Below are 144,179 nucleotides of genomic sequence, written 5' to 3' on the forward strand. Positions count from 1 at the left end.
ACTTCAGGATTCTTGCCTGGAAAATCTCACAGACAGAGGAGCCTGGCAAGCTACAGTCCATGAGGTCACAAGAGTCGGACACGACTTAGGACATGACATTACACTACCATGTAATTTCAATGAAATGCCTTTTATATGAAAGAAAGATAAACCACTATTTTTTAACTAGAATACTAATTGCAACCTCAAGCTCAACATATACAAAAGTTTGCAAAATAACACAGTAGTTTACCATCTGAATGTAAGACACCAGCCTTTTGTTTAAACTGTTTCATGTATATCTCTGCCTAATTACAATAAAGTGGAGAAAAATAGCCATTTCTGTTTTCTTCTTTATTCAATTTTTTGACAGTCACTTAATTTTTTATACTGAAGACTTTGAATATGAACCTCAAAGAAGAACTAATGTGCTTGGAAGATATCCTTATAAATAACACTAAAACTTTCCTAGGCTTAATTCTACTTTATAATGCCACTATATATAGGGACTACCAGACCACCCTACCTGCCTCCTGAGAAATCTGTATGCAGGTCAAGAAGCAGTTAGAAGTGGACATGGAACAACAGACTGGTTCCAAATTGGGAAAGGAGTATGTCAAGGCTGTATATTGTCACTCTGCTTATTTAACTTATATGTAGAGTACATCATGTGAAATTCTGAAACACAAGCTGGAATCAAGATTGTTGGGAGAAATGCCAATAACCTCAGATAAATAGATGACACCATCCTTATGGCAGAAGGCAAAGAGAAACTGAGGAGCCTCTTGATGAAGGTGAAAGAGGAGAGTGAAAAAGCTGGCTTAAAACTCCACATTCAGAAAACTAAGATCATGGCATCCGGTCCCATCACTTCATGGCAACAGATGGGGAAACAGTGGAAGAGCGAGAGACTATTTTTTGGGCCCAGAATCACTGCAGATGGTGACTGCAGCCATGAAATTAAAAGACACCTGCTCCTTGGAAGAAAAGTTTTGACAAACCTAGACAGCATATTAAAAAGCAGAGACATTGCCGACAAAGATTCATCTAGTCAAAGCTATAGTTTTTCCAGTAGTCATGTATGGATGTGAGAGTTGGACTATAGGCTGAAGGCTGAAGAATTGATGCTTTTGAACTGTGGTGTTGGAGAAGACTCTTGAGAGTCCCTTGGACTTCAAGGAGATCCAACCAGTCCATCCTAAAGGAGATCAGTCTTGAATATTCATTGGAAGGACTGATGCTGAAGCTCCAATACTTTGGCCACCTGATGCAAACAACTGACTCACTGGAAAAGACTCTGATGCTGGAAAAGCTGAAGGCAGGAGGAGAACAGAGACTAAGATGGTTGGATGGCATCACCAACTCAATGGCCATGAGTCTGAGCAAGCTTTGGGAGTTGGTGATGGACAGGGAAGCCTGGTGTGCTGCAGTCCATGGGGTCACAAAGAGTCGGACACCTCTGAGCAGCTAAACTGAACTCATATATAGGGTAAACATTTTAGTTTTAAGTTTTTGTAGAAAAAATATTTATATCAAAATATTTATACAAGGACTGCAGCTTTTCTTCACTCTTCTATTCACCCTTTCATTCTAAAGTGATTTTATGTGAAAATTAAGCACGTATCATTGAATTTTCAAATGCTTTTGGGACAATCTGATGGTAGGTTTCTGGCTTTGAATATCAGCTGAGTATAAGAGCATAATTATCGAGCAATGCTAATTTAAATACTACCAAAGAGTTTGTAACTACAATCAGAAACACAGTACTATTAATATTGTTGAGTCTAGCACAGTGGATTAGGAACTGTGTAGAATCAGAAGCCAGGGAGATAAGTGGGTCAGTACTATACAATATAACTTGACAGATGAAAAATAGAAAAAGTACCAAGTTTGTTTTTTTTTTTTTAATAGGTATATACGTGAGTTGGAACCCTATCCAGGACACTCCAAAACTTTAATAAAATCATGGTTAGATCATGAGGAAGATAACTAGATATTTTAGATCTGAAGATAGACATATTTTAAACTAGAACAATTATGTTCAATCCATCTTTAGCCTAATGTTACATCTAATGTGTTATTAGATGTAACCATTTTGATATACCAATGGGTAAATTAAAGGTGCTTTCTGATTTTTGACAATTATTTGCTAAAATGCAAATATTCCTCTTCCGCATTTAAAGGTCCAGGTTTTGACATGATTTTTCCAAATGACTTGTTGTTGCTGTTGTTGTCGTCATCGTTGTTCAGTTGCTAAGTTGTGTCCGACTGTGTGACCCCATGGTCTACACTGATGCTGTCTAACCATTTCATCCCCTGTTGTGCCTCCTCCTTTTGCCTTCAATCTTTCCCAGCATCAGGGTCTTTTCCAATGAGTCAGCTCTCTGCGTTAGGTGGCCAAAGTATTGGAGTTTCAGCTTCAGCTTCAGTCCTACCAGTGAATATTTAGGGTTGATTTCCTGTGGATTGACTGGTTTGATCTCCTTGCAGTCCAAGAGACTCTCTAGAGTCTTCTCCGGCATGACAACTTGAAAGCATCAATTATTCAGTGCTCAGACTTTTTCAGGGACTTATTCTCAAATCCCTATATGATTACTAGAAAAACCATAGATTGGACTATCCAGACCTTTGTTGACAAAATGATGTCTCTACTTTTTAAATCACTGTCTAGGTTTGCTGTAGCTTTTCTTCCAAGGAGCTCAATCGTGTCCGACTCTTTGTGACCCCGTGGACTATACAGTCCATGGAATTCTCCAGGCCAAAGTACTGGAGTGGGTAGCCTTTCCCTTCTCCAGGGGATCTTCCCAACCCAGGGATCCAACCCAGGTCTTCTGCATTGCAGGCAGATTCTTTACTAGCTGAGTGACAAGGGAAGCCCAAGAATACTGGAGTGGGTAGCCTATCCCTTTTCCAGTGGATCTTGACCCATGAATCTAACTGGGGTCTCCTGCATTGCAGGCAGATCGTTTACCAACTGAGCTATGAGGGAAGCCCTTCCAAGGAGCAAGAATCTTTTATTTTCATGGCTGCATTCACCATCACAGTGATTTTACAGCCCAAGAAAACAAAATCTTTAACAGCCTCTACTTTTTCCCCTTCTATTTGCCATGAAGTGATGGGACTGGATGCTGTGATCTTAGTTTTTTGAATGTTGAGTTTTAAGCCAGCAGTTCCGCTCTCCTCTTTCACCCTTATCATGAAGCTGTTTAGCTCCTTTTCACTTTCTGACATTAGAGTGGTACCATCTGAGAATTCCATGGGTGGGCTACAGTCCATAGGGTCGCAAAGAGTTGGACATGACTGAGTGACTCACCCCGCCCCCCCCCCCCCCCCCCCCCCCCGCCCACACACACACCCCTGTGTATCTGAGGCTGTTGATATTTCTTCTGGCTATCTTGATTCCAGCTTGTGATTCATCCAGCCCTGCATTTCATGTGAAGTACTCTGCATAGAAATTAAATAAGCAGGGTGACAGTATACAGCCTTGCTGTACTCTGTTTCTGATTTTGAACCAGTCAGTTGCCCATTTCCAGTTCTAGCTGTTGCTTCTTGACCCACATACAGGTTTCTCAAGAGGCAGGTAAAGTAGTCTGGTATACCCATCTCTTTAAGAATTTTCCACAGTTTGTGGTGATCCACATAGTCAAAGGCTTTAGTGTAGTCAATGAAACAGAAGTAGACGTTTTTCTGGAATGCCCTTGCTTTCTCCATGTTTCAACTAATGTTGACAGTTTGATCTCTGGTTCCTCTGACTCTTTGAAACCCGGGTTGTATATCTGGAAGCTCTTGGTTCACATACTATTGGACTGTAGGTTGAAGGATTTGAGCATAATCTTTCTAGCATGTGAAAACAGGACAATTGTATAGTAGTTTGAGCTTTCTTTGGCATTACCCTTCTTGGGATTAAAATAAAAATGACCTTTTCCGGTCCTGTGGCCACTGCTGAGTTTTCCAAATTTGCTGGCATATTGAGTGCAGCACTTTAACAGCATCATCTTTTAGGATTTGAACTAGCTCAGCTGGAATTTCATCAACTCCAGTAGCTTTGTGTATAGCAATGCTTCCTAAGGCCCACTTGACCTCAAACTCCAGTATGTCTGGTTCTAGGTGAATGATCACACTATTGTGGTTATCTGACTCATTCAGACCTTTCCTGTATAGTTCTTCTGTGTATTCTTTTTATCTCTTGTTTTTCTCCTTTGCTTCTGTTAGGTCCTTACCTTGCCTTCCTTATTTGAGTGTACTGTGTTAGCACAGTATCTAGAACAATTACTATTCACCAGGTACTATATCAACAGAGAAGGCAATGGCACCCCACTCCAGTACTCTTGCCTGGAAAATCCAATGGATGGAGGAGCCTGGTGGGCTGCCGTCTATGGGGTCACACAGAGTCGGACATGACTGAAGCGACTTAGCAGCACTTAGCAGGCACTATACCAAAGGGTTTCTAGGCACTGCCTAATTTATTTTTCCCAATAACTCTTGCAAATAGATACTCTAGGAGGGAAAGATGTTATTTCTACAAGGTCATAAACCTCATGGGTGATAGAATTTGGATTAAAGTCAGGTCTAGCAAAACTTTGAGCAGAATAATTTAACAACCAAGATTTTGATACTCTGCTAAACCTTATTCTTTAAGAAAAAATATGCTGAGCTGATTTCAAGTTTTCCTTTAGTTCAGTTCAGTTCAGTCGCTCAGTTGTGTCCAACTCTTTGTGACTTCATGAACCACAGCACGCCAGGCCTCCCTGTGCATCACCAACGCCCTGAGTCCACCCAAACCCATTTCCATTGAGTCAGTGATGCCATCCAACCATCTTATCCTCTGTTGTCTCCTTCTCCTCCTGCCCTCAATCTTTTCCAGCATCAGGGTATTTTCAAATGAGTCAGCTCTTCACATCAGGTGGTCAAAGTATTGGAGTTTCAGCTTCAACATCAGTCCTTCCAATGAACACCCAGGACTGATCTCCTTTAGGATGGACTGGTTGGATCTCCTTGCAGTCTAAGGGACTCTCAAGAGTCTTTTCCAACACCACAGTTCAGAAGCATCAATTCTTCAGTTCTCAACTTTCTTTATAGTCCAACTCTCACATCCATACATGACCACTGGAAAAACCATAGCCTTGACTAGACGGACCTTTGTTGGCAAAGTAATGTCTCTGCTTTTGAATAGGCTGTCTAGATTGGTCATAACTTTCCTTCCAAGGAGTAAGCGTCTTTTAATTTCATGGCTGCAATCACCATCTGCAGTGATTTTGGAGCCCAGAAAAATAAAGTCAGCTACTGTTTCCACTGTTTCCCCCTCTATTTCTCATGAAGTGATGGGATCGGATGCCATGATCTTAGTGTTCTGAATGTTGAGCTTTAGGCCAACTTTTTCACTTTCCTCTCTCACTTTCATCAAGAGGCTCTTTAGTTCCTCTTCTCTTTCTGCCATTAGGGTGGTGTCATCTGCATATCTGAGGTTATTTATATTTCTCCTGGCAATCTTGATTCCAGCTTGTGCTTCCTCCAGCCCAGCATTTCTCATGATGTACTTTGCATATAAGTTAAATAAGCAAGGTGAACATATACAACTTTGATGTATGCCTTTTCCTATTTGGAATTCCTATTTCCTTTAGTAGGGAAGTTGAAAGTACTAAATTGGGGATGGAATAAAATAGACAGCCTCAAAGAGAAAACTAGGTACACAATTTTAAGAAATTATATATGACTTTTGTTAGCAATCACATTGTAAATACATATTATAAATATAAATGAATATTAAACATTTGTAATTTTACCTAAAAGCAATGGATAAGGGTTTGAATCTGAGATGGTAATCCAGTGGTTGCATTTGCTTTCTTCGATTTCTCAGTCACTTTGAAAAGAAACAGATATGGGAGCAAAACTGTAGTAGTGCTAGAAAAGAGCAGAAAGATGTACATAGAGAATAATATTTCAAGATTTGTGTGTACGTTTTAAAGTAGTTATCATGAGAGTGACCTGAAAGCGAAGGCAAAGAAGCAGCATCATAGCACTGCTGTAAGAGCAGGCTGACACAGAACTGATATCAGAAGTCAGCTCCAATAAAATGGGAAAAACACCCAACATCACGGTCAGCAAGAGCTGAAAGTAAGAACAGGCCTTAGGGCAAGTAAGCAGATAATTAATTGAAAAACAGCTAGATCTGGGCCAGCACAAGCTCAGTGTACACAGAAAAACTGCTGAGGTATTTGCTTCGGGAAGAGCTTAGTAAACACTGCTGTATAATTAATGGTTGGATGCGTCTACTTTCAGGGCTTCTTAGGATGTGCATCAGGAGGGAAAGGGAGAAGAATTCAGTATTAGGTACTTGAGGAATACTCTTTGGAAAAGAGAGTGAGCGGTGCAGTGAGGGAGAAGCAGTTTCGCCTGATTAAACTGAGAGGAAAAACCACACTAATGTCCTCTGACTCTGTGTGGCGACTTTGCTTAATACGACAATGATGAGAGAATTCAACTTTGCTTGGGTTATCTCAATCCATTTATTCTGAAGGAAAGACTATCTCTTGGTACAACCTATCTGTATATCCACAAGGATATATGGTCAGAATTTCCACTAAGAAAGGGCCTGAAAGAGAAACAGAAGACACGGTATGGGACTCACACTCCTGAGTCGGGGGGAGGGGGCAGTTGAAGGAGAGGAGACGTTGCCATACCCAGGGAGACCCACCCACTGGCGGCAAGATCAGCCGAAATAGAGGGAGGGGCTTCAGGGGCCATCAGAGGAATGTTGTAGTGGCTACTCTTGGCACGCAGGACAGAGCAAGACTTCCATGGATGGTATGGGCCACAGCCTTGCATGCCCCAGCCTGAGACACGTGTCCTCCAGCACTACTGGGCTGGTTGCTGAGTGTGGGGTTTGGAGAGGGGGTATGCGGAAGAAGACTGATGCTGGCAGCTTGGAGACCACTTGAAGCAAGGGGAGTGAGGAACTCTGCTGCATGGAGACAGACCAAGGGTTGGGAGTGAGCATTCTCCATAGCCAAGAATGCTCCTAGAAGAAGGGCATTCCACCTTGGGAGGGAGGCACCATACTGAGTGGTGTACAAGACACAGGACAACCACTGCGGCCTCTCTCCCTGTGAGGAAGTCCCTGCCTCCAACACTGGCAGGGACTCTCACCAGAGCTAGCTTGTGTGGCCCAGTCATTGCTGCCCTGTCCTTCTCACACTTGCATGACCGTGTGGACCCCAGTCTGTCACTGTGTCTTGTCAGCCCCTGTCACTACAGGCACGAGATGGGGATCCCAGCAGAATGAGTGCATGAGCCCCAGTCATTGCCGCCTTATCCCTCTCCGGCCTGAATGAGGAAGTATGCCCCTGTCAGTTACCGCCTTCCCTGCCACCCCCACCCCCACCTAGATAGGGAGCAGATGCCAGATGGCGATCCACAGGCAGAGGTAGAAACTGAGCCCCAGGGACTGTGCAAATAAGGAAGAACTGAAAGCTCTCTGTGTAGCTGCACAAGCCCTGAGTTAAATCCCCTCCATCAGCTTGGTAAACCTAGCATCTGTGGGATATCTGAATGGACAATGAGTGCTCCCACAACTGAGATAGGTCTAGCTTTAGAAGCCATGGAATTGGGGAGCACGTACATGGGGCAGTTGGGCAAAGTCAGGCCCTGAGCTGCCCCTATAGTGGCCACGACGGGTCCAGAGACCTATCTTGAGTTCTTGGAGGATCTCCTGGGGGAGCTGGGGGTGGGCTGTGGCTCTGCCTTGGAGCAAGCACACTGATAGTGGAGGTCCAAGGGATGCTTTGTTTAGTTGTTTTATTTTAGAATGTTATTAGTTTTATCATTTTTAAAATTTTAAGTAGCATTTTATTTGGCTAGTTTTACTTTATATTTTGCTTTGTTTAGCTGTTTTTTTGTTGTTGTTTTGTTCTGTAGGTTTTTATGTTTTCTTTGGATGTTTTTCTTTTTTTCTTCTTTTTGTTATTTTCCTTTGTTTTTTGTTGCTTTTATTTTTATAGTTTCTTTAAAAAAATTTTTTTTCTGTTTAGTTTTTCTTGTTTTTTCATTTCTATTTTTCTATTGATTTTCCTTTCTATTTTCTTTTCTTGTTTTCATGTTTTCCTTTTTTGTTTTTATTGTTAGTCTTGCTTCTCCTTTGTTTCCTATTCTTTCCTTCTTCTTCTTCTTTTTTGATTACACAGCATGGTATGTGGGGTATTGGTATCCCAGATTGTGCCCACTTTGTGGGAGTGTTGAATCCTGTCCACTGGGCCACCAAAGAAGTCCTGGCCCAGGGAATGTTAACTGGCAAGAGCTCTTCTGGAGGTCCCCTCCTTGGCACCAGAATCTGACTTGATACAACAGTCTGCAAGTTCCAGCATTGGAATGCTTCAGGCCGAACAACCGGCAAGACAGGAATGCAACTTGCCCATCAGCAGACAGAGTGCTTAAAGTCATACTAAGCTCACTGCTGCTGCTACTGCTAAGTCGCTTCAGTCGTGTCCAACTCTGTGCGATCCCATAGACGACAGCCCACCAGGCTCCGCCATCCCTGGGATTCTCCAGGCAAGAACACTGGAGTGGGTGGCCATTTCCTTCTCCAATGCAGGAAAGTGAAAAGTGAAAGTGAAGTTGCTCAGTCGTGTCCGACTCCTAGCGACAGATGCCCCCAAATGTAATGCCTGACACAGCCCTGCCCATCAGAGACAAGATCAAGTTCCATGCATCAGACTGCAAGAACCAATCCTTCCCCCACCGAAAGCCTCTACAAGTCCCTGGACCAAACTCACCCACCAGGCAGCAGACGCAAGAACCAAGAAGACCACAGCCCTGCAGCCCGTGGCAAGGAGACGAAAACACAGGAACTTAAACAAAATGAGATGGCAGAGAAATATGTTGCAGACAAAGGAACAAGGTAAAAACTGATAAGACCAACTAAATTGATAGGAAGTAGGCAATATACATGAGTAAGAACTCAGAGTAATGATGGCAAGGATAAGCCAAGATCTCAGAAAAAGAACGGATGCACAGATTGAGGAAATGCAGAAAAAAAAATTAACAAGAAATTGGGGAAAACTGAAGAACAAGCAAAGTGATGAACAATACAAAACCGGAAATGAAAAACACGCTAGAAATAATTAACATCAGAATAACTGAGGCAGAAGAACTGAAAGAGAACTGGAAGACAAAATGACATGGATCAGAAAAAAAAAGAATAAACATAAATTAACACAGTCTCAGAAATCTCACAGACAACATTAAGTGTACCAACATGCGAATTATAGCAGCCCCAAAAGAGGAAGACAATGGCACTCCACTCCAGTACTCTTGCCTGGAAAATCCCATGGACGGAGGAGCCTGGTAGGCTGCAGTCCATGAGGTCTCGAAGAGTCGGACACGACTCAGTGACTTCACATTTACTTTTCACTTTCATGCATTGGAGAAGGAAATGGCAACCCACTCCAGTGTTCTTGCCTGGAGAATCCCAGGGACGTGGGACCCTGGTGGGCTGTCGTCTATGGGGTCGCACAGAGTCGGACATGACTGAAGCGACTTAGCAGCAACAGCAGCAAAAGAGGAAGAGAAAGAAAAAGTGTCTGAAAAAATATTTGAAGAGATTATAGTGGAAAACTTCCATATCATGAGAAAGAAAATAGCCACCCAAGTCCAGGAAGAGCAGAGAGTACAATGTAGAAGTAACCTAAGGAGAAACTAGCTGAGACACATATTAATCAACCTAACAAACATGAAATACAAAGAAAAAATATTAAAAGCATGAAGAGAAAAGCTACAAATAACATACAAGGGAAACCCCATAAGGTTATCAGGTGATTGTTTTCAACACAAAATCTGCAGGCCAGAAGGGAGTGGTAAGTTATATTTAAAGGAATAAAGTGGAAAAACCTACAACCAAGAATACTCTACCCAGTAAGGATCTCATTTAGATTTGATGGAGAAATAAAAAGCTTTACAGACAATCAAAGCTAAGAGAATTCAAGACCACCAAACCAGCTTGGCAACAACTGCTGAAAGAACTTCTCTAGGTGATGAACATAAGAGGAAAAAAAAAAAAAACCCTACAGAAACAAATCCAAAACAATTAAGAAAATGGTAATAGGAATGTATATATCAATAATTATCTTAAATTTAAATGGATTCAGTTCTCCAAACAAAAGACACAGACTAGTGGAATGAATATAAACAAACACCCATATGTATGCTGTCCAGAAGACATCCACTTCAGACACCCACTTTTTCCCCTTGGGAAATAAAAGACTGAAAGTGAGGGGATGGAAAAGAAAGGATATGCAAATAAAAACCAGAAAAGGAGCTGGGGTAGCAGTACTCATGGCAGATTCATGTTGATGTATGGCAAAACCAATACAATATTGTAAAGTAATTAGCCTCTAATTAAAATAAATATATTTTAAAAAAATTAAAAAAAATAGACTTTAAAATAAAGATCATTACAAGACACAAAGAAGGGACCTACAAAATGATCAAGGGAACAGTTCAAGAAGACAGTATAACTGTTAAGTATATATATTCACCCAAGATAGGAGCAAATCAATACATGAGTCACATACTGCTTCTGCTGCTGCTGCTAAGTCGCTTCAGTTGTGTCCAACTCTTTGTGACCCCATGGACTGCAGCCTACCAGGCTCCTCCGTCCATGGGATTTTCCAGGCAAGAGTACTGGAGCGGGTTGCCATTGTCTTCTCCGAGTCACATACTACCAGCCATAAAAGGAGGAATTGACAGTAACACAATAAGAGTGAGGCCTTGAAAACTACACTTACACTAATGGGAACATCATCCAGACAGAAAATTAATAAGGAAACACAAGCCTTAAGTGACAGATTAGTTCAGATAGACAATTGATAATTAAAGGACATTCAATACAAAAACAGGAAAGTACACTTTCTTCTCAAGTACACTGGAACATTCTCCAGGAGAGATCACATCTCAGGTCACAAATCAAGTCTTGCTAAATTTAAGACAATCAAAATAATATCAGACAATTTTCCTGACCACAGCACTATGACATCTGATATAAATTACAGGCTTCCTGAACACCTCAGTTGGTAAAGAATCCACCTGCAATGCAGGAGATCCTGGTTTGATTCCTGGGGTTGGAAGATCCCCTGGAGAAGGGATAGGCTCCCCACTCCAGTATTCTTGGGCTTCCCTGTAGCTCAGCTGGTAAAGAATCTGCCCGCAATGCGGGAGACCTGGGTTCGATCCCTGGGTTGGAAGCCTGGAGAAATCCATGGACGGCATAGTCCATGGGGTCACAAAGAGTTGGACACGACTGAGCCACTTTCACTTCCAGTATTCTTGCCCAGACAATTCCATAGACACAGGAGTCTTGCGAGCTACAGGCCATGGAGTCACAAAGAATCGTACATGACTGAGTGACTAACACACTCACATAGGGAAAAAAAAATTAAAAAAACACAAACACTTGGAGGATAAACAATATTATACTAAATAACCTGAAGAAATCAAAGAGGAAATTATAAAAATACCTAGAAACAGATGAGAGCAAAACATGATATCCAAAGCCTATGGAATACAGCAGAAGCCATTCTAAAAAGGAAGCTTATACCAATACAATTTCATCTCAAGAAACAAGAAACATCTCAAATAAACAACCTAACCTTACACTAGAAAAAAGAACAAGCAAAACCTCAAGATAGTAGATGGAAAGAATTTCTAAAATCAAAGCAGAACTGAATGATATAGAAACAAAACAAGAAGAAAGATTAATGAAACTAAAAGCTGATTCTTGGAGGAGATAAAATTCATAAGCCTTTAGCAAGACTCATCAAGGGGAAAAGGGGACTCATATAAATAAAATTTTAAGTGAAAGAGAAGTTACAACTGCTACCACAGAAATAAAGAGAATCATAAGATAATACCACAAAAAAGTAAATGCCTATAATGTGGACAACTCGGAAGAAATGGACAAACTCTTAGAAAGGTACAACCTTGTAAGCCTGAACAAGACATAGAAAATAAGAACAGACCAAACAGAGGTAAGAAAGTTGAAACTATGATTAAAAATCTCCCAACAAAAAAAGATCAAAGATCAAATGGCTTCATGTGTGAATTCTGTCAAACATTTAGAGAAGAGCCAACACCTATCCTTCTCAATCTCTTTCAAAATATCATAGAGGAGGGAACACTTCCAAGCTCATTCTATGAGACCATCATCACCCTTATGCCAAAATCTGACAAATATTTTACAAAAAAAGAGAGAAGAACAGGAAAATAAAACTGATGATCAGATCAGTCGCTCAGTCATGTCCGACTCTTTGCGATCCCATGAATCGCAGCACACCAGGCCTCCCTGTCCATCACCAACTCCCGGAGTTCACTGAGACTCACGTCCATCGAGTCAGTGATACCATCCAGCCATCTCATCCTTTGTCATCCCCTTCTCCTCTTGCCCCCAATCCCTCTCAGCATCAGAGTCTTTTCCAGTGAGTCAACTCTTCACATGAGGTGGCCAAAGTACTGGAGTTTCAGCTTAGCATCATTCCTTCCAAAGAAATCCCAGGGCTGATCTCCTCCAGAATGGACTGGTTGGATCTCCTTGCAGTCCAAGGGACTCTCAAGAGTCTTCTCCAACACCGCAGTTCAAAAGCATCAATTCTTGGGCGCTCAGCCTTCTTCACAGTCCAACTCTCACATCCATACATGACCACAGGAAAAACCATAGCCTTGAGCAGATGAACCTTTGTTGGCAAAGTAATGTCTCTGCTTTTCTTTCTTTCTTTTTTTTTTTTTAGGATCCTCCCCTGTCTGAAGCAAGGTCCTAGAGTGACACCCCAGCGAGCGCAGGAGACAGGATCACCAAGCAGACTTTGTTTCCAGCTGTCTCTGCTTTTCAATATGCTATCTAGGTTGGTCATAACTTTCCTTCCAAGTAGTAAGCGTCTTTTAGTTTCATGGCTGCAGTCACCAACAGTGAAAACTGATGAACACAGATGCAAAAATCCTCAACAAAATAGTCACAAACAGAAGCCAACAACACAGAAACATCATTGAGTGGGATTTATTCCAGGGATGCAAAGATTCTTCACATATGCAAATCAATTAATGTGATACATCATATTAACAAATTAAAGAATAAAAACCATGTAGTTATCTCAACAGAAAAAACTTTTGACAAAATTTTACATTTATTTATAATTAATAACTCCAGAAAGAGGGCCTAGATAGAACCTAACTCACCATAATAAAGACCATATCAGACAAATTCACAGCATACGTAATTATTTTTTTAATTTATTTATTTTTTATAGGAGGATAATTGCTTTGTGGCACTGTGTTGCTTTCTTCCATGTGTCAACATGAATCAGGCATGGACATGTATGATATGTCCCCCTCCCTCTTGAAACTCCCTCCCACTTTTCACCCTATCCCTCCTCTAGGTTGTCACAGAGCAATGGATTGAGCTTCCTGAGTCATACAGCAAATTGCCACTTAGTATCTATTTTACATATGGTAATGCATATGATTCCATGCTGCTTTCTCAATTCGTACCCCCCTCTCCTTCCCCCATTGTGTCGACAAGTCTGTTCTCTACCTGTTAAAAGTCTGCATCTCCATTGTGGCTCTGCAAACAGGTTCAATACCATTTTTCTAGATTCCTTGTACATATGTTAATAGACAATATTTTCTTTTTCTCTTTCTGACTTACTTCACTCTGTTTAGCAGGCCCTAGGTTCATCAGCCACGTTAGAACTGACTCAAATGCATTCCTTTTTATAGTTGAGTAATATTCCATTGTGAACAGAGAACTTCCAGATGTTCAACCTGGATTTAGGAAAGGCAGAGGAACCAGGGATCAAATTGTCAAATTTCACTGGATCATAGAGAAAGCAGAGAATTCCAGAAAAACACCTACCTCTCTTTCACTGACTATGCTAAAGCCTTTTACTGTGTGGGTCATAATAAATTGGAAAACCCTTTAAAGAGTCAGGAATACCAGATCATCTTACCTGTCTCTTGAGAAGCCTGTATATGGGTCAAGAAGCAACAGGTATAACACTGTATGGAACAACTGACTAGCTCAGGATCGAGAAAGGAGTAAGACAATGCTGTTTATCCTCACTCTGTTTATTTAACTTAAACGCAGAGCACATCATGTGAAATGCCAGGCTGGGTGAGTTACAAGCTCTTCCTGATTTTTCATTGTTAGTGTATAGGAATGCAAGGGATTTCTGTGTATTGATTTTGCATCCTATGACTTTACTAAAAGTGAATTACCTCTAGTAATTTTCTGATAGTACCTTTAGAGTTTTCTATGTGTAATATCCTGTCATCTGCAAACAGTGAGTGTTTTACTTCTTTTCTAATCTTGATTCTCTTTATTTCTTTCTTCTCTGAGTGCTGTGGCTAGGACTTAAAAAACTATGTTTTGAATAATAGTGGTGAGAGTGGGCACACTCACCTTGTCCTTGATTTTAGAGGAAATGCTCTCAGTTTTTCACCATTGAGAATAATGTTTCCTGTGGGTTTATCATATATGGCCTTTATTATGTTGATGTAAGTTCCTTCTATGCCCATTTTTTTTGAAGAGCATTTCTCATAAATGGGTGCTAAATGCTGTTAAAAGCTTTTTATTCATATATTGATGGTATCTTATGATTTTTATATTTTAATTTGTTAATATGATGTATCACATATATTGAACAATGCATGCACCCCTGGGATAAACCCAACTTGAAGGTGGTGTATGATCTTTGCAATATATTGTTAAATTCTGCTTACTAGAATTTTCTGAGGGTTTTTACATCTATGTTCATCAGTGATATGGGCTAAACTTAGTACCATGATATGGAACCTTTGATCTTAGGTTTTTGTCTCCAGAGTATTATGCTTATGCCTGTTTGTATCACCTGTTGTTTGTGGAATATGCTGACTTTCATGAATTTAGAGAATTGAATTGTCATCTGCAACACAATTTGATCTGTTACAGTCAAATATCCCTAAGTAGTCAGAAACTTTTCTGTTAAACTTTTCAAGGACATCATAATTGACTTTCTCTATAGATGCTCTCCCTTTGGTGTCATACAGCCTAAAAGTAGCCAAAAAGTGTTAAGTAAATGGCAGAAAGTGAAGAGGAATTAAAGAGTTTCTTGATGATGGTGAAAGAGGGGAGTGAAAAAGCTGGCTTAAAAGTCAGCATGCAAAACCTAAGATTATGGCATCTGGTCTCATCAATTCATGGCAAATAGAAGGGGAAAGAGTGGAAGCAGTGAAAGATTTTATTTTCTTGAGCTCCAAAATCACTGCAGATGTTGACTGCAGCCATGAAATTAAAAGATGTTTGCTCCTTGGAGAGAAAACTATGACAAACCTAGACATCATATTAAAAAGTAGAGACATTGCTGACAAAGGTCCATACAGTCAAAGCTATGGTTTTTCCAGTAGTCATCTGCAAATATAAGAGTTGGACCATAAAGAAAGCTGAGTGGCAAAGAATCGATGCTTTTGAAATGCAGTGCTGAAGAAAACTGTTTGATTCCCATGGACTGCAAGGAGATCAAACCAGTCGATCCTAAAGGAAATCAATCCTGAATATCCATCGGAAGGACTGTTGCTGAAGCTCCAATACTTTTGCCACCTAATGTGAAAAGCCAACTGATTGAAAAAGACCCTGATGCTGTGCAAGATTGAAGGCATAAGGAAAAGAGGGCAGCAGAGGATGTGACAGTTAGCATCATTGATACAATGGATGTGAATTTTAGGAAATTCCAGGAGATAGTGAGGGACAGGGAAGTCTGGTGTACAGTATTCCATGGGTTTCAAAGAGTTGCACATGACTTAGCAACTGAACGACAAGAACAACAAATCTATCTACTTTTAGTCTACTGACCACTGTTGGCTATTCATGATTGGGCATTTGGTCCCTGGCCTAATCATTAGTCTATTATTATTACCATATTAATATATATAGGTAATATTTATTAGGTGTCTATATGAGTTGCTGTACATTATATGCATATGGTCATTTAATCATATTAAAATTCTGAAAGTAGTGATTATAATTTCTGTTTTTTACACTGAGTAAATTCAAAGTGAGGGCCCATGAAGCTTTCCCAGAGCCAAAAAGCTGTGAGATGGTAAAGTGAAGGTTCAAACCCAAATTATCTGACTCTGATGAATTAGTGGTTTAACTTCCTCCCTTTAAATATGTCTTTGAATATTAAATAAATTTGGAAAATGTTTCAAATTTAAGGATATGTCTTTCATGCATTAGATTTACTTTTTCCATCCACTCTCTGAAAGAGGAACATAACAAAAGAAAAATAAATTAGTTGTATTTTCTCTCACAAAATATTTCAATATACCATAATATTTTCAAGTTAATTTTTTTTTTCATATTGCTCCCGGGTTCTAGATTCTCAGTGAACACTGTTAGGAACATCTTAGCACTTAAAATTTTTAATTACATATGAATTTCAAATATGCAAGTTTAAATTATAAGTATTAATGTATGTTATACTCAAACACACAGATACACATATATAGTGTTAATTTTATGGCAATTTTCACGTTTAAGAAGCTATGATACCATTCAATCTGATAAGTACACTGTAATTCCAATTTACTAAGTGATTTCTTAGTGATGGATTAATATACACTCAGAAAATAGGCAGTTAACATGATGAGCAATGTACACAGTAAGAATAAGAATTGAGCTTGATGAGAAAAGTAAATAAAGCTTTTGTTGATGTTCATTCGTGTCCGACTCTTTGCAACCCCATTGACACTGGGCTTCCATCCTTCACCATCTCCCAGAATTTGCTCAAACTCATGTGTATTGAGTCAGTGATGCCATCCAACCATCTCATCCTTTGTCGTCCCCCTTTCCTCTTGCCTTCAATCTTTCCCAGCATCAGGGTCTTTTGCAATGAGTCAGCTGTTTGCATCAGGTGCCCAAGCTGTTGGAGCTTCAGTTTCAGCATCAATCCTTCCAGTGAATATTCAGGGTTGATTTCCTTTAGGATTGAGTGGTTTGATCTCCTTGTTGTCTACAAAGTTTTATTTTCTACAAAAAAAAATTGTGTTTTTAGTCTCTCTATTTCTCTTATGTCCCTTTAACTACCACCCCCAAGGAAAAAACAAACAAAAACAGAAAGTTAAAAAAAAAAAAAAGACCAAAACAAATAAAATCAGTATGATCAATATGATACCATGTTAGAAACTAATCACAGCATTCTGACTGGCTTAAAGAGTTTTTTTTTTTTTTTTTTTTTAAGGAACAAATATACCATGAGTAATAACATAATAGAGATGCAGAAAGTTACTTATTTAATAAATATATGAGTGCTAGTCATTTTGTTTATTCATTCAACATATCATTTAAAGTTTTTTTTTTTTTTGCAAAAACTACCTTAAGTTCAAAGATTTTTAAAAAGCAATACTAAGATGTGTCTGTCATTGTGTTTATGTTCTAGTTGGCAGTAAGATGAATAAAATAAAAAATAAAGATAATTTGAGAGGACTAAGTACCATAAAGAAAATATACCAGCATTTTTTAGCATTTTTCATGCAGATTAATTTATACTAATATGTTAAATCAAAATTTAAAAATATATCAGGGTGCAGAGAATCTCAAAATGCCTGGAAAAATTCTTAATTTACCATAAAGAAACGAGATCCTTTTTCTGCAGCAAAAATTTTAAAAAAAAGTTTTCTTGGAACATTTATATTTTAAACACTTGAGCAGCTTTTATACAACAAACAGCATGTATACCCAAGCTCTTCCTTCTCTGTTCCCATTTTTAATCAATACAATTAATATACCTATTATTTTTTAAAATGTATCAGATGAGCAGACTACATTATATTATTATTCATAATTCCCCCAGGGAGATACAATTTGTGAAAGAAAAATCTTCATATTTGTAAGATTTGAATCTAATACTATAAGTTAATATATAAATCTAAACTTATGCTATAAATAACTGGACTTCTTACACTGTTAATAAATGCACAAAATAATATAGTCTTGGTGTTAAGAGGCATTATTTTCATACTGCATGTAATCATTCTATGTTAACCCTGGAGGAGGAAATGGCAACCCATTCCAGTATTCTTGATCTATGGTTGATGAGAAAAGTAAATAAAGCTTTTGTTGATGTTCATTCAGGTCTGACTCTTTGCAACCTCATTGACACCAGGCTTCCATCCTTCACCATCTCCCAGAATTTGCTCAATTGATCAATCCCAGAATTGATCAATTCTTGATCACGTGGGGAATCCCACAGACAGAGGAGCCTGGAGGGCTGTGGTCTATAGGATCACAGAGTCTGACAAGACTGAAGTGACGTAGCAGCAGCATTCTATGTTAAAGAAAATATGTTGGTATCACTCAGAAAACTCAAGAATCAAAAACACGAAGAAAGAAAGGTAGGTAGTATTTTCCGGGTTGAATAATAGCACACTTACTTGGGGCTTCCCTGGTGGCTCAGCTGGTAAAGAATCTGCCTGCAATGCAGGAGATCCTGGTTAGATTCGTAGGTTGGGGAGATCCCTTGGAGGAGGGCATGGCAACCCACTCCAGTGGGTTCTTGCCAGTGTTCTTGCCTGAAGAATCCCCATGGACAGAGGAGCCTGGCGGGCTGCAGTCCATGGTTTTGCAGAGTCAGACATGACTGAGAGACTAAGCACAGAGCAGCACAGCACACTTACTCAAACTTGCAAAATACTGCCAGTCACTTTAACACATCTTGGGATGTTGAGTTGTGTGAGTGTGTGTTAGTCAGTCATGTCCGACTCTTTGGCCCATGACTGTAGCCCTCCAGGCTCTCTGTGACTCCAGCACCCATGGGCTTCTCCAGGCAAGAATACTGGAGCGGGTTGTCATTTCCTTCTCCAGTCGAGTTGTAGAACTTAGAACAAATGACAGGTGGTGGATTCTGAGGCTCGACCACGAATGACTGTATTTTCAGTAAGTTTTTTAATCCTGTGGCAAGCCTATCTGATATGAGATTGTAAACCACAGATCACTGTGGCAAACGTGATTCATTTGAGAAAAAAATCCTATTATTTACGGTATCTTCTTCCCTGGTTCTCTATTATATTTAGTTTAGAAAATGTAAATAGTTACCATTTTAATTTATGTATAACTGCAAAAGGAAATAAATCTGATGTATAATTTCTAGATTTATTATGCAATATACAATTTTTAACTTTTTAGCTGCTGCATTTTATTCTAAAATAGAGAATTTTCCATCAGAATTTTTAATCTCAAACTCTACCTGATATGAATACTCATTCAAGTTTTTATAGGATAATTTATTAAAATAAAGAAGAAGAAATCATCCATCCTCAGAGAGCTTACAGAATAATAGGATAAATTTTAAAAATATCTAAGAATCATTTTACAAGGCACTACATACTTACCACAAAAAAATGTAGATACTAGTTAGGAGTAAGGGTGCTGAGATTAGATTGCCTGAATCACACCATTATGACTCCATGAGATAATATGAAAATGTCTACCACTATAGGTTGTTTAAGTGATGCACCATATATATGCTTATGTATGTACATATATATATATGAATAAATAAAGGATAGATATGTTCCAAATTTGATCAAAAGCAAGAAGCATGGATTGAGAAAGTTCAATTAAGTCCAAGTAAGACTGATAGAAAACCACATGTAGGCATATTTCATTCATGAAAACCAAAGAAAGAGAAAGCTTTTAGAGATTTGAAAGGAAAATACAATACAATAAAATGAACAATAATGAAAAGCAAAAGCAAGCCCAAACAATTAAGAAAATGTCAATAGAAACATATATATCAGTAATCATTTTAAATAGAAATGGATAAATGTTCCAACCAAAAGACATAGACTAGCTAAATGGATACAAACCCAAGACCTATGTATATGCTGTCTACCTGAGACCCACTTTTGACTGAGAGACATATACATATGGAAAGTGAGAGGATGGAAAAAGATGAAAATCAAAAGAAAGTAGGAGTAGCAATTCTCATATTTGACAAAACAAAACTTAAGAGTATTACAAACGGGTTATCATAGGCATATGCAGATAAATATTACTTTATATTTGAACAAGCATGATTATGTTTACATATAATTAATATAAATTGTCACAAAATTCTCATCCAAAAGGAGTCATTAAAAAATTACTAGGAAGTGAGTTCAGTTCAGTACAGTCACTCAGTTGTGTCCAACTCTTTGTGACCCCATGAACTTCAGCACTCCAGGCTTCCCTGTCCATCACCAACTCCTGGAGCTTGCTCAAACTCATATCCATCCAGTGGGTGATGCCACCCAATCATCTCCTCCTCTATCATCCCCTTCTCCTCCTACCTTCAATCTTTCGCAGCATCATAAGGTGGCCAAAGTATTGGAGCTTCAGCTTCAGCATCAGTCCTTACAATGAATATTCAGGACTGATTTCCTTTAGGATTTACTGGTTTGATCTCCTTGCAGTTCAAGGGACGATCAGAGTCTTCTCCAACACCACAGTTCAAAAGCATCAATTCTTAGATGCTCAGCTTTCTCTATGGTCCAACTCTCATATCCATACATGACTACTGGAAAAACCATAGCTTTGACTAGAAGGACCTTTGTTGGCAGAATAATGTCTCTGCTTTGTTGGTATTGTAAAAGGAAGTGAATGAATGTGTAAAGGGATGATGCATATCTACTACCACCTAAGTCAAACTTCTAATGACTGAGATAACGGAGTTTACACAGGATCAGTTCAGTTCAGTCTCTCAGTCATGTCCAACTCTTCGCGACCCCATGAATCGCAGCACGCCAGGCCTTCCTGCCCATCACCAACTCCCGGAGTTCACTCAGACTCACGTCCATCGAGTCAGTGATGCCATCCAGCCATCTCATCCTCTGTCGTCCCCTTCTCCTCCTGCCCCCAATCCCTCCCAGCATCAGAGTCTTTTCCAATGAGTCAACTCTTCACATGAGGTGGCCAAAGTACTGGAGTTTCAGCTTTAGCATCATTCCTTCCAAAAAATCCCAGGGCTGATCTCCTTCAGAATGGACTGGTTGGATCTCCTTGCAGTCCAAGGGACTCTCAAGAGTCTTCTCCAACACCACAGTTCAAAAGCATCAATTCTTCGGCACTCAGCTTTCTTCACAGTCCAACTCTCACATCCATACATGACCACTGGAAAAACCATAGCCTTGACTAAATGGATCTTTGTTGGCAAAGTAATGTCTCTGCTTTTCAATATGCGATCTAGGTTGGTCATAACTTTTTTTCCAAGGAGTAAGTGTCTTTTAATTTCATGGCTGCAGTCATCATCTGCAGTGATTTTGGAGCCCCAAAAATAAAGTCTGACACTGTTTCCACTGTTTCTCCATCTACTTCCCATGAAGTGATGGGACCAGATGCCATGATCTTCATTTTCTGAATGTTGAGCTTTAAGCCAACTTTTTCACTCTCTTTTTTCACTTTCATCAAGAGGCTTTTTAGTTCCTCTTCACTTTCTGTCATCTGCATATCTGGGGTTATTGATATTTCTCCTGGAAATCTTGATTCCAGCTTGTGCTTCTTCCAGCCCAGCATTTCTCATGATGTACTCAGCATATAAGTTAAATAAGCAGGGTGACAATATACAGCCTTGACGTACTCCTTTCCCTATTTGGAACCAGTCTGTTGTTCCATGTCCACTTCTAACTGTTGCTTCCTGACCTGCATATAGGTTTCTCAAGAGGCAGGTCAGGTGGTCTGGTATTCCCATCTCTTTCAGAATTTTCCATAGTTTATTGTGATCCACACAGTCAAAGGCTTTGGCATAGTCAATAAAGCAGAAATAGATGTTCTTCTGGAACTCTCTTGCTTTTTCGATGAAATTATATATTTATATATGTATATATATATGCTGCTGCTGCTGCTAAGTCGCTTCAGTCATGTCCGACTCTGTGTGACCCCATAGAGAGCAGCCCATCAGGCTCCACTGTCCCTGGGATTCTCCAGGCAAGAACACTGGAGTGGGTTGCTCTTTCCTTCTCCAGTGCATGAAAGTGAAAAGTGAAAGTGAAGTCGCTCAGTCATGTCTGACCCTCAGTGACCCCATGGACTGCAGCCCACCAGGCTCCTCCGTCCACGGGATTTTCCAGGCAAAAGTACTGGAGTGGGGTGCCATTGCCTTCTCCATAACTGAAGGCATATTTATATTTATATGAAGACAATAGTATATTTAATAACTAAAACAAAAATGCACATGTCAGTAACTATTACTTATTTAAATTTTCCAGTGAAAAAATAAATTTTTTGATTAAATGAAAAAAAGAAAAAAAAACTGGTTATAGGTCTTAAATCCTAGAAACCCATCATGAGACTCTCAGATAACTGGGAACTGTAAATCACAATTTTTATGAGTCCATGTGTGAAGGAAGATTAATCGCAGGTAGAGAACATTCAAAGTCAATTACATATATGGCTAAATACAAAGTTCATTATGTGTTTTAAAGGATTCACATACTAACCCTAGTATAAGAACTGATCTAAAACTAAGCCACCAATTCCTGAGTTTTGTATTCAGTTCACAGAAAGGAACTCATATAACTAAAAGCATAAGACTATTAGATTAGACATATGCTTTTAGTGTATAAGAAACAGCATGAGTAATCCTGCTCTTTCTCATGAAATAGTTTTTGACTCCTGGGATAATAAGAACCCATAACATTTGTCCTAACAAGAAAAGTTTTAAAAATAAAGAAAACAACTCCCTCTCTAGTCTTAGAGGATAACCATACAAATAAAATACTAAGACCAAATGAAAGTAACATACAAGTAGATAAGCCTAAAGCCCCAAAAGGGAGTTTACCAACAAAAAAACCTTAAGTTTTCAGGGTTTAAAGATGAAATTATTGTTGTGATAAGCCAATCAACTTATATAAATTAATTCTAATTTAAGCCATAAAAAAGGATTGAGTTGTACAATATTTACAAAATATATATTAATGACTAGGCAGTTGAGCATAATATTGGTAACAGAGAGTGAGTACAAAAATGATATCAACAAGTATGAAATACAAACAAAAAACCCACCTGTTTAGTGTAGTCATATCTATGCTTTTATTGGGTATAGGTATACCTTATTTATGTATAATCTATTTAAAAAACATTTTCACAATTATTGTTTTGTCAAAAATACATGAGAAATGGCTCCTCATAAAACCTAAGGAGAATAAAGATCACTATATTGATTAGGAGGAACAAAGCAGGCTCTTTTTATCATTTTCAGTTTTCAATAATTTAGTAATCTTTCCTTTATTGTATGCTTAGCATGGCATAAACATTGATTATAACTTCACTAGTGTCTCACAGTCTCTTCTTAGTCAAGGGCAAATGTAGCCAGAGCAATTACATATATTTAAATATAAACTTAAATTTATGCACTGTTCAGAGGAATATCAGAATATGAAAGGTCTTTTGTTTTGGCCACGTTATGGAGCTTGGATTACATTTAACATGAGAATTTAAGCAAGGGAGTACCATAAAGGGATTTATTATTTTAAAAGACTACACTGGCTGCTCAGTAGAGAATTCATGGGGAAAGACAGAAGCTAGAGATCATTAGGAAGCTACGCATATAGTCCTTGAGGAAAAAAAAATTCTAATGGCTACTAGAACATAGGTTTTAGCAATAGAAATGAGGAGAAGTGGATTGAATTTAGAGACACACTGAAAGCAAAAATAATAATATTTGCTTATGGATTTGATAGCTTGGGTAAGATAAAAGAGTCAACTCAACAACTCTTTTCAATATTTGAGCAGTTGGTTGATGGTGTTTCTTGCTGAGTTGGGTTGTATAAAGGTATCAACAATTTAGAGTGTCAAGAAGCTGGACTTTGTTTTATGTGAAGTTTGAGACTTCCAAATAGACTCTTTCAAATTTCTATTTAAATTCTCTATATAGCAGTTATTTAATAGCAATGATAATATCAGCCCATGAGTAAACAAACAAAACAAAAGATCATTTGTAGATTATTTTCTTTTTTTTTAATTTGATTTTATTTTTTAAAAATTTTTATTGGAGTATAGTTGCTTTAAAATATTGTTCTAGTTTCTGCCATATAGCAAAGTGAATCAGCTAAATGTACACATATATCTGGACGTGCCTGGTGATTCAGTGGTTGAGAATTTGCAAGAAAAGCTATGACAAACCTAAACAGCATATTAAAAAGCAGACATCAGTTTGCCAACAAAGGTCCATATTATCAAAGGTATGGTTTTTCCAGTAGTCATGTACAGATATAAGAATTGGACCATAAGGAAGGCTGAGTGCAAAAGAATTGATGCTTTTGAACTGTGATCCTGGATAAGACTCTTAGGAGTCTCTTAGAGAGCAAGGAGATCAAACCAGTCTATCCCAAAGGAAATCAATTCTGAACACTCATTAGAAGGACTGATGCTGAAGCTGAAGCTCCAATACTTTGGCCACCTGATGGGAAGAGTCAACTCATTGGAAAAGATCCGGATGCTGGGATAAATTGAGGGCAGGAGGACAAGGAGGTGACAGAGGATGAGATGGTTGGATGGCATTATCGACTCAATGGACATGAGTTTGAGCAAAATCTGGGAGATGGTGAAGAATGGGAAGCCTGGTGTGCTGCAGTCCATGGGGTCGCAAAGAGCTGGACATGACGGAGTGACTGAAGAACAACAATAGATATATCCCCTTTTCTGCATTCCTTCCTATTTAGGTCACCACAGTGCACTGAGTAGAGTTCCTTGTGCCATACAGTAGGTTCTCATTAGTTATTGATTTCATAGAAAGTATAAACAAAGCTAGTTGAGGTGATGGAATTCCAGTTGAGCTATTTCAAATCCTGAAAGATGATGCTGTGAAAGTGCTGCACTCAATATGCCAGCAAATTTGGAAAACAGCAGTGGCCACAGGACTGGAAAAGGTCAGTTTTCACTCCAATTCCAAAGAAAGGCAATGCCAAAGAATGTTCAAACTACCGCACAATTGCACTCATTCACATGCTAGTTAAGTAATGCTCAAAATTCTCCAAGCCACGCTTCAGCAATATGTGAACCTTGAACTTCCTGATGTTCAAGCTGGTTTTAGAAAAGGCAGAGGAACCAGAGATCAACTTGCCAACATCCGCTGGATCATCGAAAAAGCAAGAGAGTTCCAGAAAAACATCTATTTCTGCATTCTTGACTATGCCAAAGCCTTTGACTGTGTGGATCACAATAAACTGGAAAATTCTGAAAGAGATGGGAATACCAGAACACCTGATCTGCCTCTTGAGAAATCTGTATGCAGGTCAGGAAGCAACAGTTAGAACTGGACATGGAACAACAGACTGGTTCCAAACAGGAAAAGGAGTACGTCAAGTCTGTATATTATCACCCTGCTTATTTAACTTATATGCAGAGTACATCACGAGAAACGCTGGGCTGGAAGAAGCACAAACTGGAATCAAGATTGCCGGGAGAAATATCAATAACCACAGATATGCAGATGACACCACCCTTATGGCAGAAAGTGAAGAGGAACTCAAATCCTCTTGATGAAAGTGAAAGAGGAGAGGGAAAAAGTTGGCTTAAAGCTCAACATTCAGAAAATGAAGATCATGGCATCCGGTCCCATCACTTCATGGGAAATAGATGGGAAACAGTGGAAACAGTGTCAGACTTTATTTTGGGGGGCTCCAAAATCACTGCAGATGGTGACTGCAGCCATGAAATTAAAAGACACTTACTCCTTGGAAGGAAAGTTATGACCAACCTAAATAGTATATTGAAAAGCAGAGACATGACTTTGCTAACAAAGGTCCATCTAGTCAAGGCTATGGTTTTTCCTGTGGTCATGTATGGATGTGAGAGTTGGACTGTGAAGAAGGCTAAGCACTGAAGAATTGATGCTTTTGAACTGTGGTGTTGGAGAAGACTCTTGAGAGTCCCTTGGACTGCAAGGAGATCCAACCAGTCCATTCTGAAGGAGATCTGTCCTGGGATTTCTTTGGAGGGAAGGATACTGAAGCTGAAACTCCAGTACTTTGGCCACCTCATGCGAAAAGTTGACTCATTGGAAAAGACTCTGATGCTGGGAGGGATTGGGGGCAGGAGGAGAAGGGGACGACAGAGGATGAGATGGCTGGATGGCATCACTGACTAGATGGACGTGAGTCTGAGTGAACTCCGGGAGTTGGTGATGGGCAGGGAGGCCTGGTGTGCTGCGATTCATGGGGTCATGAAGAGTCGGACACGACTGAGTGACTGAACTGAACTGAGACAGCATATTCAAAAGCAGAGACATTACTTTGCCAACAAAGGTCCATCTAGTCAAGGCTATGGGTTTTCTAGTGGTCATGTATGGATGTGAGAGTTGGACTGTGAAGAAAGCTGAGCACTGAAGAATTGATACTTTTGAACTGTGGTGTTGGAGAAGTCTCTTGAGAGTCCCTTGGACTGCAAGGAGATCCAACCAGTCCATTCTGAAGGAGATCAGTCCTGGGTGTTCTTTGGAAGGACTGATGCTGAAGCTGAAACTCTGATACTTTGGCCACCTCATGCAAAGAGGTGACTCATTGGAAAAGACTCTGATGCTGGAGGGATTGGGGGCAGGAGGAGAAGGGGACGACAGAGGATGAGATGGCTGGACGGCATCACTGACTCGATGGACGTGAGTTTGAGTGAACTCCGGGAGTTAGTGATGGAGAGAGAGGCCTAGAGTGCTGCAATTGGTACGGTCGCAAAGAGTTGGACACGACTGAGCATCTGAAGTGAACTGAACTGAGCGTATATATAGATCTTCCCTCCAGCTCAGATGGTAATCTGCCTTCAATGTAGGAGACCTCAGTTCGATCCCTGGTTCAGGAAGATCCTCTGGAGAAGGGCATGGCAAGCCACTCCAGTATTCTTGCCAGGAGAATCCAATGGAGAGAGGTGCCTGGTGGGCTACAGTTCATGGGGTCTCAGAGTCGGACAAGGCTGAGCGACTAACACTGCTACTGCTTCTGTGTATATATGTCAATCCCAATCTCCCAGTTTATGCCATTCCTCTTTCCTGTGTTGATGTCCATGCATTTGTTCTCTATGTCTGTGTCTCTATTTCTGCAAATAGGCTTTGCAAATAGGCTCATCTGCAACATTTTTCAAGGATCAATTACTTTTACCGACACTTTTGCTTGATTCAGACTTATGTGGGTTCACTACATCATGCATCTCTAAAATGACTTTTTAAAAACTCATCTGTGTTCTTAACATTAGTTAATTGAACATGGTGCTGACATCCATGATGGTTTCAGCCTATCACTGAGTGTTTGTAAGTATATTTTGTTTACTTTAACTTTTTCTTTTCTTATGAGAAGCTCGTCACAGAAATTTCCCCTTGCTTTGCTGTAGGTGTTCCCTTAGCCTTCTCAACCAATCCTCTCCAGATCTACATGAAAATAACTGAATCCACAGAAAACAAAATTTGAGGAGGAGAGCATATTTGATAACTTTTACCCCATAAACCATTTCTGTGGCTGCAGATGTATTTAAAATAATCTAAAAATATCTTTTAAATTGCTGGAGAAGTGAATAATCTTTTATGTACAAAAATGTAATGTTCATAAAGAACTTCCTTCTCATTGACAGGCAACAACATTCTCATCAGTGAAGGGCGTATATATAAACCTTCTACCTAACAACCAGGGGCTGGGTGGATAGCCAAATTTCATAACTTTAATGAAAATAAGTGCTTTATCATCAAGGTTAGAACTTTATTGACCAGCATTAGGTCTTCAAATGTATTCTGGTGTTAGTAAACATCATTAATAGAAAAACAGGTTAAAAAACCACTGCAAATGAAACTTTAATAGTATGGAAGAGCTAGTCTATTAATTTCCATGAAACTTAATTTATGTATATGGATTGTCTGACTCCCGAGACTACTTCATATAAACTGCATCTACTTTGTACTGTGAAATTAATTGATTTCTTGTTTTCTTTTCAAAAGAACTCCAAATCATGTCCAAGTATACCGTTTCTCTCTCTTTACTTTGGCATACATTAATAGACCCAGGAGTAAGGAATTTCATTCTTCATGACTGAGTATATTGAATCTTTGGAAAACAGTGATCTGGGATTGATTATTTTCTTTATTTCTGGAATCTAGGGTTAGTCATTATTTTAAGCTCTTCTATAAAATTAAAATATTTTCTTTGGCTATTTTAACTTGCCTACTTGCATTTATATACCTGGTTCTTTGTGCCTGTTACTTATCTTCAACCATTGTTTGAGTCAATTCTTCAATTGCTGGCTTAACATGAGTACATTGAGAGAAGTAGCCTGGTCAAAAAAAAAAAAAAAATAGTGTGGTAAAATCACTGTAAAATACACTCAATATACAAATAGATTATTCAAATACTAATTCATGCAATATAGTAAAGTCAGCCAAAACTAATTGCCTATTGGTTTTTTATTCTATGCTTTCATTCCTCTACCAATCCTTTTCAGAGTAGACATTCTTTAAATAAAGAAAGGATTCAGTTCAGTTCAATTCAGTTGCTCAGTCGTGTCCAACTCTTTGTGACCCCATGAATCGCAGCACGCCAGGCCTACCTGTCCATCACCATCTCCCGGAGTTCACTCAAACTCACGTCCATCGAGTCGGTGATGCCATCCAGCCATCTCATCCTCTGTCGTACCCTTCTCCTCCTGCCCCCAATCCCTCCCAGCATCAGAGTCTTTTCCAATGAGTCAACTTTTTGCATGAGGTGGCCAAAGTATTGGAGTTTCAATTTCAGCATCGGTCCTTCCAAAGAAATCCCAGGACTGATCTCCTTTAGAATGGACTGGTTGGATCTCCTTGCAGTCCAAGGGACTCTCAAGAGTCTTCTCCAACACCACAGTTCAAAAGCATCAATTCTTCTGCGCTCAGCTTTCTTCACAGTCCAACTCTCACATCCATACATGACCACTGGAAAACCCATAGCCTTGACTAGACGGACCTTTGTTGGCAAAGTAATGTTTCTGCTTTTTAATATGCTGTCTAGGTTGGTCATAACTTTCCTTCCAAGGAGTAAGCGTCTTTTAATTTCATGGCTGCAGTCACCATCTGCAGTGATTTTGGAGCCCCCCAAAATAAAGTCTGCCACTGTTTCCACTGTTTCCCCATCTATTTCTCATGAAGTGATGGGACCGGATGCCATGATCTTCGTTTTCTGAATGTTGAGCTTTAAGCCAACTTTTTCCCTCTCCTCTTTCACTTTCATCAAGAGGCTTTTTAGTTCTTCTTCACTTTCTGCCATAAGGGTGATGTCATCTGAATATCTGAGGTTATTGATATTTCTCCCTGCAATCTTGATTCCAGCTTGTGCTTCTTCCAGTTCAGCGTTTCTCATGATGTACTCTGCATATAAGTTAAATAAGCAGGGTGACAATATACAGCCTTGATGTACTCCTTTTCCTATTTGGAACTAGTCTGTTGTTCCATGTCCACTTCTAACTGTTCCTTCCTGACCTGCATATAGGTTTCTCAAGAGGCAGGTCAGGTGATCTGGTATTCCCATCTCTTTCAGAATTTTCCACAGTTTATTGTGATCCACACAGTCAAGGTATTATTAAATTTTAGCCCAATATTAGTCATGGTTTAATATACAATTTATCCTCAAAGAGAATTTGTGGCAATGGAAGATAAACAACATAAGAATTTAAAGGCAATTGACTCCTATATTTAAATAAGTCCAATATATTCCATAAGGCATGGTAGAAGAGGTTAGATCAATATACAACATACAATTTATAAAGAGATTTATATGTTATACTAGAGTGCCTTCACAAAAACATATTTATTATCTTGGGTAAAAATTTCCCTTTTCTAACCTGATCTGCTAAGCTTCTGTTTCTATAATCTAACCCAAACTAGAAGAAATAATTCAGTTCAGTTCAGTCGCTCAGTTGTGTCCAGCTATTTGCAACCCCATGAATCCCAGCACGCCAGGCCTCCCTGTCCATCACCAACTCCCGGAGTTCACTCAAACTCATGTCCATCAAGTCGGTGATGCCACCCAACCATCTCATCCTCTGTCATCCCCTTCTCCTCCTGCCCCCATAATTAGAAAATGATAAATGATTCAACATATATTTTGAAATTTCTGAGTAATATTTTGAAAAATAGAGCTGCCTATCTTAGGAGTAATTGCCGTCATGCTTGGAGATATATTCTATTACATTACGACATAAATTTCAACTGGCAAATCTATTCTAAACATAAGACATATAAGGGAGAATCACTTTACCAAGTTTCTCAAACGATGTAAGAAAATAATTCTTAAATGTAAGTATGTTGTATAAGAAAACTTCCTATTTTTCTGTAAACCAAATTTTCAGGAAAACTGAAGAGTTGGACCCTAAGGCTGTAATAAAGTCACCTCTATCCATCTATTGACCAATAAAGTACACAGGAGGAAATAAACTTCATCCTTTAAGCTAGTCTTTGAAAATCTAAACTTATAATTTGTTGGAAAATGTCACACTCTACTTCAGGTTATCAGGGTTCATCAGCTTGTAGATGTGGTTTTATTAAAAATTAGGAGGCCAAATGATATATTTTGTTATCTTATCTAAACATCTGGGCTGCCACTCTGTATCAGATTCCTATAAAAGTACAGTAAAGTAAATGATAAATAACTATATGGCTTATTTTATTTCTAATAGAAAAAATCAATTTCTGAGAAATAAATTTGGCAAAGTTGGTCTTGCAAATATACAAATTAAAGATAGAAAATAAGCAGTGTGATAATTTAGTCTATTACTTTGCAAAGTAGCTCTGATACATCTCAAGGAAAGGAAATTATCTTAATGTGTACAATGTAATGTCCGCTGACTCACATTTGATTTTGATAAAGCAGAGAGAAAGTAAGGGGAAAAAGCAGGCTAGAATTATATGGATTAAGAGAAAACCTACAAAAAGAGATAAGGGGTAGGTTGTATATCTGACATTTTAAAAAACTACTTATGAGTATTAACAAAAATACTTTATACAACCCTTCAGGATTGAATTTCCAACAGGCTAGCCTTTATAGTTTCTAGGTACTGAATAGTTAAATGATCATATTTTATTATCTTAACCTCTATTAACTTCTAGCTCACTGTATACACTTTTGGCTATATTTCAAGTTCAAATTTTTACATTTTATGGTTTATTGAGAAGTCATAATTTCAGTTTCTTTTGAAGTAACTATCTTCACTTTCTGTTAAATAACTAATGATTTATGTTTAAGTTTAAAAACTGTTTTTGATCATCAATTTCTACTCTTCTTGGGCATAGAAGTATTTCTTTATTGGTTTAGGAGACAGCCCTAATCTCTGAGCATGGAACTGTGATCTCACAAGATTTAAAGCATGTATAATATCATATAAGAAACGAATCGCCAGTCCAGGTTCGATACAGGATGCTTGGGGCTGGTGCACTGGGATGACCCAGAGGTATGGGGAGGGAGGTGAGAAGGGGGTTCAGGATTGGGAACACGTGTACACCTGTGGTGGATTCATGTTGATGTATGGCAAAACCAATATAATATTGTAATTAGCCTCCAATTAAAATAAATAAATTTAAATTAAAAAAAGATTTAAAGCCTATAAAGTTTTGTGTCTGAATGATATAATCATATTTCATCAAAGCAAGCAGGTATTATCCTTGTGTAATTTAGTTTATGGTTGACTAATGGACCAAGTTTGAGGGTGGGTCTATATACACAAAATGGGAAGAAAAAGAAGGACCCAGAGTGCAAGTTCTGCTGCTGCTACTGCTGCTAAGTCGCTTCAGTCGTGTCCGACTCTGTGCAACCCCATAGATGGCAGCCCCCCAGGCTCCGCCGTCTCTGGGATTCTCCAGGCAAGAACACTGGAGTGGGTTGCCATTTCCTTCTCCAGAGTGCAAGTTCAAAACTGTCCAAATGAATGTGTTCTTTTTAGAATGAAAGTTTCTTGGAGAAGAGAATTTACTTCACCCAACTTTGAGTTTTTAATTCTGAGAACAATCTATGGCACATAGAAAGGAAGTAGTAAATGTTTCAAGAGAGAATGACAATGTGGTTGTTTGAATGAATGGGTAATTGATTCATGAACCAATACACAAAAGAGTCAAATAATCCTCTTCCATGGTTTTCAATTAGTGAGTCTTCTGTTCACCTTGATCCTCTTACAACTTTATAGATTTATTTAGTTACTACTATTCACTTTTTGCAAATGATAAAACTGAGGCTAAGGGACAAAAATGAGGTACTCATGTTGAGTAAACAATGAAACTGTGATTAAAGTACAAATTTTGTCCTCAGAACATAATCTTTTCACTACTTTCTAATCCTCTGAATCTTTATGCTTGTAAATGAATATATATGTAGTATATTGAAGATGAACATGCATAAATGAACATATATTCATTTTATAGATATAATGTACGATATAGAATGCATGAACATTATTTAAATGTATGTTCGTTTTATGGATATGTATAGCTACAGGCATACTTTTGACTGCTCACAGGTGAGAGCCAAATATGTCAACAAATATTAATATACTTTGAGCATTAAAATCCCTAAGGATAAAAGAGAGTTCCTATAACTACTTCCTATCTTTATAATCTGAAAAGTGATGGCACCCACCCAAACATATATATGTTGTGTACGTATGTATTTTCTCTTAGTCTATTACAATCATTGGTATCCTTTAAGAAAATCCAAAATATGAAATAATCTCTAGTTTTGATACAAATAAACTTCTCTGAACACGCAAAGCCAACTATAGTTGGCTTATCTCATTTCCAAACCTACTTAATACTATTAGTTCCTTTTATCATATTCCACTTGTTTCTTTTCTAACACATCTATCTATAGGGTCTTGGAAGACAATAGAGCTCTGTGCCTCTCACCCACCTTTGACTACTCTAACATGTAATACATGTTAATAAAAAGGCATTTCAAATATATTTTAAAAAATTCAATAATTCAGATGTTCATATTTTCTATTAAAAAGAAAAATAGTGTATACTCTGTTGTATAGTTTCTTTCTTTCTTTTTTTTTCTTTATTTCAAAGCAAAGAACAAAGCCACTGAAACAGCCATGGAGCTCAGTGCTCAGCAAAAATGAATCAGCCTCCCTGACTTCAGACTATAGCACAAAATAACAGTAATCAAGACAGTATTGTACTGGATTTTTCTATTTTGGGGGGCTCCAAAATCACTGCAGATGGTGACTGCAACCATGAATTTAAAAGACGCTTGCTCCTTGGAAGAAAAGCTATGACCAACCTAAGCAGCATATTAAAAGGCAGAGACATTCCTTTGCCAACAAAGGTCCTCTAGTCAAAGCTATGCTTTTCCAGTAGTCATGTATGGATGTGAGAGTTGGACTATAAAGAAAGCTGAATGCTGAAGAACTCATGTTTTTGAACTGTGGTGTTGGAGAAGACTCTTCAGAGTCCCTTGGACTGCAAGGAGATCCAACCAGTCAACCCTAAAGGTAATCAGTCCTGAATATTCATTGGAAGGACTGATGCTGAAGCTGAAACGCTAATACTTCAGCCACTTGATGTGAAGAGCTGACTCATTGGAAAAGACCCTGAAGCTGGGAAAGACTGAAGGCAGGAGAAGAAGGGTACGACAGAGGATGAGACAGTTGGATGACATCACCAACTCGATGGACATGAATTTGAGCAAGCTCCGGGAGTTGGTGATGGACAGGGAAGCTGGAGTGCTGCAGTCCATGGGGTCGCAAAGAGTAGGACACAAATGAGCTGAACTGACTGAACTGATGGTACCAGAACAAAAATAGAAATAGAGATCAACAGAAAAGGATACAAAGCCCAGAGATGAACTCACACACGTATGATTACCTAATCTCTGACAAGGGAGGCAAAAATACACAGTGTGGAAGAGACAGTCTCTTCAATTAGTGAGGTTGAGAAAACTGGACAGCTAGATGTAAATGAATGAAATTAGAACACACCCGAACTCCAAAAACAAAAATAAACTTAAAATGGATTAAAGACCAAAATATACGGCTGAATACTATAAAACTCTTATGGTAAAACTTAGGCAGAACATAAATTGCAGCAGGATATTTTTCAATCCAGCTTCTTGACATACACAGCTGTACACAACTCTTTGAGATCCCATGGACTGTGGCCCACCAGGCTCCTCTGCCCATGGAATTTTCCAGGAAAGATTGCCATTTCCTACTCCAGGCAGTCTTCCCAATCCAGGATCAGACCTACATCTATTTCATCTCCTGCACTGTCAGGCAAATTCCTTACCACTATTGCCAGCTTCTATTGTAATGAAAACAAAAGCAAAAATAAATAAATGGAGCCTAATTAAACTTGAAAAGCTTTTGCATAGCAAAGGAAATCATAAACAAAATGAAAAAAATAAACCTCATAATGGGAGAAAATATTCACAAATGAAGAAACCAATAAGGGATTAATCTCCAAAATATACAAACAGCACGTGGAAGTCAATATAAAAAAAATCAATAAATGTGAGGAAGATCTAAATAGACATTTCTCCAAAGAAGACATTCAAATGGTTAAAAAAGCACATGAAATGATGATCAACACCACTAATTATTAGAGAGATGCAAGTGATAAACTCAGTGAGGTATCGCATTTCATTAGTCAGAATGGTCATCATCAAAAACATCATCTAAGAACAATAAATGCTGGAGACATGGTGGAGAAAGGAAGCCTGCTGCACCATTAGGAAGACTGTAAATGAGCAGCCACTATGGAGAACAATATGGAGTTTCCTTAAAAAGCAAAGAATTCCCATATGATCCAGAAATCTCATTCCTGGGCATATATCCAAAAAAAAAAAATTGAAAAATATACACGTACCCAATATTCATTGCAGCACTATTTAAAATAGCCAGGATATGGAAGCAAACTAAATGTCCTTAAACAGAGGAATGGGTAAAGACCATGTGGTATACACACAGAATGGAATATTACTTAGCCCTGAAAAGGACAAAACAATGCCATTTGTAGCAACATGGCTGGAACTAGAGATTGTCATACCCTGTGAAGTAAGTCAGGCAAGAGAAGACAGATATCATGTGATGTCACTTATATGTGGAATCTCAAAATAAGGATACACACAAATATATCTAAAAATCAGACATAGAGTTACAGTTTTAGAAAACAAACTTACAGTTACCAAAGGGAAGGAAGGGTGAGGGATAAACTAGGAAATTGGGATTGGCATAAACGCACTGTTTAGTCGCTCAGTCGTGTCTGACTCTCTGTGATCCCATGGACTGTGGCCCACCAGGCTCCTCTGTCCATGGAGTCCTCCAGGCAGGAATACTGGAGTGGGTTGCCATGCCCTCCTCCAAGGGATCTTCCTGACCCAAGGATCAAACCCAGGTCTCCTGCATTGCAGACGGATTATTTGCCATCTGAGCCACCAGGGAAGCACTATTATATATAAAATAGATAATTAATAAAGACCTACTTTTTAGCACAAGGAACTCTACTCAATACTCTGTAATGGTCTATATGGCAAACTAATCTAAAAAAGAGTGATATATATATATATATAAATATAACTGATTCACTTGCTGTACACTGAAACTAACCAACATTATAAATCAACTATGCCTGAATTAAAATTAAACAAACAAAAACCCCAAATGAAAACTCCTCCAAACCTCATATATTCAGAGAATAGGGTGCAGAGTGTGTGGGGGGGGAGAGAGGAGAGCGAAATTGGTGAAGGGGTCAGAAAGTACAAGCTTCCACTTATAAAGTAAACAAATCATGGGGATGTAAGTTACAACTTAACACTATAGTGAAGATTTGCAAGTTGCTATGAGAGTAGGGAGAGTTCTTGTCACAAGGAATAAAAATGTAACTATTTATGATGACAAATATTAACTATATTTATTGAAATCATTTTGCAACATATGTAAATATTGAATTATGTTGTATGTTTGAAAGTAGTATAATGTTATTGTATACTGTTGTTCAGTCACCCACTGATGTCTGATTCGTTGTGACCCCATGGACTGCAGCACACCAGGCCTCCCTGTCCCTCACCATCTCCCGAGGTTTGCCCAGGTTCATGTCCATTGCATCAGTGATGCCATCCAGCCATCTCACCCTCTGACTCCCTCTTCTGCCCTCAATCTTTCCCAACATCAGAGACTTTTCCAATGAGTCGGCTCTTCACATCAGATGACTGAATTCCTGGAGTTTCAGCTTCAGCGTCAGTCCTCCCAATGAGTATTCAGGGTTGATTTCCTAACTTAAGATTGACTGGTTTGATTTCCTTGTTGTCCAAGGAACTCTCAGGAGTCTTCTCTAGCACCACAGTTTCAAGGTATCGATTCTTTGAAATTCTGCCTTCTTTATGGTCCAACTCTTACAACCATGTGTGACCACTGGGAAGACCAGAGCCTTGACTATACAGACCTTTGTTGGCAGAGTAATGTCTCTGTTTTTCAACATACTGTCTAGGTTTGTCACAGTTTTCCTGCCAAGAAGCAATCATCTCCTGATTCCTTGGCTGCAGTCACCATTTGCAGTGATTTTAGAGCCCAAGAAGAGGAAATCTGTCACTACTTCCACCTTTTCCCCTTCTATTTGCCATGAAGTAATGGGGCCGGATGCCATGATCTTAGTTTTTTTTTTTTTTTTTTTTAATATTTAATCTTAAGCCAGAACTTCCACTCTCCTCCTTCACACTCATCAATTAGCACTTTAGTTCCTCTGCTTTCTGCCATTAGAGTGGTATCATCTGCATATCTGAGGCTGTTGATGTTTCCCCCGCCTATCTTGATTCCAGCTTGTGACTCATCCAGCCTGGCATTTCTCATGATGTGCTCAGTGTATAGGTTAAACAAACAGGGTGACAGCAGGCAGCACCGTCATACTCTTTTCTCAATCTTGAACCAATCAGCTGTTCCATACAGTATTCTAACTGTTGCATCTTAATCCGCATACAGGTTTCTCAGGAGACAAGTAAAATGGTCTGGTGTTCCCATGTCTTTAAGAGCTTTCCACAGTTTGTTATGATTTACACAGTCAAAGGCTTTAGCAAAGTCAATGAAACAGAGGTAGATGTTTTTTTGAAATCCCCTTGTTTTCTCTATGACACAGCAAATGTTGGCAGTTTGATCTCTGGTTCCTCTGCCTTTTCTAAACCCAGCTTGGACATCTGGAAGTTCTTGGTTCACATAATGCTGAAGCTTAGCATGCAAGATTTTAAGCATGGGAGATGAGTGAAATTATCCCATTGTTAGAACACTCTTTAGTACTATCCTTCTTGGGAACTGGAATGAGGATTGACCTTTCCCGGTCCTGTGGCCTCTGCTGGGTCTTCCAGGTTTGCTGACACATTGAATGCAACACCTTGATGGCATCATCCTTTAGGGTTTTGAATAGCTCTCCTGGAATTCCAATTCTCACATCCATACATGACTATTGGAAAAACCATAGCTTTGACTAGATGGACCTTTGTTGGCAAAGGAATGTCTCTGCTTTTTAATATGCTGTCTAGGTTGGTCATAACTTTTCTTCCAAGGAGCAAGAGTCTTTTAATTTCATGGCTGCAGTCACCATCTGTGGTGATTTTGGAGAACTGGACTATAAAGAAAGCCGAGTGCCAAAAAATTGATGCTTTTGAATTGTGGTATTGGAGAAGACTCTTGAGAGTTCCTTGGACTGCAAGGAGATCCAACCAGTCCATCCTAAAGGTCCTGAATATTCATTGGAAGGACTGATGCTGCAGCTGAAGTTCCAATACTTTGGCCACTTGATGCGAAGAACTGACTCATTGGAAAAGACCCTGAAGCTGGGAAAGATTGAAGGCAGGAGGAGAAGGGGACGACAGAGAATGAGATGGTTGGATGGCATCACTGACTCGATGGACATAAGTTTGAGCAAGCTCCAGGAGTTGGTGATGGACAGGGAAGCCTGGCAGGCTGCAGTCCGTGGGGTCACAAAGAGTCAGACATGACTGGGCGATTGAACTGAACTGAGCTGGAATCCCATCACATCCACTAGCTTTATTAACTGCAGTGCTTCCTAAGGCCCACTTGACTTCATAATCCAGAATGTCTGGCTCTGGGTGACTAACCACACCATTGTAGTAATCTGGTTCATTAAGACCTTTTTTGTATAGTTCTTCTCTGCGTTCTTTCCGTCTCTTCTTGATCTCTTCAGTGTCTAATAGATCTCTCCCCGTCACAGGTCCCTGCCTTGTCATGGTGAAGGGGCTTGCCTAACCTAATGAAGCTATGAACTATGCCGTGTAGGGCCACCCAAGATGGATGGATCATAGTGGAGACTTCTGAGAATACAAGAGCCACTGGAGGAGGGAATGGCAAACTACCCCAGTTTACTTGCTAGGAGAATCTCAGGAACTGTATAAAAGCACAATGTCAATTATACCTCAATAGAAAATAAAGGATCTCAATTATACACTAAAAAGAAATAAAAGCAGTATATGTCTTTCACTGTATTAGTGAAGTAAAAAGAAAAGAGAAAACATTTTAAAATGTAATATAATTTCAATAGATGTAAACCAAATTCAATGCATATTTAAAAAAAAAACTTTAGCAAATTAAGAATATGAGGGCATCCTCATAAGCTGATCTCAGGCTTTCTCAATAGCATCCACAAATAAACCCTAAAGAACAAGAGCAAAACAGTAAGAAACTACAGTTAGCCTTACACTTAATGGTTTTAAAAAATGCAGTGCTTTCTCTTTAGAACTGACAAAATGCAAGAATATTTCTTTCACCCTTTTTTTCCCACTATAAGTCCCAGAAAGTGCACTAAGTTAAATAAATAAAAAGCATATTGGAAAAGAAAACAAAAAATTTTCTTCATTCATATTCTTCTCCACAGAAAGTCCTAATGAATATACAAAAACACCTTCAAGGAAGATTGAATGAGTTTAACATTGTTGTGGGGTACAAGGTCAATATACAAATTTGACTGCATTTCCATTTAATATTTTTAATAATAATCAAAAGGAAATTGAAAATTAAAAAATATTAGCTATAATAGCCTAAAATATGAAATACTTAGGGGTGAATTCAAGAAAACAGAGATTTTTTATTTCTTCAGTTGTGTATTAATCTTTGTTCACTCATGCATTTGTATAAGGTATTAATAGATTTCTAGAAGCGGAATTCCTAAAGCAGAAGTTGAGCACATTTTAAAGTTTTGATAGTTTCAGCCCAAGTGCCATTTATAAACACAAATCGCTAATATCGATTTCTACCAGTATATGTGAGAGTCACTCCTTCACGCTGCTGTCAACATTGAATTAACAGTGCAATACTTTAATGGTATTTACAAATATGAGTGTTATTGGTTGAATTGTACCTCCTCAAAATCAACATGCTGATGCTCTCTCAGTAACTCAGAATATGACTTGGTTAGGAATATTAATAGGGTCGTTACAGACATAATTGATTAAGATGAAATCAAACTGGAGTAGGATGGTGTCCTAAGCCAACATGACTGCTGTCCATATAAAAGGGAGAAATTTGGGTTCAGACACATACACAGGGACAGCAAGGAAAGATGAAGGCAGAGGTGAAGGTGATGAACGGGCCAGAGAATACCAAAGGTCACAACAAATTACCAGACGATAAGCGAGAAGCACGGGATAGACTCTGTCTCATGGCTCTCAGAAGGAACCAGACTGGTTGATAGCTTCATCTTTGACTTCCTGCATCTAGAACTGTGAGCCAGGACATTTCTGTTTCAACCGCTATATTGTGATCCTTTATTACTACAGCCCAGGAAACTAATACAATGAATGAAATATTTTCCTACAAGTATTAGTTAAGCTTCTTTTGAAATGTTGTTTCCATGAGTACTTCTTGTCCTACTGATCATCCATGTATATCATTTCTATTGATATGCATATTAACTCTTTGGCTTTAATAGTTAATTAGAGTAGCTTAGATTTTGAGACAAGGTTGCTGGTCATTTGAGGACAAAAAAATTCTATTTGCATTTTTACCTCTTTCTTCCAAATATTTATATCCTGCACTCTTATTCAGATAGCATTTGCCACAGTTGTAGTTATTTGTGTATTTTTTTCTCCTGTTAATCAGCTTCACAGTGATAGCAACTGGGTCTATTTTATTTAGCACGGCATTCACAGTGCATAACAAACTGCCTGACACACCACCGGTGCTCAAAGATATTTGCCAAATTTAATAAAACACTAAGAAAGAAACCATTTCATTTGTTGGTGTTCCTGAGAGGTCAGGAGCACCAACAAACTGCAGAGAGTTATATAACTGGAGTTCAAGTTTTATTCCAATTATTCTAGTTTATAGAATAAAAATAAACTCTAAAATATATAGGATGCCTAGCTGAGAATATAAATCTCAACCCATGTTGATAACATTCATAGTTTCTGAGTAAAGAAAAAGCAGGAAATGAATCCCAATTTTTCTTCATGTATTACCAAACTTCTACAGTAAAACAGAAAAATTTATCAAATAAAAATATACTGTTTTCATTTTTAATTAAATATTAGAGATTTATCTTCTGCATATGCTGCTATTTCCATTTTCTAGGGAATCATGAACTGTTTCTCTGTCCTGAAGGGTATTTCAAAGCAGTGACCTTACTGTATATTTCCCTTGGGGTAAATAGCACACATTCAAGATTAGTTTTGCTCATTCCACAGAGTTGAGTTCAGTGCCACACCTACCAGAATATTCAATAACACAAGCTAATGAAAAGAGTATTGAGAAATAATATGAAGATCAGATGAAATCACCTAAGAGTGTGACAAAGTATACCATATGCTGCAATTTCCGTTAGCTCATTGAAAATACCAGGAATGTGAAGCCAGGATGAGATCGCCAGACCTTTAGCTTTGCCAATTCTTGGAATATAAATTTAGGGTGGGGTGTAGATGAGAAGGAGTACCTGTCTATCAAAATAATTATTTCAAAATGATGGCAAAGTCATTATTAGGAAAACAGCAATACCAATGACTCTAACATCTAAAGATTTTCTTCCCAAACCAAATAAACAAGGTTTTCAATATTTACAGTAGGATAGTATGCCATTTTCTTTTCAAAATCATCTAGCAAAAGATTCTTACTTTCAAAGCACAATACTATTTTTGCAGAGGAAACTGTACTCTGTCTAATGTCTGCTTTTCACATTTATAATTTGTTACAAAAGGAATACTTTTAGAATGGGTTGGTAACAAGTAACAGACATATTATTGGAGAATCTAGGTCCAAGTTTCAATGGATAATTGAAGGGCTGATTATTTTAGAGGATAGGTAGTGTTTATTATGTACAGATGGCTGGTTGCAGCTCATTTTACAATGTGTCCATTCTTAATTGTGGCAGAATTTGTCCTGCTGTTTATCTGTCAAATGATTTAAAATAATACCAAAAGACTTTTGTTTCATCCAAGGGATCAAAATATGACTCAAAAATGCTTTGAGCACACTATGATTTGAATCCAACTTAATATATCCTAATTATGGTAGAATTTTTTTCAAAGCAGGAATATATAAATAATTATGTTCATCTATTCAAAGTAAGCTGGTATTTATATAATGTCACAATATATTTAGGGAAGAAACAGATGTAAGCAATATTTCTTCTTGGTAACTACATTCTAATTTGGCCAGATATAAAAGTAAATTCTCCTCTTGGAATCTGATTGCTTTTAACATTGTAGGGAACAATTATTGGTGCAATTATGACTTCTCAAAGAAACTACAATTGTCTGTTGTTTTACTATTTCCCCCTGATTTTGTAGTATCTTGGGATAGGTGAATGAAATATTTCACTGTAACCTGGCTTTGTGCCACATACAATAATGACTAAATCTGAAGGCAGTGAAGAATTTATAAGCATTAATTTTAAGAAATGGAATCCAGAAAAGGGATGGAATTGTTAATTTCCCTGAAGGTCATGGGCCTGCTATCATTAAACAGAGCTTCCTAGAAGTATACTAGAATAACACATGAAGGAAATAACCATTAGAAGTAGTAATACAGAAGGAGCCAGTGTCAAAGAGAAAGATCAAGCAGAAGTATGATAAGAGTTTACCTCAGTTTATATCACAGTGGGCAAAATCAAAGTTATTTTCAAACTTCAAATGACTTTAACATACATTTTGTAAAATATTTAAGAAGATGGTAGGGATTAAAAAACCCAAATTTCTCTGCTGAAATGATGAACACTGCCTGTAAAGCTGACAAATAATGATGACTGTGACATTGTATTGATTGAATTGTCTTTAAAACTTTCTAGAGAAGAAAATGAACAGTTTTAGTGTTAAAATGTGGGACAGTACTTTTTTCATCTGCTTTGTGTGTTTTCACCTAACTTACAAATCAGAAAATGTAAGACATATTTTTCCAATATTATTAAGTACATATATGATAGAACTTTATTTATTAGCAGGGAAATATTTGAGTGAAAATTAAATTCAGAATAAAGAAGTCAATTAATTTGGTGTAAATCAATTTATTTTTTGTGGTTAGATCATCCATGCTTTCTCAGATCTCTACTTCCTTCCCCTAGTGGGTTATATTGTCGTATTGATATATGAGATCTATACCCTTGGATTTAGTCAGGTTTTTAATAAAACCTTGACTAAGGATGTTAGTGTTTTATGAGACTTTTACTAAGGTTTTGGGATACTCTCCTGAAAGAATAGATGTTGAAATTAAATGGCTTCCAGGATGACTATAAACATGGTGAATAAATTCTGATACAAGATAGAAACCAAATGGAAATTACTAGCTAAGGTTACTAAGATCCTTCTGAAGAATATGGGTCAAAATAACAGATGAGTATCAATCATTGCCATGTTCCTAGGAATTAATGGACAGTGCTTACTGACAGCTTTATAACTTTACCTTTGTTGTGGTTTCCATGTTGCTCTCAAGGTTGAAGGAATTCTTCAGTTCAGCTCAGTCGCTCAGTCGTGTCCGACTCTTTGCGACCCCATGAATCGCAGCACTCCAGGCCTCCCTGTCTATCACCAACTCCCGGAGTTTACTCAGACTCATGTCCATTGAGTCAGTGATGCCATCCAGCCATCTCATCCTCTGTTGTCCCATTCTCCTCCTGCCCTTAATCCCTCCCAGCATCAGAGTCTTTTCCAATGAGTCAACTCTTCACATGAGGTGGCCAAAGTACTGGAGTTTCAGCTTTAGCATCATTCCTTCCAAAGAAATCCCAGGGCTGATCTCTTTCAGAATGGACTGGTTGGATCTCCTTGCAGTCCAAGGGACTCTCAAGAGTCTTCTCCAACACCACAGTTCAAAAGCATCAATTCTTCAGCTCTCAGCTTTCTTCACAGTCCAACTCTCACATCTATACATGACCACTGGAAAAACTATAGCCTTGATTAGATGGACCTTTGTTAGCAAAGTAATGTCTCTGCTTTTCAATATGCTATCTGCTAAGTCACTTCAGTCGTGTCCGACTCTGTGCAACCCCATAGACGGCAGCCCACCAGGCTCCTCCGTCCCTGGGATTCTCCAGGCAAGAATACTGGAGTGGGTTGCCATTTCCTTCTCAGAAAGATAAGGCAGATGTCCTTTAGTTGAAGTGAAGTGAAGTCGCTCAGTCGTTGAGATCCCATGGACTGTAGCCTACCAGGCTCCTCTGTCCCTGGGATTCTCTAGGCAGGAATACTGGAGTGGGTTGTCATTTCCTTCTCCAGGAGATCTTCCCAACCCAGGGATCAAACCTGGGTCTCCCGTATTGCAGGCAGATGCTTTACCATCTGAGCCACCAGGGAAATCCTATGCTATCTAGGTTGGTCATAACTTTTCTTCTAAGGAGTAAGCGTCTTTTCATTTCATGGCTGCAATCACCATCTGCAATGATTTTGGAGCCCCCCAAAATAAAATCTAACACTGTTTCCACTGTTTCCCCATCTATTTCCCATGAAGTGATGGGACCAGATGCCATGATCTTCGTTTTCTGAATGTTGAGTTTTAAGCCAACTTTTTCATTCTCCTCTTTCACCTTCATCAAGTCTTACTACTTATCAAATACTCTAGAGGAGAAAATGTTTGCCTGATTGTGTACAGAAAGATTGTATCAATGAATATATTTTTTCTTTCAGAACACATAGAACTTAAAAAAAATTGAATTTATGCATTTTTCATAATATATGAACATATGCTATATTTTAAAAGTAATTTTTGTAGTTACTTAGGTATGATGAATATTGCTGTTATTTTTATTTTTAGTTTGTCTGAGAACATAGCAAGTTGGAAATAAAGACCAATCATGAGTTTCATTTCAAGTAAACTCTAATTTTCTTCAGTTACTATTCCCTTATTTTTTATATTTTAGTACATGGTAAAGAAACAAATTTTTAAATTTATAGTGACAAGCTTAGAATCTTACTAAAACCCTGATTAATGTTTTCTAAGTTGTATTCTACTTAACTCCATTTTTAATTACAAAATTCCAAAAATACAGGGAACTTTTCTTTGGTGTGAATTTAAAACCTCCATCTGAAATATGGCCTTTGGAAAAAATAATTTTTAACAATTAGTGGAACTGTGTATAAGACTTTTACCAAGTGCAATTATTGTGTTATGCTAAGAAGGCATACGTGAATGGTGAAATTCCAGAAGTTCAAGCTGGTATTAGAAAAGGCAGAGGAACCAGAGATCAAATTGCCAACATCCTCTGGATCTTCAAAAAAGCAAGAGAGTTCCAGAAAAACACCTACTTCTGCTTTATTGATTATGCCACAGCCTTTGGCTGTGTGGATCACAATAAACTGTGGAAAACTATGAAAGAGATGGAAATACCAGACCAACTGACCTGCCTCTTGAGAAATCTGTATGCAGGTCAGGAAGCAACAGTTAGAACTGGACATGGAACAACAGACTGGTTCCAAATAGGAAAGGAGTACATCAAGGCTGTATATTGTTACCCTGCTAATTTAACTTATATACAGAGTACATCATGAGAAACACTGGGCTGGAAGAAGCACAAGCTGGAATCAAGATTGCCGGGAGAAATACCAATAACCTCAGATATGCAGATGACACCACCTTTATGGCAGAAAGTGAAGAACTAAAGAGCCTCATGATAAAAGTGAAAGAGGAGAGTGAAAAAGTTGGCTTAAAGCTCAACATTCAGAAAACGAAGATCATGGCATCTGGTCCCATCACTTCATGGGAAATAGATGGGGAAACAGTGGAAATAGTGTCAGACTTTATTTTTGGGAGGCTCCAAAATCACTGCAGATGGTGACTACAGTCATGAAATTAAAAGACGCTTATTTTTGGAAGGAAAGTTATGACCAACCTAGACAGCATATTAAAAAGCAGAGACATCACTTTGCCAACAAAGGTCCATCCAGTCAAGGCTATGGTTTTTCCAGTAATCATGTATGGATGTGAAAGCTGGACTGTGAAGAAAGCTGAGCACCGAAGAATTGATGCTTTTGAACTGTGGTGTTGGAGAAGACTCTTTAGAGTCCCTTGGACTTCAAGGAGATTCAACCAGTCCATCCTAAAGGAGATCAGTCTTGAGTGTTCATTGGAAGGGCTGTTGTTGAAGCTGAAACTCCAATACTTTACCCACCTGATTCGAAGAACTGACTCATTTGAAAAGACTCCGATGCTGGGAAAGATTGAAAGCAGGAGAAGAAGGGGACGATAGAGGATGAGATGGTTGGATGGCATCACTGACTCAGTGGACACGAGTTTGGGTAAACTCCAGGAGTTGGTGATGGACAGGAGGCCTGGCATGCTGCAGTCCATGGGGTTGCAGAGTCGGACATGACTGAGCGACTGAACTGGAGAAAGCAATCAAAACTTTAAATGCAATGGAGAAGCATATAAAACCATGACAATAAACATTCTAAAGAATTACAAGTAATTTTGTGAATACTTAGGTAGGTTGGAAATTTATTCTAACCTTCTCTCTTCAACATATTGCATGTACAATTAATTATGAAGGTAAATATTTTTAAAGGATGGATACTTGTTAAGATTTAAAAGCATAAATATTAAAATTTAGACAACTTAGTAATCAAACACATTAAGTAGAAAAAAGAAAGAGAAAGAAAACAAACAAAAATTCCCTCTTTAAACAAAGAGCTTTCTTTCTAAATGGAACTACCAACTGTGTTCCTCAGAAGCATAGTCCAGAATCTCTGAAATTATGTTTGCAACATTTTAATAGTACTGATATGAGTACTGTCTTCATTCCTTTATGTAATAATGGCTATTATTTATGGGGCACCTACTACATGCTGTGTTCTTATGAGCTAATTATTATTATCTTTATCTCATGGTTAAAACAAAAAAAAAAAGAGAGACTAGACCATATTGTGTTCTTAATTTCCCCCCAGAAATTAAGTCTAGTAAATTTGAGTTAAACTTAATTTGTTACAAACTTAAGCATTTTAATCTTCTCCTTAGTTATATGCTTAGTTTTTCAATGTTTTAAGAATTGATTTAAAAGTACAAGATATTGAGTCATTCATAAGGGAAAAAATTTTCTTAAAATTTGATACTATATCAATGCTTCAAATATTCTATTTCTCACTTAGGGTTTTTCAGACCTAAGCATTACTCTCTTCCAATAATGTTTATATTGTAAGAATCTGTTCCTTTACTATCTTAATTTTTTTTCTTTTTTGATTAATAGTTAATGATAATCATGATAATGGCATATACTTACTGTGTTCTTAAATTATGATAGATCCTGTGCTTTCTGTTTGAATATATTAGCTTACACAACCATCATGCTATAACTACAAATAATAGTTCAATTTTACAGATAAAGAATATAAGGTATAAATAAGTTAGGTAATAGCTGTGTTCACCAGCCACTAGCATGTGCTGGTGGAGATGGCAATGGCCCCCCACTCCAGTACTCTTGCCTGGCAAATCCCATGGACCGAGGAGCCTGGTAGGCTGCAGTCCATGGGGTCGCTAGGAGTCGGACACGACTGAGCGACTTCACTTTCACTTTTCAGTTTCATGCATTGGAGAAGGAAATGGCAACCCAGTCCAGTGTTCTTGCCTGGAGAATCCCAGGGACGGAGGAGAATGGTGGGCTGGCGTCTCTGGGGTCGCACAGAGTCGGACAGGACTGAAGCGACTTAGCAGCAGCAGCACGTGCTGGAGCTTTGGGCGTAACTGGGCCGTTCCCTTCTCCTGGGGATCTTCCCAACTCAGGGAGCGAACCCAAGTCTCCTGCACTAAAGGCAGTTCCTTTACCATTTGAGCCACCAGGGAAGCCCTTAACACACAACAGCTCTCTTTATCCAGCCACTAGTATCTGCTGGAGCCTTGAAGGTAACTTTACTTGCAGGAGTATGACTGTGTCAAGTTTAAGCCCTAATCTCATTCCCTATCAAGTGTGCACTCCGTTATCAAGAAAAGATAAAGGGAAACATACACTGGCCCTGCAAACTAAGAAGGATTACTTGATGGTTCTTATTTATACACTGTTGTATTTAACTAGTACTAGGCAGAATAGGATGAAGGAAGCCACAGAGAAATGACATACAGGTCACTCCCGAGAAGAGTATGCTGAAGTATTTCAAATGAGCATGATGCTGTGAAAGAAGCTACAAAACACCAGTAGATACACAGCTTTCTAAGAACTGGAAAACAAAGTGGATTTCCCCAGCGTCCGTGTGTATGGTTCCCTCACTAATCTTCTAAGCCTACTTGCAGAAATGAATCATTGGCATGTTTTACCTTTATTCTTTTAGTTTAAATTTGGAGTCCCTCTAAAAACTTGTGGAGTTGCAAAATATAAATCTGTACTAAACAGTAAACAATGATAAAACTTTAATCCTGATCAACATAGTACCATGATATAGAAATAAAAGTTACTAGACATGTAAGAGTAAATTGCTAGAAATAAAAAGTAAAAAATTTAATAAATGTTAATAGATCAATTACAAATCAACTCTATCTATAATGACATTAAGAAATGGAAAAATTCTTAGAAAATCATAACCTTCTAAAACTGAATCAGGAAGAAATAGAAATCTGAATAAATCAATCACAAACATGGAAATTGAAACTGTTATCAAAAATCTTCCAACAATCAGAAGCCCAGGATCAGATGGGCTTCACATATGAATTCTATCAAAAATTTGGAGAAGAAAAAACATCTATCCTACTCAAACTCTTCCAGAAAAATGCAAACTCCCAAACTCATTCTATGAGGTCACCAACACCCTGATACCAAAACCAGACAAAGATGTTACAAAAAAGAACTACAGGCCAATATCACTGATAAACATAGATGCAAAAATCCTCAACAAAATTCTAGCAAACAGAATCCAACAACATACTAAAAAGATTGTACATCATGACCAAGTGGGCTCTATCCCAGGGATGCAAGGATTCTTCAGTATTCTCAAATCAATCAATGTGGTACACCATATTAACAAACTGAAAGATAAGAACCATATGATTATCTCAATAGATGTGGAGAAAGCCTTAGACAAAATTCAACAGCCATTTATGCTAAAATCTCTCCAGAAAGTAGGCATAGAGGGAACATACCTTAACATAATAAAAGCCATATGCAACAAACCCACAGCAAATTTATCCTCAATGGTGAAAAATTGAAAGCATTTCCCCTGAAGTCAGGAACAAGACAAGGGCGCCCACTCTCACCACTACTATTCAACGTAGCTTTGGAAGTCCTAGCCACAGCAACCAGAGAAGAAAAAGAAATAAAAAGAATCCAGATGGGAAAGGAAAAAGACTCTCACTGCTTGCAGATGACATGATCCTCTACATAGAAAACCCTAAAGATTTTACCAGAAAATTAGTAGAGCTAATCATTGAAGATAGTAAAGTTGCACGGTATAAAATTAATACACAGAAATCCCTTGCATTCCTATACACTAACAACAAGAAAAAAGAAAGAGAAATTAATGAAGCAATTCCATTTACCATTGCAACAAAAAGAATAAAATACTGATGAATAAATTTACCTAAAGAAACAAAAGACCTATATAAAACCTAAAATAAACTAAAGACCTATAGAAAACTATAAAACAGTGATGAAAGAAATCAAAGATGACACAAACAGATGGAGAAATATACCATGTTGGTGGATTGGAAAATGAGTATACTACCCAAAGTATACTACAGTGAAAATGAATATACTGCCCAAAGCAATCTATAGATTTAACACAATCCCTATCAAGCTACCAATGATATTTTTCACTAGAACAAATAATTTCCCAATTTGTATGGAAACAAAAAAAAAACCTCGAATAGCCAAAGCAATCTTGAGAAAGAAGAATGGAAATGGAAGAATTAACCTTCCTGACTTCAGAAAATATACAACTATACTACAGTCTATACTACAAAACTACAGTCGTCAAGACAGTATGGTCCTGGCACAAAGACAGAAATATAGATCAATAGAACAAAACAGAAAGCCCAGAGATAAACACATGCACCTATCTGTAATGACAGTAATGATAAAAACATATGAAAAATATAGTTTAGATTTGAATGAGGTACATCATGAAAACAGAAAGTAAGTATACTTTTTATATTCTAAGAACAAGTAAAACTAATTTATAAAACATAAACTAATAAACACATATCTGAATAATCAATTATACCCATAATAACAATCTAAAAATTACATAAAGCTGTTAACTGGGCTGCTTTTTTCTGAAAATAATGATAAAGATGATATCCAAAATCTGAACAACAACAAATAGAACATGAGCTATTTTGAGATGAAAATTACCTCTACTATGTATAGAAAAGAATGAACATTCAAAACCATAGACCAAGGTGTATAAAAGGACTGGATTTTTACCTCCACTTGAAACAGCCAAGAAATCAGACAAAAAAATATTAGGCAGTGGCTTTCAGAATACTGCGTATGAGGCAAAGAAGGACAGTACTCCCTGAAAAGAAAGAAACACATCCCAGATCACTTCACTGAGGGAATTTCCAGACCAGCATAAGAAGTCTGGAACTCAAGGGAAGCCAGGTGAATTTGCCAAGTTGAGGGGGTGACGCTGACAGCTCAAGACACCAAGGTGATCAGGTTCACAATGCAATACCAGAGCGCAGAAAGCGACATGCAGAGAGAACTGAAGCTCTGCAGAGGGTCTCTCTTGAGTATTAAATGAAATATGGAAACACGTTCACCCTTGAGGAAACTGTATGAAACCCAGGGAAAAGTTTTCTGGGAGAACTAGTATCTGAATTAGAAGAATAGTTTTGAAGGCAAAGAATATCAACTATTCCCATCGGCCAGACTAAAAAACCTGAAAATTCATGATCACTGAGTAGAAAATGGAGAATGGTATTATCTCAGTAACTGAGAATAATTAGTCATTCACTAAATTCTTCTCAGGTACCGCTAAAAAGTTGCAAAAACAAGACCCCAGAAAGTCAAGTAATGTTCCAACCCCAGAATGTTCCAAGTAACCTGAGTCCCAGAACAAAGTTTAGGAACATTTGTAGGAACACAAAATTATCTATTACCCAAAAAGGTAAAATTTACATTCAGTCAGAGACTGTCTGGTATGCAAAGAAACAGACAAACAAGACTTGTGATGAGAAAAATAATTAAAATAAAACAGAACAGTATCAGGTGTCAGAATTATCAGACAAAGACACATAGGTACTCATTATAACTATATTTCATATGTTGAAGAAGTTATGTTAAGACATGGATGATATATAGTTACCCAGATCAAATTCTAGAATATGAAAACAAATATATTTTAGAATAAAGATATACTGGCTGAGGATGCCATGAGAGTAAACACTTTGGAAAAAAACATTAATAAAATAGAAGACATAACAATGAAAACTATTTAAAATGAAACATAGAGGGAAGAAAAAAGGTACGAGTGAAATCTGGGACAATGCTAAACAAACAAATACAGCAGTAATTGGAGATCTGAACAAGAGAAAAGAAAGAGAGATGTAAAAGTTTTGTGCCAAAAGCATAGAAAAATATTTTCAAGTTTGATAAAAATTAGAATCAAATAAGCTTAATGAATCCCATGTAAAAAATGAAAACAATTATAGCACATAATAATTAAATTGTACAGTTAAATTGCATGATTAATTGAATAATTGTAATGAAAAATGAAAGTGTAAAAAAGATAGCCAGAGATAAAAATATGCTTTACATACAGAGGAACAAATGTAAAAGTGACAAGAGATATAGAAAATATCCACACAAATAGGCAGTGAAGAAACATCTTTAAAGTATCATAGAGAAATTTGTCAACCTAGAAATATTAAGCAACAAAAATATTTTTTAAATATGTAGATTGAATATATTTTCAAGCATAATAAAGCTGAAAAAAATTATGATCACAAGACCTACAGTCTAAAAAAGTGCTTAGTATCATGTCATCTGCAAACAGTGAGAGCTTTACTTCTTCCAATTTGGATCTCCTCCTCTCCTGTTATTTGCTCAGTCATGTTTGACTCTGCAGCCCCATAGATTGTAGCCCACCAGGCTCCTCTCTCCATGGAATTCTCCAGACAAGAATACCGGAGTGGGTAGCCATTCTCTTCTCAAGGGGATCTTTATGACCCTGGTCACCTGCACTGCAGGCAGATTCTTTGCCATCTGAGTCACCAGGGAAGCCCAATCTGGATAGCTTTAATTTATTTTTCTTCTCTAATTGCCATGACTAGGACTTCCAAAACTACATTGAATAATAATAGTGAGAATGGCCGCCCTTGTCTTGTTCCTGATCTTAGAGGAAATGCTTTGTCTTTCACCAGTGAGCAGAATATTTGCTGTGGGTTTGTCCTATATGGCTTTTATTATGTTGAGGTAGGTTCCTTTTATGCCCATTTTCTGGAGAGTTTTTATCATAAATCAGTGTTGAATTTTGTCAAAAGCTTTTTCTGCATCTATCGAGATTATCATATTTTTTAACCTCAAAACAACACACATTTATTCTTTTACAATTCTAGAGTTCTGAAGTCTGAAATCAGTTTCACTAGGCCAAAACTAAGATGCCAGCCTGGTTGTGTTCCTTTGGGAAGCTCTCAGGGGAGAATCCATCTCCTTGGTTATTCTAACAATTAGAGCAGCAGTTCTTACATTTCATGGTTAATGACGGCTTCCTCTAGCTTCAAAGCTAGCAGCATAGCATCTTTAAATCTATTTCATCATAACATTGCTTTTTCCTTTTCTGTCTCTGAAGTCAAATCTCCTCTGCCTCCTTCTTACAGAACTACCGTGATTAACTTTACAGCTCACCTGGCTAATATGGGATAAGCTGTTCATCTCAAGGTCCTGAATCACATCTCTAAAATCCCTGTTATCACATGAAGTAAAAATCACAGGTTTTGGTGATTAGGACACGGATATCTTGGGGAACTGTTATTTAGCCCACAATATACATCTAAAAATAGTACTTATTGTGTGAACCAGTGATTTTCAAAACAGCCATAAAAGTGAGCATAGAAGAGTCTTTTAGAAACAATTAGATTCTAAGGAGCTGTGCTGCTGCTGCTGCTGCTAAGTCGCTTCAGTCCTGTCCGACTCTGTGTGACCCCATCAGGCTCCCCCGTCCCTGGGATTCTCCAGGCAAGAACACTGGAGTGGGTTGCCATTTCCTTCTCCAATGCATGAAAGTGAAAAGTCAAAGTGAAGTCGCTCAGTCCTGTCCGACTCTTCACGACCCCATGGACTGCAGCCTATTAGGCTCCTCCGTCCATGGGATTTTCCAGACAAGAGTACTGGAGTGGGTTGCCATTGCCTTCTCCGAAGGAGCTGTGCAGAAATCCTTTATTCACATGCCTAAAATATTATGAATCATCTATGCAAAGTGAAGTTTCACAGGAAAACAAAAGATGTTGACAGATTTACTTTTTTTTAGGTCGTTGATAAATTTTGTCTTTCAGAAGCCCTCTGAACAATATTGTTTTATTTTTTAATTTACTTTTTTCATTTGAGGAAAATTGATCTATAATGTTACTGGTTTCTGCTGTACAGTGTACTACAGAACAGTTCAGCTGTAGCTACACACATCTTCCCTCCCTTTGGAGCCTCCCTCCCCTCCCCTGCCCCACCCATCTAGGTCATCACAGAGCACCAGACGCCCTGTGTTATATAGCAACTTCCTGCTAGCTGTCCATTTTACAAGTGCATATATGTCAAGGCTACTTTCTCAGTTCCCACCCTCATCTTCTCCCACTGTGTCCACATGTCCTTTCTCTACATCTCCACTTCTTCTCTGTAATTAACTCCATCAATATCATTTTCCTAGACTTTCTATCTCTGTCTCTGTCTCTGTCTCTCTCTCTCTATCTATATATATATACACATATATATGATATTTGTTTTTCTATTTTTGACTTGCTTCAGTCTGTATTACAGGTTCTAGGTTCATCCACCTCACTACCACTGATTCACGTTTGTTTGCCTTTATGGGGACTGGAATGCAAAAGGATGAAGCCAAGAGGTACCTAGAGTAACAGGCAAGTTTGGCATTGGAGTACAAATGAAGCAGGGCAGAGGCTAACAGAATTCTGCCAAGAGAACACACAAGTCATAGCAAACATACTTTTTCAGCAACACAAGACATGACTTTACACTGGACATCACCAAATGATGTCATGCTGTAGTCCATAGGGTCTCAAAGAGTTGGACCCAACTTATTGACTGAACAACAGCAACAACAACCCTAAAGTATGCGATATAGCTGGGCAACACACATGAATTTATGCTGGTCAGATTATTAGATGGCACCACCCTTATGGCAGAAAGTGAAGAAGAACTAAAGAGCCTCTTGATGAAAGTGAAAGAGGAGGGTGAAAAAGTTGGCTTAAAGCTCAACATTCAGAAAACGAAGATCATGGCATCTGGTCCCATCACTTCATGGGAATTAGATGGGGAAACAGTGGAAAAAGTGGCTGACTTTATTTTTCTGGGCTCCAAATCACTGCAGATGGTGACTGCAGCCATGAAATTAAAAGACGCTTACTCCTTGGAAGGAAAGTTATGACCAACCTAGATAGCATATTCAAAAGCAGAGACATTACTTTGCCAGCAAAGGTCTGTCTAGTCAAGACTATGGTTTTTCCAGTGGTCATGTATGAATGTGAGAGTCAGACTATAAATAAAGCTGAGTGGTGAAGAATTGATGCTTTTGAACTGTGGTGTTGGAGAAGACTCTTGAGAGTCTTGGACTGCAAGGAGATCCAACCAGTCCATCCTAAAGGAGACCAGTCCTGGGTGTTCATTGGAAGGACTGATGCTGAAGCTGAAACTCTAATACTTTGGGCACCCGATGAGAAGAAATGACTCATTTGAAAAGACCCTGATGCTGGGAAAGATTGAGAGCAGGAGGAGAAGGGAATGACAGAGGATGAGATAGTTGGATGGCATCACCAACTCAATGGACAAGAGTTTGGGTGGACTCCGGGACTTGGTGATGGACAGAGAGGTGTGGCGTGCTGCAGTCCATGGAGTTGCAGAGTCGAACACGACTGAGTGACTGGAGTGACTCAACTGTCTGACTATTAGAATATTCTTTAAAATTACTTAACACAAAAAGCATCATGGACATCCTTGAATTCTTTGAAGATTCATAAAACAATAGAACATGCCCAATTACTTCTTCCATTCACAAGTAGATGCTATATGTTCCATCACTCTCTTTTATTTATTGCTGTTGTTTAGTTGGGAAGTCTTGTCTGACTCTTGCGAGCCCATGGACTAGATGTAGCAAAACTGAGTATTGTGTAGAGGCTAAAAATCTATGTGGGTTAAAATCCTAGTTCTGTCAGTTACCAGTTGAGTGAACTTAAGCAACTCTGGATCTTTTTATATTTGTGAAACTGAAGCTGTGTCTCCCAGATATTTATTTCTTATGAGGTTTGAATGAGACTCTGTAGTTCTCAGGTTTTTGTTGTTATTTCTCATATGGTTTGAATGAGTGCATACATTGCTGACATAAATTATATAGAAATGCCAGCCTATATGAATTCCTTATATCTTTACTATCGTCATTTCAAAATCTTATTCTTAAATTTTTCCCCTTTGATTTACAATTATGATTTTTTTCAGTCATATGTATTTCTATATTTGTTTTAAGACTACCAGTGCAGTTAGCTGTTTAGGGCCCTTTTTATCACAGCCGGTAATGATTCTCACTAGTAACTGTGGTATATTTTCTGATCTTACTCTTAATGACATCTGTTACTATTAATCATACCATATTTCTTGAAGGTCTATCGTCATCCATGACATCATCTTATGTTCTTCTTCTCCTCTAAATTTCCAGTCATTTTAGTACAATCTTCTACTGATAAGTATCTTTCAGAATTCTACACATAGATTTTTTACCTTTTTTATACTCTAATGGTGGATGTATTTTTATCCATATCTTCAGATAATGATTCTCAAGACTTGCATCATTAAGCAGACTTTTTTATTCCATTAGTCAGATGGTGTTTCAGCTTTCTTGTAGATCAGTAACCAGCTGCATGATTCTCAGATGCTTTAAACATATCTTTACTCAAAACAAAATTTTCCTCCTCCAGAATTACATGTATGCTGCTAAGTCACTTCAGTCGTGTCCGACTCTGTGCAACCCCATAGATGGCAGCCCACCAGGCTTCCCCATCCCTGGGATTCTCCAGGCAAGAACACTGGAGTGGGTTGCCATTTCTTTCTCCAGTGCATGAAAGTGAAAAGTGAAAGTGAAGTCGCTCAGTCGTGTCCAACTCCTAGCGACCCCATAGACTGCAGCCCACCAGGCTCCTCCGTCCATGGATTTTCCAGGCAAGAGTACTGGAGTGGGGTGCCATTGCCTTCTCCGAGAATTACATGTATATATCATACTAATTATTCAGTTATCCAAAATAAAGTTTGTTAAATTACCCTCTTTTCTTCAAATTCCAAATAATTTATAAGCAAGTCCTAATTCCTTCATACCCTTCTGGTCTCATTTTCTGTCTACTGAAACAATGTTGCTCAATCCTTAACCATCTCATATAGAACCAACCATCTCATCCTCTGTCACACCCTTCTCCTGCCCTCAATCTTTCCAAGAATCAGGGTCTTTTCCAGTGAGTCTGCTCTTTGTATCAAGTGGCCAAATATTGGAGTTTCAGCATCAGTCCTTCCAAAGAATATTCAGATTGATTCTAATCCATTTTGTAGATTATAAAAGGAAGCAGTAGCCTATTATACAGAGTGAAGTAAGCCAGAAAGAAAAACACCAATACAGTATGCTAACGCATATATATGGAATTTAGAAAGATGGTAACAATAACCCTGTGTACGAGACAGCAAAAGAGACACTGATGTATAGAACAGTCTTATGGACTCTGTGGGAGAGGGAGAGGGTGGGAAGATTTGGGAGAATGGCATTGAAACATGTATAATGTCACGTATGAAACGAGTCGCCAGTCCAGGTTCAATGCACGATACTGGATGCTTGGGCCTGGTGCACTGGGATGACCCAGAGGGATGGTATGGGGAGGGAGGAGGGAGGAGGGTTCAGGATGGGGAACACAGGTATACCTGTGGCAGATTCATTTCGATATTTGGCAAAACTAATACAATATTGTAAAGTTTAAAAATAAAATAAAATTATAAAAAAGAAAAAAAAAAAAGGAAGCAGTAAACATTATCCTAGGGTTGTTTTATCCTCTTGCTATTAAATGACAACTAGGCTTCAAAATATAGATGATTTATTTTGCAAAGTAGTCCCTAGACATGATTCCCACGTGACTATATACAATTCTCTTCCTCAGTTTCAAGGCATTTCTCTTTGGTTGCTTCTTCCTTTGTGTAGGTCTGCTAAGGTGATTCTAGCTGATCAAGAAAGCATGTGACAGCTTTTCTGCTTGACTCTCTGTCTCTTTGTGTCTACTTGGGACCAAAGCTTTTATTTCTGTACCCATATTTTAAAAAAATCCTTTGTGTATATATACCATTAAGCTACTGCCTACAGTTTCAATCCCTATAAAGCTCTGGTGTAGTTAACTTGGCTAAAAGTAGAAGTAGACGTTCCTTTTTCCAGGCATTTGTATTTAATACATAAATTACGATTTCAAAGAACTAAACATTTGTGCTAGTGCTAGACAGCACATGAACTTGGGGATGAATTGAACCCAGCAGCTTTTCAGATGCACATAATCTATTGGTTTCACTTTAGGTTTAGTTGTATATGCAGTTCTAAAAATACGATACTTAAAACAGAGCTCCTTACTTTGTAAGTGAAAGTACTTAAGCATGGATATGAACATAACCTATGTAAAGATAAAATAGTATGAACATAATTTTGACTATTTTGCAGCTTCTGTTCTTGATGGTGTGCAAGGAGCAATGTGTGCACGGGAGACAAACGTAAGCTCAATACTAGTGCATAGAAGAGTGGTTAAAACAGTGCCTGAGACGCAATAAACATTGTCAAACCAATAAGCAGATGATAAAGTGGCAGATGGAACACTATGCTGGACAAATCCGCCTGAAATAGTATTAAAGTGCGAGGGGAATTGCTATTGGCTCTGTATCATGTCTTTTGGATGTTGAAAAGAGCCAGGGCTATTTCCTGAGGTAACAGAATATAACCTTAACTATTACGTTTTAGAGTATTTTCATGAAACTGCTGTCCTCTCTTTTTCCATATGCACCTTTATATTTATGCATGTATTCACTTCATGAATAATTAAAACTATTACTGCTTGCAAACTCTTTCCAGGTCAATTAAATCCAAAAATTATTGAATTACATATTAAAATCAGTTTTATTTTACTTCTTATTTTATCAATAAAGGTGATATCTTCTGTTTCCTTTAATTTTTAATGCCATTAAATTACTCAATTTCAAATAATTTTTAATGCAACTGAATCATATGTTAATCCAGAATTTATAACATTAGTCTTTTATATAGATTTTATGTTCTCATGTTCACGTCTACTCATTATTATAATTTATATAAAATGTCTGAACTAATACTTGATACAGGTATTCAGAAGAATGTAGTTTGTCTCTTGCATTAAAAGATTCTGCTCTGGTCTTATTAATTTTTTTTCCTTCTTCCTGTTTTGAAATACTTTTACCATTTCTATTTTAAAACCCCTTTTACATTGCTTTATTATACATAATTCATGGGGTATATTGTAAGTTTTAATTTAATTTAACTGATTAAATTGGAAGAGGGGGCAGAAAAGTAGGTGCTGACAGTCTTTATTTTTGCCTCATTGGTAGACAGATTTTTAGATAGCTCTAATGATTCTAGATTTCTGTTATTACAACTCTTATGCAATCCCATTCCCTTGAGAGTGGACAGGATCTAGTGACTTGCTTTTAACTAAAAAAATATAGAAAACAAAACTAAAAGAGCATAGCAATACTAAACCTAACAAGGTAGCAAGAATGTATAAGAAAGGGAAAATTACAATAAGAAAGGCAAATATATAAGAGAACTGAAGATCATTAAAAATTAGTTGGCAACTAGATCAGAAATACTCCAAAAACTTCTAAAAGCAATTATGACTACAATTAATATCAAAAGAATAATAATTAAAATTAAAAATAGGAATAATCACAAAATGTGAGAGGAGTAAAAAAAGTAGATCTTTTAAAATGTGTTTGAATTTATATGACTATTAGTGTAAAGCAGGTAAATATAGCTATTGGTTGATGTACCTATAAACCAGAGTAACCACAAATCAAAAACACACAATATATTTAGAGAAATCAAAAAGAAAATAACTCTAGCGTAATACAAAATAAACCACTAAACCACAAAAGGAAAAACAAAATGAAGACATGAACAAGAAAAACTACCAAATCAACTGGAAAACAAGATTTAAAATAACAGTAAGTACAAACATCAAAAATTACTGTAAATCCCAATGAAGTAAATGCTCAAATCAAAAAACATAGAGTGGCAAAATGAATAAAAAATAAGAACCTACAATCTGCTTCCTACAAGAGACTCACTTTAGGGTGAAAGACACACAAAGATTCTAAGTAAGTGGATGGAAAAAGACATTGCGTGTAAATGGAAACAAGGAGAAAGCAAGGATAGCATACTCGTATCAGACAAAATAAGCTTTAAAACAAAGTTGATAAAGACAAAGAACAGTATATAATGATAGAGAGATCAATAACAGAAGGGAATATTTCACTCATTAACTTATATGTATCCAATATATGGGGCTTCTCCGGTGGCTCAGACGGTAAAGCCCCTCTGCCTGCAATGCTGGAGACCTGGGTTCAATACCTGGATCAGGAAGACCCCCTGCAGAAAGATATGGCAACCCACTCCAGTACTCTTGCCTGGAAAATTCCATGGACAGAGAAGCCTGGTGGGCTACAGTCCATGGGGTCGCAGAGTCAGACAGGACTGAGCGACTGAACTGAAACTGTACCTAAGTGAAACACGGAACGGCCATCCAGGTACAGAACGCTTGTCCTTTGGTTGTTCACCCTCATGATTGTAGCTGTCTGGGGGGCTGGGGTGCCGCTGCCCAGCCTCATGAGGGTATTGCCAACCTGGGAAAAGATCAAAATTCAAAATTTAAGAGTATAGCTGGGGGTTGTGGAGAATGTCAAAGCCATTTTTGAGAAAAATGCTGAGCCATCTACCCAAAGCTACATGGATATCTGGTTGATCTACATCGACATGATCATCACGCATGTCAGACAGGAGGAAGTCTGGGATAACTTTGAGAGGACCATTCATCTGAGCCTGGCCCCCAGGCGAATGGAATTCTTCTTCAAGAGCTGCCTGGGCTGACCCAAAAAGGGTGTATGCGCACGCTATAAAGGCAAGGACCCTGGAATAGGCGAGGCTAAGAGCTCCTCTTTGGAGGACTAGAAGACAGCTGGCTCCGAGCGCACTGGCAGCAGAGGGCAAGCCGGCCGACCCTCAGGGCCTGGGCGGTTGAAAACCTGTATGGCCTGAGGATTCTATTGAACTGCTGTTTTTTCAGCAGCATCCGTGGGGGTAATTCTGTCAAGATAAAAAAGAATTTGAGATTTCTTATTTTAAAAAATAAAAAAAGAATAAAGTTTCTACTGAATGCTATCCCTTTCGAACTATTATAAAGCCAAAACATGGGTACTGTGGAGAGTAAGCGCTTTGCCAAGGGTTACTAGCTCCTTTCACAACTTAAAAACAAATTGATCCCTCATTTATTAGGTTACACAACGTAATTTATGGGCACAGAATTGGAAATCATGTTTATTTGTTTTTTCAATGAAGACTTGACAAGTAAGTGGCTGTGGTTCTGGCAAGTCACTTAAATGGCTTATGTTACTGTAAATGTTGAGAAGAGGCGTCCATTGTAAAAGTGTGCATGGTGACAGATGGATAAATGGTAAAGGAGCAACACAATTAGGTTCCAGGGAAGAAAAATGGCATGTAAGAACAAAACACTCTAATGCTATCATTTGAAATTGCAAAGGAAGAGTAATAATAAATTTCAGTGTTTTTACCTTTCAGAGGATCCTTCTTTTTATTAAGCTGTCAGAGACAAATGGAGAGAGTTGTTCCAGGCTACAATGAGGGAAGGTGGAAGTAAATTTCCTCCAGACTGGATTTCAATTTTCATTTGGTAAAATAAAAGGATTGAACTCTTTTAGAGAAGGTCAGGGAAAAATGTGACTAACATTCTTCCTCCTTAAAAGTAGTCACTTTGCATTTGAACTACAGGGAAGCTCATTAGTTCAACTCATTACAGCTCGACTCTGCATCAAATTGGTTTAAAAAAAAAATGCACCGTCGAGAGCGAACTCCAGTTTCCCTGCACTTTCTTGTAAAAGAATACTTTATAATTGCAAATTACCGCATATGCTGTGCTGTTTCAGAATTATGAATGAATGTGTATACAACCGGAATGTTCAACACACACACAAATGCACAGACGATTTATACTTAGATGGTGAAGTGTGAAAAGGTAGGTTAAAAAGAAATACTTTAAGATTGCATCAGAGGTCCTTGAAAAAAGAGAACAGCAAAATACTTCTACTCATACATAGAAGAATGTAGTATTTAACCCTGATCCAGTTTCCTGTGTATGCCACAGAAGCAGTTTTGGTCATTCACAAAAATGGTTCAGTGAAATTCCAAATTTAATATGAACGTCAATCTAAGTAAGCAAATGACCATTAGTATGTGATATGCCACTCAATTTGTGAAAATCAAAACCAGCAGTGAGTTCAACAATTAGAAGTCACCTTTATCTATGTCCCCTTAAGTGCAGATTTTGATGCTGATGTTCATTTTGTGAATTCATAAAAAATGTATGCGATGAGTGAGACAGAGAGAGAATGAGAGGGAATTGATACAGACAAAAAGTAAAGTGATTTAAACATTTTTTCCTCACTTTTTTTCTGCTCGTTTCACAGCTCTGGAACACATATATTGCATTTTTAGACTTCCATTCAGCCCAGGTGCGCTCAATCACTTTATCAAATCTGTCCTCCCAAAAGCTCTAGGAGAATACATTTACAAGTTAGAAAGAGTATAAATCCACATGTCACCTTTCCTAGGGAATAAGTACTTCATCACAGAAGACTTTGAACCTCATAAGATAAATTATTGGCACCAGCTAAGGGAGACTAAGGGGAAAAAAATCAGAGTAGTTATAAAATGCCATGTAATTCACTGCATTTAAAATAGAGAACTGCATCCTCTGTGTATGACTGGTAAATGGAGTGCAGGTCAACTTTAATATCTATAAACATCTGTAAATCTCATTTAACAATTATGTATATAACAGTGCTTGAGGTGGTTTGGACAAAGTAATAAGGCAGAAGACATAATCCATTTCCCTTAAATGTGGCTTGGACAATCAAGTGGATAGACATAAACTATTTTAAACTCTAAGGAATGTATAACAACGAACAGTTGATTTATTACTGAATTTCTCTCTTTAGCTCGCATATGAGATTTTCCATGTGTTTGAATATCTAATTTTTTAAGTGTCTAGGCATGTAAGACCTTTAAGAACTATTTTTACATACTGTGTTTAAAATGGAAAACTTCTTGATGATTACAATAAAAATAATGACTATCTAGAAGCATTTGATAGCCTCTAGTAATGTGATAAATCATAATGTGAATAAATAAAAACAGAAACAAATTATTTTCCTTTGACGGAAAAGGACAGTTCAAGCACTTTGTATTAGGAAATCACAAGTGGAAACAGCCCAGCTGCTTTCTGTTCTGCAGCATTATGGGAAGGATTCTGAAGTATTGCAAGTGAAAAAACACACTTAACAAAATTCCAATATAAACTCTAGAACTTATTAAATATAAGCTCTTTGAGCTTTAGCTTCTCAACTATAAAATTGGTAAGCGTTATTACAGTTAGAAGCAATTAAGATAATCTATGCTAAACTGCTTCACTTTTTGAATTTAATTCTAAATATGTGCTTGGTTATTAGAAATGTATTTGTAACACAAAAATGACTGTGAAAATGATTTTGTTTTGGCTATCAGATAATTTTAATATTAACTTTTGACATATGGCAGATGAAATCAAACCTCCTGTATATTTGAATTTTAATGGAAAAGTGAAGAAACATAAAGCTTTGTTTTAAACAGGAATCAAAAATTACATTCAAAAGCTAGATCTTACCTCTTACCTCTTGAATTCTTCCTCTGAATCTCTCAGTGTGCCATCCAGATTGAAGAAGATGAAGAATGAACATGTCTTAGGAACTCTCTGCATATTTTCTAGCCAATAAATACACAAACTTTGCTGCTGTTGGTGGTGGTAATAGAATGTGGATGTACGTAAGCATATGTGATGGAAAAATCTGTGAAGAATGAAGCCCCTGGATTTATGGTCCTCATTTTTCCCTTCTGGATCCTATGATGTCAGTAACTTGTGTGAACGGGTCAAGATTAAAAAGTCCTCTTGCAAATAACTGCACATTTCCTTAGCCACTCTGTCCCGGGAGCTCAACTGTGGCTTTATTCCCACCTCTGCCTGTGGGTCATCCACAGGAATTTGCTCCTGAGGCTTCCCTGGAGGCTGGGGGTCTGTCCCCCAAGGACCAGACATGGAGGTCGTGCAGCAACGTGGACTGTATGGACCCCGGCAGTGCCAGGTATGTAGGGAAGCAGCCCCAGGTACAAGAGACATGGTCCTATTAGGGCTTTTTCTGGCATTCTCCATCTCTGCCCCAGTGAGGACCAGTTGTGGAGGTGGTGTGGTTGCTTGGATTGCAGGGATCCTGGAGGTACCCGTTATGCAGGGATCATGGTGCCAGGTACACAGGGAAGCTGGCAGTCACAGGCACAAGAGAAATGGTGCCTTTAGGGTTTTTCCTAGCCTCTGGCAGCTCTGCCCCAGTGAGGACCAGTTGTGGAGACGATGCTGTTGCTTGGATTGTGGGGACCCTGACGGTGCTGGTTATGCAGGGAATCCTGCAGCCACAGGCACAGGAGACATGATGCTTTTAGGATTTTTCTAGCCTCTGGCAGCTCTGCCCCAGCGAGGACCAATTGTGGAGGTGGTGTGGTTGCTTGGATTGTGACAACACCCACTGCACAGGGAAGCTGGTGGCCAAGGGCGTAGAAGATCTGGCACTGTCAGAACCTTTTTTTAGTGTCTGACGGCTGGCATCCCTGGCTGGTCCTTTGGTCCTTCTCTGTTGATCAGTGGTGCATCAGGTGCTCAAACCTCACCCCCTCGGGCTGCATTTCTTTTCTATTGTTTAGCACAGCGGGCACTCAAAAGGCCATCATCTCTGGGGTCTTCTCTATTAAGTGCCAGCACTGGTGTGTGGGGAGAGAGAGGCAGTGAGTGTCCCCCCCACTGCGTGTGACTCAGCACTAGCACGCTGCCTCCATGGCTGCCTTGTTTTCCTCCAGAGGCATTCTTCACCACAAACTCAAAAGAGAGAGATAATAACTAGAAATATGAAAATCACAAGAGAAAAAAAATCTCATGAAAGCAAGCATATAGTAAAGGTAATATAGTTCAACCACTTATGAAGTTAGTAAAACGATTAAAAAACAAAAGTAGTAAAATCATCCACATCCAGAGTAAGTAGCTGAGGGATGTAAATAGGGATATAAAGGGATGTAAGCAAAAAGATGAAAAATATGATTTCAAGACCATTAAACATTGTGGGGAATGGGCAGTAAAAATACAGAGCTGTTAGCATAAATTCAAACTTAAAAGATCATCAACCTAAAATAAATAAATTTATGTATTTATAACCGTTGTTAAATATGAACTTCAAAGTAGCCACAAAAGACAAATCTATAATAGATAATCTATATTTTTCAAAAATGGGAAAGGAATACAAAATAATACTAAAATAGTCATCAAACGACAAGGGAAGAGAGCCAAAAAAGAAAGGAGCAAAAAACAACTACATAAACAAGCCCAAAGCAATGAAAAAAAATGGCAATAAGTACTTACCTATCAAGAACTATTTTACATGTAAATAGAGTTTCAATCAAAAATGCAGACTGGCTGAATGGATACACACACACATATATATACTGCCTATGATACTCAGTTCAGTGTTAAAGATACATACAGACTGAAAATGAAGGGATGGGAAAAGGTTTTCCATGAAAATGAATATGAAACGAAATCTGGGATGGCAACATTTATATTGGAAAAAATTGACTTAAAGACTGTAACAAGAGGCAAGAAAGAACTTTATATAATGATAAAGAAATTGCTCCAAGCAGATGTAAAACTTGTAAACATATATGCACCTAAATATATAAGGCAAATATTAACAAATGTAAAGGAAGAAACTGACCGGAGCACAATACCAAGAGATGATTCTAAACCAGTTACATCGACGGAGAGATCATCCAGACCGGAAACTCCGCTAAGGAGAGATCATCCAGACTGGAAACTCCGCTAAGGAGAGATCATCCAGACCGGAAACTCCGCTAAGGAGAGATCATCCAGACCGGAAACTCCGCTAAACCACCGCCATCACATACATTCACGTGCTCTCCTAAGGCATATTGCTGTTAATCAGTAAGGCTTTCATCCACAGTTACCGTATTAAGGAAATCAATCATGCATTCAGCTCCAAGAGCCACCTTCCAAGAAGGCAGCTTGCACCGGCTCTAATATGCTAAATGTCCTCAGATGACATGAAGTAACATAGATATAATAGGCAGATACACTTTATAAAACCATATGCATGTATTTTGAAACATAATTAAACTTAAGATCTTAACACAGTTGTAAATGTTATATTCCATATAATCAAAAGTCCTTTATATCCCAACATTTACAGAACACTATGAGTGGACCAAGTTTAGATTCCTTTACTACATTTAACAGATATATTTCAATGAAGATAATAATAAATATTATCCATCTTATTTATAATCTTATTATCTATTATTTGCATTGATCATTTTTTCCTACTACGTAGTGAAGATAAGGAAAAAATTGCAGAAAAGGAAAACATTGTGTCCTTTATTCTGTCATGAAGAATCACACCCATACCTTCCTTAAGTACCGTACCACCTGCACCGTCAAAAACAAAAAGTATTTGCTTTGTAAAGAAACATATTTACAAGAGTATTTATTTCCTAAATATTATTTTATTTGGAGACACATGTTTTGGTCTCAAACTCTACCTAAATTAAAATGTTTATTTCAATCATTATGACAAAACAAATGTTTTTCTGGCCCAGTCTAAATGTACAAATGTTCTTGCAAATGTTCCCTAGGCCAGCTGCTACTAACACTTCTTTGTAAACTTTCTTTACTAGAAATTTTGCCCGTACTGGTTGTCTATTTGAAGACATTTGTAAAATGTTTATCTTAGAATATTGTACACATTTTCAAATGCATAATATTCTTTATAGTTTATATATGTACAAAAACATTATCATATTCATGGCTCCTATTGAGTAGTAGATGAAATTATTTAAAAACAAAATGTAAGGAAGCTATTATGCTGATCAGTTCCATAAAAAGAAATAAAAATAAAAATTGAATAAGATCGTTTGCTTGATTAAGAGCAGTAAGAAGACTAGTGTTTAAAATCATGATATACTATATCCTGTAGGAGTTCATAATCTATGTAGCTATGTCAGAACTCGTTCACATATATTTTGAACCATTAAACTTAATATAAAAGAAAGAGATTTAATAAGGCAATTAGATACTTACAAATACTTTGGAATGGCTCAAAATGAAGGCTCCAGGCTGGCCTTCCTGGATTGATTACCAGAATAGCAGCACAGAACTAGCTTTCCAAGGAAACTCATATCTTTTCTTTAATCCAAAAGCCAGAAATATAGAAGCTGCAACCTCAAATACTCATTTCAACTCTATCAGGATCCAGGAATCAGGAAATCTAACTACAGTCTGCAGGATAAAAATTTCTCAGTCTTGGCATTGCAAAAAAGATTTACCTCTAATGACCACTAAGCTGGGGATTGAACATTGGATTCCCTGTTACCACTGCTTCTGAAATACCTCTTGCATCCATGATAATGCTTGCAAATAAAAACAATGGCATCTCTTAATCATTTCTACCTTTTTCATCTCAAGATGTTACACACGGTGGAAATAGGACAGAATATAAACTGTAAAGACACCGAGGAATTATAGACCTATATGCAGGTCAGGAAGCAAGAGCTAGAACTGGACATGGAACAACAGACTGGTTCCAAATAGGAAAAGGAGTACATCAAGGCTATATATTGTCACCCTGCTTATTTAACTTCTACGCAGAGTACATCATGAGAAATGCTGGGCTGGAAGAAGCACAAGCTGGAATCAAGATTGCCGGGAGAAATATTAATAACCTCAGATATGCAGATGACACCACCCTTATGGCAGAAAGTGAAGAGGAACTCAAAAGCCTCTTGATGAAAGTGAAAGTGGAGAGTGAAAAAGTTGGCTTAAAGCTCAACATTCAGAAAACGAAGATCATAGCATCTGGTCCCACCACTTCATGGGAAATAGATGGGGAAACAGTGGAAACAGTGGCAGACTTTATTTTTCTGGGCTCCAAAATCACTGCAAATGGTGATTGCAGCCATGAAATTAAAAGACGCTTACTCCTTGGAAGAAAAGTTATGACCAACCTAGATAGCATATTCAAAAGCAGAGACATTACTTTGCCAGCAAAGGTCCGTCTAGTCAAGGCTATGGTTTTTCCTGTGGTCATGTATGGATGTGAGAGTTGGACTGTGAAGAAAGCTGAGCGCCGAAGAATTGATGCTTTTGAACTGTGGTGTTGGAGAAGACTCTTGAGAGTCCCTTGGACTGCAAGGAGATCCAACCAGTCCATTCTGAAGGAGATCAGCCCTGGGATTTTCTTGGAAGGAATGATGCTAAAGCTGAAACTCCAGTACTTTGGCCACCTCATGTGAAGAGTTGACTCATTGGAAAAGACTCTGATGCTGGAAGGGATTGGGGGCAGGAGGAGAAGGGGACGACAGAGGCTGAGATGGCTGGATGGCATCACTGACTTGATGGATGTGAGTCTGGGTGAACTCCAGGAGTTGGTGATGGACAGGGAGGCCTGGCGTGCTGTGATTCACAGGGTCGCAAAGAGTCGGACACGCCTGAGCGAATGAACTGAACTGAACTGATGAAACATCTCAAACATAAGCTCATCCAGCTTGCACAATTTGTAACTACTATTCTTTACATAGACTTTTTACTGGAATAAAGCTGTACTGATTATGGTACTGCAACTATGCTGTTTGTTAATTTACTTGTTTTTTATGAATGAAATAAAAGTTGACTGATTATGTTATTCACCTAACCACCTTGAATCAGGATCATGTAAACTCTTCAATTCTGCCTTAAAATAGTCATACTGCCATTCCACACAGTACTGATGACAACATGCAGCTAGGTCTTATACAGCAGGAAACAGCAGATATCCTACATAGTTCAAAACATTCACACCAGATGGTTGGACAGCAGCCTCTCAAAACCAAGAGTGCGGCCTCACTGAAGTATTCAGGGATTCCAATCGTCTGTATCACTTTGTGATAATCTTTTCAAGTACAAAGACAAGTTTTTGTTGCTCATGGTGGATTAGTCAATAAGTCGTGTCTGACTGTTGTGACTCCATGGACTGTAGCCTGCCAGGCTCCTCTGCCCCTGGTATCTCCAGGCAAGAATACTGGAGTGGGCTGCCTTTTCCTTCCCCAGGGGATCTTTCCAAACCAAGAATCGAACCTGGGTATCTTCCCTGGCAGGCAGATTCTTTACCAACTTGAGTTATGAGGGAAGCCCTACTTGGTGCTCATATCCTCTTCAATTAAAACACAATCCGTACTTCCCAGGCTTTGATGTATACTTGGTGTGTTATTGAAGAATACCTATTTATCAAAGAACTCATAAACCTATCATCTTTGAGTGTGACCCAGAGCATAAGAAGATTTCCTACCTGATTCAGTCTTCTTTGTGGGAAAGTCTAGCTCTCTGTTTTTATGACCCAGATGATTCAGTGATACTTGTTGAGTCTGTGAAAATCAAGATACTCCATGGAGACTGCTTAAAAGCCTGAAAAAGAATCCCATTCTTACTTAAAAAAAAAATTGTCCTTTCGGCAAATCCTTGTCTCATGTTAATCAACTGCTCTCGGTTTGCTGCTGGGTAGCAATAGATTTGAAAAATTGACTCAGTACTCCATGTGACCAAAATACCTGAGCTCCTATTAAAAAATACCAACAGACCCATGTTAATATTTGCATATACTCAGCTGCATTTCAGCATATAATGGAAGAATATATGTATATAAGTTTGATTAGGCACTAAGGGTTCAGTTAGGTTGCTAATGCTGCTGTTTAGCAATTCTAATATACCTGATTCTGCTACCTACCACTTCTTTTTGTACAGGAAACCATTAGAGACCAGTTAATTCAGATTTGTAAGTATTACTACATGACTTGTGGGGAAATTAACAATATGGTGCCAGTCAGGTTCTCTCACCCCACGCTCTCACGCCCTCTCACCCCATGTTCTGTAAACAATGACTTTGCATGGTTGTGTAATGACTGAGATCACCTACTGCACTGCACATGCGCGTCATGAAGACTCACTTGGTCACTGACTGCTTTGTGCAGTTCGCCTATATGAGCTTTGCCATGAAAGCCCTGGCTGCTGCTGCACTGGGGCTACATTGAAGCGACATCATAGTTATGTTATGTGAGGTTACATTATGGCTACATTATGGCTGTGTTATAGTTATGTTATGGCTGCTGCTCTGGCTGCTGCATCAGCTAGGGGAGAGACTGTGTGCCAGGAGAGACTGTCCTGTGCCAGCCAGGAGAGACTAAATGTGTCTACATTTCCTACAGCTCCTCAAGTCTTCTTCCAGCCTACCAGCTTGCACCTTGCCTACCCTGGTTTCAGCAAACAGTGTGAACAGCAAGACAACTGGTATCATGAACAGGATCAGCTATACAACTGGCACAGTTGGCAGGATACCCAGCAGGTAGGGGAGTGGGGATCCTCATCGAGAGAGAGAGAAAAAAAAAACAAAACAACCCATCAGATGTCCTGCAGTGTACGTGGAAGTTCTGGAGTGGGCTGCTTTGAAATCTGAATCGGACATGGGACCCTGCATCCTTTGTGGTGACCTCATGGCGTGACTCTCATCCCTCCTTTGAAAGGGACACATTGTCATCATCTGTCCCATCTTCTCTAAAGAGAGCAGGGAAGATGGCAGAGTAGAAGGATGTGCACTCATCTTCTGTGAGAACTCCAAAATTACAATTCACTGCTGAACAGCCATCAACAAAAGAATGTTGGATCCCGCCAAAAAGAGATACTTCATGTCCAAGGGCAAAGGAGAAGGCCCAGCAAGACAGTAGGAGGGGCAAAATCATGTTTAGAATCAAACCCATAGCCACCAGAAACACTCGGAGGGCTCAAACAAATTTTGTGTGCACCAGGACCCAGAGACCTCACAGAGACTGAGCCAGACCTGCCTTTGAGTGTTTGAGTGTCTCCTGCAGAGGCACAGATCACCAGTGGCCTGCCACAGGGGCAGGGGCTCTGTGTAGCAGACCTGTGTCACACAGCATGGGGCATGAGTCCTACTGGGAAATCACCATTAACCCCACCATAGAGTCACCGAGCAGACAATCCACAAACTGGAGAAGAATTATACCAAATAAATTCTCGTGCTGTTAAGAAGGTTAGGAAAGGATTTTTGTGTCCCTGATTTCTTGTTTGTAGAATATAGGTTTCATTGAGCCTCCTTGAACTTCCCTGAGTTCCAAAGGGTAGATTCAAACAGTTCTTGATCAGGGGAGGGAGGGGACGCAGAAACAGGCACAATCAAGAGGTGGTACAGAATTGAGGCAAGGCCCTCATTCTTACTCAAGGAGTATGCACAACGATATCTTTGAGCTCTTCTGCAGAGCTGGGCTCTCATCCACTTGGAGGAGGGTAGCTTCAGGCTGAGCACAAGATTTCTGGAGCAACACCCTACTACCATACCGCCAATTAATCAGAAGAAAGTCATACACTCCAAAGCCCTTACCCCAATTTTGCCGTCCTCTTCTGGGTACCAGTGATGACCACCCTGTTAGGCCTCCTGTTTGCTCCCTGTCTGCTTCATCTCTGATGTGTCCAACAGTTTCAGACTAAATTGATGTTACTGGGGCGGGGGGCTGAATGCTGGTTTCAGGCACAGAATACCTTGACTTAGATCAGGTAGAGAGAGACTTCTGCTCTGTCAGTCAGGACAATACCCATGCCCAGATGGAAGAAGTTACAGAAGAAAGACACTTCCACCCCAATTCACAAGGTGTATCTTGAGTATGAAGTCTCTCGGGGAGGGGTAAGTTGTTAAGGGAAACATGCTGAATGAAACCACCCACCCTGGCCAGGCACCATAGTAATCATTCACTTGAGTTATTTTACAACAGAAGGTCCTGGGAAGGAACACGGAAATAACAAGCCACCGCCAACTGGAAGAATTTGGAAAAGGTCAAAAGGAGACACCAGGTGTCCTACCACATCTAAGAATCTTTCTTGCTGGTATCATCTTGGCTGAGTAATGCCTGAGCCACCAAGAAGGGCCCTGAGTCCGTGACTGGCCAGAGAAAATCTGGAAACTAATCCCATCACCATAAAACCCGAGACTGCAAGCCACAAGGCAGAGAAGTTCTCCTACGTTCCCTTAGCCTCCTTCCCAGTAATGTCTCTTGCTTTGTCAGCGGGTGTGTCTCCTCAGACAATTCATTTCTGAGTATTGGAGCTCACTCTGGGGTCCTGGAAGGGGTCCCCTTCCTCCAACAGATATTCCATTTCCACTCACCTACTGAAAGACATCTTGGTTACTGCCAAGGTTTTGACCATTAGGAAAAAACTGCTGTAAATGTCTTGTGGAGACTTTTGTGTGAAAAACTTTTCAACTTCTTTGAGTAAATGCCAATGAATATGGTTATTGGATTGTATGGCAAGAATATACTTAGTTTTATAAGAAATCACCAAAGTATCTTCCATGCTCCCCAAAAAGTATCTGTAACATTTTGCACTCTCATTATAAATGAATGAGAGTTCCTCTTGTTCCTATCTCTGCCATCATTTAGTATGGTCAGTGTTCTAGATTTTGGCCATTCTAATAGTAGTATTTCACTATTGTTTTATTTCCCTGATGGCACATGACACAGAACACTGTTCACATGCTTATTTGCAATCTCTATACATAATGGATGGAGAAGGCAATGCACCCCACTCCAGTACTCTTGCCTGGAAAATCCCATGGATGGAGGAACCTGGTAGGCTGCAGTCCATGGGGTCGCTAAGAGTTAGACACAACTGAGCGACTTCACTTTCACTTTTCACTTTCATGCATTGGAGAAGGAAATGGCAACCCACTCCAGTTCTTGCCTGGAGAATCCCAGGGATGGTGGAGCCTGGTCGGCTGCCGTCTCTGGGGTTGCACAGAGTCGGACATGACTGAAGTGACTTAGCAGCAGCATACATAATGGATAGAAATAAAGACTAAAGTGGTTATTGACAGAGGTTGGGGTGTAGGGAAAATGAGGAGATGCCAGTCAACGAGTAAAGTCTTCTAGTCATAAGATGAATAGATTCTGGAGATCCAATATGCATATGGTGACTAACATGTAATTCACAATGTGACATAACTGAAAGCTATTAAGAGAGTGGATCTTAAATGTTATGATCATACACACCAAAAAATGTTGGTTATGTGAAGGGATGGAGGTGTTAGCTAACCATACTGTGATAATCATTTCACAATATATGCTTATATCAGATCATTATGTTGTACAGTGTAAAATTGCATATATGTCAATAATACATCAATAAATCTGGGAATAAAAGGTGCTGCCTGTCATTACCAGATAAATGTAAGTGAAAACCAAAATGAAGCATCAATGCATCCTTACTAGAATGACTAAAATAAAAGCTTATGATAACTTCAAAAGCTGACAAAGTAGAGAAAGTTGATCACTTATACATTGCTTGAGGATGTAAATGCTACAACCCCTCTGGCAAATAGCTCATGAGTTTCATTTAAAACAAACAAACAGGAAAAGATCTTAATATAAGACCCAGTAACTGCACTCTTGAACATTTATCCCAGAAAAATGAAACTTGCTTACGCAGAACTTGAACACAAATGTTTCTGTTTTTAATAGCCAAAAACTGGAAACAATCCAAATATCTTCCTATGGGTGAGTGATTATATGAAGTGAAATTCATCTAAACCATGAAATTCTACTTAGCAATTAAAAAAGAAAAAAAAAAAACTAGCATAAGCCCTGAAAAGTTGTTTTTCTTTTTGTAAAGCAAGTGTTTGACTTCAGCTTTGATTGTTTGAGGCATCCACTTCAAAGAGGCATCTATTTCAAAGAGAACTATCTTGAAAACGCACATTTCCAGCCCTATGACTAGATAAAGAGACAGGCTGTCCCTCCCCCGCACCCCAGCCCAGGCTCATTTGTTTTAAATAGCTGGTCATTTAGGTTGTTTGCCTTTTTTACCCCACACTTTAAAAAGTGAACTCATGAAACACTAGGCCACCAGTTTCAATCCCGATAAAACAAAACCCCAAGAGAGGTGCTTCAAGATGGAGTTGTGGGAAGATCCTGAACTCATTTCCTCCCATGGACACAGCAGATCTGTAGCAACAGAAGGAGCAACTCTATTTTAAAAAGCTCTGAGAACGAGCTGAACCGTCCCATCACAAAAAGGATAAAGAGGGCATGTTAAAATGAGAGGAGAGGTAGAGACCTAGTCTCTCCCCAAACTCCACTCTTGGTGCAGGGACCCACAATTGGGATGGGGGATCATCAAAACAGAATATCTCCCTCAGGAGTAAAGGGTTGAAATCCCACACCAGACGCTTCAGCATTTGAGACACAGACCAAAGAGACAAGCCCTAAAAGCTGGCTTTAAAAGCAATGGGACATACGCTGAGGATATTCAAAGGGCTGTAGAAAACAGAGATACTGATTATAAAAGGGTCCATGCATAACCTGAACCTCATTCACCCTGGGACCCAGCACAAAAACAACACTTTGAACAGTGCCTCGGCCTTCTGTGAAGGAGATTCACTTGCTAATCTTAAAGCACCTGCCAGAGGTTCGGGGGTCTGTTGAAACTCCCTCGGGGTACGGAAGCACTGGTGGGTGCCGTTTGGGCGTTCACTCTCTACATTGCCAGCACGGCACCTGTGAATGCTACCTTTGCAGTCTCCCTTCATCTCGCTAGACCTGCTTGCCCTGCCCCGCAGCTGGACCCCACCAAGCCTGCCCTGCCTGGCGTTCCCCAAAAAGCTATAACCCAAAGAACTAGTTACGGGATACAAACACACAGTGATGCGATATATCACATCAAAAGCATAAGATGTAGGAGGAAGGAGTAAAAACACAAAGTTTTAGAATGTGTTTAAGTGTAACTTGATAACAAAATATAGCATACGTATATATATATACAAATCTGTGTGGCATATATACATATGTGTGTGTGTGTGTGTGTGTGTAGACACTGCTTAGTTGTTACAGTTCTATCTGACCCTGTGTAACCCCATAGTCTGTATCCCACCAGGCTCCTCTGTCCATGGGGATTCTCCAGGCAAGAATACTAGACTGGGTTGCCATGACCTCCTCCAGGGGATCTTCCCAACCCAGGGATTGAACCCAGGTCTCTCACATTGCAGGTAGATTCTTTACTGTCTGAGCCACCAGGGAAGCCCAAGAATACTGAAATGCATAGCCTATTCCTTCTCCAGGGAATCTTCCCAACTCAGAAATCAAACCGGGGTCTCCTGCATTGCAGGGGGACTTTTTACCAGCTGGACTACCAGGGAAGCTTATGTGTGTGTGTGTGTGTGTGTGTGTATATGTAAGCTAATACATGTGAGTCTTATAGTAACCACAAAGCAATAACCTAAGTAGATGCACAAAAATAAGAATAGAATCTAAATATAACAATAAATTTCTCAAACCACAAGGGAAGAGGACAAGAGAAGAAAAGAGAAACAGAAACTACAAAGCAGCCAGAAAACAAAGAACGAAGTGGCAGTAACTACATAAAGTTTCCAGAATTATTTTAAATGTAAATGGACTAAAATCTCTAATCAAAAGACACAGAGTGACTGAGTGGATAAAAACCAAAAACAACACCACCTATCTATAGAGATTCACTTCAGATGTAAGGACAAGTGCAAATTAAAAATGAAGGGCTTGAAAAAGAGGTTTCTTCCAAATAGAAACCAAAATAATACTGGGGTAGCAATACTTATATCAGAAAAATATAGACTTTAAAACAAATACTGTAGTAAAGACAAAGATATGCACTGAATAATGATAAAGAGATCAATTCAAGAAGAATATATAACATTTGTAAATATTTATGCAACCAACATAGGAGTGTCTAAATATACAAAGCAAATATTAATAGACCTAATGGAAGATGTTGATACAAAGATAGTAAGAGACTTTGATACTTCCTTATATCAATGAGTAGGTTATCCAGACAGAAATCAATAAGGAAACATCAGCCTTAAACGACAGGTTAAACTAATAGATTTAACACCCCCCTCCCATATAGGCAAAATATTCTATCTAAAGCAGCAGCATACACATGCCTCTCAAGGTGAGTATGAAACATTCTCTGGGATAAATCATCTTAAGTCACAAAGAAGTCCCACTTTTAAGAAGATTGAACTAATATCAAGCATCTTTCCAACCACAATGGTATGAAGATGGAAATTATTCACCAAAAGAAAACTAAATTAGCACAAATATTTGGAGATTAAACAATGTGCTACTAAACAACAAATGAGTCAACCAAGAAAATTTAAAAATAAATTAAAAATACATTGAGGCAAATGAAAATGGAAATGCAACTTACCAAAATCTATGGGATACCAGAAGAGTAGTTCTAAGGGGGAGGTTCATATTGATACAAGCCTGTCTCAGTAAACAGAGAGTTTCAAAGAAACTATTTAACTGTACACCCTAAGAAACTGAACAAATAAAACACTAAGTTAGCAGATGGAAAATAATTATGAAGATAAGCATAGAAATAAAAGAAAGAAAACTAAAAACAAAATAGATAAGACCAATGAGACTACATCAAACAAGAGCTTTTGCACAGTGGAGGAAACAAACTATCAACCTATCAATTAAATAAAAAGACCATCTACTGAATGGGTAAAAAAAATGTTTGCAAAGGATGTATCACATAGGGAGTTAATATAAAAAAATACAAAAACTCATACAACTTAACATTAAAAAAAGTGATTTAAAAATGAGCAGAGGATCTGACTAGACATTTTTCCAAAGAAGGCATATAGGTGGTGAACAGACTCATGAAAATATGTTCAGTATCACTTATCATCACGGAAATGCAAATCAAAACTACAATGAGATACTGCATAGCACTTGTCAGAGTGGAAAAAGACAACAAATAGCAATCGTTAGCAAGGATGTGGAGAAAAGGCAAGCCTCATGACCTATTGGTAGGAAGTAAATTGGTGCAGCCACTGTGGAAAACAATATAGGCAATTCTCAAAAAAATTAACAATAGAACTACCATGTGATTAATCACTCAGTCATGTCTGACTTTGCAACCCCATGGATTGCAGCTCGCCAGGTTTCTCTGTCATTGGGGATTCTCCAGGCAAGAATACTGGAGTGGGTCGCTATGCCCTCCTCCAGAGGATCTTCCCAACCCAAGGATCAAACCCAGGTCTCCCTTATTGCAGACAGGTTCTTTACTAACTGAGGCACCAGAGAAGCCAAGAACTACCATATAATCCAGTAATTCACCCCTGGGTATTTATCTAAAGAAAACAAAAACACTAATAAGAAAGAATATATGCACCCTTATTTTCATTGCAATATTATTTGCAATAGCCAAGATATGGAAGCAATCTAGATGCCCATCAAGAGATGAATGGATATATATATATATACACACACATATATGATATTTTTATATCTGATGTGATATATCTTATATATATGTATAAGATGTGGCATATATATGTATATAACGGAATCAGATCAGATCAGATCAGTCACTCACTCGTGTCCGACTCTTTGCGACCCCGTGAATCGCAGCACGCCAGGCCTCCCTGTCCATCACCAACTCCCAGAGTTCACTCAGACTCACGTCCATCGAGTCAGTGATGCCATCCAGCCATCTTATCCTCTGTCGTCCCCTTCTCCTCCTGCCCCCAATCCCTCCCAGCATCAGAGTCTTTTCCAATGAGTCAACTCTTCGCATGAGGTGGCCAAAGTACTGGAGTTTCAGCTTTAGCATCATTCCTTCCAAAGAATACCCAGGACTGATCTCCTTTAGAATGGACTGGTTGTATCTCCTTGCAGTCCAAGGGACTCTGAAGAGTCTTCTCCAACACCACAGTTCAAAAGCATCAATTCTTTGGCGCTCAGCTTTCTTCACAGTCCAAATCATTTCGTGATACGTATATAAGTCAAATCATTATTCTGTGTATCTTCAACTTATAGAGTGCTATATGTCAATTATATCTCAACAAAACTGGAAGAAAAAAAGGAAATAATCAATGAAACTTAAGGATAGCTCTTTAAAGAATCAAATAAAATGGACAACACTTAGTTATACTCATTAAGAAAAATAAATAAAAAACAAAAAATAATAGTTATAAATAATAGAGAAGCACAAAGAATCATGAGACTACTATATGCAATTATACACCAACAAATTAGACAATCTAGAAAAAATGTATAAAGCTAAGAAACATACAATACTCCAAGACTGTACAATGAATAAATAGAAATCTGCATAAAGCAATTGCTACAAGGAGATTAAATCAATAATCCAAAAAGTCCCCAGCAAATCAAAGTACAGGTCCAGAAAGCTTTACTTGTGAGTGTTACTAAACATTCAAATAAGATTTAATACTATCATTCTCCAAGTCTCTGAAAATATAAAACGAAGGGAACACACCCAAGCACATTTTAAAGGCCATCATTGCCCTAATACCAAAACCTGACACAGATATCACACACATACACACACACACACAAAGAAAATTAAAGGCCAATATTCTTTATAAAATGGCTTCCCCAGTGGCTCAGTGGTAAAGAATCTGTCTGCAATGCAGGAGACACAGGTTCAAATCCCTGAGTTGGGAAGATCCCATGGGGAAGGAAATGGCAACCCACTCGAGTATTTCGCCTGGGAAATCCCATGGACAGAGGAGCCTGGCAGGCTACAGTCCATGGGGTCCCCAAAGAGTTGGACACAAAATAATAATGACATCCCCGAGAAACATAAATGCAAAAGTCCTCAACAAAATGTGAGCAGAACGATTTTAACAGTATATTAAAATAATCATAGATTATGAACAAGTGGTCTTTATTTCAGGGATTCAAGAATGGTTCAATATATACAAATTAATCAATGTGATATACCACATTAACAAAATGTAGGAAAAAATCATATAATCATTTAAATATGTTCAGAAAAAGTATTCAGTATCCATTTATGATTTAAAAAAAAACCTTTCAACAAAGTGCATACAGGTGGAATTCACCTTGACATACTAAAGACCATGTATGACAAGCCTACAGTTAATCTCATACTTAAAGATGAAAAGCTGAGAGCTTTTCTTTTGAGATCAGGACCAAGACAAGAATGTCAAACTCACCATTTTTATTCAACATAGCGTTGGAAGTTCTCACTAGAACAATTAAGCAGGGGAAAAGTCATCCAAATTAGAAAGAAGTAAATTTGTCATGATTTGCAGATGACATAATACTATACATAGAAAACCTTAAAGAGTACACACACACACACACACACAAACTGTTAGAACTAAAACAAATTCAGTAAAGTTGCAGAGTACAAAATTAAGATGCAAAAATCTGTTATATTTTTACACAATAAGAATTAATATCAAAAAAGGAATTAAAAGAATCCCATTTACAATTGCATCAAAAAATAAAAATAATAAAATACCCAGGAACAGATTTAACCAAAGAGGTAAAAGACCTGTATACTAAAAATTATTGCTGAAGAAAATTGAAGAAGACACAAACAAATAAGACATTTATTGTTCAAGGATTGAAAAATGATACTGTTATAATGTCCATGTTACCCAGAGCAGACTAGAGATTCAATGCAACCCCTATCAAATTTCCAATGGCATTTTTTCACAGAAATAGAATAAACTAACCCCATAATTGCATGGAATCATCAAAGACTCCAAATAATCAAAGCAATCTTGAGAAAGAAGAGCTAAGCTGAAAATATCATGCTTTATGATCTTACACAATTCTACAAAGCTACAGTAATCAAAAGCATGATATTGGCATAAAAACTGACAGATAGATCAACAGAATAGAACAGAAAGCCCAGAAATAAACACACACATATTTGGCTAATTAATTTATGAGAAAGGAGTCAAGACTATATAACAGGAAAAGGGTAGTCTCTTCCATAAATGGTGTTGAGAAAATCAGAAAGCCACATGCAAAAGAATGCAACCTTATAGTTAATTACAGAAGAATTAACTCAAAATGAGTGAAAGGCTTGAAAGTAAGACCACAAACCATAAAATTCCAGATGAAAATTTTGGTGGTAAAGTTTTATATGTTGATCTTAGCAATATTTGTTTGCATCTGACTCTAAAAGTAATCACATTAAAAATAAAAATAAACAAATGAGATTATCAAACTAAAAAGCTCTGTACAGAGAAGAAAACTATCTACAAAATATAAGGTCAGTCTATTAAATGGGAAAAGGTTATTTGCAAGTCAGATATTTGATAAGAGGTTAATATCCAAAATATGTAAAAAACTCAAACTCAGTAACAAAAAAAAATCCAATTTTTAAAAAAGATAAAATTCTGTAAAGCAATCATCCTTCAATAAAAATATAAATTAAAAAGGAAAAAAAAAAAAAGACAGAGAATTTGAATAGGGATTTGCCCAAAGAAAACATATAGATGGACAACAGGCACATAGAAAGATGCTCAACATTAATCCTCAGGGAAATGAAAACTCAAAATCACAGTGAGATATTACCTTACACCTTTTAAAATGGCTGTTATCAAAAAAATTTACAATGACATGTGGAAAAGGGTGTGGAGAAATGGAGTCCTGCAAACTGTAAATTGATACAGCTGCGATGGAAAACAATATGGAGGTTTCTCAAAAAATTAAAAATAATGCATCCATATTATCTAGTAATTCCACTTCTGGATATTTGTCAGAAGAAAACAATAATTCAAATAGATGTATGCACACCAATGTTCACTGCAGAAATATTTACAAAATCAAGATACGGAAGCAACTTAAGTGCCAGCTGATGGATGAAAGGATGAAGAAAATGTGGTATATTTTCACAATGGAATATTATTAGCCATAAATAGGAATTAAATCTTGCCATTTGCATCAACATAGATGAACTTTAAGGATATTATGCTAAGTGAAATGGGTCAAACAAAGAATGACAAATACATCATTTCACATATATGTGGAAGCAGGTAAAAAACCAAACCAAACAAAACTCTAGATTGGTGGTTGCCAAGGGGAATACGACTGTAGAGTGGGGAAAATAGGTGAAAGGCAGCAAGAGGTACAACCTTCCAATCATAAAACACATGTCTTGCAGTTGGAATAATAACTATAGATAATAAACTGCATTGCATAATTTGTAACTTTGTATGGTATTAGGCAGAAACTAGACTTATAGCGATCACATCACAGTCTATGTGAATACCTAATCATTTTGTTGTAGACCTGAAACTAATACATATAAATTATACTTCAATTAAAAGAAAACATGACGTATAACTGCAGGTATTTCTACCTTGAAGAAAATGGCTTCACTTGAAAAGAAAAAAGGGCAAAACCCCAGGCCCACACTTTTATTTTCTTTCTACAACCTTATTTTATATTCTGTGTACTTCCCAAGACTGGTAAGTAAAAAAATCATATCTCTTTCAATGTTTTCTGATATTTATTTCTGAGGTTGTCTTGCAATCATAAGACGACTCTTAAGGCCAAGTCCATTCACATCACTGATTATTTACAGGCTGAGACTGGTTTACCACAGAGTAGAGTACTGAGATATAAAACAACTTGCATGAACTTTAAGGGAATTATGCTGATTTGAAAAAAGCCAGTTTCAAACTGCTACTTACTGTATGATTCTATCTATGCAGCATCTATGAAAGGACAAAATTATAGCAGTGGAAAACAGGTTAGTGGCTGCCAGCATTTAGGATGGGGGTCAGTGGGATTGGTTATAACTGGGTAGAGCAAGGGAGCCTTGTGGTGACAGCACGTTCTCCATCTTATTTGTGGTAGTGGTTACTCTAAACTACACGTGTGATAACATTTCAAAGAAATACACATGACTTGATTGTGCTTGGGCTGCTATAACAAAAATACCGTAGACTGAGCAGCCTAAACAACAGCAATTTATGTGTCACTGTTTTTGACTCTGGGAAGTCGAAAATCAAGGCATCTGTAGATTTCCTGTCTAGTGAAAGCCTGCTTCCTGGTTCATCAACAACTGTCTTTTTGCTGTGTCCTCACACAGCGGAAGCCTCCCAGGTGGCTCAGTGGTAAACTACTCACCTGCCCACGCAGAAGACGCCGGAGATGTGGGTTCAACTCCTGGGTCAGGAAGATCCCCTGGAGAAAGAAATGGCAACCCACTCCAGTATTCTTGCCTGGGAAATCCCATGAGCAGAGGAGCCTGGCAGGCTACAGTCCATGGGACAGTTCATCGGACACAGCTGAGCAGTTGAGCACACATACATGTATGCAGTGGAAAGGGTGTGAAGCTCTCTGGGGTTTCTACCAGTTCCATTCATGAAAACAGAGCCTTCGTGACCTAATCACCTCCCAAAGCTTTCACTCCAAACACTACAGTACTGGAGATTAGGTTTCAGCATATGAGGTTTTAAGGAAGTCAAACATCCCTTCATGTGCATATGACATACACATCCTGGTCTACACATAACAGCATACACACACTCACTCTAATCTGTGTATGTGGGACTGGGAAAATATGACAAATTTCTGTGAATTTTACTAACATTAATTTCCTGGTTCTGATATTGTATATACTTATGCAAGATGGTAACACTGGGGAAGACTGTGAAGGATGCTGGGGACCTCCTTGTACATTTCCTTGCAACTTTCTGTGAAATACACACACACACACACACACACACACACTGGACATTCTTCTAGGTTTCAAGACAACAGAGAATATTGGTATCCTATAGACTAAAAAGCTTCTTGATGAAAGTGAAAGAAGAGAGTGAAAAAGTTGGCTTAAATCTCAACATTCAGAAAACGAAGATCATGGCATCTGGTCCCATCACTTCATGGCAAATAGATGGGGAAACAGTGGAAACAGTGTCAGACTTTATTTTGGGGGGCTCCAAAATCACTGCAGATGGTGATTGCAGCCATGAAATTAAGACGTTTACTCCTTGGAAGGAAAGTTATGACCAACCTAGATTACATATTAAAAAGCAGAGATATTACTTTGCCAACAAAGGTCCATCTAGTCAAGGCTATGGTTTTTCCAGTGGTCATGTATGGATGTGAGAGTTGGACTGCAAAGAAAGCTGAGCACCGAAGAATTGATGCTTTTGGACTGTGGTATTGGAGAAGACTCTTGAGAGTCCCTTGGACTGCAAGGAGATCCAACCAGTCCATCCTACATGAGACCAGTCCTGGGTGTTCATTAGAAGGACTGATGCTGAGGCTAAAACTCCCATCCTTTGGCCACCTCATGCGAAGAGTTGACTCATTGGAAAAGACCCTGATGCAGGGAGGGATTAGGGGCAGGAGGAGAAGGGAACGACAGAGGATGAGATGGCTGGATGGCATCACCAACTCAAGGCACACGAGTTTGGGTGAACTCCGGGAGTTGGTGATGGACAGGAAGGCCTGGTGTGCTGTAGTTCATGGGGTCGCAAAGAGTCGGACACGACTGAGCGAATGAACTGAACTGAACTGATAGATGATTCATGGCTTATTTTCTCTTGAGTAACTTTAACTTTTTATTTGAAAATAATTACAGATTCACAGAAAGTTGCAAGAAAATATATATGGGAGCCTCATGCATACTTGCATAAGGGTAGTAATACTTAGAAATATAGAAACTATTCTTGAATTCCTTACCAAAAAGTCTATCAATATTAAAAGCAGACAATATACCTTTAAATTCATTCCATCAATTTACACATACCTAACATGTTCAGGATGGTTTTAATTTTTATTGTCCATTTCTAATTTGTAATGGATATGCAGTTAGAGCTTTGCAAATGGGTTTCAAGCTATTAATGACTGACACATTAAATTCTTAATTGTTAGAGTAACCAAAGTACAATGTATGATAAGGATGCAAAAGGGAATTTCATTTGTATAAAACAAGTGCAATAGCAGAAGAAAATCTCGATTGCATTAACAGTGAGGAGAAGACTCAAACCCCTCATGTGGCCCAATTTTCAAACTTAGATGTGATACTGATTTTTGCACTTTGTTGAACTAAAACTTACTGTCACAGACTTTTTTTTTTCCATTTTGGGAGACATTTTAAGATAAAAAAAGTTGGGCTTCATTTTATCTTAATTCACCAGATGAAATCTTTGTCATTCTGTCTTTCATTCTGCTCCCTCCCCTCTATCTCTTTCCTCTCTTTAATAGACTAGGTTTCACTTCAGGCACAGAAGAATCGATACAAGACTAAATAACAGTATACTGCTACCCATCAAGGACTAGATGAAGTCTATAAACAGTCTTCCGCTTTGAGTAAAGTCAGTGAAACCTGCCCTTTTGTTTCATAACCTTTTAGCTAGTCAAAAGTTCATTTTGTTGGAAATAAAAGAGTATTGGACACACAGGTTCTGACTCAGTTATAAAAGTAATAAAGATCCCTCAAAGCAGTGGCTTAAATATGACTGGCATTTCTTTCTCAGATAGAAGTATATAAGCACGCTGTGCAGACTAGTTTGGTATTTCCAGGAACACATCAGGGACCAGCCTTTCTCCCTGGTTCACACCTCCGCAAACTCTAGGGTGTAGCTTTGATTCCTACAACAAAAGAGAGCTGATGGCTCCAGCTCTCAGTTACATTGCTGGCAACAGCCTGGAAAAAGCTGTACCAACTCATTTCAAGAGCCCCTCAGAAGTCCTACATAGGACTTTCATTCTTATCTTAAAGATAATAACTTAGTCAGCTAGTTATTTCACGGGAAGCTGGAAATGTTTCCTTTTGAAAAGGAGGCAGTGTGCCAATTGAAAGTTGGAGTTTTCTGAATTTCACAGAGGAAACGTAGAATGGACAAATAAATATCCCTGCTTTAGGTGCCGTGAAGTTGACTCCAACTTGCAAATTTGTCACTGAACAGGAACGTATTGAATAGCAATTCAAAGCAACAGTTAATTACTGATCTGCCATGTTTGTATTGTCAAATGCTTAGGGACATCTGCAAATGTGGAGAAAATAATTTGCAAATCAAATATTGGATAAGGGGCTTTATCCAAAATATATAAATAAATCTTACAACTCAACAACAAAAAGACAAATGACACAGTTTTAAAATGGACAAAGGATAAAAATAGACATTTATCCAAAGAAGCTATACAAATGGCCAATAAGTATTTTAAAAATTATTAATAGTTTTCATCATGTAAATGAAAATCAAAACTACAATCTGGCCCAACTTTATACACACTGGGATGGCTATAATCAAGACAGACAACAGTAAAGGTTGGTGAGAATGTAGAGAAATGGAAACTCATAAATTGCTGTTGAGATTGTAAAATGGTTGCACACTTTGGAAACCAGTCTACAGTTCATAAAAATGTAAATGTTATAATTATTACATGAATCAGCAATTCCACTTCTAGTTAAATACCCAAAATAAATAAAAACAAATCTCCACACAGATATTTGCATATTAATATGTGTACTGACTTTATTCAAAATAGCCAAAAAGTTGAAACACCCCAAATATCCACTAACAGTGGAATGGATAAATCAAATATGGTATATCCATGCAATAGAATAGCATTTGACCAAATGAAAGAAATACTAACACAGTTGACCCTGTGTACCTGTGGGTAATTAGTTCCAGGATCCCCCACAGACACCAAAATCTCTGGATGGTCAAATCTGTTATGTAAAATAACATAGTACAATCATTCCTCTATATCCACAGGTTTTGAATTCTCAGTCTCAAATAACTGCAGACAAAAACTTTGACCCAAGATTGGTCAAATCCAAGGATATGAAGCCTGTGGCTATGGAGGGCCAACAGCATATTCATTTAAAAATAGCCACGTGTAAGTCACTAAGTCATGTATGACTCTTGTGATCCCATGGACTGTAGCCTGCCAGGCTCCTCTGTCCGTGGGATTTTCCAGGCAAGAATACTGGAGTAGGTTGCTATTTGGACCTGGGCACTTCAAATTTGTGTTGTTCAAAGGTGAAGTATATATGCTAAAATATATGCAAATCTTTAAAACATTATGCTAAGTGAAAAAGCAAGTCACAAAATAGATATTCACTGATGTGAAACAGTCAGAATAGGCAAATCTATAGATACAGAATGTAGATCTGTGATTGCCAGAAGATGAGGAAAAAGTTAAACAGGAAGTGATTGCTAAGGGGTTCTAGGGAGAACGTAAAAATATTCTGTAGTTAGGGAATAACTAACTGAGAATGCACATCATTGAAAATACACTAAATTTAAAAATGTTAATGGAAAAAAAAGAAAAAAATGTTAATGGTTGAATTTTATGATATGTAAATTATATCATACCTATGTGTGTATCTATATACATATTTATATATATCTATATATCATATACACATGTATATATATACACATATATGTCTTATGAAATTATATATATAAATTATCTTACTAAAATTGATGGTAAAAATAATAAAATGCAGGGCTTCCCTGGTGGTCCAGTGCAGGGGGCCCAGGTTCCATCCCTGGTCTTAGATTCCACATACCACAGTGGAGTTCTCATGCTTCAGCTAAGGAGTCCACAGCTGCAATTAAGACCTGGCAGAGCCGAATTCAAAAAATAAATAAAATAGTAATAATAATAATAATGCTTAGAAGCAAGTGAGAGCAGTAAGGCAAACCACCATTCTCTGTTCTCAAGAATATTATAATTTTATGTGGACTAGGTAGGTGAGTAAATAAATAATATTTTGTCTCATACTCTAAAACTATCATTACAAATATTAGGCAACCATAAATCCACATGCAAATATTTTGAAGAAATGTGAAAATGTCAGTGATACATTTAATTCATATTTATTAGAAAGATTAACAGAAAAACCTCCTGTTAATTACATAGTCAAATAGAATGTGTAGGATTAAGCCCTTTCCTGTCACTCAAATCTCAGGAAGATTATTTCCGGATTTATTTTAATACATAGCAAATGTCTTTATCTCAAACATTTTCTTTCACTCTCCATTAAATTTTTTATCCAGTGTTTAATTCAATTTATATTTCTACAGCTTTCTGAGACTATGGAGAATGTTTGTTTACCACATTTCACAATAAAATTTCATATGCAAAAGTATGATAGACTTCACCTTATAGTTCTATCTTTACATAGAAAATAGACCCTCCCTTGTTGCTAAGTTTAAATTCATGAAGAAAATAAAAAGAAGAAAAAAATTAAAGGCTGAAGATTTCAAATCTTAGGTTCAAAGCTAATCTGTCAAAACACTTGCCAACTAAAGAATGTCACTTACCATCTGGTTCTGAGGACTGAATCAGTAGCCACTGCAGTTGCTAACCTTCAACAGAACCTGAAAGGAATTCAGGGCAAAGAACAGAAATAAGGCATTCTGTCCCCTAGGAGAACTGGCAGAAAAAACCTTCAGAGAGGTATTTTCAGAAAATTTTATAAACATAAATTCTTGAATCCTCTCATACCTAGAAAAATGCTAGAAACTAGGATATCTTTCATTTGTCAATAACAGCAACCTTTTGCTGAGATGTATCCATGACTGCATGTACCCACTTCACCAAAATCACATGTAAACTGATCTCTTCCTCACCTCTTCAGAGAAGTTTCTCAGAGCTATCTGAGAGGCTATCTCTGGGCTATAGTGGTCAGTAAGACACCTAATAAACTTAACTCAAAGCTTTTTGTATGTGTGTGTGTTTTTCAGTTGATACATTTATAAACACTTTACATTCATTAAAATGGAACAGCTTCAGAATAAATTTATTTTTTTATTGTTAATGCTTAAAATTAGATACTTTGCTAGATTCTTGGTTAAGAAACCTTGGAATAAATTAATGCTCTTGCTTTTCAAATAGTTTGATTGTTGCTGTTTGGTTGCTAAGTTATCTCTCTAGGTGACCCCATGGAGTGCAGCATACCAGGCTTCCCTGTCCTTCATATCTCCTAGAGTTTGCTCAAAATCATGTCCATTAAGTCTGTGATGCTACCGTCTTATTTTCTGTCACCTCTTCCTCTTTTTGCCTTCAGTCTTTCCCAGCATCAGGGTCTATTCCAAAGACTTGGCTCTTCGCATCAACTGGCCAAAGTATCAGAGCATCAGCTTCAGCATCATTCCTTCCAATGAATATTCAGGGTTGATTTCCTTTAGCTTTGACTGGTTTGATCTCCTCACAGTCCAGGGAACTTTCAAGAGTCTTCTCCAGTACCTCAATTCAAAAGCATCATTTCTTTGGTACTCAGTCTCCCTTATGCTCCAACTCTTACATCCATACATGACTCCTGGGATGGCATAGCTATGACTAAACAGACCTTTGTCAGAAAACTTCATTCTTTAATATGCTCTCTAGGTTTGTCAGAACTTTCCTTCCAAGGAGCAAGAATCTCATTTCATGGCTGCAGTTACTGTCCACAGTGATTTTGGACCCCAAGACAATAAAATCTGACAATGCTTCCACATTTTCTCCTTGTATTTGCTGTAAAGTGATGGGACTGTATGCCAAGATCTTACTTTTTTGAATGTTGAGTTTTAAGCCAGTTCATTTTACTCTCCTCTTTCTCCTTCCTCAAGAGACTCTAGTTCCTCTTCACTTTCTGCTGTTAGAGTGGTATTGTCTGCATGTCTAAGGTTGTTGGTATTTCTTCCATCAGTCTTGATTCTAGTTTTGATTCATCCAGCCTGGCATTTCACATGATCTACTCTGCATGTAAGTTAAATAAGCAGGGTGACAACATACAGCTTTGTACTCCTTTCTCAATTTGGAACGAGTCTGCTGTTCCATGTAGGGTTCTAACTGTTGCTTCCTGACCCACATATATGTTTCTCAGGACATAGGTAAGGTGGTCTGGTATTCCCATAAGACTTTTCCAGAGTTCGTTGTGATCTACACAGCCAAAGGCTTTAGCTTAGTCAACGAAGCAGATGCCTTTCTGGAATTCCTTGCTTTCTCTATGATCCACAAATATTGGTAATTTGATCTCTGGTTCCTCTGCTTTTTCTAAACCCAGCTGGTACATCTGGAAGTTCCCAGCTTATGTACTGCAGAAGCCTAGCTTAAAGGATTTCCAGCATAAATTTACTAGTTTGGGAAACGAGCACTATTGTGCACTAGTTTGAAAGTCCTTTGGCATTGCCCTTCTTTGGGATTGCACTTTCTCATCACTGGTTGAGAGAGTGAGGAAATGCATGCCATTGCAAATCTAGGTAGTACCATTTTAGTTAAAAATGCATTCAGGTGCACAAGCTTCTTTTTTCTACTGCTAAGATAGTCTGCAGTGGCAGCATGTCTTGATTACTCTTCTTTCCTGACGCACATCACGTTGTACAGCATTATGCACTTCATCAATTGATTAAGCTATTTTTGAACTTGCTGTTTTAAAAATTAGGTATCATATTAAAAATAAGCTATTTAATTTATTGTCTTCCTATCTGTTTTATGTAGTTTTAAATTTCTTAACAAGAAGTAACGCACTTTGAAAGCCAAAGACTTGTATATAACAATTTACTTAATGCGTGGTTCTAAGTGTTTCCTAATTTGTTTACCTAGTCAATGATTTTAATTTCAAATGGAATATAACTTAAAAGATTTGAGAAGCCTTATTTAAAGGAATTATTAAACTTCGGTGCAAGCTTTAGTAACACAGCAATAACAAAAGAAGAAATTATTTAGCACTAAAAAATAGCTATTTATGAAACTCTGTTCTCAGGCACACAAATTTGTTTACTTCTGCTCTCTTTAACAGTTGAAAAGCCGCTTTTTAATCTCGTTCTATTCAGTCTCATCAGTACCCTGCTGGCACGAACTCTAGGCCAACATTCAGTGTGCAATCTCCTCTCGGTCTATCATTTTCTTAATTTGCTCCATTTATAAGTTAAATTTGTGAACCGACCTTTTAAATGAATAACTGCTCTAAAAGGACTTCAAATTATATAACTATTAAATTATCCCCTTCTTTCTTTCCCTTTTAAACTGATAATTTTTATCCTGACATCCCCTCAATGTTCCCTATTATTAAAATGTCCATGCTGTTAACCCAATATTCTTTAGATTTGAATAAATGTACTTTACTCATGTAGCTTGAAGTTTAAGAACATAATATTTACTTTTGTGAAAGGCATATACCATGAAAATATCAAGTTGAAATCTGTTCCATTTGTTTCCAGCCTAGCCCTCCATCCTTCTCTCCTACCAGATATCCTACCAGATAGCACCACGTGAATTATGTCCTCTCAGGCATGACTTCTTGTCATTCTCCAGTCGACCATACTCTTTCAAGCTTTATGCAGAGGCCAGCATTTCCTCAGGTAAACCTTCCTTGAATTTGGGTGGGAACCCTTTTCTAAGGCTCCTTGGTGGTGGTGCTTTAGTCGCTAAGTCGTGTCTGACTCTTGCAATTCCATGGACTGTAGCCCTCCAGGCTCCTCTGTCCATGAGATTCTCCAGGTGAGAATACTAGAGTGGGTTGCCATTTCCTCTTCCAGAGGATCTTCCTGACCCAGGAATCGAACCCAGGTCTCCCGCATTGCAGGCAGATTCTTTACTGACTAAGCTATGAGGGAAGCCCTTCTAAGGCTGCTTACTCTAGAAAATGGAGTAATTTTTACTCGTGCATATATCAATGCTTTTCACACAATTTTATGTCATTGTACACTAAGAGAGAGAGGTAGGACAGTTGAATATAGCAATGCAGGATCTGAGAAGGTTTGGAATAAATACTTTGGAGATTGAGAGAAAAACCTAGCAAAAATCTCAGAAAATGTTTGATTCACCAGGGATAGGTATAATAATAGCTAAGCTAGGTTAGAGATGATGAATTTGTATCATAAGTCTATAAAATATTATGATTTCCTCAAGCAGTATAGAGCTACAGTAATGATTTGAAAAGTCAGCTACAGAGTACATCTGTTTTTTTCCCCCCTTGGAGTATAATTGCTTTACAACGTTGTGTTAGTTTCTGCTGTACAACAAAGTGAATCAGCCGTATGTATAAATATATCCCCTTCCTCTAGGACCTCCCTGCGACCTACCCCACATCCCATCCATCTAGGTAATCACAGAGCACTGAGCTGAACTCCATGTCCTATTTGATTTTAGAGATTAAGGGAAAAAAACTGGAAGAGCCTGCAATGTCTTTAAGACCCCAGACATGTCTATAAACTAGGCTGTTGAAATGGAGTCTGGGCTATAGGCTTGAGATTGTGGAGGTCTTTACAGCTATGTTCGTAGCTGTGTTTTCCACATTGATATTGAACTATTTCTCTGATCATAGTAGGAATTTCATCAAGAAGTTTACAAATGGTTCCTTATTTGACTCTTAAATACAAGAGAAAAATAATCTAAAAACTGGACATAATAATTAAACAAAGCTTAAGAATTCACTGAAGTTGTTTCATGAATCTCAAAAAAGCAGTGCTCTTAAAATGAAGAAGAGTTGGTGTTGACTTAATACCAGAAATAACAGCATTTATCCCCTGCCCTGTGGTATTTAAGAGTGTGAGATGGAGCTGTTTACATTCTAAAAAGTAACAGAGCTCATAGTACTTATGAGAGAGAACAGGGCTTTGGTGGAAGCAAGAGATGAAGCAAATTATTTTGATCCTAAAGACAGAGATGAATTTTTTCAAAATGCAAGGTTTTCCAAAGAATAGCAAGGAGAGATAAGAAAGCCTTCCTCAGTGACCAATGCAAAGAATTGAGGAAAACAATAGAATGGTGAAGACTAGAGATCTCTTCAATAAAATCAGAGATAACAAGGGAACATTTCACAATAAAAGACAGAAATGGTATGGACCTAAATAGAAGGAGAAGATATTAAGAAGAGGTGGCAAGAATACACAGAAGAACAGTACAAAAAAGATCTTCACGACCTAGATAATCATGACGGTGTGATCACTCACCTAGAGCCAGACATTCTGGAATGTGAAGTCAAGTGGTCTTAGGAAGCATCACTACGAACAAAGCTAGTGGAGGTGATGGAATTCCAGTTGAGCTCTTTCAAATCCTGAAAGATGATGCTATGAAAGTGCTGCACTCACTATGCCAGCAAATTTGGAAAACTCAGCAGTGACCACAGGACTGGAAAAGGTCAGTTTTCATTCCAATCCTAAAGAAAGGCAATGCTAAAGAATGCTCAAACTACTGCACAATTGCACTCATCTCACACGCTAGTAAAGTAATGCTCAAAATTCTCCAAGCCAGGCTTCAGCAATACGTGAACCGTGAACATCCTGATGTTCAAGCTGGTTTTAGAAAAGGCAGAGGAACCAGAGATCAAATTGCCAACATCCACTGGATCATTGAAAAAGCAAGAGAGTTTCAGAAAAATATCTACTTCTGCTTTATTGACTATGCCAAAGCCTTTAATTGTGTGGACCACAATAAACTGGAAAATTCTGAAAGAGATGGGAATACCAGACCACCTGACCTGCCTCTGTAGAAATCTGTATTTAGGTTGGGAAGCAATAGTTAGAAATGGACATGGAACAACAGACTGGCTACAAATCAGGAAAGGAGTACGTCAAGGCTGTATGTTGTCACCCTGTTTATTTAACTTATATGCAGAGTACATCATGTGAAGCACTGGGCTGGAAGAAACACAAGCTGGAATCAAGATTGCTGGGAGAAATATCAATAACCTCAGATAAGCAGATGACACCATTATAGCATAAAGTGAGAAGAACTAAAGAGCCTCTTGATGAAAGTGAAAGAGGAGAGTGAAAAAGTTGGCTTAAATCTCAACATTCAGAAAATTAAGATCAAGGAGCTCCAGTGGCGCAATCGGTTAGCACGCGGTACTTATACAGAAAATTAAGATCATGACATCTGATCCCATCACTTCATGGGAAATAGATGGGGAAACAGTGACAGACTTTATTTTCTGGGCTCCAAAGTCACTGCAGATGGTGATTGCAGCCATGAAATTAAAAGACGCTTGCTCCTTGGAAGAAGTTATTACCAACTTAGACAGCATATCAAAAAGCAGGGACATTACTTTGCCAACAAAAGTCCATCTAGTAAAAGCTATGGTTTTTCCAGTAGTCACATATGGATGTGAAAATTGAACTATAAAGAAAGCTGAGTGCCTAAGAATTGATGCCTTTGAACTGTGGTGTTGGAGAAGACTCCTGAGAGTCCCTTGGATTGCAAGGAGATCAAACCAGTCAATCCTAAAGGAAATCAGTCCTGAATATTCATTGGAAGGTCTGATGCTGAAGCTGAAACTCCAATACTTTGGCCACCTGATGCGAAGAACTGACTCATCTGAAAAGACCCGGAAGCTGGGAAACATTGAAGGCGGGAGGAGAAGGGGATGACAGAGGGTGAGATGGTGGGATGGCATCACTGACTCAATGGGCATGAGTTTGAGTAAACTCTGGGAGCTGGCGATGGACAAGGAGGTCTGGCGTGCTGTGGTTCATGAGGTCGCAAAGAGTTGGACACGACTGAGCAACTGAACTTAACTTCACAAGGGTTTCAGAATATAATGGGGGGAAATTCAATGAGAGAGATGAAGCAGTGACAGTAAAATGGTGAGCATGCAAGGAAAGATACTTGATTAGACTAGTTTGCATTTTCACCATGGTCCAAAGATTGCAGAGGTGGAAAATATTTATGGTAGGATAAAAGTAAAGTTTTTGCTCAATTTCTTCCCTGATGGCTCAGATAGTAATGAATCCACATGCAATGTGGGAGACCTGAGTTCAGTCTGTAGGTTGGGAAGATTCCCTGGAGGAGGCATGGCAACCCACTCTGGTATTCTTGACTGGAGAATCCCCATGGACAGAAGAGCCTGACAGGCTACAGTCCATGGCATTGCAAAGAGTCAGATATTATTGTAAGCACAGCACAGCAAAATATACATTGCTAATAATTATTTTTCCTATATCTCTTCCAAAATTTTAGTTGGGAAGAATATTTAAATTCCAATACACCTACCTTCTGATGAAAAGAGTTAGTTGAAATTCATAGGAGAACCCAAGCTCTGTAAGGTGGTGAAATTGAAGACAGCTATAGTAGATTGATAGATAATACTTTGCTCAGACTTCCCCAGGTGATTTCTATAGTCATACCTTTACTTCAAAAATGGAAATATACTACCTTTCTATGACTGTGAAGATTTAGGATTACTGGAAAAATTATGTGGTCACTGGACAAAATGCCTTCTGGAATTCTTAACATGCAAGTGGAAAATATTGGATGGTTATCCAAAAGGTCTACTGTGAAGAGAAAAACAGAGGTGGCATTTAACCCCTCAGTTCAGTTCAGCAACTCAGTCATGTCCGATTCTTTGCTACCCCATGAACTGCAGCACGCCAAGCCTCCCTGTCCATCACCAACTCCCAGAGTTTACTCAGACTCATGTCCATTGAGTCAGTGATGCCATCCAGCCATCTCATCCTCTGTCATCCCCTTTTCCTCCCTCCCTCAATCTTTCCCAGCATCAGGGTCTTTTCAAATGAGTCAGCTCTTCGAGTGAGGTGGCCAAAGTGTTGGAGTTTCAGCTTCAACATCAGTCCTTCCAGTGAACACTTAGGACTGATCTCCTTTAGGATGGACTGGTTGGACCTCCTTGCAATCCGAGGGTCTCTCAAGAGTCTTCTTCAACACCACAGTTCAAAAGTATCAATGCTTCGGTGCTCAGCTTTCTTTATAACCCTCACAGGGCAGTTTAATTGGAGGAAAATTGCTTTACAATGTGGTGTTGGTTCCTGCCATACTCAAGGCAGCCACAGTCCTACATAGATTCGCTTCCTCCTGAACCTCCCTTCCCTCCCCCATCCCAGTGCTCTAGGTCCTCCCCGAGTGCCAGGATGGGCTCCCTGTGTTACTATTCCTTCTTAACCAGCTATCTATTTTACACACGCTAGTGTGCATTTGTCAATGCTACTTTCTCCATCAGTAATTCACTCATTTCCTATTACTTAATAATTTTGGATTTTATTTTTAAATATCTAGTACAGCACACTTGCTTTTATAAACGTTTTTTGTATTCAGGATTTCCAAACTCAACATTTTTTTTTTAATTTTCCTAGAAATAAGATGAATAAGAAAGTACATTTGAGTAAGAATATGATGGTTTGGATAAATATCTAATATCATAGAATGCTGGTGGTTTAGTTCCTAAGTCATGTCTGACTTTTGTAACCCCATGAACTGTAGCCTGCCAGTCTCTTCTGTTGATGGGATTTCCCAACCAAGAATATTGGAGTAGGTTGCCATTTCTTTCTCCAGGAGATTTTCCCAACCCAGGGATTGAAGCTGAGTCTCTTGCATTTTAGGCAGTCTCATTGCAGGCAGATTCTTTACCAACTGAGCCACCAGGGAAACCCAATATCATAGTACAGTCCTTTTAATGTTGTGATTCTGTGTGTTCTGCCTTCTCTTTAAGATGAATTCTATTGGTGTACTGTGAACAACTTCACTGGTGGCTCAGAGGTAAAAGAATCCATCTGCCAGTGCAGGAGACACAGGTTCAATCCCTGGATAGGGAGGATCCCCTGGAGAAGAAAATGCAACCCACTCCAGTACCCTTGCCTAGGAAATCCCATGGACAGAGGAGCCTGGTGAGCTACAGTTCATGGGGTTGCAAAAGAGTCAAACACGACTTAGCAACTAAAACAACAGCAGCTGTCGACAGCATCTGGCATTTTCCATTTTTGGTAACCGTGCGTTGACTGCCTTTCAGATGTATTATTCAACTTTATATATGAGATGAATAAAAGCACCTGTAATGGGAAAACAGACTGGATGATAAGAGAGGCACACATTCTAGACCCACCGTGCTAATGACTATGTCAACTTAAAAAAAAATGCAAAATGTGAGAGTTGTGAATTAAGTTTTATTTCAGGCAAAATAAGGACTGCAGCCTGGGAGACAGCACCTGAGACAGCTCTGAGAAACTGTTCCAAGGAGATAGGGGGAAGGTCAGTATATATTTGATTTTGGTGGAGGAGATACACATGCAATCAAGCACACGTTTTCCCAGAAGGTTTCTGCTAGCCTCATGAAGCCTTTGTCAGTCATGAGGAACAGTTGTCCTCATGAAGGATTTTAGTGCTTTTCTAGATATGGGAAGATACAAGAATTGGGCTCATAAAATTGGATTCTGAAAATAGCTAACTGCTAGAAGACCTGCCCTGCCAGTTTTCCCTGGGCATGGAGTGATTCATTTCTGCTCTCTACCTTGAACTTCTTTCAGTGGGTGTTGAAAACCAGCAGCTGCAGTAGCACATAATTTAATCCTTGTAGAGGTAGATGGCAAGTGCCAATTGCAAGTGCCAATTTGTAATTGACAGCTGCATTCCTGTTCCACATATGACCTGAATGAGGCTCACATGAATTATAACTTGGAGGATCTGACTTCTGTAAGGCTCTTGAAAGATCATCCTGGCTGGTCTCCTTTCCAATAAATAGTTGTTTTCTACTTGATTCTTACTACATTGCCATCTGTTTAACCATTTCTAGTGAAGAGATTACTATTATTTTTTTTAAGTTATATACTAACTTAAGGTTATGGAGTCCCATAAAAACCATTAGTGATATTCATCATTATAGAACACTAAGATTTTAAAAAAGTTTCAGTTCAGTTCAGTTCAGTCGCTCAGTCGTGTCCGACTCTTTGCGACCCCATGAACTGCAGCACGCCAGGCCTCCCTGTCCATCACCAACTCCCGGAGTTCACTCAGACTCACGTCCATCGAGTCAGCGATGCCATCTGACATCTCATCCTCTGTCGTCCCCTTCTCCTCCTGCCCCCAATCCCTCCCAGCATCAGAGACTTTTCCAATGAGTCAACTCTTCACATGAGGTGGCCAAAGTACTGGAGTTTCAGCTTTAGCATCATTCCTTCCAAGGAACACCCAGGGCTGATCTCCTTCAGAATGGACTGGTTGGATCTCCTTGCAGTCCAAGGGACTCTCAAGAGTCTTCTCCAACACCACAGTTCAAAAGCATCAATTCTTCAGCGCTCAGCCTTCTTCACAGTCCAACTCTCACATCCATACATGACCACTGGAAAAACCATAGCCTTGACTAGACAGACCTTTGTTGGCAAAGTAATGTCTCTGCTTTTGAATATGCTGTCTAGGTTGGTCATAACTTTCCTTCCAAGGAGCAAGCGTCTTTTAATTTCATGGCTGCAGTCACCATCTGCAATGATTTTGGAGCCCAGAAAAATAAAGTCTGACACTGTTTCCACTGTTTCCCCATCTATTTCCCATGAAGTGATGGGACTGGATGCCATGATCTTCGTTTTCTGAATGTTGAGCTTTCAGCCAACTTTTTCAGTCTCCTCTTTCACTTTCATCAAGAGGCTTTTGAGTTCCTCTTCACTTTCTGCCATAAGGGTGGTGTCATCTAAGGTCATCATTTAACACAACTACTATTTCTTTTAACTTTGAGTTAAGTATGTATTTGATAAACAAGCCTTCTATGTTCCCAGGCTGTTCTTGTCTCCATGACATCTCTGTAGCAAATCACTTTGATCCAGTTAGAAAACCACTTACATGTACTTCTAAATTTGTTTTTATTAAGCCTACCTTTGTCAGATAATCAGTTCTCATAAATTATCAAGTGAAGTATATAAAAAGAGAAAACATCAATGTTTAAAAAATGCACAATATTGGATAATCATGGAGGAAGATAATTTAATAGTTCAGGATAGATTGTTAACACCTAGGAAGGTCAATAACCAATGATAAGGGCAGGCAAACCATCACACTGGTAGATTCAGATAGCAATGGAATAATATTTGGTAACACGAAAAATTTCAGCAAAACTAACAATATATCTAAATAAACATTATAGCTTAAAAGGAACAATTTGCAATATATATCAAATCATGGAGGCAAATATTAGGCTCCAGAATTCAGGAGAAGGATTCCTATGCCCATGGAGATCTTTTGAAATTTAGGAAAAAAGAAAGTTTTGAAATTTAGGGACAAGTATTAGAATCTAGCATAAAATTTGTCAGAGAGTAGATTCATTATAAATATTTTTTGAAATAAATTAGTAAAAAAAAAAGAACACAATAATTTAACTGGAGTATAAGGTCAGAGAAAAACTCAGAATAAAAATATGCAATGTGTTAAATTATTTTACTGCTGTATTTGCTGTTCTTTTTTACTCTCTTGTATAAGAAATTGTGCTGAATCCATAGGCTGAGCCACGTCTGTCTGTGATGGACTTAATTTGATGGATTTAGGAACAAGGAACCAGACAGATTATTACCGAATTGAATTTGCTGAATTTGAAGAGTTAGGTTAAAAAGTAGCAATTCCTTGAATTGCTGAGGAGTTTATTTATAGAAAAGTCTTACTTTTGATTACCTCCCTATATCATCTAGTTCACCAAATGACTGGTCAAAATAGGCCCATTATATAATACTTAACAGTATAGAATTGTGGTTCTCCAACAGCAGTGTTCCAATGGTGGGGCTTTATTTTCTGAATAGAAACTGCCCAGTAATTCCAAAAAAGCTGACTAATTATACTTCACACTTAGATTTATTATATTCTGCGTTTGTGTCTTCCGATAAAGCACACTGTACTGAGAGCTCCAAACACTGATTTTGAGGTTTCTTTGCCAAGAAGTAACTGTTAGACATAATTCAAGTCAGTCTCTCAATCTCAGCTCTTTATTAAAAATAACTGGTGATAACTGGCCTATCCACATCACATAACCTTGTAAGAATTACAATAAATGATATATGTCAAAATGAACCATGCAAGACATGAAAAGACTTTATCCAATCTCTAGTCTATGTTGAATACTAGTAAATGTGTAGCTGGCACCAAGAAGTCAAGGATTGTGACTGTAAATATTGCTTGGATCCATCTGATTTAGAAAATTCTCTACCTAGTAGGAATATCTAGTAATTTACTTTTTATTTTCCATTATTTCACAAGGAGAATATAAATTATTTCTTGAGTAAAATATGATTTCCACTAGAAATTAACTATATATAGAACCTTAAATATTTACCCTGAGCATAAAAATAGTCACAAAAATGAGGCTGATAATGATGTTAAGAAACATTAAGTGATAATCTGTATCACCAATTAAATGCTGTGATAGAATTCTACTACAGACTCTACCAATTTATTTTTTATAACACTCTACTCAAGGTATTCTAATAACCATTTTCTGATTAAAAACAAAAAAACAAAAAACAGGGGCTCAGAGTTGAGGAGAACACTCAAAATGAAAGAATCAGAATTAACTTCAGGCTGACCTGTCTTTAAGCCATTTGCGGTTGCTGTTATTTGTTATGGAGAAGGCAATGGCAACCCACTCCAGTACTTTTGCCTGGAAAATCCCATGGACAGAGGAGCCTAGTAGGCTGCAGTCCATGGGGTCGCTAAGAGTCGGACATGACTGAGCGATTTCACTTTCACTTTTCACTTTCATGTATTGGAGAAGGAAATGGCAACCCACTCCAGTGTTCTTGCCTAGAGAATCCCAGGGACAGGGGAGCCTGGTGGGCTGCCGTCTATGGGGTCGCACGGAGTCGGACACGACTGAAGTGACTTAGCAGTAGCCGTAGCAGTTATTTGTTAAGTCACATCCGACTCTTTGTGACCCCATGGATTGTAGCCTGCCAGGCTCCCCTGTCCATGGGACTTCCCAGGCAAGAATACTGGAGTGGGTTGCCATTTTCTTCTCCAGGGGATCTTCCTGATCCAGTGCTTGAACCTATGTCTCCTGCATTGGCAGGCAGATTCTTTACTGCTAAGCCACCAGGGAAGCCCCTTTAAACCATCAATAGCCATTATATGTGGGACTTAGTGTTATGGGAACAGGATGAGTAGATAGGTATTTTCTTGTGTAAGCTACCATGTAGACCTTTAAAGCTAATGATAAGAATTATAAGATGTTTTTACCTTAATCCCTAGTACTGAGCTCAGTATTTAGTATATTATTGGGCTCAAGATGGTGGAGGAATAAGATCAGACCATCTCCCTCCCCAAAAACACATCAAAAATTTATCAGCATAGGGAACAACTCCTACAGAACAATGGCAGAAGACCCAGACTTCCAAAAAGGCAAGGAAATCACCTTAGAACAAAGTAGGGAAAAAGATTAAAAAAAAAGAGAGAGAGAGACAAAGGATTTCAGGATGGGGATCTGTGCTCAGAGGCGGGAGTTGTGAAGGAATAAAAGTTTCTACCTCATCAGAAACCCCCTCACAGGCAGGGCAGAGGGGCAGCCTCAAATCCTCAGACGGGAATGCAGCATTAGGTGTTTGGAAAGTGAAGTGAAGAGTATTCACCATAGAGATCATTGCCGAACAGCACTTGCCAGTCAAGAAGTGACTCATGGGCCCCCACCTGCTACAGAGAGTGGGGCTGGGTGTGGAGATCCAGGCTCGGGGGAGGGGGTATGGGCCCCAGGGAGAAGACAGGGGTGACTGACATGAAGATATTCGGATGGGTCTTGTACCACACTGCTGAGGAAGTCCAGGCAAAAGCCTAGGCTTAACATCACTCATTATTAGAGAAATTAAATCAAAACTATAGTCAGAATGGCCATCCTCAAAAAGTTTACAAACAATAAATGCTGGCCAGGAAGTGAAGAAAAGGAACCCTCTTTCACTGTTGCTGGGGATACAAACTGATACAGCTATTATGGAAGATGGTATGGTGATACCTTAAAACACCAGAAATAAAACTACTGTATGACCCAACAATCCCATCACTGGGTATATATTTCAAGGAAGCCGTAATTGAAAAAGACACATAGCTCACTGTTCACTGCAGGACTATTTCCAATAGCGAGGACTTGGAGACAACCTAGATGTCTATCGACAGATGGAGGGATAAAGAAGCTGTGGCACATACACACAATGGAGTATTACTCAGCAGTAAAAAGGAACACGAGTCAGTTCCAATGAGATGGAAAAACCTGGAACCTATTATGTAGAGTGAAGTAAATAAGAGAAACATCGTATATAAATGTATATACATGGAATCTAGAAAAATGGTACTGATTATCCTGTTTGCCTCTTGAGAAATCTGTATGCAAGTCAGGAAGCAACAGTTAGAACTGGACATGGAACAACAGACTGGTTCCAAATAGGAAAAGGAGTATGTCAAGGCTGTATATTGTCACCCTGCTTATTTAACTTATATGCAGAGTACATCATGAGAAATGTTGGGCTGGAGGAAGCACAAGCTGGAATCAAGATTGCTGGGAGAAATATCAATAACCTCAGATATGCAGATGACACCACCCTTATGGCAGAAAGTGAAGAGGAACTAAAGAACCTCTTGATGAAAGTGAAAGAGGAGACTGAAACAGTTGGCTTAAAGCTCAACATTCAGAAAACTAAGATCATGGCATCTGGTCCCATCACTTCATGGCAAATAGATGGAGAAACAGTGGAAACAGTGGCTGACTTTATTTTTCTTGGCTCCAAAATCACTGCAGATGGTGACTGCAGCCATGAAATTAAAAGACGCTTACTCCTTGGAAGGAAAGTTATGACCAACACAGACAGCATATTAAAAAGCAGAGACATTACTTTGCCAACAAAGGTCTGTCTAGTCAAGGCTATGGTTTTTCCAGTAGTCATGTATGGATGTGAAAGTTGGACTATAAAGAAAGCTGAATGCAGAAGAATTGATGCTTTTAAACTGTGATGTTGGAGAAGACTCTTGAGAGTCTCTTGGCCTGCAAGGAGATCCAACCAGTCCATCCTAAAGGAGATCAGTCCTGAGTGTTCATTGGAAGGACTGATGTTTAAGCTGAAACTCCAATACTTTGGCCACATGATGCGAAGAGCTGACTCATTGGAAAAGACCCTGATGCTGGGAAAGATTGAAGGCAGGAGGAGAAGGGGATGACAGAGGATGAGATGGTCAGATGGCATGGGTTTGGTTGGACTCCAGGAGTTGGTGATGGACAGGGAGGCCTTGCGTGCTGGGGTTCATGGGGTTGCAGTCGGACACGACTGAGACTGAACTGAACTGAACTGATCCTGTTTGCAGAGCAGCAGTGGAGATGCAGACATAGAGAAAAGACTTGTGGACACAGTGAAGGAAGCAGAAAGTGGGATGAACTGAGAGCGTAGCATAGAAACATATGCATTTATACATAGAAACAAGCATATACATAGAAGCATAAACATATACACAGCAAGTGGGAATTTGCTGGATGAGGCAAGGAGGTCAAACCTGGTTCTGTGAAAACCTAGAGGGTGGGTTGGGTCGGGAAGTGGGATGGAGTTTCAAGAGGGAGGGGACATATGTATGCCTATGGCTGATTCATGTTGATGTTTGGCAGAAACCAGCTCTATATTGTAAAGCAATTATACACCATAGACTGTAGCCTGCCAGGCTCCTCTGTCCACGGGATTTTCCAGGCAAGAACGCTGGAGTGGGCTGCCATTTCCTTCTCCAGGGGATCTGTCTGACCCAGGAATCGAACCCAGAACTCCTGCTTTGCAGTCAGATTCTATACTAACTGAGCTATGAGGGACGCCCTCTATAAATTATAAAGGGACTTCTAAACGATAAAGGGGTCAACAAATATAAAATATATAAATTATAAGATCTCCATTTGTTTATGAAACTGAACTATCTGCATACAGCTATAAAAACAGTTTTATTGGAACTTGCATTGTGTGAATATCTAAAATTCAACCCAATTAGCATTTATAGGGGCTTCCCAGGTGGCGCTAGTGGTAAAGAACACTCCTTCCAGTGCTGCTGCTGCTGCTGGTAAGTCGGTCCAGTCGTGTCCGACTCTGTGCGACCCCATAGACGGCAGCCCACCAGGCTCCCCCGTCCCTGGGATTCTCCAGGCAAGAACACTGGAGCGGGTTGCCATTTCCTTCTCCAATGCATGAAAGTGAAAAGTGAAAGTGAAGTCGCTCAGTCGTATCCAACTCTTAGCAACCCCATGGACTGCAGCCCACCAGGCTCCTTCGTCCATGGGATTTTCCAGGCAAGAGTACTGGAGTGCGTGCCATTGCCTTCTCCATCCTAAAAGATGTGGGTTCAATCCTTGGGTCAGGAAGATCCCCTGGAGGAGGAAATAGCAACCCACTCTGTTATCTTTGCCTGGAGAATTCCATGGACAGAGAAGCCTGGCAGGCTGCGGTTCATGGGGTCGAAGAGCTGGAAACTACTGAAGTGACTTAGCACAGCATTTATAGAGAGCATACTTTATGTAAGGTCCTTTACTAAGTCAGGGTCACACACACAGAAATAAGATATGAGTTTACTAGAAAATACAAACAAGTGTACAGCAAGACACGATTCAGGTTGTGATGCCTGACAGGACAGATGAAACAGAGCTATGGGAATATAGAGGGAGTAGGTGATTAATATTGACTGAGGGGATGGAGGAAGTCTTCATGAAATAAATGACCTTTGAGCTGAAATAAATAGCCTAAGAAGATAAAAGATACAGGGAAAGAAACACAGCAAAGATGTGGAGATGTGCTATGCTTGAATGACAACCCGTGTTCTGAGAACTGAGGGACTAGTTTTCACTTGTAAAGCAATTACCGCCAGTAGGCAAAATACTTTAGGAGGCAGAGACACTAGCATAAAAATCATGGTGGAGTATTGCTCCACTGTTGTAGATTTTGTAAATGCTAGACACAGGCTCAGTATGTTTTGCACTTGTAAACGTTGTACAATATCCAACATAGCTTATAAGGTATCTTGATTAAGATCTAGAGAAGTGTGAATGAAGTCCAGTGTCTGATTTATGTCTGAGACATTTCAATTTTCCAACTGAAAAATATCATTCCAAACGTGTAAATAATTCTAGGATCCAAAAATATCACACGAAAGCAGCTAGAGTATCATAGGCATTGTAGATGAGTGTCTATCACAGCTATGGAAATGAAGTGGTTCCTAATTAATTTGTAACTTTATGACATTTTAGATCCTTGTGATGTTGTTGTTTAGTCATGAAGTCGAATCCGACTCTTTTGCAACCCCAAGACTGTAGCCCACGAGGCTTCTCTGCCCATGGAATTCTCCAGGCAAGAGTACTGGAGTGGGTTGCCCTTTCCTTCTCCAGGGGATCTTCTCAATTCAGGGATGGAACCCCCATTTCCTGTATTGGCAGACAGACACTTCACCGCTGTGTCACGGGGGAAGCCCTTTGGGATCACAGAGTCCAGGTTAAGACAATAGACTCTTCCCAAAATTTCCACCTCCCGCCACTGCTGAAGAGGACATTGAGAGTGAAGGCAGCTGCTCAGCCCTTCTAGAGCCATCCCTGCTTGCTGATCGCCCTTGTTTCCTCACCACACTCCCAGTCTTCTTCAAGCAGCATCAGGTCGGTTCAGAATCTAGGTCTGTTTAGGCGCAGAATCTCTCTGTTTCTGTGCTATTCTGAAAGTCAAAGGAGAGATTTCCTAATTAAATCAGAACATGTGCAGCTATGCTTACAAATGTGTCACATTAGCTTGGATTCAAGTATAAGTCAGAAAACCTGTAGTCAACCTCCTACTCACATCTGTGAATAACCATAGAAGCGACTGCAGGGCTGTTCAGGCTAAGCAGATGGATGGTCCTGTCAGGGACAGATTGCCGGAGAGCTGGGAGGTAGGATGTAATGCCACCCCCTCTGAACTGAGAAGCGTAGTCAATAGCAGGAGAGACACACACTTTAATGCAGATATTCTTTTTAATTCTCCACAATTAACTGTTTCTAAGGAAAGGGTAAATCCTTTATCTTTCCATACATTTTTTTGTTAGTTTTATTTCATTTATTTCATTCTGCTGGTTTTGTGGTGGTGGTGGTTTAGTTGCTAAGTTGTGTCCAACTCTTGTGATCCAGTGGACTGTAGCATGTCAGGCTCCTCTTTAGATCATATTAAATCAAATTAAACTAATAATAACCATTATTCATGTCTTAATGCTGTACAATCATCAAAAATCACTAATTTAGTTGTTTAAAAGAGATTTTATATTTATCTTTTATATTGGCAAACCAAGTGAATAATTATATTCTGATTGTTTCATAAATAACCTGAAAACTATTTTTTATTTAAAGTATATTTTATATGTCTAAGATATAGAACTATGGCTAATTGAAAATGCCATTCTTTCACTGAACATGTATACAAAAATTTTAAGTAAATATCATCATAATAATAAGCATAAAATTAAAATCCTGGATTTGCACAAAATTCACGTCAGTGTGCTCCAGATATTGTTACTGTATATGAGACCTGTAGGAGAGTTCATTTTAACAATTTTCTCAGTTCTAATTTGCAGTAAAAGAAATGCATTTTAAATAAAGATTATATTCCATAATTCTTTCTCTAAAAGCTGTATATAACAAAAAAGTTAACATGAAGAAAAAAACTTTAAATATGAAAAAATCTGATTGCCTAATTTGCTCTTAAGTGGGTTATGTGCTAAACCATTTTACATATCTTGCAAGCTATTCATTGTGTAGGGTAGCTTGGCTCCTTTATCTAGATATTCAACATTTCAGTTGCTTAAATAACTTTAAGTTTAGTTCGGTTCAGTTGCTCAGTCATGTCTGACTCTTTGTGACCCCATGGACTTCAGCACGCCAGGCCTCCCTTTCCATCACCAACTCCCAGAGCCTACCCAAATTCATGTCCATCAACTCGGTGATACCATCCAACCATCTCATCCTCTGTTGTCCCCTTTTCCTCCCACCTTCAATCTTTCCCAGCTTCAGGGTCTTTTCAAATGAATCAGTTCTTTGCATCAGGTGGCCAAAGTATTGGAGTTTCAGCTTAAACATCAGTCCTTCCAATGAACATTTGGGACTGATCTCCTTTAGGACAGACTGGTTGGATCTCCTTGTAGCCCAAGAGAACTCTCAAGAGTCTTCTCCAACACCACAGTTCAAAGGCACCAGTTCTTCAGCACTCAGCTTTCTTTATAGTCCAACTCTCACATCCATACATGACCACTGGGAAAACCATAGCCTTGACTAGATGGACCTTTGTTGGCAAAGTAATGTCTCTGCTTTTTAATATGTTGTCTAAGTTGGCCATAACTTTCTTTCCCAGGAGCAAGTGTCTTTCAAATTCATGGCTGCAGTCACCATCTGCAATGATTTTGGAGCCCAAGAAAACAAAGTCTGCCACCGTTTCCACTGTTTCCCCATCTATTTGCCATTGAGTGATGGGACCAGATGCCATGATCTTAGTTTTTTTTAATATTGAGCTTTAAGCCAACTTTTTCACTCTTCTCTTTCACTTTCATAAAGAGGCTCTTGAGTTCTTCTTCACTTTCTGCCATAAGGGTGGTGTAATCTGCCTATCTCAGGTTATTGATATTGCTCCCAGCAATATTGATTCCAGCTTGTGCTTCATCTAGCCCAGTGTTTCTCATGATGTACTCTGCATAGAAGTTAAATAAGCAGGGTGACAATATACAGCCTTGACGTACTCCTTTTCCTATTTGGAACCAGTCTGTTGTTTCATGTCCAGTTCTACCTGTTGCTTCCTGACCTGCATACAGATTTCTCAAGAGGCAGGTCAGGTGGTCTGGTATTTCCATCTCTTTCAGAATTTTCCGCAGTTTGTTGTGACCCACACAGTCAAAGGCTTTGGCATAGTCAATAGAGCTGAAATAGATGTTTCTATGAAGCTCTCTTGCTTTTTTGATGATCCAGTGGATGTTGGCAACTTGATATCTGGTTCTTTTGGCTTTTCTAAAATGAGCTTGAACATCTGGAAGTTCACGCTTCACATGTTGTTGAATCCTGGCTGGGAGAATTGTGAGCATTACTTTACTAGTGTGTGAGATGAGTGCAATTGTGTGGTAGTTTGAGCATTCTTTAGCATTGCCTTTCTTTGGGATTGGAATGAAAACTGACCTTTTCCAGTCCTGTCGCCACTGTTGAGTTTTCCAAACTTGCTGGCATAGTGAGTGCAGCACTTTCACAGCATCATCTTTTAGGACTTGAAATAGTTCCACTGGAATTCATCACCTCCACTAGCTTTGTTTGTAGTGATGACTCCTAAGGCCCACTCGATGTCCCATTCTTGGATGTCTGGCTCTAGGTGTGTGATCACACCACCACGATCTCTGGGTCATGAAGCTCTTTTATGTGCTGTCTTTCTGTGTACTTTTGCCACCTCTTCTTAACATCTTCTGCTCCTGTTAGGTCCATACCATTTCTGTCCTTTATTGAGCTTATCTTTGCATGAAATGTCCCCTTGGTATCTCTAATTTTCTTGAAGAGATCTCTAGTCTTTCTCATTCTATTGTTTTCCTCTATTTCTTTGCACTGATCACTGAGGAAGGCTTTCTTATCTCCTCTTGCTATTCTTTGGAACTCTGCATTCAAATGGGTATATCTTTCCTTTCCTTTTTTTGCCTTTTGCTTCTCTTCTTTTCTCAGTTATTTGTAAGGCCTCCTCAGACAACCATTTTGCCTTTTGTATTTCTTTATCTTGGGGATGGTTTCGATCACTGCCTCCTGTGCAATGTCACAAACGTTGTCCATAGTTCTTCAGGCACTCTATCATATCTAACCCCTTGAATCTATTTCTCACTTCCACTCTATAATCGTAAGAGATTTGATTTAGATCTTACCTTAATGGTGTAGTGATTTTCCCTACTTCCTTCAATTTAAGCTGAATTTGGCCATATGGTGTTCATGATCTAAGCCACAGTCAGATCCTGGTCTTGTGTTTGCTGACTGTATAGATCTTCTCCATCTTCGGCTACAAAGAATATAATCAATCTGATTTTGGTATTGACCATCTGGTGACGTCCATATGTAGAATCTTCTCTTGTGTTGTTGGAAGAGGGTGCTTGCCATGACCAATGTGTTCTCTTGGCAAAACTTTGTTAGCTTTTGCCCTACTTCATTTTGTACTCTAAGGCCAAATTTGCCTGTTATTCCAGATATCTCTTGACTTCCTACTTTTGCATTCCACTCCCCTATAATGAAAAGGACATCTTTTTGGGGTGTTAGTACTAGAAGGTTTTCTAGGTCTTCATAGAACCATTCAACTTCAGCTTGTTCAGCATTACTGCTTGTGGCATAGACTTGGATTACTGTGATATTGAATGGTTTGCCTTGGAAATGAATAGAGATCATTCTATCATTTATGAGATTGCATCCTAGTACTGCATTTCAGATTCTTTTGTTGACTATGAGGGCTACTCCATTTCTTCTAAGGGATTCTTGCCCACAGTAGTAAATATAATGGTCATCTGAGTTAAATTCTTTACCAACAGAGCTACCTTTGACTGTGTGGATCACAACAAACTGTGGAAAATTCTTAAAGATACGGGAATACCAGACCGCTTGACCTGCCTCCTGAGAAAACTGTATGCAGGTCAGGAAGCAACAGTTAGAACTGGACATAGAACAACAGACTAGTTCCAAATAGGAAAAGGAGTACGTCAAGGCTGTATATTGTCATCCTGCTTATTTAACTTCTATGCAGAGTACATCATGAGAAACGCTGGGCTGGAAGAAGCACAAGCTGGAATCAAGATTGCTGGAAGCAATATCAATAACCTCACATATGCAGATGACACCACCCTTATGGCAGAAAGTGAAGAGGAGCTAAACAGCCTCTTGATGAAAATGAAAGAGGAGAGTGAAAAAGTTGGCTTAAAGCTCAACATTAAAAAAACTAAGATCATGGCATCTGGTCCCATCACTTGATGGCAAATAGATGAGGAAACAGTGGAAACAGTGAGAGATTTTTGGGGGGCTCCAAAATCACTGCAGATGGTGGCTGCAGCCATGAAATTAAAAGATTTTTGCTCCTTGGAAGAAAAGTTATGACCAACCTAGACAGCATATTAAAAAGCAGAAACATTACTTTGCCAACAAAGGTCCGTCTAGTCAAAGCTATGTTTTTTCCAATGGTCATGTATGGATGTGAGAGTTGGACTATAAAGAAAGCTGAGCCCCAAAGAACTGATGCTTTTGAACTGTGGTGTTGGAGAAGACTCTTGAGAGTCCCTTGGACTGCAAGGAGATCCAACCAGTCCATCCTAAAGGAGATCAGTCCTGAGTGTTCATTGGAAGGACTGATGCTGAGGCTGAAACTCCAATACTTTGGCCACCTGATGTGAAGAGCTGACTCATTTGAAAAGACCCTGATGCTGGGAAAGATTGAGGGCAGGAGGAGAAGAGGACAACAGAGGATGAGATGTTTGGATGGCATCACTGAGTCTAGGGATGTGAGTTTCAGCAAGCTCTGGGAGTTGGTGATGGACAGGGAGGCCTGGTGTGATGCAGTCCATGGGGTTTCAAAGAGTCAGACACGACTGAGTGACTGAACTGAACTGAACATCCCCTTTAAAGTAACTCTTAACCTTAGCATTAGAAGAAAACAACTCTACATGTTAACTCCCCAGTCATGTGCTTTATAGAGCAAAAAAGGGGAAGCAACCACCCTTTGAGTCACAATCTGTTTTCCTGAAGTCTTCTCAAGCACAGAGTTTCTGTGACGTCCTAATTTTGTTCCTAAAGACAGTTGAGGAAGAGTTTGAGTTGCTTTCATTGTCTCAAGGCAGTGGGTAGAGGAAAGGCATAAGTTCAAAATTGGTTTCCTACATTACCCTCATGTATCTATGCTGTGTTGTCTCCTCCCTTAAGCCAATGCCTCTATTCTTGAACAGGTTCAAAGATCTGTCATCCAAGAGTGTCTGAATTTTCTATCTTGATTTGCAACCATTTTAAGATGGGTCTTTGACCAGGAAGCCAGTTAAGGCATAAATGTTACATGGTTGAGCCTACTAATTTGAACTTGGATATTAAAAACATTAGGGAAATTCTTAGCTTGGGTTCATATGTATTTGATCTTACAGACTGGAAATATTCAAACACTATTGGTATCTGTAAAACACAATTTAAATGAATATAATAACACTAAAAGGATTAAGTTTTAGCAGCTAAAATTTCCAGAATAATGAAGAAAGTAAAATTATTTTGTGTTTTATATTTTATTTGCTTCGAACTATTCTATTTTTCATGGGAACATTTTCAGAGACTTCTTAGAACTCTAGCTTGGGAGACACAGATTCAAGAAGGCATTTGAAAATGAGAGAGGCTTATAAAGGCAAAGAAAAACCAAAAATGCAAGGTTATTGTTAATTACATGTTCATTAAAAATTATAACTGGAACCTGTAAGAAGTAAGGGTCCTTGTTAAATAAAGATTGGTTGGGATCTAAAATGTTTGCACAGTTACAAAGGGAGAATTTGAGACCATAAGGTTGCAGCTGGCAGGTGTTGTTCTGAATATGGCTGTTGGTGTCCTTGGGTCTGGTATGCTTCAAAGGAAGTCCAAGTTCTCAGTGATCCTGAGATATGTCTGAGGTCAGATCCTTGATGACCAGCTGACCCCTTTTTTGTATGCCTGAACTGTGATTACGCCATTATAATTCCAATTTGTTATCAATATGTTGTGCTTTTTTTTTTGCAGGTTTAATTATACATTTAACATTGTGTTCAGCATTTTTAGGTGGTGTTATGGCTGTGCTTTCAAGCCCTTCTTACCTACACTGCCAAGTTGCTGGAATTAGAATTCTTCTAAATTTGGAAATCGTACTTTCTAATTCAGAAAGGTTTTTTCCCCCTAATTCCTTGAGATTATTATTATTTAAATTATCTTTTGATTATTTTATTCTTTTATTTATTTTTTATCTTTATTCTTTTATTTTATTACCATCTAGGCATTAATAATTCTAATTACTTATCTTGATCTTTCTTTTCCCCTCAGTTTACCGAGTCTCCTGAAGTATGTTATAATTCACTAATGGTCATCCATGATTTGGTATTTCTATAGCATCATTAAAAGTAAGGGTTTCTTGACAGAACCAAATCATAACTTTGCGGATGACCTGGAAGATTTTAATGATATTTGCTTGTAGAAAATGAGCTAGGAAACTATTATTTTATTGCTGATGTGTGAGGAGGAGACTCTGCTCAGTAATCACCTGTGGGTACTTCTTTTCAGCTGTATGAATCAGAAGCAATTGTCTTTAAGAGTACGGTCCCCATAGACTCAGCAGAAATAGAGTGGGAAGAAACCCTAGAAACACAGAGAATCATATTTCCCCCCAAATCCTAGAGGTCTCAGATGAACATTTGAGTCTTAAATATAAACTTGGGCAGGTACCCTTTGCCAGAGGGAAAGCTGGAAATGAGGTTCAACAGCTCCTGAATATATTGCTTGCAGAACAGCTCTCCTAAGCCATAGATTTTGATTTCCAAAGAGCTAATTCAGAATGATTTTGTTTCCCACTATGGCATCTCCAACTATCAGAAACCTAGCTGAGAGAATTTTAAAAATTCATTAATTTAATCTGAATCCTCTAGGGAGTAAAAATAAACAAAGATCAAACCTAAAAATATTTTTGGTAAAAATCCAAAGAAAATCGAGTATATACAATAAGGCTCCGATCTTTGATCATTTTCATTTTTCACTACTAAAAGCTTAAATACAGGCATTAGCATAGTTCTAAAATACAGGTGATAACTTTTCCCTATAATATAGTTCTGAGACTGATTAAAATTTATAGAGTTATTCTAGCCAATCTATTCTTGCTCATTAATATATCAACAAACTTTACTTCATTATGTCTCCTATAATGAATGCTATGGATTCTCAGGTCAGGACTGAAAAGAACTTTGCCTTAATGAATTCACCAGAGTCTCAGAATATTATCATGTGATATCAGATTGTCATAAATTATTGATAAGAAAGGCAAAGTGGTATAGAACAAAGAACTTAGAATTTTTAAAGACTATAATTCTATCCCTATGTCTGCAAGTATGATTATGAGTAGGCTTAAACAAGATATCCTCTCTCTTGGCCCTGCACCCATAATGCATAAAAGGATACAGTAGAACTAGATTAATCATCAGGTCAGTTTTACTTTCAGAGTTTCACAATCAAGTCCAAGATATATGTTATTTTATGTCTATACCTATATATAGATTCCCACATAATGTGTACTTTGGGGAATTAGAAACTTTCCTAACATCCTTGAAACCATAGCATATGTTTAATCCCTTTAACCCCTAGAGAATAATTCATAGACAAGATTCTTCAGAACTAAACAATATTATGTAGAACATGATAAAAAATGGAAAGAAATATGCTTCAGGATCAATATGTGCATGTTATGCACATGTGAATCCTTCTTCACAAATGCTCCAACTCAGCGTGCATGCTCAGTCACACAGCTGTGTCCAACTTTTTTGCTACCCCGTGGACTGTAACCTGCCAGGCTCCTCTGTCCATGGGAATTCCCGGGCAAGAATACTGGAGTGGGTTTCCATTTCCTCCTCCAGGGATGTCTTCCTGACTTGGGAATTGAACCCACATCTCCTGAATTGCAGGTGGATTCTTTACTGCTGAGCCACTGGGGAAGCCCATTTAAACTCAGATAAAATCAATCTAGTTGAGCCTCAATTTTCTCATCTGTAAAATGGAGATAATTCTGTATATGTCACAATACGAAACCTAAAGCATTAAAGTGATGGATGTACTCTACATTTCATAAGTGTGCCTATGCCAACTCTTTACATATCCAGTTATCAAAGTAAAAATACCTAGCTACTTTCACATTTTCATTTTTTTCCAGCTTGGTTTCAGGAATGTTTTATTTCTCCAGGATGCTCATTTCTCAATTGAAAGTGCAGGATATAATTTAATATATCATCTCATCTCAAATAGCCTGTTTGCAGTTGCTGTGTACTTTTGGCACAACTGCTTAGAGCTCTCCACTATAAATGTCACCTATGATAGATACTATTGGCTATCAGGCCACTGGCATCTCTGGCCCATGCAGTAGGTCAGCAGGCAATTTTGCAGAGTGTCTGAGCAATCTACTGGAAGAACTTACTCAGCAGCAATATCAATTGCTTTTACTTGAAATTTAATTTGTATGATGAGTGCTTAAAGCAAGTTTTTACTTTTACCATCACATCAATAGCTTCCAAGAAGAAACTTCAGAGGCATAAACAAAAGGAAGATGAAGAGGCAGAAACTTAATGGGAAACACACAGTTTGGCTGTGAAGGGCCCATTTCTTCTTTAACTCCTGCGACTGTACAAGTTTGACTTGTACACCCATTGTACAAATATGACTATGGCAGTGAATATGTCATAGGTTCTTTTTCCTTTATCTTTTTCCTTTTAAAACTACATTCTTTGCTTAAAAGTGACAAGAGATACTACCTATGATACTGAAAACAGGAAGAATACCAAACAAACACAGCCCAGTTTAGAGCTACTAAGTCTATGAATCAGAAGATTCTTTTTAAGTAATCTTCACAAATAATGATATGTGCTATTTATTAAAGCTTGAAAAGGTGTAACTGAGCAGTGTAAACTCTTTAGAGGGACAACTCAGGAGTACTGGAAAGGATAAAAGCAGCAATAATTGATCAAGGAATGAAGCAAGTTATTGAAGATGAGGCCGCCAGTGAAAGTGTCTACTCTGAGGTCTACATTTTAAAAGCGTAGTTCATAAGCACCATGGTGGAACTTTCACGGTCAAGCCTGTCTGAATTTTTTGGGTTATTTCTTTGTTTTTAGTTTACTTTCCTATTCCAGGATTTTAATGTGTTTTAAAAGGCTAGATAGCATCTTTATTATAAGAAATTACAATACCATTTACCCCCACCCATTTTCTCACAACTATGCCTGGCAAGTGGGGAGCTCTGTTGATAATTCAGGTGTTAACATTGAGAACAGGTATACTGGCATACATTAAAATACACAATTTCAATTCCCTAGATTAATTTTTAAATCCAAGATTTTACACTGCTTTGTTCAATCCAAGATTTATATTCTAAAACAGAAAACTGGTTTCATAAACCCACTGGACATATTATATCTATCCCAATGTTTAAAAGAGACAATGGTATTTAATGTGTTTGATAAACTCATTATTGATCTCATACTATATTTCTGTTAAAAAACAGTGGAAAAAACTCGCCTTTAATTTAGTGTATAGGCCAAAAGTTATTTAATTATATTAAATAAGGACTATTATGTGTGGTGACCACTTAGTTTTAATGTTGAGGGAAAAGTAATTTATTGCAAATTAAATTTTCTCATTTTTATTTAAGATCTTGGTTTAAAAAGACAAGCACTGTCAATTACAAATTGGCACTTGCCATGGGCACTTGCCATGTACCTACCTACCTCTATAAAGATTTAGTCATGTGCTGCTACAGTGGCTGACCTTCAGTACCCCTTGAAAGGAGTACAGGGTGGAGAGCAGAGATGAGGCATTCTGTACTGGGAAGAGAAGGGTGCTGACAGAACAGTTAGATAGTTAGGTATTTTCAGGAGCCAATTTTATGAGCCCAATTCTTGTATCTTCCGATATCTAGAAAAGCACTAAAATCCTTCATGGTGATGAATGTTCTTAGTAACTAGCAAAGGCTTCACAAGACTAGTAGAAAACTTCTGGAAAAAGATGTGTTTGATTGCAAGTATTCCCCTTTCACCAGAAACCACTTATATACTGACATTCCCCCCTAACTCTTTGGAGCAGTTTATCAGAGCTATCTGAGGTGCTTTCTCCCAGGCTGCAGTCCTCACTCTGCCCCCAATAAAACTTAACTCACAACTCTCAAATTGTGCTTTATTTTTTTATAAGCTGACAACACTATGTTTTGGGCTTCTTAAACTTTTTTCCTTTATTTTTTTAACAAATCCAAGCTTCATACTTTGAATATTCATTATAGTCAATAAGGTACCATTTAGAGTGCATACATTTAGTTATTTTTAAAAAATGTATTAATACTTATTACCCATCCTTAACATAAGCTCCACAGTGCATATCTGAATTAACACTGTTTGCTTATAGTGCAAGATTTTACATGGATTTTCTATCCTTTTTTAAAAATTAGTCTAATAAAGCTGATTAAATTATTATACTATGGTCTGTTGAAACCAACTTATGACTTGAAACATAATATCTACATTAATTTTATATTATTATATCAATTCTGATTAGCCAAATAGTAGAGGGAACAGAGAATATAATAGATAAGCCAGAAACACATTTTGATTTTAATTTGTTATTAAAAAACATTCTTAAGTATGGTCTAGTTCCTGGCTTTTGGCAATACTTTAAATGAACTGGAAGTAATGTATTTCTTCATTTCTTTGTGTCTTGGATGCCTTTTTTTTTTCTCCCGGATATCACTGATGAGACTGTAAAATAATACTAATGCCATAGAAGATAGGCTAACTAAACTGAATGCACATTGACTCCAAGAATCTGTTTCAAAAATATTTCATTGCTGATTGAGACAAATTGCTCTACTTGAAGCTGAGTCCTTAGCCGCAGTCTCATTAATCACACAGAGACCTGGGTGGTTGAGTGACAGCAAGCTAGAGGCAGGTGATGATCATGGTGAGATTCAGGCTTATCCATTCAGAAAACTGATGAGAGGTGAGTTGCTGATTGCCCTAGGGTGCTACAAGAAAAGGGGCTTCCCAGGTGGTGCTGGTGGTAAAGAACCTGTCTACAAATGCAGGAGACATAAGAGAGGCAAGTTTGATCCCAGGGTCGGGAAGATCCCCTGCAGGAAGACATGGCAACCCACTCCAGTATTCTTGTCTGGAGAATCTCATGGACAGAGGAGCCTGGTGGGTTACCGTCCATGGCGTCGTAAAGAGTAGGACACAAATGAAGCAACTTAGCACACACGCATGCTACAGCAAAAGAAGAAGGAGGCCAGAGGAAATGAGAAATTGTTCAGCAAAAGCCTGAAACAAAACTTCTCTTACTTCTGTCTTTCCGAGTAGTAGAAAAGATGGTTAGTTTTGCTCTGTTTGCTCCCAAAAAGTGAAGTTTCTAATTTGAACTCTTGCATGCTTTTGAACTGTGGTGTTGGAGAAGACTTTTGAGAGTCCCTTGGACTGCAAGGAGATCCAACCAGTCCATTCTGAAGGAGATCGGCCCTGGGATTTCTTTGGAGGGAATGATGCTGAAGCTGAAACTCCAGTACTTTGGCCACCTCATGCGAAGAGTTGATTCATTGGAAAAGACTCTGATGCTGGGAGGGATTGGGGGCAGGAGGAGAAGGGGACGACAGAGGATGAGATGGCTGGATGGCATCACTGACTCGATGGACGTGGGTCTGGGTGAACTCCGAGAGTTGGTGATAGACAGGGAGGCCTGGCGTGCTGTGATTCACGGGGTCGCAAAGAGTCGGACATGACTGAGTGACTGAACTGAACTGAACTGATGCTTCCATTTGATCCCTTCCAAAAAAGGGATGAAAATTCTTCCTCATTATCAGATATTCTATCACAATTGGAATAGGAATTCCTTGTTCAATGTTTTAGGAGGATAATTGTGGATTTTGACATTAAGTCATTGCTACGTTTTTGGGATGCAGTGACATGTAGCAATGTGCTGAGTGACTTAAGTCATCCACACCTTTTACTCTTGAAGAATTTTTGCTCAGCAGAAAGAAAGCTGAGGGCCAAAAAAATTGATGCATTTGAAGTGTGGTGTTGGGGAAGACTCTTGAAAGTCCCTTGGACTGCAAGAAGATCCAACCAGTCTATCCAAAGGAAATGAGTCCTGAATATTCATTGGAAGGACTGATGCTGAAGCTGAAACTCCAATACTTTGGACACCTGATGTGCAGAACTGACTTATTGGAAGAGACCCTGATGCTGGACAAGATTGAAGGCAGGAGGAGAAGGGGGTGACAGAGGATGAGATGGTTGGATGGCATCACTAACTTGATGGACATAAGTTTGAGCAAGCTCCCGGAGTTGGTGATGGACAGGGAAGCCTGGCGTGCTGCGGTCCATGGGGTTGCAAAGAGTTGGACATGACTGAATAACTGAATTGAACTGAACTGATTTTTGCACTTACTTTATTAATGACCTGCATTCATTTGTTGAGGTCTGTCTTCTTCAAACCTAGCTTCATGTCAGGAGCAATCTTTGTTGTTTTTGTCTTACTTTCTTCTTAGTTTCTAGCATAATGCTCAGCTCACAAAATTATTTATTAAAGGCTATTGATGTAAACAAAGAAAGAAGAACAAATTCCAAGGGGATTCCCTGTTAGATTTAGTGTTAGAGTTGTTAGTACATATTTCTGAGTCCCTAATGAATCATGTCCAGAGCAATAACTCCCTCAGTTTCAGATTCCTGTAGCAGGAATTATAAAGTATTTCTCTTTTATTAGCTTATTTCAGTAAGAGTAAGCTGTGGATTAAGACAAAATGCAGTTGTTTCTATTGGATTCTGATTAATCGAGGTTTATTGGACTTCTGTAGTCATATATTTAAATTGAATACAATACGAGCGACAGAATTAGTCATTCATATTTGTTGAATACTGATTATTTTAGGCACCCTCAATATTACATAATTATCTCATTTAAATGGTCCACATTAATGCTTTCACAATTCGACATATGAGAGAAGTGAATGATAAATAGTGAAAATAATTATGTCCCTCTTCAGTAGGCTCACAGTGCCTTGAAAGCTGTGCATATACGTAGGTCATTATAAGAAATGAAACAGTGCTATTTAAGCACTGATGATGAACATACGTGCATTCAAAATGCGATACCAAGTATTTTCTGCTCTTCTCAACAAATCACACTTTTGTTCATAGAATCCTCCTTGAAAATGTATCTAGGAACCTCGATTATTGTCTCAGCTCCTATTTCACTACTTTTCCCCACTCTTTTGCAATCTTAGATACAGAATTTTCTTTCTGGAAAGACACAAATATCGAATAGATTTGGCAGAGCAAGATGAGATGAATCTCAGAATGTCAAAGTCCTCTTCCTAGAGCAAGACAATTCCTGTTGTTTGTATTGTTGACAGTAATTCTTTTTTGATGTATTATTATGCTAAAATCTTTCCCCAACATTCTATCAAAGAACTCCTTGCCAGGAGGGTAAAAAAACAAAGAAAAGGAAATGATGGCCAAAGAGAAAAATTGTTCCTATCCTATCATGCCCATTATGTAATTTTTAAAAGAATTGTAAGAATGGATTAAACCTTAGAAATTTGAGGACTCCCCTCATCGCTCAGTGGTGAAGAGTCTGCCTACCTGTGCATGTGGCATGGGTTCTGTCTCTGGTGCGGAAGATCTCGTATGCCGCAGAGCGACTAAGCCTGCATACAACAGATTCTGAGTCTGTGCTCTAGAGCTCAGGAGCTGCAACTAATGAGCCCATGGACTGTAATTACTGACGCCTGCATGCCTAGAGCCCATGTTCTGCAGCAGGAGAAGCCACCACAGTGGGAAGCCCATGCACCACAACGAGACTGGCCCCTGCTTGCCTCAACTAGAGAAAAGCCCATGCAGCGACAAAGACCCAGCAAGCCCAAAATTGATGAATTAATTAAAAAACCTTAGAAACTGGAAAAGTATTTCATTGAGCTGTATGGTTATTCTTAAGAGAAACATCTGTACTTCTGCAAAAGCAGACTCATCATTAAATGCATGTTTCTGTGAAGTAGATTAGCTCACTCACAGTCACCATATGAAGTCAATAACTCGTGTAGTTTCCTGTGATCATTTGTGATCCCCCGTCCCCGGTGTGTTTCCTGCTTTATTTACCAAATAACTGCACTGAATACAAAGCACACTGATAGAAACGGAAGCAGTGGTGCTGTACAGTCTGCCCACTTAGCACAAGTACTTTTGCTTGGATTATATTAGGAATTACTCGCTAAAACTTAGTCGTAAAGCAATAAGCTTTTAAAAAATATTTAGTTTCTTTGGATCAGAAATATGGGACGTCTGGATCAGATCATTGGGCTAAGGATTTCTTACAGAGCCGCAATCACCTAAGGCTCAACTGGGAGAAAATTCATTTCTAAGCTCTTTCCTGTGTGTGTCTCTTTGCAGGTTTCAGCTCTTCATTGGCTTTTGGCCTGAGAACCCTATTTCCTCCCTGGTTCTGATCTAAGCTATCTTGCCAAGTGGGCAGCTCAGAATTTAGCAGTGAACAAATGAAGGAACAAGAGCGAAGCAAGACAGAAGCTAATCTCGGAAGTGACACTGCGTTACTTTTGTTGTATTATCTTCACTAGAAGCTAGTCACTAACTCTCACTGCATTTATAGAGCATTGATATCATGGAAGCTGAAGCATAAGGAATCTTTTAGAGGCTGTCTACTTCCCAGGTATTTGTATATTTTGCCATTGACTCCATAATTTAACAACCTGAATTACTTTCTTATTTTATTGTTGCCTAGGAATTTCACTTTTTTTTTTTTAACTTTGAAAGGTAAAATGTTTTATATAGAGTAGCACAGTGATTCACTAGCCCAAGATTGCGTTGGAGTCATCTGGAGGGCTTGCTAAAGCTTAGATTGCTTGACTCTGTCCCAGAATTTTTAGCTGAGTTGGTTAGGGCTTTCCTGGTGATTCAGTGGTAAAGAATCTGATTGCAATGCAGGAGGTGCAGGTTTGATCCTTGGGTTGGGAAGATGCCATGGCAACCAACTCTAGTATTCTTGCCTGAAAAATCTCATGGACAGAGGAGCCTGACTGACTACAGTCCATAGGATCACAATGAGTCAGACATGACTGAAGCAACTTAGCATGCCTGCATGCAAAGGATTCAGTGGGTCTGAAAATGTACATTTCAAAAACTTTCCAGGTGATGTGGATACCACTGGACAGCTGCTTTATTTATTAGGAATCTATCCTGTCTTCTGAATTGTGTTACTATTTTAAATTAATATTTATTTTTATTTGGGTTCTGATTACAAAGTTGTATAGATTTTGATTGGTCTACATAAGTTTATTGTCCCATAAGTGTTGATATTTTTCATATCTGATTTCTCAAAAAGTAAGGTTTTCCCCAAGAATTCATATTTCAAGATATCACTATCATTTGTATCAGGAGAGTGATATAAAATTTTACTTTATGGATGATGAGTAGACGTATGGCAATAAAAGACCATGATTTTATTTTCAGTTGTGTAAGAACAAAATGATTAATTCAGGGAAAGTCAATATTTATCATATTAATGACAATTCTAGCAATTACTTTTTTTGGCCACTAGGGAAAACAAAAACTGAGATGGAGTGCTTGTTGATTCCCTACTTCTCACAGACTTAACATAAGTAATCACTTTGGAAAATGAAAACTAAAATCTTAAGGATTTCATTTTCTCTTATTTTGTATCTGATTTATGTACAAGCAGATGTATGTATTAGTATGTATCATGTATGTATGTATTTGTAATTATCATTCCTCAACATTCTTTGAAAATATATTCTTAGAATCTAACATGGTACATACAGTTGTAAAATTTTAAATTAATATTTTTTTAGTTGTTTGAATTTAGTATCCTCTGGTTATACTGATATGAGCTTTTACCAATAGGCGGCCTTCCATAGCAGCTGTATGACTAGAATGGGAACAAGTCCTGCATTTATGTCTTAGCTCACTCTTTAAAAATTTGTTTTGTAAGCCTGTCTTAGTCTGTTTGGATTGCTATAATAAAATACCACAGATTGGGGAGCTTATAAACACACATGGTGAAAGAGCTGGGGAACTCTGTGGTGCCTTTTGCTAAAAGGGCACTAATCCTCTTTGTGAGGGTTCCATCCTTGTGACCTAGTCACTTCCCAATGGTCCCACCTATTAATACTTATAAAAGGTCCAAGCTTTAAGAGTTGTGATTTCAACATAGATATTTTGGAAGTCAGGTGGTGAACATTCAGACTATGGCACACCCTATAAACTTATCTGACTTCACCAGGGCTACTTTTGCATTTCTGTGAAATGCAATGATAAAATAGTCTCTTTTGTCTTGGTTATCCTATTAGCCTATTAAACAGTAGATAGTAGACATTGGTATATTAATCAAACAGGATTTTTTTCTTTTTCTTTCTTTATGTGAAGGCATTGAATTTACCAGGAACCAAAGAGGTTAAGAAGGGGAAACCTTTATTGCATAATGATGTTATACAGTTATAATCTGTGAGGATGAGCTAGCAAATTTTGAAATTTCTCTTTGTGTGACATTAGATGACTCCTACATTGCTTAGAATCATTGGAGAAGGAAATTTAGAGTATTATCAAAAATAACTTTGCTTTAATAGCATTCATTGGCATGTAACCTATATCCACTAAGATATTTATTTCTACAACTAAACATAATATAAATATTTTTGTGAAATACCCTTAAGATTGATTAATTTTCACATATCACTGTAATACATTTAGTTCAGTTCAGTTTGGTCTCTCAGTCATGTCTGATTCTTTGTGACCCCAGGGACTGCAGCATGCCAGGCTTCCTTGTCCATCACTAACTCCCAGGGCTTCAAACTCATGTCCATTGAGTCGGTGATGCCATCCAATGGAAATGCCCTGGCTATTGTAAATGTATCATTCTCAATTATGGTTTTCTTTGGATGCATGTCTAAGAGTGGGATTGCTGGACCAAAAGCTCTATTTTTAGTTTTTTTTAAGGAGCTTGAACACTGTTCTCCATAGTGGCTGTACCAATTTACATTCCCACCAACAGTGTAAGAGGGTTCCCTTTTTTACACATCTACTCCAGCATTTATTGTTTGCAGATTTTTTGATGATGGTCCTTCTGACCAGTGTGAGAGGATACCTCATTGTAGTTGTGATTTGCATTTCTGTAACAATTGAGCATCTTTTCACATGCTCAAGAAAAGATGCTCAATTATTATGATGTTGATGCATCAATTATTGTGATGTTGAGCATCTTTTCATGTGCTTTTTAGCCATCTGTACAGGAGACAGGGATCAAGACCATTCCCATGGAAAAGAAATGCAAAAAAGCAAAATGGCTGTCTGGGGAGGCCTTACAAATAGCTGTGAAAAGAAGAGAAGCGAAAAGCAAAAGAGAAAAGGAAAGATACAAACATCTGAATGCAGAGTTCCAAAGAATAGCAAGAAAAGATAAGAAAGCCTTCTTCAGCGATCAATGCAAAGAAATAGAGGAAAACAACAAAATGGGAAAGACTAGGGATCTCTTCAAGAAAGTCAGAGATACCAAAGGAACATTTCATGCAAAGATGAGCTCGATAAAGGACAGAAATGGTATGGACCTAAAAGAAGCAGAAGATATTAAGAAGAGATGGCAAGAATACACAGAAGAACTGTACAAAAAAGGTCTTCATGACCCAGATAATCACGATGGTGTGATCACTGACCTAGAGCCAGACATCCTGGAATGTGAAGTCAAGTGGGCCTTAGAAAGCATCACTACAAACAAAGCTAGTGGAGGTGATGGCATTCCAGTTGAGCTATTTCAAATCCTGAAAGATGATGCTGTGAAAGTGCTGCACTCAATATGCCAGCAAATTTGGAAAACTCAGCAGTGGCCACAGGACTGGAAAAGGTCAGTTTTCATTCCAATCCCAAAGAAAGGCAATGCCAAAGAATGCTCAAACTACTGCACAATTGCACTCATCTCACACGCTAGTAAAGTAATGCTCACAATTCTCCAAGCCAGGCTTCAGCAATAGGTGAACCGTGAACTTCCTGATGTTCAAGCTGGTTTTAGAAAAGGCAGAGGAACCAGAGATCAACTTGCCAACATCCGCTGGATCATGGAAAAAGCAAGAGAGTTCCAGAAAAACATCTATTTCTGCTTTATTGACTAGGCCAAAGCCTTTGACTGTGTGGATCACAATCAACTGTGGAAAATTCTGAAAGAGATGGGAATACCAGACCACCTGATCTGCCTCTTGAGAAATTTGTATGCAAGTCAGGAAGCAAAAGTTAGAACTGGACATGGAACAACAGACTGGTTCCAAATAGGAAAAGGAGTTTGTCAAGGCTTTATATTGTTGCCCTGCTTATTTAACTTCTATGCAGAGTACATCATGAGAAACGCTGGACTGGAAGAAACACAAGCTGGAATCAAGATTGCCGGGAGAAATATCAATAACCTCAGATATGCAGATGACACCACCCTTATAGCAGAAAAGTGAAGAGGAACTAAAAAGCCTCTTGATGAAGGTGAAAGTGGAGAGTGAAAAAGTTGGCTTAAAGCTCAACATTCAGAAAACGAAGATCATGGCATCTGGTCTCACCACTTCATGGGAAATTGATGGGGAAACAGTGGAAATAGTGTCAGACTGTATTTTTCTTGGCTCCAAAATCACTGCAGATGGTGACTGCAGCCATGAAATTAAAAGACGCTTACTCCTTGGAAGGAAAGTTATGACCAACCTAGATAGCATATTCAAAAGCAGAGACATTACTTTGCCAACAAAGGTTCGTCTAGTCAAGGCTATGGTTTTTCCTGTGGTCATGTATGGATGTGAGAGTTGGACTGTGAAGAAGGCTGAGTGCTGAAGAATTGATGCTCTTGAAGTGTGGTGTTGGAGAAGACTTCTGAGAGTCCCTTGGACTGCAAGGAGATCCAACCAGTCCATTCTGAAGGAGATCAGCCCTAGGATTTCTTTGGAAGGAATGATGCTAAAGCTGAAACTCCAGTACTTTGGCCACCTCATGCGAAGAGTTGACTCATTGGAAAAGACTCTGATGCTGGGAGGGATTGGGGGCAGAAGGAGAAGGGGACGACAGAGAATGAGATGGCTGGATGGCATCACTGACTCGATGGATGTGAGTGTCAGTGAACTCCGGGAGTTGGTGATGGACAGGAGGCCTGGAGTGCTGGGATTCATGGGGTCGCAAAGAGTCAGACACGACTGAGCGACTGATCTGATCTGATCTGATGTATTCTTTTGAGAAATGTCTATTTAGATCTTCCACCCATGCACCTATCGTGACTTAGTCTATAACAAATTAGGCAAGAATATACAGTCTCTTCAGTAAGTAGTATTATGAAAATTGGACAGATACGTGTAAAATAATGAAATTAGAACACTCTCTAACATCATACACAAAAATAAACTCAAAATGGATTAAAGACCTAAATGTAAGGCCGGATACTATAAAACTATTAGAGGAAAGCATAGGCAGAACATTCTTTGACATAAATTGAACAAGACATTTTTTCTTTTTTGATCTGTTTCTCAGAGTAGTGGAAATAAAAACAAAAATAAACAAATGAGACCTAATTAAGCTTAAAGACTATTGCCCAGCAAAGGAAAGTGTAAACAGAACAGAAGGACAACCCTTAGAAAGGGAGAAAATATTTGCAAATGAAGAAATTGATGAGGGATTAAGCTCCAAAATATACAAATAGCTCATGTAGGTAAATATCAAAACCAAAAATAACCCCTGTCCCTGTCTTTTAAATTAACCTAGGTCTCTCTTTCAGGATTCAGCTCAACTTCTGCCTTCTTCATGAGGACATTCCTAAAACAGCTGATTTATGCATATATATCAGATTATAGGAAAGAAGGTGTGTGTACACATATACATACCCTATAACATGATTTTCTTTATTCTTTATTTATTTTTATTATAATATAAAGTCTACAAAGTGCTTCCACTAATCTTTCAGCTTTTGAACTATAGGAAATATGTTCATCTTTTCTACTTGTTTCTGTTATGACAAACACAGTGATTTGATTCTTGGCTAATATTTGTTTATTAGTAGATTGGTACAAATTGCTTCTCTTCAGGGATGGAAAATTAGGGCACATTTTCCCCTGCTGTGTTTATTATATGTTTATCTTTAAAATACTCACAAAAAGAGCAAGAGAAAAGGAAGTTTGTTTGTATTCTGCAATCAAGTATCTGTTTAATTAACATGTTATTGTTCCCAGTGTCAGCTGTGGGTTCCTGATCTCCAAAGGAAAGAATTCACTCCGGGATCAAAGGAACACAGTCCCAAAGGTCTTCGCAGCAGTGTTACAGCTTTAAAGTCAGAAAGTAATAGAGAGAGCTTCTGGCACAGACACGAGAAGGTGGTAGGGGGGGACCCACATATGGTCTTTAAGTCATCTACATCTTATTATATACAGTTTGACCTGTTACTAAAAATAGCTTTTTTAATAGGCTTGGACAGTTAACATTAGGTCAGTGTGTTTCCCTTAGATCTTGTAATGAAGACTGGCCTCCTTACAACATCAAGGAGCCTGTTCCTGTGGCTCCTTTATTATCAATTAGCCAATTTCCACAACTTCTGTTGCAGATAACCGGCCATAAATCCCAAAATATGGGTAACTCTTGGACACCCATAGTGGTTGGGTAGGGCCCATGACTCCCTATCCACCTGCTTAAAAATGCTGGCATTATGAATATGCTTGCACTTTCTCCTTGTGACAATGCGAAGGCCTTGATTTGTATTTAACTGCCCCGTGTTTGTTAAATTAAGAGTATTAATAAGCTATATGATTGCATTATTATATTTTATATGTATTGTTTTTGTCTCTGTATTTGTGGAGGTATATTTTATATCTTTGCTCTTGAGTGAGCAAGACTTTTTTTTTTTTCTACTTAGACTATCATTTGAGTGGATATGTCTGCCTCTAACAAAGATCCTAAATAGATAATATTTAGATTTTCCTTCACCTGGTAACATAATCATAATAAACTTCAAACTTTGATCATGATCTTTATGTGCTAAAAACTAAATACTGAAAAACCTAAGGGTTTTTTTTATAGTTAAATATCTAAATTAAAAGTCTCAAACTAAATCACATTCACATGTGTCATATCCTTATTTTTTACTTAGTTTACACATTTCCCAGATTAAAAGTTTTTAATAGAAGATGGAAGGAGTCTTCTGTTAGGTCAATTAAAGGTAATGATTGAAAAGATGCAAATGACCAAAGTTTTTGAATGTTTTGATTAATGAAAAGCTTGGCTACTTATGAGGTCTGGATTATCTCCATTATTTGATTTTAAAGGCTCCAAAACAGTAATGTAAATTCACTTTGAAGACTATATGAGATGACTAGAGCAGTGAGCTATTATTGAGGCGAAGAGCCCATTTATGAGGTTATATGGTTCATAAGGTTTTATAGTAATTGTTTAAAAAAGAATTATGTGATGTTATGAAAGATGCAATGTTCTTGAAGGATTAATTCTAGTGCTTCTGCTATTGTACACACAATATTTTTGATATATTATAGGCAATATGAGGATATTTGAGAGAATGATTGACATATGTTTTTAATTTAATAGTGACACTATGTCAAAAGACTCCATTCTTCCAAATTAATTATTTTCTATTTAGTAAGTGTTATTGAATGCCTCCATTATGTCTTTTGACATTACATCACTATTAAGAAAAAAAAAAAAGTACTCTTGCCTGGAAAATCCCATGGGCGGAGGAGCCTGGTAGGCTGCAGTCCATGGGGTCGCTAAGAGTCAGACACGACTGAAGCGACTTAGCAGTAGCAGCACTGAATGCCTATGATATGTCTAAGTCCAATGGGATTGATGTTGTTTTAGTCACTAAGTCAAGTTCGACTCTGCAATCCTGTGGACTCTGCATCTTGTGTCAGTTATTATGTTTTCCCTCAAAGAATGGATCTCTTCCCTCCAAAAATGTAATGACTGCAATATTGTCCAAAGTACATATCCATTGACCTCACCTAAGAACTTCTGAATGGAATATCTGACATCTGAGTTGAGAAATGGAAATTCACCTTTAAAAGAAATAATCCGTATGATTCCTTTGTCCTTCTACGTTTGGGAATTATTTGGCTAAGTGATTATAAGCATGAATCACTAGAATCTCACTAATTAGGTTGGAATACCAGACATTTTAATTATAACCATGCAATTTTCATGGTACAAATTAACCTCTCTGTCTCCATTTCCTTTCCATACTTAATCTCAGAAAAAAACAATAAAATCTAAGTTGTGTTCCTTTTATGAGGATTAGGGAGAAAACACGGGGAAGTCTGTGGTAAATAGAGTTCCTAAAATATTTTGATAGGTATAAGGTCCTAGGAGTTTTGTTTAGCTAAAATATCACGGTAAGATATGTGTATGCTCTGCTTCTCAGTCATGTCTGAGATTGGAATTACTCTTTGTGATCCCGTAAACTGTAGCCCATCAAGTTCCTTTGTTCATGGAATTTTCCAGCCAAAAATACTTGTGCAGGTTGCTATTTCCTCCTCTAGGGGAATCTACCTGACCCAGGGATCGAATCCACATCTCTGTGTCTCCTTCATTGGCAGGCCAATTCTTCACCACTGTGCCACCTGGGAAGCCCAGCATAAATATACCAATTATTTTATCTGGATTTAAAATCTAGTGGAATTTTAAAATTTAGAAAGAGTTCAGTGAGTTTTACCTCTTCAGTGGATGAAAAAGACACAAATGACTGCAGCCTAAACAGCCAGAGGAAAAATATAAAAAACTAAAGTACAATCGCTTGCTGTCAGAAAATTATTTTCTAAAGGAGAGAAACAGATCGAGGCATAGAGAAAACTATTTCTAGGGTCCATCTATTAATATCTTCTCTAAGCTTTATTTTTTGCGTGCTTCTGGCAATCTCTTTTTCTCTGGCAGAGATTTGTTGTTGTTGTTTAAAGGCTACTGAATCCCATCACAGTTACACAGAAATGATACATTTGTATGACGAATAACATCTTTTGGAGGGAAAATTTTACATGCACCGTAGAGTTTTAACCTTAACATAATTACATAGCTATTATTTTTCTCAGTAGGAATGATGATGTATCTTTATTTTACTTTTCATAATTTCTCCCTTGTTATCTTTTACCCCAATGTTTGCAAAGACTCAGGAGCTGTCCTCTTAGTAGTGATGAATAAATGAAACAAGATCTTCATTGTCCTAAGTCTTATACTCCAGTAGCTGGTGATTAGGATAATACAGAGAGTAAGTAAATACACACACAAATAAATGGATAGGTAAGCAAAGAGACTACTTGTAGACAGTATAAATGCTAAGAGCAAAATGAAAGAAGGTGACATATTGAAAGTAATGGTGGTAAACTACTCCAGAGCATCTGGAAGAGATTCTGAATAGGTGATATTCTCAGAAGAATAGCTTACTTGAAGTTAGTCATTTAAAGGAATGGAAAATGGATTTGAGAAATAAAATACACCCTAAATTGGAAATAAGCTTGTTTTTTTGTGAAGAAGGCCAAAGTAACTACAGCATAGTGAGCCAATCGTTCCAAGATTAGTCTCAGAGATAGGCATGCACTAGATCATGTGTGGTCTTGAAAAGACTCGCAATAGAGAGTTTTCAATTATTTTTCAAGGATAAGTCATAGTCATTGGAGAGTTTAAACAATGGAGTGACATAATCTGATTTATGCTTTAGGAAGAAGAATCTGGATTCTGTGTAAATGGTGAATCCTAACGAGGCAAAAATTAATTTGAAGTTACTATTAGAATATACTGCAAGTGCTGTGCTTAGTCATTTAATCATGATCAGCTCTGCAACCCTATGGACGTTAGGCAACCAGGCTACACTGTCCATGGAATTTTCCAGCCAAGAATAGTGGAGTGGGTTGCCCTTTCCTTCTCCAACTATTGCAATAGTCTAGGTGAAAGAGGACAGCATTATGGGTTTGGGTTTAAAAGATAAGTAATTGAACTACAGAAATATTTTGGAGGTGGAGATAAGGAGATTTACTGATGAGTAGAGTATGTCACGTGAAGATAAGTGAGGCATCAACAATGATCTAGATTTTTGAAATAAGCAAATGGTTCAAGGTGTGTGTGTGTGTGTGTGTGTGTGTGTGTGTGTGTATAACTAGTTGTGTCCGACTCTTTGCTTGTGGACTGTAGGTAGCTAGGCTCCTCTGTCCATGGATTTTCCCAGGCAAGACTACTGGAGCAGGTTGCCATTTCCTTCTCCATGGTTCAAGATAGAATGCTATATTTATTTGTATGAGGAAAACTTGAACCATTTTAAATCTGAAAAATTTGAAATTCAGTAGTGTGTTCCAGGAAAGAAATGAATTTGAATGCCATCTAAGAATTGGTTGTAATAAAAGGTCATAAGTCTTGATAAGATTATTTAGAGGATGCTTAGAAGAAAAAAACATCTGGAGTAATATGATGTTTATATATCTGATAGAATAGAAGTCACGAAAGTGGGCTTTAGAAAGACATTTATGAAGCAGAAAAAAAATCAGGTATCTTAGATATCCTTGAAGACAAGAATAGTGTGTGTTTCAAGAAAGAGCTGTGATAATTTATGTCAAATGCTGCTAAATGTCAAGTAAAATTGAATACTAGTTCTGGTACTGGTGGGTATCAGAATTAACTATTAGTTCTGGTCATTTATAACCTTGGAAAAAGTGTTTTCATTGGCATTTTCAAGCAAAAGAACTATTAGTTCTGGTCATTTATGACCTTGGAAAAAGTGTTTTCATTTCATTTTCAAGCAAAAGAGCTTTGTGGAAGTACCTTAGAGAGAGAATGGAAAGTTAGTAAAGGGACAAAACAATAAAATTAGCAAATCTTTTGTGGAAGTTTTGCATGAAAGAAAAATAGGAAAACGGGACAGTAACTAGAAAGAATGTGAGGACAGGTGATGGTTTTTTTAAAGGAAGAATCATATTAAGTCATGTTATATGCCAATCAGTATGATCCAGCAGAGAAAGAAACATAATTTATTAATTCAGGAGAGAAGAAAAGTAATTGAAGAAGCAATATCCTTGAAAGAAATTAATGGGAATGGAATTCAGGACACAGAGTGACTTTAAACAGGATAGAAGCAGGTAGGCTGTTGGAGTTGGTACATGTCTTGTCCAGAGGTACACGGCAAAAATAAGTCAGTGATGTAGTATGGGGAAATATAGACAAGAAAAGATCTTTGCCCTTAAAGAGCTTACAATCTAATAAATATCCATAATAATCTTTATTTTTTATAGCATACTATCCTGGTTGATAATATTTTAAGCACAAATTTTGGCAATTTTACCTGCATTTGTTATCCAGCAAGATGTTAATTTTTTGTCCCCACACTTAAATGGTATACAAGCATAGGCTTAAGTCTGTTCATTGGATTTACCCATTGTTGCAGGCATATGTTTGCAAGCTGTTGGCATAGACTGACACTGCCTGTCATTTTTTTTTTTTTTTTTTGATACTTAGATTTGAAATAGCTCAACCGGAATTCCATCACCTCCACTAGCTTTGCTAGTGATGATGCTTCCTAAGGCCCACTTGACTTCACGTTCCAGGATGTCTGGCTCTAGGTGAGTGATCACACTATCGTGATTATCTGGGTCATGAAGATCTTTTTTGTACAGTTCTTCTGTGTATTCTTGCCACCTCTTCTTAATATCTTCTGCTTCTGTTAGGTCCATACCATTTCTGTCCTTTATTAAGCCCATCTTTGCATTAAATGTTCCACTGGTATCTCCAATTTTCTTGAAGAGATCTCTAGTCTTTCCCATTCTATTCTTTTCCTCTATTTCTTTGCATTGGTCACTGAGGAAGGCTTTCTTATCTCTCCTTGTTATTCTTTGGAACTCTGCATTCAGATGCTTATATCTTTCCTTTTCTCCTTTGCCTTTCATGTCTTTTCTTATCTCAGCTATTTGTAAGGCCTCCTGACATCTACTATCTACTGTTTAATAGGCTAATAAGATAGCCAAGACAAAAGAGACTATTTTTTTCATTATATTTCACAGAAATGCAAAAGTTGTCCTGGTGAAGTCAGGTAAGTTTATAGGCTGTGCCATAGTCTGAGTGTTCACCACCAGACTCCCAAAATATCTCTGTTGAAATCCATCTTCTGTCCATCACCAACTCCTGAAGCTTGCTCAAACTCATGTCTATCGAGTCAGTGGTGCCATCCAACCATCTCATCCTCTGTTTTCCCCTTCTCCTCCTGCCTTCAATCTTTCCCATCATCAAGGTCTTTCCCAATGAGTCAGTTCTTCATGTCATATGGCCAAAGTATTGGAGCTTCAGCTTCAGCATCAGTCCTTCCAAATGAATATTCAGGACTGATTTCCTTTAGGATTGACTGGTTTGATCTCCTTGCAGTCCAAGAGACTCTCAAGAGTCTTCTCCAACACCACAGTTCAAAGGCATCAGTTAAATTTAGGTGTAAAGTTAGGTTATTTGATGTTTCTCTTGTTTGTTGAGGTAGACTTGTATTGCTATAAGCTTACCTCTTAGCACTGCTTTTTCTAAATACTGTAGGGTATGAGTCATCATTTTTCATTGTCATTTGTTTCTAGGTATTTTTTTATTTCTTCTTTGATTTCTTAAGTGACCTCTCAGTTATTTAGAAGGGTATTGTTTAGTCTCCATGTGTTTGTATTTTCTGCAGACTTTTATCCTGTTTTTGATATATATTTTTATAGAACTGTGGTTGCTTGAAATGATTTTAGTATATTTAAATTTACCAGGGCTTGATTTGTGACCCAAGATGTGATCAATCATGGAGAATGTTCCATGTGAACTTGAGAAAAAAATTGAAATGTAGTTTTTGAATAAAATGCCTTGTAATCAATTAGGTCCATCTGGTCCAATATCTTATTTACAGTTTAGGTTTTCTTATTAATTTTCTGTCGGGGTTATCTGTCTATTGCTGTGAGTAGAGTATTGAAGTGTCCCCACCTTATTGTGTTACTGTTAATTTCCTGTTTATAGTTGTTAGCTTTTCCCTTATGTTTTGAGGTGCTCCTATGTTGGGTATGTATTTATTTATAATTGTTACACCTTCTTCTTGGATTGATCCTTTGACTGTTGTGTAGTGTCCTTCCTTGTCTCTTGTATCTACCTTTATTTTAAAGTCTATTTTATCTTATATGAGTATTGCTACTCCTGGTTTGTTTTTTTTTTTTTAAATTACAATGGAATATATTTTTCCATTCCCTCACTTTCAGTCTGCGTGTGTCCCTAGGTTGGAGGTGGATGTCTTATAGATAGCATAAATAGGGGTCATTGTTTTAATCATATCCATTCAGCCAATCTGTGTCTTGGTTGGAGTATTTTATCCATTTACATTTAAGATAATTATTGATATGTATTATCCTATTATCATTTACTCTTTTCTTGAGGCTAGTTTTTATAGGAGTTTTCTTTCTCTTTGTTTCATGTCTAGAGAAGTTCCTGTAGCAATTGTTGTAAAGCTAGTTTCAGATCAGATGGGATCAGATCAGTCACTCAGTCATGTCTGACTCTTTGTGACCCCATGAAAGGCAGCACACCAGGCCTCCCTGTCCATCACCAACTCCCGGATTTCACCCAGACTCACGTCCATTGAGTCAGTGATGCCATCCAGCCATCTCATCCTCTGTCGTCCCCTTCTCCTCTTGCCCTCAATCCCTCCCAGCCTCAGAGTCTTTTCCAATGAGTCAACTCTTCACATGAGGTGGCCAAAGTACTGGAGTTTCAGCTTTAGCATTATTCGTTCCAAAGAAATCCCAGGGCTGATCTCCTTCAGAATGGACTGGTTGGATCTCCTTGCAGTCCAAGGGACTCTCAAGAGTCTTCTCTAACACCACAGTTCAAAAGCATCACTTCTTCAGCACTCAGCCTTCTTCACAGTCCAACTCTCACATCCATACATGACCACAGGAAAAACCATAGCCTTGACTAGACGAACCTTTGTTGGCAAAGTAATGTCTCTGCTTTTGAATATGCTATCTAGGTTGGTCATAACTTTCCTTCCAAGGAGTAAGCGTCTTTTAATTTCATGGCTGCAGTCACCATCTGCAGTGATTTTGGAGCCAAGAAAAATAAAGTCTGACACTGTTTCCACTGTTTCCCCATCTATTTCCCATGAAGTGATGGGACCGGATGCCATGATCTTCGTTTTCTGAATGTTGAGCTTTCAGCCAACTTTTTCAGTCTCCTCTTTCACTTTCATCAAGAGGCTTTTGAGTTCCTCTTCACTTTTTGCCATAAGGGTGGTGTCATCTGCATATCTGAGGTTATTGATATTTCTCCCGGCAATCTTGATTCCAGCTTGTGTTTCTTCCAGTCCAGTGTTTCTCATGATGTACTCTGCATAGAAGTTAAATAAACAGTGTGACAATATACAGCCTTGATGTACTCCTTTTCCTATTTGGAACCAGTCTGTTGTTCCATGTCCAGTTCTAACTTTTGCTTCCTGACCTGCATACAAATTTCTCAAGAGGCAGATCAGGTGGTCTGGTATTCCCATCTCTTTCAGAATTTTCCACAGTTGATTGTGATCCACACATTCAAAGGCTTTGGCATAGTCAATAAAGCAGAAGTAGATGTTTTTCCGGAACTCTCTTGCTTTTTCCATGATTCAACGGATGTTGGCAATTTGATCTTGGTTCCTCTGCCTTTTCTAAAACCAGCTTGAACATCAGGAAGTTCACAGTTCACATATTGCTGAAGCCTGGCTTGGAGAATTTTGAGCATTACTTTACTAGCGTGTGAGATGAGTGCAATTGTGCCGTAGTTTGAGCATTCTTTGGCATTGCCTTTCTTTGGGATTGGAATGAAAGCTAGTTTGGTGGTGCTGAATTCTACTAACTTTTGCTTATCTGTAAAGCTTTTGATTTCTCTGTTGAATCTGAATAAGATCCTTGCTAGGTAGACTGATCTTGGTTGTAGTTTTTTCCTTTTATGCCTTTGGGTATATCCTGCCACTCTCTTCCAGCCTGCAGAATTTTTGCTGAAAGATCAGCTGTTAGCCTTATGGGGAACCTCTTACATATTATTTGTCGCTTTTGCCTCACTGTTTTTAACACTTTTTCTTTGTCATTCAGTTCAATTCAGTCACTCAGTCATGTCCGACTCTTTGCGACCCCATGAATCGCAGCACGCCAGGCCTCCCTGTCCATCACCAACTCCCGGAGTTCACCCAGACTCACATCCATCGAGTCAGTGATGCCATCCAGCCATCTCATCCTCTGTCCTCCCCTTCTCCTCCTGCCCCCAATCCCTCCCAGCATCAAGAGTCTTTTCCAGTGAGTCAACTCTTCACATGAGGTGGCCAAAGTACTGGAGTTTCAGCTTTAGCATCAGTCCTTCCAAAGAAATCCCAGGGCTGATCTCCTTCAGAATGGACTGGTTGGATCTCCTTGCAGTGCAAGGGACTCTCAAGAGTCTTCTCCAACACCACAGTTCAAGAGCATCAATTCTTCGGCGCTCAGCCTTCTTCGCAGTCCAACTCTCACATCCATACATGACCACAGGAAAAACCATAGCCTTGACTAGACGGAGCTTTGTTGGCAAAGTAATGTCTCTACTTTTGAATATGCTATCTAGGTTGATCATAACTTTTCTTCTTTGTCATTAGTTTTTGTTAATTTGAGTAATATGTGTCTTGATGTGTTTCTTTTGGGGCTTATCCTATATAGGACTCTCTGGGCTTCCAGGACTAGGGTGGCTATTTACTTTCCCATATTAGGGAAGTTTTCAATTATAATATCCTCAAATATTGTCTCATACTCTTTCTTTTTCTCTTCTTCCTCTGGGACCCCTATAATTTGAATGCTGGTGTGCTTAATGTGTCAGAAGTCTTTGAGTCTGTCCTCATTTCTTTTAATTTTTTTTTTATTGTTCTGTTTCAGATTTTCCCACCATTCTATATTTCAAGTCACTTATCTGTTCTTCGGCTTCAGTTATTCTGTGATTGGTTCCTTCCAGTGCATTTGTAATCTCAGTTATTGTTTTATTCATTGCTGATTGTCTACTCTTTTTTTTCTTTAAGTCCTTATTAAAAATTTAGTTTATCTTCTCAGTTTATTTATCTGTTTCTCCATTTTATTTCCAAAATTTTGGATATTGCTTACTATCATTACTCTGAATTCTTTTTCAGTTGAGTGACTATTTCCTTTGGATTTGCTTTTTCTTGTTTTTTTTTTTTTTTTTTTTTAAAACCATGTTTCCTCATCTGTTGCATGTTTCTCTGTCTTTTCATTTCATTTCATTTACTGTGTTTGGGGTCTCTTCTCTGCAGGTTGGAAGGTCATTGCTCCTCTCATGTGTGGAATCTGCCCCACGTGGGTGTTTTGGACCAGTGCCTTGTGAAGGTTTCCTGACTGGGGAGACTTCCACCTGCATTCTGTTGGATGGAGCTGGATCTTGTCTCTCTGAAGGGCAATGTCAAGTCCAGTAGTGTGTTTTTGTGTGTCTATGAACTTAGTATGGCTTTGGGTAGCCTGTCTGTTAATGGGCAGTATTTTGTTCCTTATTTGCTGAAGGTTTAGCATGAGGCATCCAGCCCTGGATTTTGCTGGCCTTTGGATGGGGTCTGGTCCTAGTGTTAAGATGGAGACCTTTAGCAGAGCTCTTGCCAATTAATGTTCCATGGGGTTGGAAGTTCTCTGGTGGTCCAAAGTCCTGGACTTAGGTCTCCCCATCTTGGGGTTCAGGCCCTACTCATTACTGTGCAATAAGACTTCACAGACTATGCAGCACAAAAGACCAAAACTAATGGTGAAAGCAATACTCACAGCCCAGAACACCCAAAGAAATACACACATTTAGAAAGAGCAAAGAAGAGGCAAAAAAAAAAAAAGAGAGAGAGAATAAAAAAGGATAAAGTTAGGAGTCAAAACAGAAGAGAGCAATCAAGCCAATAAACAAACCCATAAGTGAAAATGAATACTAAAATCTAGACTAACAAAAGCACAAAATCAAAAACATGGAAAAAAGCAAAATAACTTGAGTACAGAAAAATAAGAAAAAATAAAATGAATTTTTAAAAAGACGGTTTCAAACAGAAAAAAGCAGGTTATAAAAATAAAAACTAAAGGAATCATAAAGAACAACATTAGAACAATATGAAAAAAGAGAAAAATACATAGAAAGTGGTATTAAGAAGAATTTCCTCGTGACCCGGCCGTTGTCCTCTCCTCACAGCATGCTCCTGTCAGTCTGCCTCGTCAGAGCATCCTCTAGCACATCTTAGAAGGTCTCTGACCCTGTTGTGGATGGTATGGAATCAGCTCAGATTCAGATCTCGCCTTACTTCAGCTTGTACTTGCTCCCAAAGCCCACACTTGCCCCTAAAGTCTGCTAACTCAGGCTAATTGTGGGGACTAATCCACTGTACCCGCAGCTGCAGGAGATTTCCCCTTCTCTCCTCCGCGTCCCCGACCCCTGGTGTTCCTCTGGTTTTCGACCTTCCTCTGCTTGTAGGCCGCTTTACGGTGTCTGTTCTCTGCCCAGAGAGAAGGGGTGAGAGCAGCAGCTTGCTGGGGCTCACTTGCTCAGTTGGTCTGGGGAGGCGGAAGGGTATGGCTGACACAACTGGGGTGTGTGGAGAGAGCCCACCACAGCTGAGACCTGTGAAGAGTCGCCACAGTCTGAGGCGGGTTTCGCACTTCCCCTGGGGGGATTGGCCCTGGATGTTGGGTCTGTGTGTGGAGCCCAGCAGCTCAGGCTCTCAGGAAGGTATGGGCTGTGATCCGTGCCCTGTCACAGTTTGGGGGCAGCTGCAATTCCTGGGGTTGAGACCACAGCAGGCTAATACCTCCTCCACCTCTGGCACCCACACTGGCCCTGGTACCCAAGTGGCCCATGTTCCCCTCTCCAGTACTGCAAACTGCAGCTGTGCCAGCTTTTTAACCACGAGTCTTAGACCACAGCTGGCTTGTCCCACCTGTGGCCCTCGCGAAGGCGGAGTCCTGCCCTCTGCAAGCACGCAGAGATAGAGTGTTCCAGCAGCAGTGATCTCTTGCCCCTCTGGTGGGCCAAGGCTTTTTCCTGAACTCCCTCTTCTCTTCTACACTAGACCCCTCAGAGCATCTTCGTGGCAGTCAACCCTGGTCTTCTCCCTCGGGTCCAACCCCGAAAGCCTGAGGCTGAGCACCCAGCCCATCACTCGCTGCGGTGGGTGAGTGAGCCACTTTCTGGCTGGTAAGTGCTGTTCAGCAATGATCTCTGTGGCTAATTCTCTCCACTTTGCCTTCCAAGCACCTGCTGCTCTATTCCCTTCTGAGGTTTGGAATCTCTCCCCAGAACTGCCTGTGAGGGGTTTTTAAGTGTGTGGAAATTTTACCTTCCTCACGACTCCCTCCCCAGGGTGCAGATCCCATCCCACATCCACTGTATCTTTTTAATCTTTATCTTTTGCCCTACCTCATTCTGAGGAGATTGGCTTGCCTTTTTGGAAGCCTAAGGTCTTCTCTCAGGGTTCAGAAGGTGTTCTATAGGAGTTGTTCCATATGAAGATGAATTTTTGATGTATTTGTGGGGAGGAAGGTGATCTCTCCATCTTATTACCCCACCATCTTGAAACTCTCTTCAACCTGTTGAAATTTTGATCTAACTTTCAATATTTGTTCTCTTAATGTTAGATGGTGTCTGGATATCCAAATGAAAAAAAAAAAAAGTTATGTTTCTTAAGTTGCCTGGATTTTTTTGGTGCATTTAAAAAATTCCATTAATAGGCAAAAAATTCACAAAAAAACAACAAAACTCGTGAAATGAAATTTGAACAAAGGATAAATCAGGGAAGGATTTAGGGATTTTCCCATCTATTTCTTAAAGTTTTATATTAGGAACAGATTTTTGATAAGTAGAAGAATCTTACAGAGTATTTTTCAGTAAATATAACACTGTAACTCATATTTCAGAATATCTTATTCATTCAACAGAAGGGAAGAATGTGTACACTTAACATATTTGAATAATCAGATCTAATTTTTCCTATTTGTAAATTAGCTTAATAATTTTCATTGTTGTAGATTTGTGCAACAACCCAAGGCAATATTCTACTCTGCCTCTGTGATTTACCAAGATACATGAAGCAGATTCAGCCTACTCACACTACTGCTTTTGCCGTGTTTTAAACTGCATTTCCTCTACTCTCCTGACTTCCCTGGTGGCTCAGACATAAAGGGTCTGCCTGCAATGCGGGAGACCCAAGTTTGATCCCTGGGTCGGGAAGACCCCCTGGAGAAGGAAATGGCAGCCCACTCCAGTACTCTTGCCTGGAAAATCCCATGGACGGAGGAGCCTGGTAGTCTACAGTCCATGGGATCGCAAAAAGTTGGACACAACTGAGTGACTTCACTTTCTTTCCTGATATTCTGCCCCAGGCCTTAAGAGCAGCTAGAAATGCTGCATTTACCTGCAGCCAATTGAGGATGAATTCTCTTCCAATATTACAGTTCTATTTCACAAACAGGTGTGATAACTGCACAGATGAAAGGCAGCATTCTCCACTAAAATCTGAACCAGGCAATCACACAGCACTTTCTACTTGAGACTGGTGAACAAGCCTGAGTTTTGTTTCCACAGAAGCGAATGATGATATCTATTTGGCTAGTATAAAAAGGCATGCCCTTTTCTATTAGTCTGAGGAAGCAAAATACTGCTTGAACTGACTATAGCCACTTGGGGAAGATCAAAACGTTTCACATCATCTGTCTACTTGTTTTCAACTGAAAGTTCCAGTATACGGAAATCTCCTAGTTCAGACCAAAAATTCATCCTTGAAATATCTGAAGATAAATATTTACTCTCTTAAAAACTATGTGATAAAGTGGTATAATGTGCTCTATTAAAATTAAATCAATTAGCACTTCACACAATGCGTGTGCACAGGCTGGGCACTGACAATCAGCTGTGAAGTGGGGCTTGCCTATGGCAGTTCCAAGAACACAGCAAGCGACTGATTAAAGTGAGCTTTCATACATCATCTGTGGTCACGTTCTGCTTGGGATAGTTCATACATTTTCAAAGGAAGCAGTAAATAAGACAACGGAGGCAATAGTTTTCCTTGAAGCAGAAAAGAAGGTGATCAACCAAGCTACAGTTGTAGCTTAAATCTGATAGCAAAGGATTCATGGAAAAGTGCTGACTTTGGCATTCTATGTGAAAAGACCATCCAGGATTGAAATATGCTAGAAAGATAATTCTTACTTGGAAGATTTATGATTAAAATTTTAATTTGTTCTAATATTTGTCCAATTAAATCAGTTAGAGGCATTTGGCTGAAAGTCAACCTTTACATTAGGGAGCAATATTTTTAAAAGGTTTTGGCCAGAAATGATGACACCAATGTTTTATTTGGATGAGAGGGAAAAAAAAGAGAAGGAAAAGATGGAGAAAGATAAATAATTGTACAAAAAGTGAGTTTTCCCTCCAAAAACAATGTTTCAATTCGTTTATCAATCTCCTGGTCCCTTAAAATCCTTTTATAGGAGTCAGGATTGTTGTTCATTCATTCAACAAATACGTATTCTGTCCTTACTTTGCAAAACTGTCAGTGATGAAGCCCTAGGGGAGATAAAAATCCCAAGCCTCCAGGAGTTTACATTCTAGGCTTAAGCTATATGAACACATGGCTTCGTAACTATATTGAGAAATATTTCATCTTCTTTGATCAGAATAACCTAGCAGAAAGCAGGATACAACATCTTATCAAGTATTATAGTTTTTTCTCTTTACAGTACATATTCTTCATTTCTTCCTTGATTTTCCAATGCCCTATATTTTTCCTCTTCATTTATGGTCTTGCTTTATATTTTACATAAAGAATGGAAATCATTCCAAAAAAGTCCAATCATCTCATTATCAAATATGCAACCCACTTGCACCTGCCACTAACTTATTCACTGAAGAAGTGGGGGAAATTTTCTTTCTCTTGGCAATGGTCACCTTGCTTTTTCTTTATGATTTTATCTCTTTGGTGATTTTCTCTGTTCTTGCATCATTATCCTCTCTCTCTCTTTCTCTGTGTGTGTCTCTCTCTCTTTCTGTCTCTCACTTTCTCTCTCTCCCCTAAATGGCTTTCATATGCCAGAGGTCATTCCTTCACAACATGTTTCACATCATGACACACATATAAAGTTATAATAATTTTGAATCACACTGGAGAAAACTGGTGAGAGTGCCCAATTACTGAGACAAGTGGCTCCTCTTCTCTTAGGTCATCTGATTCTAGTCAAAGTCATGGTTTTTCCAGTAGTCATGTATGGATGTGAGAGCTGGACCATAAAGAAAGCTGAGTGCAGAATTGATGCTTTTGAACTGTGGTGTTGGAGAAGACTTTTGAGAGTCCCTTGGACTGCAAGGAGATCCAACCAGTCCATCCTAAAGGAGACCAGTCCTGGGTGTTCATTGGAAGGACTGATGCTGAAACTCCAACACTTTGGCCACCTGATGAGAAGAACTGACTTGTTGGAAAAGGCCCTGATGCTGGGAAAGATTGAAGGCAGGAGGAGAAGGGGATGACAGAGGATGAGATAGTAGGATGACATCACCGACTTGATGGACATGAGTCTCAGCAAGCTCTGGGAGTTGGTGATGAACAGAGAGGCCTAGCATGCTTCAGTCCATGGGGTCACAGAGAGTTGGACATCACTGAGCGACTAAACTGAACTGATGTATTACAGGCCAAAACGGTGGGCCTGGGCACTCATGTAGGAATATTTACATATAAAGATGCAATGTCTTTTATTTTATAATCAAAGAAGCAAATAAACAAAACCTTCTTTTACCCCATATGGCCTACTCAGCTCCTTTATGGTCTCCTTCATATTTAAAATTCTTTTTTTTTTTCATATTTAAAATTCTTACAAAGGTTTTCTGTGCACACTTTTCCTAAGCATTTCCTTATCTCTCACTCTTCAAAACACTCTAGTCAATTTGCTTTCTCTGTGACTGCCATTGTCAAAATTAACACATCTATTGCATATTTCTCTGCCTTTAATTTGAAAGTTTCCTTCTTTAAATTCTATTTTTGTTCACTTTCATGATTGATTTTTAAATTTCCTGTTGTTTTTTTTTTTTTTTTTCCTGCGCCATTCTGATTCTATTATTTCTCAGTCTCTATTTCTGGCTCCTCTGCCTCTATCTGACTTGAGAACCAGGTTCTTTACCCTCTTTCTTTTATCTCTTGAGATCTTCTTTTCAGCCACATGGCTGTCATTATCACATATATACTAATAAAACAAAATTTAAATTCTCAGTGTCGCCTTCTTGTCCTGGCACTTCCATTTGAATGTTTTGTCATTGTTGTTCGCTCAGTCCTGTCTGACTCTTCGCGACCACATGGACTGCAGCACGCCAGGCTTCCCTGTCCTTCACAACCTCCTGGGCTTTGTTCAAACCCATGTCCACTGAGTCAGTGATTCCATCCAACCATCTCATCCTCTGTCGTCCCCTTCTCCTCCTGCCTTCAATCTTTCCCAGCATCAGGATCTTTTCCAATGAGTCAGTTCTCCACATCAGGTGGCCAAAGTATTGGAGCTTCAGCTTCAGCATCAGTCCTTCCAATGATATTCAGGGCTGATTTCTTTTAGGATGGACTGGTTTGATCACCTTGCAGTCTAAAGGACTCTCAAGTTTCCTACCACCATGGCTTGAAAGCATCAATTCTTTGGTGCTCATCCTTCTTCATGGTCCAACTCTCACATCCATACATGGCTACTGAAAAAATCATAGCTTTGACTATACAGACCTTTGTTGCAAAAGTGATGTCTCTGCTTTTTAATACACTGTCTAGGTTCATCATAGCTTTTCCTCCAAGGAGCAAGCATCTTTTAATTTCATGGCTGCAGTCACTGTCCACACTGATTTTGGACTCAAACTGGCATCTTAAACTTAACGAGTCTAAAATTAAATTCTTCCTTTCTTCTTTAGTTTTTCCCATCTTAATAAAATGTCTACAGAACAATATGTTTTGTAGTAAATAACTCAGGAGACTTCTAGATTGTTCTCTTTTCTTCACCCTTCACAACCAATTTATTGGTAAGTCTCAGTAATTCAATCTTTCATACACACAGAGAATGTATTCTCTTTCTCTTCTCTTCTACTACTCAGCTTAGGTCACCATTTTCTCTCACCTGAATAACTGAGATAAGCCGCTGCCATTCAGCTTTATTTTCTGCCTCTTATCTCCAATCTATTCTCTTTGGAAAAGTAAGATAATCTTCTTAAAACATAAATTATTTCATACATCTGAATAAAACATTTCAGAGTGCATAAAATCTATGCCTGAAGAATACAGCCTCCGCTTCTGTCTCTAAACTCTACTCCATCTTCTACCCTCTGACTAACAGACTCCTTGCCTTGCTTTTACTTCATTGCACTCATTTCTACTATCTAAAGATTTTACGAAATAGGGATATTTTCTCTTATAATATTCTGGCTACTTTCTTTTTGCATAATTTCTTATCTTTCAAGGCTGGACACAGTCTTTTTATACTTTTTTGTTTTCTAACCCTCAAATTTAGAGTTGCTTTCTTCTGACATTCCTTCTCACAGGATACTGTCCTTTCTCTTCATGTTACTTATTTTAATTTTAAATTATATTGTAACTTATCAACTGTTGTTGACTTTGGAAGGTAAAATTTATAAGGTTAAAAACAGTTTTGTCTTGTTCAAATAAATATGGCAAACTGCTGCAACACAATATGAGCTTGATAAATTTTTGTGTGTTTCCATTTTAATATGGGAGATTGAGACATGTCTCATTTTCTCTCTTCTTTCTCAATACCCCATTAAAGTATATGCTGCTGCTACTGCTAAGTCGCTTCAGTCGTGTCCGATTCTGTGCAACCCCATAGACGGAAGCCCACCAGGCTTCCCTGTGCCTGGGATTCTCCAGGCAAGAACCCTGGAGTGGGTTGCCATTTCCTTTTCCAATGCATGAAAGTGAAAAGTGAAAGTGAAGTCCCTCAGTCGTGTCCGACTCTTAGCGACAGCATGGACTGCAGCCCACCAGGCCCCTCCGTCCATGGGATTTTCCAGGCAAGAGTGCTGGAGTCGGGTGCCGTTGCCTTCTCTGTTAAAGTATATAGAATAAATTAAAACAAAAAAGAACATGAGGATATGACATTACTGAATATATTTTTCTACGATGTCTGAAAAAACAAAAGGAAATTACAGTTATAGATTATTAGAGAGAGCAGAGGAATTCCTAGTCCAGAATACATGCTAATGAAGCTGCATTCAGAGAGGGAGCCAAGGTAAACAAGTTCAGCAAAGGGAGAAGCAGAGATAAGTACACAGTTGGAAGCAGAGGAACTAATTATACATAGAACTCTTGATTTACTCACTCTGCTCCTCTCTACCCTGTGTGGATACAGAAAGCTTTCAGCTAATCACTTAAGCCTAAGTAAATATATCAGAAATTTATTCTCAATGGAAATTATAAAAATTAGCTGTAAAGGTAAAGTTGATACTTTAAATTTTATCACATTGGATTAATTTTTTTTTCTTCTTGGCATTTAAGGTTTTCCAGTGTAATAGGTAGTACCTCATCCAATTACCTTAAAGCAAAAGCCAGTTGACTATATTTACTTACCTAAGTACATAAAGCTCGTCTTTACTGCCTTAATTTAAAATGTGAATAGATGATACAACATCACTCAACAATTAACTTTAAAAAGCCAATACAAATAGAAAAGAATGTCCTAGAAGAACCCAAAAGTATATCAAAAACATAATTAACACTTGCATTTGTTCTTAGGGAGATTTAATTAGAATTATTGGAGACAGAGCTCTAAGGAAGTAAACATATAATTGCTAATTTAAAAAATAAAACTACAAGAAAATAATTTTGAGGAACTATCCAAAGATACAGAACAAAAGAAAAAAAATAGCTGGTAAATATAAGTTTTGAAAAGAGAAATCAAAGATGTTCAAGATAAATGAAGGATGTCCTATATTTGACTATTCAACAGTGAGATAAAAGTTAGTGGAGACAAATAAGCCAGAGTTTTTGTCAAGAAGATGACCTAGAGAGTTCTGAATAGAAGGAAGAAAGAGACTCATACATAGATCATGATTATAAAATGGCCAGTATTCGAATTATTTGAAAGTTGTGAAATACTCTAGATTGAGAATAAATCATGATACGACATCACTAATAAATGAGCATTGAATGACAACAAACTAGCTATACTAAAAGGTTGTGGAGAAAAACAGTGAGAGTAATAAAATAATTCCAGTCTTGATTTTTGTGCTCAGTCCTGTCCAAAGGACTGCAGCCCACTGGGCTCCTCTGTCCATGGAATTTTCCAGGCAAAAACACTACAATATGTTGCCATTTCCTTCTCCAGAGAATCTTTCCTACACAGGGATCTAACCCATGTTTCCGCATTGGTAGGCAGATTCTTTATCACTGAGCCACTTGGGAAATCCTTGATTTTTATATCCAGTCAAAAATTTCATCAGATGTGGACAAAACAAAGATATTTTCAGGTCCAGAAATATATCTCATGAACCCTATTTTAGGAATTTACTAAAACAGAGTCTTAGAAAAAACAACTAGCTGTCATAAAATATGGGGTTGAGAATAGGTAGAAATTCAACTTCTCTTAGAGTCCTCTAGAAAACTGTGCTACATGGCTAGGGATAAATATTCAAGGTAGATAAGGAGGAAAAGGGTTGGTAGTCACAGGAGAGGACTTTAAGAAAAAAAAAAAGATGTATAATAGAACTGATATCAAGATAGAAATTTGGAGAATCTAAAGGAAAGGAAAAAGGTACAGAATTCAATAGTAGGAGGGAAAACAATCAGAAGCCCATAGAAACATTAGAAACCACAGTTCAAATGAGAAATAAGCTTTGATCTCAGCAATTCTGGATAACATTTTGCTTAATGGAGATTGAATATAGTGCTTAGTGCTACTATGTAATTAGATTTTACATATTTGATTTAGTGTTTTTCCACACAGATTAGTGCTGTTAAATACTGAGATCAATCCACAAGCTTATAACTTCAATTAAATGTATTCATCACTTGGGAGTTATTTACAGGATTCTATTAGATTCTTCTCTTGATATGTATCTTTTAGTATGTTATTATACTGAGGATTAATCACTTCTGTTTGAAAATTAGGTGAAAGCTCCTCAATTATACGACTGAATGGATTTTGAAATGTGAAATTTTATTTTACACTTGCACAAAGTTCTAAAAAACACACCTCCCACCCCTCCGCCATGCCCTGACTGTCTGAATCTGTAGCTTCAGCTCAGGAAATATATCTACCACAGATTTGTATGGGAAAAGAGATCTCACTTCTTGTTTTAACTTTTGACAGCATGATAAGCGTTAAAACAGCTTAACAGGACTTGTGATTCAAACATCAGTTGTTGACATGAGTGCACTGCCGCATGAGCGGCACAGAAGCACCATCCTGCCTTTTACTTTGGTTCATTAAGAAGGCTGAGCACTGAAGAATTGATGCTTTTGAACTGTGGTGATGGAGTAGACTCTTGAGAGTCCATTGGACAGCAAGGAGATCAAAGCAGTCAAACCTGAAGGAAATCAGTCCTGAATATTCATTGGAAGGTCTGATGCTGAAGCTCCAATACTTTAGCCACCGGATGTGAAGAGCTGATTCACTGAGAAAGATCTTGACGCTGGGAAAGACTGAGGGCAGGAGGAGAAGGGGGCACATAGGATGAGGTGCTTGGATAGCATCATTGACTCTATGGATGTGAGTTTGAGCAAACTCTGGGACATAGTGAAAGATACGGAAGCCTGGCGTGTTGCAGTCCATGAGGTTGCAGAGTCAGACACAACTGAGTGACTGAACCACAACAATTAAGAAATA

This window comes from Bos indicus, chromosome 14, assembly GCF_029378745.1.
Source record: "Bos indicus isolate NIAB-ARS_2022 breed Sahiwal x Tharparkar chromosome 14, NIAB-ARS_B.indTharparkar_mat_pri_1.0, whole genome shotgun sequence".
Lineage (NCBI taxonomy): Eukaryota > Metazoa > Chordata > Mammalia > Artiodactyla > Bovidae > Bos > Bos indicus.